The 144,179-nt window shown below is 43.2% G+C and overlaps 1 protein-coding gene and 1 non-coding gene across 3 annotated transcripts; both read left to right on the plus strand.

Annotated features, from left to right (window-relative positions):
- Nucleotides 1–2,304: 2,304 nt before the first annotated feature.
- LOC132248960 (U1 spliceosomal RNA) lies at nt 2,305–2,469 on the plus strand. The gene has a single exon (XR_009460429.1). It is a non-coding gene; the product is annotated as a U1 spliceosomal RNA (small nuclear RNA).
- Nucleotides 2,470–5,178: 2,709 nt separating this feature from the next.
- Nucleotides 5,179–111,632, plus strand: LOC132243179 (collagen alpha-1(XXV) chain-like). Of its 2 annotated transcripts, none has more exons than XM_059722127.1 (3): nt 5,179–5,863; nt 7,109–7,178; nt 111,188–111,632. In XM_059722127.1, exons 1-3 carry the CDS (start codon nt 5,546–5,548, stop codon nt 111,229–111,231), a joined length of 432 nt encoding a protein of 143 aa, XP_059578110.1. In that variant the 5' UTR covers nt 5,179–5,545; the 3' UTR covers nt 111,232–111,632. The 2 variants fall into 2 exon arrangements, with proteins under 2 accessions (XP_059578110.1, XP_059578111.1); XM_059722128.1 differs by lacking the exon at nt 111,188–111,632 and adding an exon at nt 7,684–8,459.
- Nucleotides 111,633–144,179: the final 32,547 nt, after the last annotated feature.

Genomic DNA, 144,179 nt, shown 5'->3' on the forward strand with positions numbered 1-144,179 from the left:
AAAAGTCAGGGACAGCATTTCATCTACCAGTATATCAGGGGATGTCTGACAATGTTTCAAGATGAAACTGGATGCTTCAAGATGAAACTGGATGCTTATCAAGATGAAACTGGATGCTTATCTTGCTGGGATCCTATGACCCCAGCTGACTTCCTGCCCTTTGGGCGGGGGGCTGGACTCGATGATCTTCCGAGGTCCCTTCCAGCCCTAATGTCTATGAAATCTATGAAATGTAGTTGACAATTGAAGGGTGTATTAAGTATGTAAAAGTTGTCAGGGGCTGCTTTGGTGTGTTTTGGCTTTTGACTATAGTACAATAATGATTCTTGTGTGTCCTGGATAGCAGAAAGTTAAAGGTTTATTTTTACTTTTTTGGAGAGCTGAGGGATGTGTGAGAGAGGACATCTGAAAGAAGAAATAATAGGAACATGGTGAACTGTATTGCTGATTGCTTGGAGGATTTTACAGTGGTAGATATGTGGCTATATAAAGGTGTCCATCCAGTTGGGGTTAGTGGTTTAACATCTGAGGTTGAAGGGGTAAAAGTTATTTCTCTTTGGAATGGAATATGTTTTATAATATTTAATTTCATCCCAGTTCAGGATGAAGGATGTACAACTGAAGTGCCATGCATGAAAAAGGAATGCTTCTTTTTGGCCAAAAAGCCCTCCCAACTTGTATCAAGACATGCAATTTATGGCTTCTTGGGGCATAAGTACAGCTGGAAAAGGGCCATTTTTCTGTACTGAAACATAAATTAATTTCCATTTTCAGTATAGATCTCAGGGGGGAACTTCACCCTAACAGGAGTGAGGCAGGACCTACTTATAGTATAATACAAACTATAACAGAAAATAGCCATGAGAGGGGCACAGGCATGATCTTGGCTGTAACAGTGCCTCACTCAATGACTTTAATCAAGTCACTTAACTCTCAGTATTCTTGTGTGTAAAATTGAGACAATACTTATTTATCACACAGGAGTGTTTGAGTATTTTTTTTTCATGTGGTTACATTATTAATTGAAAAGGTTTGTTGCAAATTTAGCTTTTTATTGCTATCAAATAACTGGTGACCCAATTCTCATTTTGAAGAAAATATGTGTTATTCATACCTACTGACTCAATGATTTCCTGATTTTGGTTTATGGTTTATTTAACTGCTTACTACTGTAAACATTTACTCTGTCTAAAGACTTACTGATTATTTAAAATTGCACAACAGTATTTCTGCTCCCCTCTGAATACCTGAATCTTTCTTTTCTTTAAAAAAAAAGAACAACAAATGACAAATTATGAATAACGCACTGCTACTACAACTTTTTTGATGAATAATCATTCACATTAAAATATGAAGCCTTGGAAATGTTTAAACATTTATTATAGCAGAAACAATAGCTGACTCCACAAAGAACTACCTACTGAATTTGCTGTTTATGTTTGTGAAGATATTCACAGGTCGCTTTATTATCTGACCAGCTCCATTAAGCAGTGTAGCCCAGGTTATGGAATATTTACTCCCTAGGGCTCAGTAGTTATTCGTGTTATGCAGTTACACAGTCTTACTGAGGTCATTAAAAGTACTAACAGAAGTAACTGCCAGCAAAAGAGTCAGGCCTCCATAAGCTAGCCCTTAATGTTTGAAAGGTCTTAGCATGAAAAGTGCTTTTTATCTGCTAGGTATTAGATACAGTTTAAGTGGAAAGAACACAATGGGTAAATGCCACATTAGCAGGAAGAGACATAGGAAAAAAACCCACATAAAACACCAGCTTGCCATCAGGCCATGTAGTAATACATTGAATGCTAAGCTCCCTTTATACTCATACAAACCAGGAATAATGAAAATTCATTAGTGTGCATAGAATAGTGGAGAAGCAAGTTGATAAAAAAAACAAACAAACAGGAACAAAAATAGCTAAAATGACTCCACAACCAGCGGGCAGGAGAAGCACTACTGAAATTATTACGCCAGAGCCCAGAGCATACCTATTTTGTCGGCACATTCACTTTGGAAAGGGTAACCCTAAATATTTGCAAGTTTGTACCCTGCACGGTAGAAAAAGGAAATAAATTTTGTAGAGCTTGTGAATGTCTTACACAACTGTGTGGGAAATGTCATTCAAATGAATGAATAAATAATAGTAAATTTTAAATAATGATAGAAAATCCAAGTATGCACATGAGCCGTCCCTTGTGCATCCCATATGCCTCCTGCCTCACTCAAATTTGGAAAGAGTTCTCATCTCTGGGCCCTGCTACATGTTCAGATGAAAGCTGGATAGAAACCAGATATTGATTTGTTACATTTTCCTGGCAGGGAAGATACCATGATCAATAAGTTGTGTTTCCTAGGGTGAGTCCTGTCCCTTGCACTCTGGGCAGGCTGACCCCTGCAAATTTCCCCACTGTGTGAAACCTGACTCCACAGTTTTGTGGTAATGGGGGACTGCATTCTAGCTTTCCCTCTGGCTTGTTCCTCTCGGCCTTTTGGCTAGGATCAAGCAAGACTAGGGGGCATCCAAACTCTAGTGGGGACTGGGGCTTGCACATAGGATGCCTGCAGTGCCGGATTTAGCCTTAAGCTACTTAAGCTACATCTTAGAGCCTCACAATATGAGGTGCCTCTAAATAAGAAAAAAATAACCGACTCAATATCAAGTTTTTTAATAATCAGTTGGTAAATAAAGGAGATATGGGAAAATGACTCTCTAAGTATGGACATTTTCATTCTAATATGACAAAAATATACATACACTGGATTATTTTTATCATATGGGGCCTTTTAAACTGGACATAGTTTAGGACTATGTCTGCATTGTCTTAATCCGGCACTGGATGCCTGCCATGGATTTGGGGAGTACCTGAAGCCCCAGATTGATGTGTGTGAAACAGAGGATGTTTGCCTGCCGGTAGAGCCACATTGACTTGAACGATAGAGCTTTGGTCAGTCAAATTTGGAACTTGACTATTGGGCTTTGCCCAGTAGAATTCAGAATTGATTTAGCCCTTGAAACAAAATTAAAAAAACCAAAAAACCCTAACTTCGTAGCTAGTTGGCTGTTGCTATAGCTGAATAGTTATTTTTATAGTGTGGTAATTATTTTGTACCTGTGCCTGGTCTAAATTTATTGTGTGGTTGACCAGTTCATTGCATAATATAGGAAACATGTAGCGGGGGCAGAGACAAGGAAACAGAGTAGGGGTGAGGTTATATGGTACTAAGGCCCCATCTACATGTTACCTATATTATGCAATTAACTGGTTAATAGCACAATAAGTTTAGACTGGCTGCAGGTGCAAAGTAATTATCACATAATTAGCTGGTAAATTGCACAATAAATGTAGATCAGCCACACATCCAAAGTCTTTGCCACATGATAAAAGTGATTTTCTATCTATGGAACCATCTATAAAGTTAGTGCTTGGAAATGTATAACAAGTCTAATAGGTGGATTCTGTCCAGCATTCATTTGAACGTGTAGCAGAGTCCTATTAGGCACTAAAGGTGCCTGTACATGAGTGTGGAGACTGCTTTGATGCGCTGTGATTACAGCATGTTGGAGTGGACTTGATTAATCGAGTCCGTTGGAGCATGGCAATTACTGTGCTCCAGCAGCCTCCCGCATGTCTTGTATAAGCGTTCCTGTGCTTCAAAATGGCAGTGGGGGTGCTTGAACTAAAGCTTGTTGCATGAACTTTAATTCAAGCACCTCTGCCACCATTTTCAAGCACAGGGGCACTTATACATGAGACTCTGTGGCGCTTTAATTAGCGCTGCTCTAATTAAAGTGCCCCTTCACCACCGGAGCATGTGTAAAAGTGCCCTAACATGCCCCTCCTCTACATATATTATGCAATTAACTGGTCAATCCTACAATAAATTCAGACCTCCAGACCTGCTAAGTAAATATCACACACTTAACTGGTTAACTGCATAATAACTTTAGACCAGCCACAGTGCAAAGTAATCATCATACCATCAAAAAGACCAGCCAGCTATATATATATATAAAAAAAAAAAGCCAGGCAGCTAAAAATTAGTGCTTGGAAGTGAGTAACAACTCTATGTCTGGCTTCTATACAGCTTTATTGGTCTTTTGGCTAAGATAAAGTGATGTTGGGTGTGCCTACATATGGCTGTAGGGCAGGGGCAGGCAAAATGCGTCTTGCAGACCTGATACAGCCTGCCAGGCCATTCTATCCGGCTCGCAGGGCCCGTAAATAATTTAGAAAATTAATATTTATCTGCCCATGGCTGCCTGTCATGCGGCCCTTGATGGCTTGCCAAAACTCAATAAGTGGCCCCTCACCTGAAATAATTGCCCGCCTCTGCTGTAGGGCACCTTTGTTATTGCACTATCATTTAGTACTTTCTTTGGAAGTACTAAAAGATAGCACAGTAACAGCCTGTACTGCATCGTGCTGGCTGTGCATGGTTATTTTTGGTGGCTACATCGCCGTAGCAATGCACTACAAGGAAGCGCGTTGCTACGGCAACATAGCTGCAGTATCATGGTTTTTGTCAATGGGTGCTACAGCACCCTGGCACATTACTAGGTCTTGTGTAGACGTGCCTGCTGGGGGCATCTGAATGCCAAGGCATGTGCTAGGATGCCTTCCTGGATTTAGTGAGTCCAGACAGATGAGCCCGGGAGGCAGCTTTCCTGGTGGTAGAACCACACGTACTTGATGACTCAGTTGAATTTTGGAACTTGACTATTGGCCTTTACACAATGAAATATGGAACTGGTTTGGCATTGATAAAGATTTTTTTTTAAAGTAGACTGACAGTCCCACGCTGTGCAAGAGGAAGGTCTATTCTTGCCTCTGCCACGGATGGTCCAGATGGCCTTGATCAAGTCACTTTCCCGGGGACTCCCCAATGTTCCCAGGTAGGGAGGCTAACCCAGCGTAGTACCTAGCACCCCGGGCTTGTCCCAGTCCTGCCCTGCAGCCACAAGCCAGCACGAGCCGCGGTCCTCCAGGGCGCCCTGGCAGCGCCGCTCCGAATCCCGCCGCTCCGGGCGCGCGGCTCAGCCAACCAGGCTCCGGCGCTCCGGCTTCTGCATAAATTATGCAAAGCGTCGAATCTCCGCGCGGGGCTGGGCGGCCTCCCCTCTGCCTAGGTGAATAAATTATGTTAATGAAGCTCGGGAGCTTCAGCCCGGCGCGGAGAGGCGGCGTGCGGCAGTCGCTGTGCACAGCGCGGCCAGGAGGGCAGCGGGTGACGGAGCTGCGAGCTCGTCCCGGCGCGGGGAGGGAGACTCCGCGCTTCAACCCGGCCGCCCGCCCCGACCCCCGCGGGGGGCTGCAGCGCGCTCTTGAGGGGCCCTTGCCGCTGCGCGGAACTCGCCCGCACAGAACTGGGGCAGCGGGGCAGGCACCAAGTACCACGGGACTCTCAACAAGTCCGCCGCCCCAGCGCCGGGGTGCTGCCCCCGTCTTGTTGCGATGCGCGTGTGAGAGCCGGGCGCCTGCTCCTCGTCGCCACAGCCGCTCCCAGCTTTTCCCCGCTTCTTCCCCCGAGTCAGCCCGGTCCCTCCATGGGGGGCGGCGGGAAGGACGTGCCACCTGCCGCCGGCTGCCCGAGCGCGCCGGGCACCGGAACCCGCGGGCACGGGGCGCCCGGCTGCTGCCCGGCCCGGCCGCCGCTGCTGACCGCGCTGCTCTCGGTGCTGGCCGCCGCCTCCTGCGTGTACCTGGGGCTGAGGACCAGCCAGCTCCAGGCCCGGGTCTCGGCCATCGAGAGCGCCCACGGGGGCTTCTCTGCCGCTGCCGCCGCCTCCCGCCTGCTGCCCGGCTGCTCCCTGGACCAGCTCCAGTCCGTGGTGCAAGAGAAAGTGGAGCGGCTCCTCGCTCAGGTGCGCAGGGGCGCGGGGAAGGGCTGGCTCCGGGCCGGGCCAGTGCCCCCCACGGCTGCTCGCCAGGCGGGGCTGGCAGCGGGGTGCTGGGGAACCTCTTTCCTGGCCTTTCCAGGAAAGTTGAGTGACATTTCCCTGAGTGGCAGAAGGGATTGGGAGGGAGAGAGATGCCTAGGAGACACGGATCCGAGGTGTTGCTTGTAGCCGTGTTGGATGTAGGCAGACGAGGCTCTTTGGGTAAGATGCCATCTCTTTCATTAGATCAACTACATAGCCCTGCAAGTAGGATGCCTGCCAAAGGGTTTGGGATCATCTGAAGCCCCTGAGGGGGGTGGAGGCGGTAGGAACACTAATGGTTCTGGACTGAGTCTTGGATTTGGAATTTGTTTTGGTAAATTTGGCTTGGAATATGGAAAATTTAACAAAAAAAAAAAGGCCAACTAAATAGTTGAAAAAATTGTTCTTTGCAAGCTTTCAGGCATAGGGTTGAAGGGTGTCTGTGCCCAAAAGCTTGCAAAGAACAAGCTTCCCAACTGTTTAGTTGGTCTAATAAAAGATATCACATCTACCCAAAGACCCTTGTCTGCTGAGGACCTGGGCATGTATTTCATATTGCACCCGCAGATTCTAGCCAAATCTGTCTCTTGGACTGGTTATTACTATTGCTAATAGATGTATGGGTTTTTTTCTTTTTTTTTTTTTTTTGGTGGACATCAGATACAACCTGTACTAGAAAGGAACCGCTCGGATGTGGCTCTTTGAGTAGGGGTCTGGGTTTCCAAGGGTCATATGGGGGTGTCCGGAGTCCATCTGGCAGTAGCCAGAGCTCCATTGGCAACAATTGGTGCTATAATGTGATAGAGCAGTTGACCTTCAGGTCTGAACCGTTGATTGTCCTTGTGCCTGGGACTTGCAGATCTGCCCAAACCCACATCCCTACATTGATTCTGTATGCTTGGGATGCTCGGTGGGGGTGTGGAGGTGTTTGGATGGGGATGTAACACAGCAGAGGGCCAGCAAAGTTGGGCGAAACTCAGTTGTCATGCTCTTTGATTTGGGGGGGGGCGGGGAACTGATATGGTCTGAATCTGATACAGTCTGAATCCCATCCAAGTCAACTGTTAGTTATGCTGTCTATCAAATCACTATAAATCACAGTTTAACATATGCCGATTTAGAAGCCTGGCTGTAGTAGCCTGAGTGAATGCTTACCAAGTTTGCTAATGTTGCTCCTTTCACCCACAGAAATCCTATGAGCATTTGGCAAAAATAAGAATAGCAAGAGAAGTGCCTCCAGAGTGCAACTGCCCACCAGGTAACCAGAAACAGCTCAGAAATCTTTCCTCAGTATCAGGGGATTTTGACACTTCTTTTTATCTGTCTGTCAAATGAACATGTAGCAACATCAGATATCACATGTAATAGGGGGGGCAAAGGGACATTTCTTTTCACAAAGTGTGCCTTGGGTAGAATATTAGTCTTTCCCATTCTGGGGTCACATAGGATTTAGATTAAAATATTCATGACAGTAAGATAAGGCTGGGAAATGCATGACAAGTGGAAGGTGTAAGTAAACCAGTGCCACAACTTTAACAAGGTGAAATATACAGTATTCTGATCTTTAATGACATGGTATTCAGTTAGTGGTTCTGTTGGCGCTGTGTAGCTTATTGATATATGAAATAGCTTTAAACACAAATGACATATATTTAGGATCTAGTTGTTATATAATAAAAATGAGCTTTTTAGTTATCTGCCCCCCCCCCGATAAAATGATATTTTAGAAAACAGCTTTTTCTCATAATATATATTATTTATAGGAATATGGACACAGTCCTGAAGTTCTTACTCAGGCAGCAGTCCCAACAGCATTGTTGAACTTCAGGATTGGGCCCTGTGATACAGGGATCAGTTGCTTGTAGACCTGAATAATATATTCATCTGATTTTTTTGTGTTACATGCTTTCTATAAGTTTTGTTGTCTTCTGCTGTTGGCTTTAGATATTAGATTTAGATAACTGTTGATGATTTATTTTGTCTTAGACTTCTTTTGAGATTCTCTATCTCCTGTCTCTATTCCTTGGGCATTAGTAATATGACGCTTAATGATTCACAAGGTGCTGTAGCAAATCTAACACACTTTATAATAGGGTACCATGGAAATATAGTATGCTCTGTATGTCCTTCCATTTACAAAAATGTCTTCCCCTTAGAAAAGCTGGGATTGTTGACATGCATCAAGAGTAGGGATGATAATGAGTTAATATTTGACACGCTATGTTTTTGAAAAACTATTTGCAGTAAGACATGTGACTATAAGGTAGGTATTTATGGAAGGAACTCTTCTAGTCAGAGGCTTAACTCATGACAGACTCATCTTGAAGGGATTATTGAACCACAGGAAAGAAAGTCCCTGTGACAATAATATATCTTTTTGATAATATAACTGATAGTAGAGTACCCTAGTAGTCTGTTTAGGAATCTTTATCAGTTGAATGAAATGGGCAATATTGTTTGTTGGAGCCAGAGTGTTTAACAGAATATAAAGAATTACTAAACTCTCAGTTTTGATGTGACGTGTTACATAATGTTAATAAAAAACGCAATGATTTTTATAACTGATAAATACATTTCTATTGCTCACCTACATTCTTATAACTTAAATACATGAAGATGACTGAAGTCCAAGATGTAACATTAAAAGGTAGATTGCCCCCAGCATTACACCCACAGATCTAGTCTGTGATCCTGAAGCATCTATGAATTTGAATCCCTAGTTTTCTCTTTCAGAGTTTATTGTTCATATTAGTTTGCATTGATCTGGTCACTTAACAACCATTCTGTTTTCAGGCTGAGAAACAGTCTCTGCCATTGTTGCAGCTGGTGTTACATTCTGTCTTACTTCTTTACTACCACTAGAGCTCCACATTATACCAATTTTTACTTGAACATACCTTATTTTGAAGCAATACTTTCCATTATCTCGGATCCAGCAGATTACAAACAGTAGAATATTTGTCATGGGATTTGACAAAAATCCTCACTAGAACTCAGTCAAAATAATATTCAAAGCACATTTCAAGGTGTGCAAATTAGATCTATAAGAGTAGGAAAATTGAGATGAATAGTTGTCAAAAATTATTTTACAAAGAGGTATAACTGGCCAGGGAATTGGATATGTGATATGGAGATTTTCACCTCTTGGTAACGATTTCAGTTTGGAGGCAGGTTTGTAGTGATTGAAAGTTATCACCATGTGACGGCTGCATTTTGGACTATTTAAAATGAGGTAGTTGTCTCATCCTCCCTCCCAATGGACAGGTGTCTACCTCAAAATGGCATTGTGTTGGCAGGCTCAGCAGAGCGAATGAGGTTTGATGGGCATGAAGACAAAATCACTAAGCCTGCTCTGAGAAGTAACCCTTTCTATTGGTTTTAGAGTAGAGTTGGAAAATGTGAGGGAATTTTGTACTCCTGTTGTCCATATTGTGCCTTTTTTAAAATATAGAATTAGCCCTTACTCCAGGCAAATGTTACAACTTTCACAACCAAATAATACTGTTATAATATTTGGCCAATTACTCTTTAACTAACTTAATTACTCTTTAACTAAATCTGAAGGGGTTCTGTTTGTTTGGTTGTTTTGGTTTGTTTCTTTTTTTAAATATGGTTTCATTACAATTGTAAAGCCATTTCAGGAAACGTATAGCTTGACACAGGGGTTTCAACATGCAGCCCACAAAGTCCTATTCTGTGGCTGTGGTGCTGCTTACAGGTCTCAGAGGTGACCCACACGCTGCATGCGGTGCATGCTGGATTGGCCCTGTGCTGCATGGGCCCAGTCTGGGTGGTGAGTTGCACACAGTGCCAGGTTGGCTGCTGGATTCAGCATGTGGGGCCAGTATGTGGGCCCCATCTGGTCTGTGGTCCCTGCCCTGTGCCTTTTGCCCATGGGCTGGCCCCATGCCATTCATCTGGCCTGCAGGGGCATGTGAATTTGACACCCTGGCTTAACAGGTATGGAGTCATGGAAATTCCCGTGGCTTGCAGCCTGGGAAGCCAGTCCTGATTCAGAAGAGTAAATGACATCTTTACCACAGTGGCACAGTTTACATTTTGCTGTTGCACTCTGCTCCGTCAACTCCTTGTTAAGCCTGTCTAATATGTATATGACCATTAGATCTGACTCCAGATGACCTTCAAAGTACATGTAGAGGAAGTTGTTGTGTAACACCAGTATTATGAGCACAAGGTAGTTGCCAAGATGAGTGGTCGTTCCTTAAGGAGATGATATTCAGAGCCCAAGGGGTGACAATCCGAACAAGAAGCAAAGGGGGCAAGTGCCCAAAAGCCCCCCTGGCTCACCAAGGGCATTCGTGAATGCCTGATTGCCAAAAAGGAGGCGTACACCCAGTGGAAGGGAGGTGCTATCACCAAAGAGGAGTATACCTCCACCGCTTGAGTCTGTAGGGGGGCTGTTAGGAAAGCTAAGGCAGATATGGAACTAGGGCTAGCATCAAGGGTAACAAAGAGTCTTTTTTTAAATACATAGGGAGAATGAAGAAGGCCCTGAGTATTGTGGGGCCCCTGCAGAATACGCTTGGCAATCTGGTGGTCACACCAGAGGAGAAAGAAGACCTTTTTAACAATTTCTTAACCTCTATTTTCTTGTGCAGGGACTAGGACTCCTCTACTGAGATTCAGGACAGACTTGGGAGAAACTCCGCCAAGCCTAAGGTCAGGGAGGACTGGGTTAGAGAACTTCTGGAGGGGCTGGATATGTTCAGATCAGCAGGTCTAGAAGCTCTCCACCCCAGGGTGTTGAGGGAATTGGCAGGGGTTATTGCGGGGCCCCTGGCATGGCTTTACGAGCACTTGTGGTGCTCTGGCCAGGTGCCGGACAACTGGAAGAGGTCCAGTGTGGTCCTCATCTTTGAAAAAGGGAAAAGGAAGGACCCAGGCAACTATAGGCCCGTTAATCTTACTTCAATCCTGAGGAAGCTCTTTGAGAAGATTATCAAGGAGCACATCTGTGATGGGCCAGCAGCAGGGATGATGTTCAAGAGCAACCACAATGGTTTCATTAGGGGCAGGGCCTGTCAGACCAACCTGATTGCCTTCTATGATCAGGTCACAAAATCACTGGACGCAGGTGTCGCGGTGGATGTAGTCTTTCTGGACTTCAGGAAGGCCTTTGACACTGTCTCCCACCCCATTCTCATTAAAAAGCTAGCTGACTGTGGCATTGATGCCTACACAGTCAGATGGACTGCAAATTGGCTGAGGGGCTGCACTCAGAGAGTGGTGGTGGATGGGTCATTTTCGACCTGGAGGGAGCTGGGCAGTGGGGTCCCCAAGGGCTCGGTCCTTGGGCCTGCACTGTTCAATTTCTTTTCTAGCAACTTGGACAACGGGGTGAAGAGCAGCCTGTTTAAATTCGTAGACGACACCAAGATTTGGGGTGAGGTGGGCACGCTGGAAGGGAAGGACAGATTACAGCAGGACCTGGACAGGTTACAGGGGTGGGCAGATGAGAACAGGATGGGATTCAATACTGACAAGTGCAGGGTGCTGCACTTGGGCAGTAGGAACTAGCAGCATTCCTATAGGCTGGGGAACTCCCTTCTTGAAAGCACAGTGGCAGAAAAAGATCTTAGAGTCATTACTGACTCCAAGATGAACATGGACTGCCAATGCGAGGACACAGTAAGGAAGGCTAACCATACCTCGTTCTGCATCCACAGATGCATCACAAGCAGGGCCAAGGAGGTGATCTTCCCCCTCTATGCGACACTGGTCAGGCCGCAGCTGGAGTACTGCGTCCAGTTCTGGGTGCCGCACTTCAGGAGGGATGTGGACAGCATAGAGAGGGTCCAAAGGAGGACCACTCACATGATCTGGGGACAGCAGGGCAGACCCTATGAGGAGAGGCTATGAGACCTGATCCTGTTTAGCTTTCACAGGAGAAAGCTGAGAAGGGACCTGGTGGCTGTCTATAAACTTACTAGTGGGGACCAGCGGGGTTTGGGAGAGACCTTGTTCCCCCGAGCGCCTCCTAAAGTAACAAGGAATAACTGCCGTAAGTTACTAGAGAGTAGGTTTAGACTAGACGTTAGAAGGCACTACTTCACAGTCAGGACGGCTAGGATCTGGAACCAACTTCCAAGGGAAGTGGTGATGGCTCCTACCCTGGGGTCTTTAAGAGGAGGCTCGATATTTACAACTGCATGGCGCATCAGCTGGGATCATTTGAGCCCAGTTTTCTCTCCTGCCCACGGCAGGGGGTCGGACTAGAAGATCTACAAGGCCCCTTCTGACCCTACATCTATGAATCTATGAAATGGCTAAATGTAGCCTTTCATCACTCTGTTCTTCAAACTGGAATAAAGCTTATTTACAAATCAATTATTTCTTTCTATCTAGGATATATATTAAAGAGGGAGAGGGAAATTCAGTCAGCAGACAGAGTGAGAATTTGATGTCTGATTCAGGAGTAAATTTCTGTAATTAGTGAAGCTCTTATTAGTCTTAAATATTCATCCCATCCTCTTATGGCTCTCCATGGTAGGAACTATCATGTTCAAAGGCAAATGTGTTTTTAATAGGTTGGACAGTGAGGGGAGACTATATTCACATCTTTTCATAACCTGCAAGGATGTACATGAGTAGATACTTTTAACCAAGCCATAGCCTTTCTCTTTTTGTCTAAGGAGTGTTTTCTTTTCTCTTCTAAGTAAACATTTCCATTAACCATGATTTTTTTCTAATGATGCATTTTACTTCTAAAAAAGTCACATAGTTTAAAGGGTATATTAATGTCTTGATTTCAGTTGTAGAACTAAAAGCAGAAACTGTGAAAGCTCTGAAAAGTTTGTAAATATTTATATGAAGATAGCAGGTATTCCTTCCCTTCGCTAAGCAATAAAGTTTGAAATGTAAATGCATACTAATATTCCCCTTAATTTAACTCACACCTAATAAATATGCTAGTTTAAATGTTCTTCTTCCAACTAAGGCTGCAGCAAATGCCGCCAAGATGCTTTTTACCCAGGGGATTGGGAGAAAATGTGGCTGCCAAAAATTATTTATTAAATGATTTAATTTTAATACTTTTTCTTGTAGGTTTTATATATAGCATTTCCCCCCTACTGTTAGGATGTTTTAAAATGGCATTGTTTTGGTAAAAAAAAAATAAATCAGTATGTTCTAAGTCTTGTGTTAAAATGATTGTTGGTCTGTTTAGGTTTGTTATCATAGGCCCATTTCAATAAGGGCTTGCAAAACACTTAAGCATATTTTTAGGACATGTTGACTTCTTAAGAGTTAAGGATATGATTAAGTGTTATGGTGAATTGGAGTCTTTGTCTAATAAGGGATAGATCTTGATATATGTACTGAATTGCACTTTGTTTTGTGAGTTTTCCTGGTGATAACACTTACGGAATAAGATGCTATTTAGAATGAGTGTCAGAGTACTACTACTTACAAGAGCATCAGAACCTGGTTTTAAGTAATGTTAGCAGTTTATAGAATAGCACTTAATATTCATTCTGGGCTCATTTGGCAAAACTCTCTGATTTCAGTGGCAGTAGGATCTCAACTTATGCAACAATAGAACAAGAGAGCAGTCTGCATAAGGACATGACGATAACATTTGGACATAAATAGCATTTGGAGAAAAAATACAAGGACTGTCTGTGGGGGAGAAGTGTTTTTATGATTAACCTGAACTTTCTAAGGATTACTGGTAGCTTGAAGTTAGAACTGAAAAATGTAGTCAGTCTTAGCTGGGTACTGCCATTCAGCTAAACCTAACAGCATTACAAACAGCTTTTATAACATAGTGGCTGACACGCCATGCAGTTGTTTAATGTTCCTATAACTTAAAAAAAAAATTTATTAGACTTCAGAATGCAAGTTTGGTACACCCATTACTTTGGCATGTACAAATAACCTTCTTTCATATGATGTTAGTTAAACAGAATCCGCTTTTCCAAGCTTGATCTTGCTATTTTTAGACAACAGTTTAACTTGTCTGAGTTTGATTCTTCTACAAAACAAACAAACAAAAAAAAAAACAAGCAAAGAAACCCCCACAAACATTGAAACCTATTGGGAATATAATAAACTAATTACCAGTAAGGGAAAATAAGAAAGCAAAAAATCAGGGCACTTAAGAGATTTTATTTTGAATGCAAGACATGCTTCTGAATGTTGAATTGTAGAATGAGTTTTTTTTATACAGCAGGGATGTTTAGAATGATCCTAAGCATTTCACTGACAGTTCAGAGATATTTTTGAATTTTATCACCTTTGGTCTGTTTCAGCACAAAGACTTTAAAAATATTTTATATATCCATTTCTGAGTGAGACTCAAATAAATGTCAGTTTTTATTTGCTGCTTGTTTTAGCTAATTGGTTACGTAGCCACGAACTCTACAGCCTCCTATTGAATGTCTTTTTAATTCTGTCTTGTCAAGAGGTTGGACTATATTGGGACTGTCCAACTGGCAGTCAGTGGCCTGCCTGCAGCCTGCAAGGGACAGAAATTACACATAATATAAGTGATTGGAAACCAGTTCAAATCTGTAACACAACAGTTACGGAACTGTTGCACTGACCTATCTGTACTGAACTTCTGTTGTATTTATTACAGATTTGAACCAGTTTCCGATCACTTATACTGGTTTATGTGCAATTTCTGTCCCTAGTCCTGAAGTTCAGTGCACATAAACCACTTTCAAAATGGCCAAAACAGGTTTAAGATAAACCTGGATGGCTGTAGTATCAGACTTAACTGATTTAGGTTAAATCGGTTTATTGAACTTCTGTCCCTGACCCTCGCTAGATTCAAGTTAACTAGGATGCTTTATATCTCCCCCACAAACCCTCTCTCATGGGTGGTGGATTAGCCTTGGCCCAAGCTGTCTGCTTCAGCTGAGCAGGGAGCTATGTTCTAGTGCACCCCAGGTTCTGGCCTGGGCCACTGCAGATATGTGGCAGCATTTCTGAAATCAAAAGAGAATGTCTGTTCACTTGCTTAAGGGTTCAATTTATGCCATTTAGACCAAACTATGAAGATTAAACTGATTCAGCCTTGGACTTTTTGACTACTTGTACTTAGCCCAAATGGTTAAGTTGCAGCTCCCAGGGACCTGCATGGTTGACATTCCCCCTATTGTTCCAGTTGCAACAGCAGCCTAAGTCTTAGGGCTCCCCCTCTCTCTTCTTGCTGCTGCTCACAGGGGGTGGGATAATGTGGTACACTGAGTTGAGGATCAATATGGGGGTGCACTGTGCTGCAGGTGAGGGGCTGTGTGGGTGCACAGTGCAGTACTGGGGAAGAGAGGGTAGGGAAGCCTATGTGGGCACCTGGTGCAGTTGCGGGTGCATCTACACAGAGCATGACCTAGAGAACCCTGGCTTACCCTGGTGTGGCCTGTGGCCAACTGGAAGTTGTACAGCCCTGGACTGCATAATGGCATAATTGATCTTTTCTGTCTTTAACTTGCTATAATACACAGTTTTTGCACTGTATATGTCTATAACTTACACAGTGTAGTGTTTGAGTGTGTACTTTTTTTCCTAGAAACCTACCCTAAATTCACTAGCATGAGTCTGAGTGTTTGACAAAGCCTCAAATGGCCAAACACAAGTTCAAGGCTGTTTGTTTACTTTTTCCTTTGGGACACAGGACAATGTTTGTTTCTTTTGTTCCTTTTTCAGACATTTTTTCACAGAAAACCCTGCCTTGCCCAGTGTAGTTAGACACACATAGCTTGGAATCCTATTCAAATTCTAGACCCTGTCACAATTCTCAAATTCCTCTTTTTCATTCTTCTGCCATCTATTGCTATTTTATGCCGTTTCTGTAATCATGCCATATTGATTCTCCATCTTGGCCTCAGAGATCTCTTTGGTTTGGTGTTTTATAGTGCTTCTGAGTTCACTGTGCAGTTTGCTATACTCAGTGCTGTTGCATATAAACACACACAGTTAGTAGATGGAGCAACATCATAGACCATGTTTCTCAGGGATGCATCGGTTGGCCTACTTTGTATATAACTTTTTGTCTTTTTTTGTGTGGGGAGTGCATACACATTTTAATGTTCTTCTGGAATATAGGTTGTGGATACACTCTACATTTGTAATGCTATAAATACCCATATAGCTCTACAAAAAAACCTGATGTATACATGGTCAGGGTGTCTGTTGCGTTGCAAAGATGCCATATCCTTCACAGAAAAGTTCTCATTTCTCATGAAAACTTCCTTGTAGCACTGTATTTTGTAGCCATATGTCACCTGTGGACAGTTCCAGAAGATCGCCTAGTCCCCCAGCATTATATTTACTCTGCTTTCCCTTTGTTCCTTGAAACAAGAGGGAGGGAGAATGGCTGGTTCCCTGACAACCAGAGTAGAGCAGAGCTGTAGCACAGTATGCGCCTTGGAGGAGCACCCGCTCTGCTGTGGAACCCTTCTACTGCTACTCTGGCAGGGGCTGGTATCACAGTGGCAGCAGAGAAGGCTACTCCCTCTATAGGGAGGCAAGGGAAGCTGGAAAACATGAGGGTTGTCTCTACAGTGGGAGCAGTGGCAAGAGCTAGTGCCTCCAGTGTTGAGACACTTTGTAGTGCTACAGGCTAAGTACAAACAATTAAAAAGCCTGAGGCTGAATTAAGTCAGTCTTTGTAGGTTAGTCTAAGCTGCAGACATTAAACTGAGAAACAACCGGACAGACGTTCACTTTTGATTCAGGGAATGCAGCCACATTCCTGCAGTGGCTCAGGCCAGAAGGCAGGCAGGCACTAAAGCGTGGGTCTCTGGCACATAGCCAACATGGCCTATGTGTTTTGTTCCTCTTCTTGCTGCCCCTAAGGTCTTTGGGATTTGCAGTCCAGAATCACAGAAGCACAACTCTGCAGGCTTGCTTATTACTTCCTTTTCCTGCTTCCAGGTGGCTCTGGGATTTGTAGTACACGGTTGCAGCCAGCAGTAAGTTTTTAGCAGGGCAGGGCAGGGCAGGGCAGCTCTGTACTTGGGGGAAGGGAAGTTTAACCCCCCCCATCCTCCCTGGCCCCAGACCCCAGCTGGGGTTTGCCTGGGGGGGGAGGGGTGGGCAGTCCCTGCCCCCCCCCCCCCCAAACACACACGTACCCTTTTCTGCTGGAGCAGACAGCGCAGCCCAGCTCAGGGCTGGAAAGCATGCTGGGATGCTGAGGGGACTCTGGTTTTACTGAACCAGAAAGGGGTCTGGGCCAGAAGTTTCATAAACTGGTTTGACCCAAATAGGTTAAGTCTGATACTACATTCAACCAGGTTTATCTTAAACCAGTCTCAGGCATTTTGAAACAGGTTTTTGTGCACTGAACATCTTTTATGGGTTTAAACAAGCTTCTGATCACTTAAACCAGTTTATATGTAACTTCTGTCCCGAGCTACAGTCAAACGCATCCATAGCTATAATGCATGTATCAGGTTTATTATGATAGTGGGATCACTGTATTTTCTACGTATACTAGAGTTCATAAGACCCTAGGGTTTCTGCTAACGTATATTGCTGGCAGGTGAATGGGGATCTAGAGTATCAACACAGTACTACAGCAAGATGATTCCAGTTCTCAGTGTTCCATAAAGATTGTTTCCTGGAGCATTACAATTAAGAGGACTGAAAGAAAGGAAGAGAAATCAATTTCAAGGATTAAATGAATCCAGAAATTGACATCAACGGGGTATTACTACTGTATTATGATATAGTGAATAACTCCTGCAGAGACCAAAGCATTAATGTAGAGGAGAGATGAGTTAATCGGATAGGGAACAAAAACAGAGTATGCAATAATACAGACAATATTATAAGTGTTTTTCATTGTTACTTAAAATTCAGGGTGCAGCATCTAATTCTCAGCTTCCCATACTAACTTCTGTGCTGTCTCTGCATCAGTCATTTTCTGAATGCAATGATCTTGCTTAATTTTATGATTTTTTTTGACAATGCTTTTATTTACTTTGCCATTATTTTACATTTTTATTCCAGTTTCTGGATAAAGATGTTTGATATGCAGTCACATACTACCTTCTGGGTAATCTTTTGTCATGTTTGGATGACTGCTTAAGAATACTTGTTTTTTTCCCCCTATAAAACAGATAAATGTACTTTATTGGCTAGGATGTGATGTTTCAGTTCTCTTCCCCCTAGGGGAAAAATGTACAATATGATGAATGAAACATAAAGATGATTAAAGAAAGATCTGATTGACGAGGATCTGCACAAAATTCATTTCCTGTGTAATTCTGCTAACTTCAGTGGCACTATACCAAAGGTTAATTTGGACCTATGTGTTTTATTAATAAAGGTGCTTCAAAAGTATTGGATTAAATCTTACTGAACTACTCTATTTTGTAAAATAGGGTTTGAGAAATATTTGATTTCAACTTCCATGAGATGCTTGACCAAGATATGTGCTAATTGAAATGTAATGCTTGTATGACATCAGCTTCATATGATAAATGGAATTGAATCTTGATATTTGTATGCTTCTATCCTACCATAAAATGTGGATGTTTTCAGTTTGGTTCAACCAAAATTATGCTGAATTTTAATTCAGTTAATTGTTAGTACATTCTGTTGACTGGGATACGAAAACTGGGCTTTTCTAGAAGATGTCCCTGTTCTCCTGACTTTCTTCTATATTAACTTGCTGCAGCCAACCAACCTATTTATTGTAGTATTTGATGCTATAATAATCAGCTAGCTATGGGAGACAGCTTGGCTGACAGTATTACTCTCTAAATGCCCTTATAGGTAACCAGAAAGAAACATAGAATTGTTCTTTTCATTGTATTTTTTATTGTATTTTTAATATGCCCACATATGAAGAGCTTTCTCATCCAGAGAAAGGAAATCCGATTGCCCACTAGTACATTTAAAGGTTTGTTGGGAGGGTAGAGAGGAGTAATACAGTCTAGTAGAATCCTTCTTCCATAAAATGAAAACTTCGACAAATTTTTTGAAAAATAATATTCACCCTAGTTAACACAATGCTGTAGACATGCCTTCTGAAAACTTTTCAACTCAGTCATGTTCTCCTATTAGATTGAAAAGCAAAGTCTGAGAGCTGTGCTGGTGTCAATTTGTGTGTGTGTGTGTATATTTGGAGATCCATTCATAAAACTGAATTAAGAAAAAAATATTCAATTTGTGAGACTGGGATAAAAAAATGCAGCACACTGAAACCTATTTAGGCAGGCAGTTCTGAAAATATCACATACAGAATGTTCACCTACAGCATTTATACACATGGAGCAGGTATTTATACATGCACTTTGGATGATTTTAGAATCGTAGAAATGTAGGTCTGGAAGGATTCAGGACCCAGGGGAGAGGGAGGATGCTGCTATTTGCCTCCTCACACTTGCCAACTGCCAAATTTGAGGTCTTCCATTACCGCTAGCAACTGAAATGGGCAGTGGGGGGAAAGGAGGGCTGAGCAGCAGAGTTCACTCCGTGCATTCCAGATCTGGTCCATGGAGCTAGTTGAGTTGGACACCCCGATCTAACTTTTATCTCCTTCAGTGTTGTAAGTAATACCACTGGCTCTTGTCCTACCTTCAGTGAGCATGGAGACAAACTGATTACTGTCCTCCCTCAGAAAGCTGTGTTTGCATCCCTCCTTAACCTGCTGTTTTCAAACCAAAGCCAGAGTTCTCTCAACCTCTTTTGTCTTACCGTCTTTTGTTGCTCTGTTCAGTTTTGTTTGAACCTTCCTTCAAGTATTGTGTTCTAAACTGGATCTGAGTTTTTTCTCCCTCTGATCCCTCCTGCACTTTCTGGTTCCGGCTCCAGCTTCAGTGGCAAGCAGTGATGACTCAAGAGTGTGTGTCAGTGAGTATTATACATTCTGGGAAATATAGTTCTGTCAAGTAGCAGTGGGCAGCAGCAGCTGGAGTTCACTGCGGTGCCATCCCCTTTGCATAGCAGCAAAAAAAAAAATTTTTTTTTTTCTACATTTGAGGTTGGTGTCTTCAGTAAAAAGTGAGGTGACACCTCCCTGCCCACTTGAGCTTGCTGCTTCTGAACGCTGCCTGTTGCTGGCACCTCCAGAGGCCTCCAGAAGCCCTGCAAAGAAGGTATGGAGAGGGGGAGGATAGCTCTGGATTCAATCCTGGTGAGCTATGCCTCTGCTAATTCTTTAAGAACCCCTTTAGTACTCCTTCAAGACACAAAATAGGAAGCTAGAAAATATGTTTGTTCTTTTGGCTTTGTTTCAAGTTGCTGTGGAATAAAATACTGGAGAGAATTGGTCGTGTTATTTGAAGAAATATGTAATTACGATGAGAGTCCAGTGTAGGGCAAAAGAGAATGGAATGAAGGACCTGCATATTAGCAGTGTGGTAAAATTGGGATAATTTGGTCTCCAGAGAAGACCAGTGAGAGATGACATGATTAAAGCTATTATAAAATGAAGGTTGAGGGTATGCTTGAAACTGCTGGAAGAAAGGCATAAAAAGATGCAAGAAGGGTGAAATATTGTCTGTAGTGAAATTGATGGGAGTTTTGCTAACTCAGTGGGGCCAGGATTTCACCTGAAAAAATGTAGAGGGACTGTATTATGTCAAAGAGAAAGCTGTGAATCGGAGTTGGAAATGGCTTTGAGTTGAGGAGGGTAAATGTTGGACAAAATTAATGGCAAGCAATTTAATACATTTCTAGGTCATTATTTCTATGCTGGAAGTAGCTGAACAGTTTTTTGGATTAAAAAGGAGGTTGAGATGATGGTTCCTTCTTTCTCTCTCTGCCATTTTCACAGCATATTTTTAGACGTTTGAAATTAAAACATAGATTAAAAATATACACGCTTAGAATGGTCTCAAATTAGTTGAAGAAATATTGTGACTTGCTTCTAGTGAATATTGTGACTTGTTTCAACAATCTAAGAAGTAAGAGAGAAACTCACAAAGCAGAATCTTTTGAAAAACACCCTTATTATTAGAGTAAGGAGAAAATCAGAAGTGTGAAAGAATTCTGGTCTGATGACTTTGGATTCTCTATACAATTTAGACACAAAATTGGGCTATTTTATATTTTAAATCTCGCTTAAACATTAAGATTTCTACTCTGGGCTTGGATGGATGTATGGCTTATTTTGCTGTTTGGATGTATTGGGCCTGGGAATCTGAAGTCACAGTATGTCTTAATATTTTTTGTTTAAGAATGAATTGACTTGTTTCAAGTGTGCAGAGGAGGAACTTTGTAATGAGACTCATGGATTCTGTTTTGGAGAAGTTCACCTTTAGCCCATATATCCTCTTTTCCTGTGTAGTATAGAGTGGGACAAAAACTCAACTTCTGTGGAAGGTGGAAAATTGAACCAGACAAAGAAGGATGAATTTGCATTCTTTGTGTAGCCTCTTCAGCCTATCTGTGGCCATAACATGCAAGCTCAGCTGAGGATCCGTCAGCTATAAAGGGTAGAGAAGGGATCCCAGAACAGCTGTTCTGAGAGGCATAGTCTCTCCCCACAGCAGTGTAACTTATCCTGTAATAGCCAGTCAGGCAGCAGTAAGACCCTCTATGCCACTTTTCACGTTGTGCAATAGCTTTGGCACAGGGTGGGCTATGTGCCAAGCCCTGGCAACATAGCAAGGTAGAGAACTTGCTATCTCTGCTGGAGGAAAACATTGTAGACAACCTGGAGCTATGGGGAAACCTTCATATAGCCAGAGTAGACTGCCTTGTAATTTCCTGTAGGCTGCAAATATCTGACCTATGCTAAGAATTATGGCCTGGCCCATGTATGTGTCCTGATACTATTTCAATTTGCTGGTATCAGAAAGACATTGCAACAAGCTTACTATTCTTTCCAAGCAGCAGAACTTTGCAGAAGTGTGCTCCTCTTGCCTCCACTTACATAGGGAGTAGAGCCTAAGTCGGGGATGGGCAAAATCCGGCCCATGGGCCAGATCGGGCCTGTGGAGGACTTCATTTTCCAACATCACCTGCCCACGTTGCTGCTGCCAGTTTCCATGGAGGCCCCAGCAGTGGCGGGGCTGTGACAGCTCAGGGCCTTGGTTTCTATGGAGATCAGTCTCAGCAATGCTGGCAGGGTGTGCAGCTGGGCGGGGAGCTGCTGTGGGGCTGGGGATGGGATCTTGTGAGGTAACAGCATGGTCCAGAGCTGGGGCAGATTGTGATCTCCCTGCATGCCCTACACACCCCAGACTGCGATCTGCTTCTTGCATGCCCCAGGGGAATGCCCTGGCTCTGGACCACACTGTTGCCACTGCAAGATCCCACCCCTGGCCCTGGAAAAGCTCTCTACCCAGCCACATGCCCTTCCAGTGCTGATGGGGCTGATCTCCATGGAAATCCTGGTCCCATGCTGTCACAGCCCTGTTGCTGCTGGGGTCTCCATGGAAAGTGGCCACAGTGACATGCACAGGGGCTGCTGGGAAATGAAGTTGGGCTTCCAGTTGGATCCATCATTTTTTTTTTTTCCCACCCTGGCCTAGGTTCTCATGGCATTGAGCCTTCCCTGGCTTTTGAAGTAGTAGTGAGCCATTACTTTTTGTTGTTGAAGGCAGTGGTATGAACGCAACAAAGAAAAATTACACGAGGGAGAGGGTAAAGCAGGAATATATCTTTGTTCCCTACATCATTCATAGTCCTGTGCTGCTCTTCCTTTTGTAAATTATGTTGTCTTTTAAAAAAAAATTCACGTATTCTGTTCTCATATGTTGTATTGGCACTACCCTTCTCTATATATCGCAGCATAGAGGAAAAATAACATGTCACACTGAATCTACAAGTATATTTTAAGGTTTAACTCATGAGTGGGATTTTTTCCATAACCCATAGAAGCATTCATTCTCAGTGTGCTCTATTTAGAGAGATTTTAGAAAAAAAATTTAAAAAGCCTTTTTTTTTTAATGATGGGGGAGAAAAGTAGTTTCAAAACCATAAGACATTTTCAACTACCAAGGACCAAATCTACTCTCCAAATCATGACTCCTGTCAGAGTGACTACCTGAACATTTGAGGTCAGACTGTCCCCTGTGGTTTGGTGGCTTAAAGCTGTTAACTCATTGTGTTTGGTTTTATTAAAAGCATATACAAATGCAGCCTGCAAGAGAGTTAGGACCTATTTGAATATAGATTAAGGGCTAGACTTCATAATGTCAGTAGGGGGTGATGCAGGGTCTAGGTCAGGGGTCAGCAACATTTTGGAATGAGGGGATGCTTCAACAGAACTTAGCTCTGAGCACTGGCTACTTCCAACCTGGCCACCAGTGCTGCAGTTGTAGCCACATCACTGCGTTCACCTCCCCCACAGTCTTGCCTCCACTTCTCCCCACTTCAAGACTGTAATGCAGGCCAAGCTTCCTGCTGAATTGTTGCCCCGTGGTGAAGTGCTGCCAAAGTCTCCAGGCTCTGCAGGCTGTAGGTTGCTGACCCCTGGTCTAGGTGGTTTAGGGCTTTTTGTGTATTAGGCCCATGCTTAGATCATGAGTGGATTTTTTTTTTACTTTGTGTATTAACAGATTGAACACTTAAATATACATCCAATTCCTGTAGGTGGTGGTTCTCAACTGGGGTGCTGTGAACGCCCCTCAGCGGTGCCACAACACAAGTGTTGTCACTTCTGCGGCAGCCAGATAAAACTGCTGCGTGTTCACTCCTGCTGCATTAGGGCTGTGATCGGCCAAAAGTAGGTGGGAGCTGGCTGGGTGGTGGCCTTTTCTGGTCCTTCCCTCCCACTCTTCTCCTGGAAACATGGGACAATTCTACTGGCATACCCCTGTTTCCAGGCATGTAGGAGGGGCTGGAGTGGGAAGGACTATGCAGGATGAGGCAGCTCCTACCAGCTTTATGCTGATCACAGACCTAATGCAGGAATGTATATGTGTGCCACAGCCTTTTCTGGGCTGGCTTGGCAGTAGGCATGTGGGTCAATTTGACTGGGAGGCAGCAGCACCCAGTTGTGAAGCACTGAGATAAACTGAAGCAGCACCAACAGTGCTTCTCAACTAGCAGTGCTGCCATATTCAAAGAACTGGAGGAGGGGTTTCCTGGCTCTGACAAGGTTATGAACCACTATCCTAAGGTATATATAAAGACAGATATTCATTTTCCATCAACAGTGCTCCCTTAACCCAAGTCATCAGTGGGGTTTTAATGAAGGATCAAAAAGCAAAAGCCTCTACTTCTAGGACTAAAGGGATATGTCCTTTAGGTGGCCGCTGTAGTAATCTCTTAAGAATAAGACCACCCACTAGAAGGCAGCAAAGACTCACATTCTCTTAGCATGGGTTGCAGTTGTACCTTTTATTTTATTCAGTTTTTCCTGCCAATCCCATCACCATGGTATTTAAATTCTGGTCCTTTTACAGACAGAGTAGGCATAGAGGACAAAAAAAAAGATGGTATCTTGAAGCTCATGGACCCTCCTCCCCTCACTATCAAAAAGCTTGTATACACATATGTGCACACACTCGCACCAAGTGTAATCATTATGATAAAGAACATTATATTGTAGAGTTCCCATAATGCCAATTAATCTGTAACACCTATGCAGGCATCAAGCTGTTCTCTGTCAACTCTTGCCCTTCCCACATTTTACAAGCAGGTGCTTCCAATTATAAGAGTTTAGTGGATGCCTTGCTCCTGAGGATCTACTCAGGTCATTGTAGAAGTGCTTATTACATAGCTGACTGCATGCCTTCCTGCTTTGAGCATCTGATTGTTGTCTCAGATACCTGAAAGTATGTTTTAAAAAGGTCTAAGTTGGTGCTGGCACTGGTTGGTTCTGTGCTCTATGCTGACATTACAGTCTCTGGCCTGCTTTTGGATGGGCTAAGAATAGAGCTGAATTTGGTTTGTATCTCCTCATTGGTCTGGATCATTGTATGCTTGGGTGAATTTGTCACAAGTCATACAGGGATCTCACAGCAGTGGTCATGGTATACGCTATAATTAACTTGTATATGCAGGATGTTATACATGATACAGTTGTCTCAGGTGGCTCTTGAGACCAGATGTCAGAGTACTGATGGACAAGAATGGTTGAAAGATGGCCAAACCCACTGTGGCAATCCCAAAGGGTCCAAAGTGTTTCTGGGGTGGGAAGACATGTAAATCAAAACTACCAATTTCCTTTTGCTGGGAGCAATCAGCAATGGCAATTAGTGGTGGGGGAGCAGTGGCGATGCTTGAAGTAGAGGGGTGTGGGAGTGCTATGGTGGGGCCCTACTAGGGCCCACAAATTTAGTAAAATGTTGTAGAGTAAAAACAAATGATTTGAGGGGGTTTTTTTCCTGTTGTAAACATATTCCACTTCTCTGCACTATGGACTTCTTGCAACTCTTGATGTATAGGTCATGTGTCCACATTCTTTTTTTTTTTTTTGATTACTAAGAATGTAATCAGCTAGAATTCATAGAAGCATAATCGGTGTCAATTCTGAGCTCTTTTTTTGTTTTAAGATGACTGAAATAAGATCTGGTATTGCATATCCTTTGTTCTTCTTTAAGGTTACTGAACCATCACGAATAAAAGGTGGTTTCAAGTAGATTGATTTGTAATTAAAGTAATCTTTTGAGAGGAAACCAATGTGTTTTCTTGTAGATCATAACCGTCTGTATCCCAGGTGCATTTTAAAAGGTTCCACCTGGTCTCCTGAAGAGAATAAGGCCGCATCAGCCACGTTGTTATAATCACGTCCCCTGTTTAGAAAATCAGAATAGTTTCTTTATACATAAAGATCATCTTTGGGCAGTAACAAAGAAGAAATATCCGTGCATTCTTTTTAACTGAGATTAGTATATATTCAGTGCAGAGGGATTTTTCCTGTTTTTGATGATTGAATTTAAATACTTCAAAAGGATAAAACATGTTTTCAGTGCCTGATCGCTCTTGCTTGTAGAGTTCATGGCTTCAGATCTATATTTATTTCTTTACATTGCTTTGTAGAAAGTGATTCATAATTGCTTCTCTGAGAGGTCATTTAAGAAATCAATTCATAATGCAAGAAAAGATGCTAAAAGAGCATTTTCCCTGGATAGACCCAGGTAGGTAAAAGCAGTCCATCTTATTCAGACAGCTTATTCAGACAGTCATCAGAATTAACGCCCTATGTTAACACAGGTAAAAACACAAGGATTTGCTTGTCTTTGACATAAGAACGTTACTTGCCTTTAATTGGTGGTAGGATGCAGTATATTTGTACTACTGTGGAGTTGTACTCCATCGTAACAAAAATAAGAGCATAATCAATGTGAATAATTAGGCCTGATCCTGAAAAGATTTATGAATATGTAGTAAGCTGGTGGCTTTTAACTGAAGTCAATGGGATTTCTCTAGATTTATACGTAAGAACAAAATCTGACCTCGGGTCTTTAAATTTATAACCGAAAATCTTTATATTTATACTTAGAAACCAATGTGTATCTGTTTTCAATAGTAAGAACATTTTATTATGGAAAGGAACTGCTTACTATTAAGCAGATGTAAATATTATCATCTTTTTTCAATTGTTGCTCTAAGAACCAAAAAAAAAAAAAATTACTTGTTTGCACTTTCAAAGATACCAAATAAGGTTTCATAATATTGTAATCATTCTACTAGTACTCTGTTGTAATCTAGACATGAGTATTTATTCTCCTAGGAATGTTGCACGTACTCATTTTTTTTGTTAAACTGTGGGTCTCATTTGAGGAGAAGTCTTGGTTACTTATAAGTAACTGGATTTAAATGATTAAAAAAGCCTTACCTTTCAGAGATGTTTAAAGAATCAGTTTGGAAATGTGAAAAAATAGAACAATATATAGAGTTCGGCTTTTATGTTCTTTTCCTTATCACCCTGATGGATCTTTGCAACCCCTAGAGGCTGTTTCATTTCTTTCATATGTCCCTTCTACTTGCTCAAACTCTGCTAGTTCTCCCATTCCCTAGTTCCCTGACATTGTGCCCCAAATATCATTATTTTATGAAACCAAATGTTTCCTCCCTTTCTTCAATGAAGCACTGTTTAAAGTGCTGTGCTTTCTAAGTCTCTGTGTGAAGTGATTAAAAAATTCAATCTGGGTTGGCTGAATCTGAGAGTATTAAGAGGGCACTCACCCCTTCTGTTAGGGGCGGAATTGCTTCAGCACTTAGCATCTAGTTAAGCTTGAAGGTTAGAAAGTGATGTCAGTGCTTTAAAAAGAGCCCAGTCATAGAAGAGGGAGATCAGTGGAGAGGAATAAAAATTAACAGTAGATAGGAAGGAGCATTTATAAACACAGGCCAAGACAAGCCATCAACATAAAAAAGAAGAGGCTATTTGAGGATCAAATTAGCTCTCAGAACAGAGATAATATTTGCTGTTCAGGCAAACTACGTAGCAAGACTTCCACTAACATTTCTCTTGAGCTGAGGTTAACCTCTTCTATTTTGGGGCCCATGTACTTCCTCTGCACTGTATGTCACTCACTGTGGCAATGGCTGCAGTACAGACTTTGAGAGTTGGGCAAGTTGTAGCAGTTAAAATAACATGGGGCTGCTTGGGGTTGTGTCAGAGCTGTGAGGTGTCCAGAAGTGAGTAGGGAAGGGTGACTGTAAATTTTGTTATGTGCTAAAGCTATGGTTTGAATTACGGGGGAGCTCAGGGGGGCTAAGCTCCCCATAAGAGACGAGAGAGCTCCCCTGTAAGATTTGAAAATCATAACCTGGGGGCGGGGATCTCCAATTTTATTAGGGCATCGTGATGGACAGCCCAGTTTTTTTTATAGACTCCCCCCAAGAGCCAAAGTATAATTTGAACTCTGGCTAAGGCCATGGACAGAAGTTATATGTCTAGTGGGAGGATCACCGCTCTGCAGGTAGAAGCTAGGAGTGTACAAGCACCTATTCAGTTTCTCCTGGGGAAAGCATGCCCCTCTGGATGAAAGATATTTCAGATTGACAATGGGAAGATCTGATCCCCTCCCAGTCTGGTTTGGAAAGGGAAGGGAGCAGCTAGGAAATGCTCCCTGCTTCTTTCCCAGGCTGGGACTGCCCAGTCAGAGAATAAGCTTGAAGCTTTGCCCTGATGCTCCTTCTGCTCTGCTCCCAGGAGCAGAACAAAGGAGTCTTCTCCTGACCTGTTTTCCCAACCAGCATGATTCTTGCCTGGAGAAGGAGCAGGGAGTGTTTTCCTGCTGCTTCACTCCTCATGAGGACTGGGAGGAGTGAAACAGCCACTGCTCCCCATGCCTTCCCCAGACCGGAATCACCCTGGTCTGATGAAGTTGTGGAGAGCATGGAACAGGGCAGCTGCAGGTTGAAGGCCTGTACTTTTTACCAGAAACATTTCTAGTGGTAGGCATTTTTCAGAAATTTACACTGCTAGAAATAGACACCTGTTTGTGGCCTGAGTGTTGTATATGTTCTGTGCTTCTGTCAGGAGCTACATTATTATTATTATTATTATTATTATTATCCAGATGCCCTGAAGTGGGGCTCTCAGGGCTAACTGTTCCCTGTTAAAGGGGTACATTGCTCTGTTCTACCCTCCAACATACCATACAAGTAACAGGGCTTGTAGTATTATTACGCACTTCCTTTTGGGAAGTCAGTTTTCCTGCTCTCTGTCTCCCTACCTCTTACCCCTTTCAGCACCAGTGGTGGTATTTCTGAAAGCTTCAGAGAAGCATTTAATCTTGAATCTCATTCATCTTGCCTGAAGTCCCGTATTGTCATGGCAAGCATAGCTGCCTGCTGGTGTTGTCCCAGGGGAGCGGGGGCACCGGGAGACCCCCGCAGCGGCCAAGGGATCTGCTTACCTCCTGCAGGGCCGGAAGACCCGAAGAGACTCCACGCGCCGGCGCTGCCGGCGCGGGCCATCAGCCGGGCGTTTATCTGGCTGAGTGGCGGGGGCGGGGCACGCCGGCCGGGAGGAACAAAAGGCGGCCCCGCCGATGCAGCGGGGCGGCTGGAGGGAGAGAGCAGGAGCGCGGAGCTCCAACGAGCAGGGGATCAGCCGCCACCCGCAGAGTGCGGGACGCCGCCGGATAGAGGCGGAGCAGGCTGCGAGCAGCGCAGCGGAGAGCCCAGAGGGGCAGAGACAGGGGGAGAAGTCAGCCCCAGAGGCGGGGCAGCAGCTGGCGGGGAACTCGCCACCCGAGGCAGCGGGAGGCGTAGCAGCTACCCCGGGAGCGGGGCTAGCTGTAGCCGGTGTTGCGGAGCAGGCTGCGAGCAGCGCAGCGGAGAACCCAGAAGGGAAGAGACAGAGGGAGAAGTCACCCCCAGAGGCAGGGCAGCAGCCAGCGGGGAACCCAACACCCGAGGCAGCGTGAGGCGTAGCAGCTACCCTGAGAGCGGGGCCAGCTGTAGCCGGTATTGCGGAGCCGCCGGAGTGGGTAACGGCGGCCGAGACTATTGGGGGAGGCAGAGAGGACGGCTGCCTCCCAAGGAAGGAGGGATCAGGGCAGCACTCTCCAGCTGGGTGAGGCATACCCGGCCCGAAGACAGCCTGTAGGGGCTAGGGTGCCCGAGCCGAGAGAGAGGACGAGACGAGGATGGGTGAGAGGCCAGGACAGGAAGACCTGAGGTGGCGTATGGCCGGGGTGTAGGGGAGGATGGAGCCCCGAGAGTACCCGCGAAGAGGTGTGCCGGCACCAGGGGATACCCCGAGGGAAGACCCCCCCACTGAGAGAGTCATCAAAGTCGTGGCAGGCGAGTTCTGGGGTCCCCCTTAATACCAGCCGGGGTAAACCCTGGGGCGTACCAACAAAGCTCGGGGGCACACGATCCCGAGCCCGGGCTAAGGCGGCGCGCGAGCTCCTAATCAGACGGAGGCGGTACAGGTGTCAATACTGACTATAAACTGAATAATTTCTCCATGATGAGGAAGGATAGATTTGACTCCTCCGGGCTGTAAACCAGACTCCTGAATTAACTAGGTCACTGTTATATGACTCGTCCTTTTTTGGCCAGAGCATGCTGGTCTCCCTAAGTTTTCATCTTTTGCTTAATGCAAAGAAAGCCCAACTCCTGAACTCTCATCTGGCTCTTGAACTTTGCATGGTTTCATGGTTTGTTAGCAGTGAAGAAGTGGGAGATTCCCCAGGATTTCCTCCTCTTAAGGCACATCAGTTTACATGTCTACTCCAGTGAGAGGAGTGAATGCATCTAGAATTCCATTGGCCGTTGTTATAAATGCATTTTTATCGCACACATCACTATGACATACAAGCTGCTTGGTTTTCAAGAGCCAGCCTTATATAGAGGGGACACAGAATATTATGCTGCCATTAATCATGCTTTGAGCTGAACTGTGACTGTTTAACTTAGTAAATTACTAATAATAGCTCTTGGATAAGGAGTAATGAATCCAAGATTATTCAGACTCTGGGAAAATTCATGTTGGTATTAAAGAACACTTGTTTCCAAATGAAGACAGATTTGCCCTCAAATCATCTTTTTTCAGGCACCCAGGCATTTTCTCTCTCTGACTGCATTCAGTGTTCTCTAGACTGAGTTGCAGGACAGTACAAAGAGGCTTCCTCACATCTCTGCGTTGGATTGTGTCCAGGCACACTAATCTTTTTGTTAGGCCATGATTGTTCACCTCAGTCTAAACTCTGTGAAATCTCCGAGTAAAAATGGCTTGAGAGGGACTTTTTGTGACAGACAGCCATCAGTTCAAAGTCTGGGAAGAAACTATAGTGGTCTCTGAGGGAGAGGCTCATTGGAGGCAGGGGGGTGTCCTTTTCATGGCAAGTGAACACAGGGTTTTCTCCACTTGAGATCATACAGAATATACAATGGCTCCAGTGCTTGCATCCCCACCATGTGAGGTTGCATGGCCACTTCATGAAGGCCACTTTTCATAGACACAGTGGGAGGGGACATCTACACATGGATACTCTTCCATTCAGCTGCTTTGTTGGGAGGCTAAGACTGCCCTTTTGTTAAGTGAAATGGGGTTTTTAGTAGAACAACAGCTTCATAAAGAGAGTCATTGTATACATATGTACCTTTTATGTAAAAACTAATTTTATATTTGAAATACAATCAAAAGAAAGGATAGGAACTAATAACTCTAAATCCCTTTTGTCTGTGGTTTGGTAAAATATAACTGACTACTTCAACTTTGCTATCAGATAACAGGATAAAATAATATTATTTTTTTCATAGAGAAAATTAATTATGTACTTATTAGGAAAGAAAGGAGGGACATAGAAGTAGATTAATTTTCATAAATGTAAATAATAACATTAATGATATATATTGTGCAGCACCAAGCTGTCGTTAGTGTTCATTTGCATTAAATATTGCATTAAATAAATGTGCAATTTAATCTGTTTTTCTTTTTCAATTATGCCTACACAAAATTTGATTTTATGACAACAGCACTTTCACAGGGATCTAAAAAGTCCTATTGGCTTAATTATGGGGGAGCTTTTATTCTTCAGTTTACTAAGAGCTAACTTCAGATAAAATGAGGCAAAAGCAAAAGGAGAGTACATATAATTGGTTTCTTTCTCCTTAAACAATTCATTTTGAAAACTAATATATTTTTTTCTGTCTGAAATGTCTTTTGACTATGATAAATGTCAATTTATCTCCTGTTGGCAAACATGCTAATAGAACATATATTTATGCATTCACTATATGTGGTGAGACTAAGATAAGGTGCAAATCTTGTTCCTTTATTTTGGTTGTTAACCACTGAATAATTTTATTGGAAATGATTGTTCTAAAGTTTGGCATTGAGAAAATGAGTTGTAAAATCTGTAGGATTGCTAGTGATTATAGTTCATCAAAAGTAATTATGTTTTTCTTCTGACCTTTTCCCTCATTGATTTTTTTTTTTTCCATTTTAGTACTTATTTCTTGAAAACCTGAAGCTCAAGCTGGCATTCATTAACAATATTTTATTATAGATATTTTAAAAGTATTAATTTTACTGAAAATAAAAAATACAAAAAAGAGACAGTAGACAGACATCACTTCATCCTACGAATAGAGCATCTGCAGCATATTGCTGTGAAGTAGTCCATAGTCAACTTGACTTAAATGGGACCACTCATGTGACTAAGAACTAATTCACATACCTAAAACTGGGTGTTATATACACACACACACACACACACTTTTTAGAAATCTTGACTCAATAAGTCCCCTGATCATAGAGCAAGACAACTAAAAAATATGTTTTCAACTCTATATGCCCAAGTGACACTTATGTAGTCTTCTAATTTTAATTTTTAGCAATTACACCAATTTGGATTCTATCTCCACTTGTCTTGCTCCAGCTACATAGGCTCTGGGGCTAGGGACAGACATTCAAAAAACTGAGCTTGAATTGATTCAATCTTTGCAGGTTAGTCTAACCTGGCTAGGCTAAACTAGTTTGTAACTGCACAGACTCCCAGCAATGCAGGCACATGGCTGCAGTGGCTCAGACTAGAGGCCGGGGGGTGCTAAAGCAGCCCTCCCTACCCTACCATAGTGCTGAGCTGAGGGGGGCGTGGCCAGGCCACAGCAGGACACTCTGATTAGGGAAGGGTTCCTTCCCCCCCAGCAGCCCAGCAGGCAGTTGATAACAGTGTTTATCACTCCTAACTCAGTATTTATCACCCCATCAGAAAACAAAACCCCTCTCTATTAGTTCAAGCTCTTTTTAAACAGCTTTTCCAAGGAATGAACCAGCCCCCCATAGCACGGACCATAGCCAGCATGTGGTATGCTAGCTAATGCTGAGAGGTGCTGTGTGAGGCAGAGTGGAGGGGGAATCCCTGCTTAGCGGGGAGCGGGGAGCAGGGGGAAGCCAGGCAGACTCCTGCAGTCTCTGCTGGAGCTCCAGCCAGGGAGCAGAGGGGAGGGGTCAGCTCTGCTCTGGAGAAGAGAGCCCTGCCCAGCCCAGAGAGCATGCTGGGATGCTGGGGGAGTATGGTTTAACTTAAACAAGGATTGGGCCTGGCACAGATATTGTATAAACCAGTTTTACCTAAATCAGTTAAGTCTGATACTACATTCAACCCGGTTTATCTCCAGTTGGTTTCAGCCATTTTCAAACAGGTTTATGTGTACTGAAGCCATCTGTTCTGCTACAGGTTTAAATCAGTTTCTGATCACTTAAACCAGTTTATGTATAATGTCTGTCCCTAGCCTGGCGCAGAATAGGATCACCTAGGCTTGTGCATAATGATAGGTAAGGCCCAAAAGTATAGTTACAAAAGAAACACAACTAGCAATTGTTTGATGTTTCCAATTTTTCAACTGAATAGTCTAATGATTTAGGGGGGCTGTAAAAAACAAACAAACAAACAAAACCCCAAAACAAACAAACCCAGGACTCGGGGCCTCCCTTACCTAAATCTGCTTTCCATTGCAACTTTCCATCATGTTGCTTTAACCACCAGATCATAGCTAGGTATTGTCTGGAGCACTTCTCTGTCTTGCAGCTGGCCCACTTGGTTGTGTTAGGACAGGCAGAGAGGAACAAATTAGGAAGAAAATGGCTCAGTGAGATGGTTGCTGCCCTGGGTTCTGAGCTGTATCTCAGTAGGTCAAAAAAACACCCCACAGCTCTTTATTTCCAATGAATATTAAATGCCAGGTTCAGAAAAGCCACTGGGGATTTTGTGGCTATGTAAGTGCCACTTAGGTACATAAAGGTAAAATGGGATTTAGCTCAAAGTCTGTATTTCAAGTTCAAGGTTATCATAAATGAACATTTGAACTCAGTTGAACTTGCTGTATAAAGTTCAAAGAAAGCTTTCAATGTATGAATTTCAAATTGTCTGTATAAAAGTAAAATAATGTAGTGTGAATATTTATTTGAGAAAATAAAAAAACTTATTTTTAATCAAGTCCTTGGGAACTTCATAAAATGAACACTAGGTCTTGGTCCCTGGGAAGTTTTGTCTTTTTTGACCAAACTTGAAGCCAGAAAGAAATTTCGGTATTTTAGCAAAAGAAAATTGTATTAGTTGAAAACTGAAGCAGTGACAGTTCTATCTGATAGCATGTGTTTTTGTTTTTGGCAGGGGGGAGGGGGGGGGTTGTGCATCTGGTTTTCTCATGGAACGGTGAAATCTTTTCAGGAAAGGAAACATTTTATGCAAAAAATTTAAATTAATAGAAAAGCCAATTTACAGAAAATTTTTGACCAGCCTTAACAATTCAAAAGAAGGTGTTCACTTTATACTAGATCAGGTAATTCTAAAAGGGAGATTGGGGTTCTCCATCCTGAGATTGTGTCAATGTTATTGTAGGACAAGTCTTTCTTCTCTACATATACAAAACACATCTGTCTTCCTATCCAAGATAAGCTGTCCCCCTAATTCTAATAATCAGATTCTTCTTCTTTGTGATACTCTTGTTGTCAGTGCTGTAGAGAGGTGGGGGGTGGTGAGTGGAGTGACCACCCCAGGTATTGAAGTGAAGGGGCACCGACAGTTGCTGCCCAGCTGGGGTGGGACGCAGGATGGAACCATGAACATTTTATTTTGGGGGGGCCATGGGGATGGGGGGAGGGTGACTCCCACCTCTGCATGCACTTCTGGGCAAGCATGGGGGGTGTGCTCCCTGAATCTGTGTGTAGGACGAGGGCAGGGTGCTGCTGCGAGCTTTGCCCTGGGTCCCAAACTTCCTTGCCACGTCACTGCTTGCTGTTTCATGTTTTGGCTGAAGTTGTTAATAAGTTCCTATGTGATTGACTAAAATATGGACTTGGCAGTGTGAATGCTATATAAAACACTTCTGACAAAATACAGTTCTTATTGGATATTTTGGTCCAGTAAATATGTCCAAAATTGGACATATTTTTGAGGGAGAAAAAATAATGATAAAAACAAACAAAGAAACACAAAACTTCCTTAGATGACAGCAATATACTCTTTAGATTATTTTTTTTCCATTATTTTTGTTAAAATCATCATATGTTTTATCCAAAATGTTTATCCTTGTTTAAGTTAAAAGGAAAACATCTTCCTCCTGCAAACTCCATGGTAACCCTCAAATAAGCATGATAAAGCAGTCTGAAATCCAAAACAGTCTTTACTGAGGACTCAGTCCTTCCCCACTGGAATTAGTGGGGGGTTTTCACCTGAGCTATATGAAGACAGGAGTGAGCTAGCAGTCTTTAAATTGTAAATACCTTTTTGATTATCCATAGAAATGGCTGTGGAAAAATACCAGGAAAGATTCATTATTGTGTTGTTGGAGTAACAGTTAGGTAAACTAGTTTTTAATCTGTTTGATGGAGGTAGGCTTAAGAGTTGTTTTGTCTTACAAATAGCACAAAACTATACCATTGCACTCTTCAGAAGCATTTACTACTAGGCTCCCTTAATTAAGGTTTTTGGGGGTTTTGTTTTTTTACTGTCAGTTTTTATATATTTTGTAGATAACATACAAGATGTGTGATGTTATCTGACCAAACTTCCATTGTGCTTGATTTAGTGCACCAAGACTATGCAAAAGCAAATTATAACAATGGAAAAGGTCTCAGTGTACACACATTGGTGAAGTCAAGGAAAATACCTGCTTTTTTTCCAGTTAACCTTAAAAACCTGCTGCTAACCTGATATTTCTTTTTTTTTATATTGATTTTTTTTTTTTAAAAGGCAGGGAATTTAAATATTTAAGGTGCAATTATAAGTAGACAAGTGAACCTTGGAAAAATGACATTTTGAATATTTACCTTTTGTGTTTTCTAGAACTGTGTTCAGCTTGCAAATGACATTTTTTTTCTATTTCTAGCATTATAACTAAAATGTATTTTTGCAATAAAGATGTGCTTTTTTGTCTTTTCAACAGTGACACAGCTTTTGCCATAGTATTTATGATGCAAAATGCAGTAGAGCATCAGCTTATACTTCTGTAGCTACATTGGTTCTGGTCAGAAGAAAGTAGTAAAATTTAGTTTTGTTGTTAAATTAAGCTGATAAGATATGAGGATACACTGGGAAAAGATATCTTGGGTAATGTCACCTTTTATGTAGCTCTGTTCCAATCATAATTGCAATTTCTGGGCTGAATTTCCAGAATAAATGCCAGTTCCAAAATTAACTTCCTTAAAATTGAGAGAATATTTACTATGATTTAACATACTAACTGAGGAGTTGTATCTACAGATGAAGTATAATGTGTTTAACAACATTATTTTTATATTCAGTTACCTTACAAACATTTATTTGTGCATATTTGTCCATACGTCATCTGCATACACAATCTTGCCTTTTCCTTTTAAGTATTTGACTATACTACTTTGTAACCTTTATGGTTCAATCATCCCATCAACTGTCATTTACAGAATTTTAGTTTTCCTGTCTCAAATTGGTCTTGAACACACTTTTCAAATATCTTATTAATGGAACAAATGTAGCCTGGATTACATCTCTTTTATTGCTGATGTCCGCCAAAGATTTTTTTCTTAAGTATATAGAAATTTGGTGGGTCAGGATTGCATGACCCTTTCTTGTCCCAGCAGTATTCCTAACATCTTGCAAACACCTACACTTGTAATTTTATGTTGTCTGAAGGTTACAAATGCACTTTGTCTAGGAACGTGGTCAGTTCTCATAAACAAGCAATGACAAGTGCATAATTTACATTTAAATGTCATTAACCTGAAATTCAGCAAAATTGTTGAGTTTTTAATGAGGAAAGCAAGCTTTAAATAATATTTGCTTAAAGAAGGCAAACTTTTATGCCAAAGTAGTGTAAAGTTATCTCTGTCACATGCTGTAGAGCTAAAGATAAAATCATACAGTCTAAATATATTCCTTTGTTGAATGGGATTTACTTATATGAAAGCACTGCAAGATTAAACTACTGTTTTCTTAGTTATAAAGTTATTTAACTGCCCGTCACTACTTAGTCTCTTGGTTCAGCAAGTAAGCAGGCTGGATCGGTGGGATGAGAAAGTGGGGCTGCTTGTGGATCTTGGTGGGTTCCCAACAGTTTCTTTCAAACACTTTCCTTGGCAGAGTTTCTCCACTTGTGTCCAGACCTCATAATCTTAAACCTTATAAAAGGGAGGGCCAGTCAATGGCTTGACTGCTAATTGGTGGCAGATGTCATTACTTCATGGATTCCAAATTCCAGGAAGCCAGTGATTAGCCATAGGGATTGTTGTAGCCTCTACATTTGACTCATTGTTAAGAGTTACTAATTATGAATTGCAAGTGATATGTATTTCATTGGACTGCATTCAACATCTGAAAGGGGGACTATGGGTCATCTAGCCATGGGTTAAGTGGTATTTGTGTGAATGTAAATATGTATGCATGTACTCAAGTCTGGCACCTCCCATCACTGTCAGTTTTGTTGCACTTTAATGTATAATTGACAATACAGAGATACTAATGCACAGACATATTCCTAGACATTACTGTCTGGAGGCAGGGGTGAATCCAGGGTGGGGGGTGCAGTGGCATGGTTACACCCCCACTTCTGCCCATGCCACCGGAGCTGCAGCAGGGGATTTTTATAAATCCCCCAGCAAGTAAGAATTCTCCCCCCCATTCCCATTTGTGCTCAGAGGCATGTCCTTTCCCCTTTCCTAATCTTCCTTCCCCTACCCCACCTGTTGCTGCCACTGTTCCTGCTCACCTGGAGGTGGAGGGAGACTCCGGAGCTACTCCTGCCCACTCTGCTGTAGCTGGGCTGTGTGTGGAGTGGGGGGAGGGGGGCTGGGCTCAGCCTGGGATAGTGGTGGCAGCAGATGGATTTTCCCTCCTTGTCTGGTCCCACCCCAAAGTGTTCCCCACCAGCTGGAACTGGGCTGAAATGGCTCTGGAGCTCCACATGACCCCTGGGACAGTGGCAGGCAGGGAGGGAGGGAAAAGAGATTTTATGTGCTTCTGGGGGTGGGAGGGTGGAACTTTTACTTGCTTTGGGGCTTTAAATGGCTCCTGCGGTTTTTGTTTGGAGGTCCAAATTAAATATAAAAAAAAAATCTCAGCAGCTTTGCACTTAGAGAGATTTGAAAGCCACATTTATGTAATGTAGCTGAATTCTTTCATTCTTCGTGATTGTTTGGTACAGGAGGTCCAGAGGAGATTTTTGGTTTTGGGCAGGTTTAGAATTACAGGGGAGTTTGGGGGGGGGCTGAGAGAGCCCCCATAAGAGATGAGAGCCACCTTAGCTCACCCTGCTCTTCAGGCAGTGGCGGCAGCTCCTTCTAGCTGCCACCACCGCAGCCCCCCCCCCCCCCGAGTTGGAATCTAATTTGAACCCTGGTTTTGGGTATGAATTTTTATCCAGGTTGCACCAGCCAGTAAGGGCATGTTCAGATGTGTGCGCACGTGCCTCTTGCAGCATTGCAAACCCTTTGAGACACTGCAAGAGTATGTGCAGGAGCATAAAAATGTTCCATGTGCTGCAAATTAGACCCCTGGATATCCAGGGGTCAAAAAATACCTGGCCAAAAAAAAGCTGGGCAGTCCAGGCAACTGGAGGCTTGGGTCCTTCACAGAGATGCTCTGGTAGCCAGCCAGAGCATCTCTATGGTTGGCCCGTGCTCTGGTGCTGAAGCACCCTGCCTGCCCTGCACTGCCTGCCCGTGTAGGGCAGGCAGTGTGCTAGCCGCAGGGAGCTGGACCTGAGCTCTGTGCTGGTAAGTATGGAGTGTAGGACTCTGGAGGAGGGGGAGGGGACGATGGGGGGGACCCCTGCTGGCCCCATCCCCTGCTGACTTCTGCAGCCCCAACCCCCGCTTCCACCCCGAGCCCCCCCGATCACTGTTCCACCCGGTCCCAGCATCCCGGCAATTTAAAAAAAGAAAAACCCCGCACTCGCCAGCAGTAGCAGCTGCTTTTGGGGTCACTGATGTCCCAGCCGCCTGTGGAGGGTTCGGTATTGAGAGTATGGTCGGGGGTAGAAAGGTAAGAAAGATTTATTGACTTAACAAAAACACAACTACGCGTAGTAACAAGACAAACAACGACAGACAAAAGTAATTCCTGTTGGCAACTTATCGGCAGTCCCCTCTGATGCCTGATACACAGCAAGCTTCTCTTTCCACGAAGTTCAGTGAAGTCAGGTGTCCCTGAACAGCACTGTCCAAAGGGGTACCAGGAAGGACCCTGGAATGCAGTCCATGGGCTCCTCGAGGTCCACGGGCTCACTGATCCAGGCAACAGCTAACTAATCCTTTTCACAGAGCTGTATCTTTCTTCTGAATGGTTTTCAGATATTTCAGCCAATTTAAAGCTTCTGAATGGTTCTGATAACGTACAGCCACTCAGATTCCTTATACTTCAACTGTCCTTAGACTGACCAATAGCAGTACAAGCCTTGCATTCCTTTGGTAAGGTAACTTTAACTATGCCACAGGGCCTTACTAATTCAAGGCTTTGCTAAATTTACTAGGCCTTACTTTATACAAGGCCTCACTACATCTTAAACTTTAATTAGGCTTTTAGCAACAACATATAGCTTAATATCTAAACAAATACAGAAAAACACTTTGTCTAGTCTTCATAGGGCCTTCAGCAAGCACCTTTATCACACAGACATAATTTCAGCTGTCACAACTGGGGCATCTTGGCAGAGCACCACTCTCACAGCATGGGGCAGCAGGCACTGACCTCGGCTGCCTGGCACCCGCACTGCCACTGCTCCATCACGTGAGTGTGACTGGGGTCAACAGGGTGCCGCGTGACTCCGCACACTGGGCAACTGGGGGTGCAAGCGGGGGGCGGATGGGTGGGGCAGCCATCAGGGGTCTAAAGGGTGCAAGTGGGGGTGAGGCAGCCATCAGGGGATCTGGGGGAGTGTGTGGGGGCTGGGTGGGAGTTCTGGGGGTGCAAGCAGGGGGTGGTGTTGGGGGGCTGCAGGAGCTGGTGGGGGCTGGGGCTGAGTGGGACAGCAATCCAGGGGTCTGGGGGAGCAAGCAGGGGGGCACATGGGCCTGGGGGGGGCTGTGGCCCTGTAGGGAGATGGTCTGTGAGCTGTGCAGGGAGGCTGCAGCCTGTGGGGGGCAGGGCACCCACCCCCTGAGCAGCCCCCCGCACAGTCCCCCCCATGATCCACCCACACCTACCTACACACCTCATAGCTCCCCACATCCCTCCACAGCCACCCACATGCCCCCTACCCCCTTCCCACCCCCATGCTGCAAACCCTACATCCCCCTAGCATACACCCTGCGTGCCCAGTTGCCAGACAGGATGAAACCTGCTGGCAGGAGCTGTGGCTGCAGGGGCAGCTATCCCAACATCCTGGTTAGTGAAGAAGTTAGGGGGAGCTCTATCTGCTCTATGGTAAGAAAACCAAAGACAAACAGCAAAACATATAGGTATTTAGAATTCATTTTATTATGATGATCGAGACACTGGTATGCTTCCAAATTACTTTAACACTGTAGATATATCAATAAAACATTGCCCAACTGATCTATCTATCTATCTATCTATCTAGTGGTCTTTTGTTTTAATTGTGGAGGAACATGGATTTCGGAGTATTTTACAGAGTGACTTTGGGATTTTTTTTTATCAGGGATTTTTCAAATAGGGAGCACCAGAATTCCTGCTAGGGAGGCCAGTGGCAGGACCTAGACAGGGGAACCTGCTCAGAGCTGGCACCCTGGACCCAGCTGGAGGTTGCTGACCTCCTGGCCAGTTGGGGCCAGGAGGACATGCTTTGATGGTTCAAAGCAGGCCACCACATGGGGAACATCTTCTGGGCGATAGCTGCCCAGATGGCCGGGCAGGCACACGCAAGGCAGTAGTGCTGCACAAAGGCCATAATACAGCCACAGCCCACTGGCAGTGCAGTCCCCATCTGGGTCTGGCAGGTGCACAGCAGGTCACAGCCAAGCGGCAACCCCCACTACCAGACTGCTGCAGTGGATGAAGCATGCAGTGAACTCTCAGGGCTGCTTCAGCAGTCCAGCTGGCACAAGGAGTAGTGTCCGCAGGTACCAATTGGCCGGGTCCTAGGAGCTCCTGAGTAGCCCTGAGCTACTTGCCAGGGCAGCTTTTTGTACTGAACCTTGTACAAATTTGTACAGGCTCTAGCTCCCCCCGGCTGCAGATCTGGGAGGAACCAGGCAAGTTGCGCCCAAGTGGCACAACTTGTACCACACCAAAGTGCATACTATGCTCTGAGGCAAGAAGCCCCGGCTCAAATTTGCACCGCTTCTTTTTGAGCTGCTGCAAGTGCACATGCCTGCATGTGTAGATGCGCTCTAAGTGTCTTTCAATATTTTTAGGATGCCATCAAAGGGTAAGTGATTTATTTGCTTCTTCAAGTGGCGATATGGCACCTGTGCCCAGAAACCTTTTGATTAGAAATTTGTTTTTGCTTCTGTTGCACCAGTAGATCTTACCCATAAAGCCAAGAAACAAGAATATCAAGAAATTTTTCCCTAATTGGATGTATACAAGCAGACTCAGGCTATAATCAAGTCTAGCCAGTAATTCAATTAAGGAATAATGGGGAGTTTCAGGAAGTGTGAAGGGGAGATAACAGGTAGTACTCTTCTCCCTGCATCAGTGTTGACTCATTAATTCAGTCAAGAAATTATACTCTGCGAGATGCTGTTTTTTGTGTGAAGTTTAAATTGAAATTGTGATCACTGTTTTAATGTGTCTGTTTAATCTATTCTTGAAATGAAAATTGTCATTTGGTTTGACTTTATGAGAACTGGGCTAGATTCTGATCTATATCACACCTTGGGAAACCTGCAGAAACTCTGCTGAAGTGACTGACATCTATCCTAGGTCAGATTCAGTAAAGTTGTTGCAGGAAGTTGAAGTACACAGACCCTAGAGTGAGTTAATTTAATTTAAATTAAATAAAAAATACCCCATATACTCCTGCCCTGTTTTTTTTAATTTGATTTATTTAGGTGGGGAGCATCTCAGAAAAGAACAGAATACGCATTTGTGTGATAGCTTCTTTAGGAGCTCCTTTAGGGGGTAGAGATGGCAAGATCTGTACCTCCTTAACCCTGCCTATACTATCCCTTCATTGACTTTGCAGATCCTGCAGGGAGGGGGGTCTAAAGTCATGGATGAGGATATACTCCTCTGAGACACTGAATGGGACAGACTTGCATCAAGTCAGCCTCCATCTGTGGGGTCCCTGTCTGGCTGAAAATTAAAAGTTTGGTACTTCTTTATATCCTATATGAAAAACGTTGCGGTCAACATCACAGTGCTTAGGGCACCTCTTCCATATGTCTGCTGGCAGCAGACATTAAACAAACTTGACTTTAAAGTGTGGCTCCACTCTAAAAACAGACTTGTAAAATTAACACCTTCTCTCCCACAAAGCTGCTCTCTCTGCATATTTGGACCTATGTATGTTGAGTTGAGTGACAAGGATATGTTTCTATTTACTCTTGCTTCCAATAGGGGAGTGAGTTGGATGCTGTTTCTCCTTGTGCATAATCAGCACTGTTGTTTAGTAAGGCTAATCATTTTCACTTGGGCAACTTGGGCCGATTGTTGTCCCCCCTGGTCGCTTCTGCCAGGAAGCGAGTCCAGCCACCATGCTGCCCTGGCCCCACTGCACACCCAGGGACAGCAGGACCAGCCATACATGTCATGGCCCATGCTACCCTCTGCTCCTGCACCATGACTAAGGGACACAGTATGGGCCAGACAAAAATCCCTCGGTGGGCTGCATCCAGCCCGTGAGCTGTATTTTGCCCACCTCTGTTCTAAGTGCTCTTGGCCCAATGCTCATACCTTTAAATCTGGTACAAATGGTCTGCTACAAATACATCATTGCTTGAAGACAGCACTATTTCACATACAATTTTAAATTCCTGGTTAGATGGTAATGTTGCTGAAGATAATTTATTTAAAATATAGGAAGAATTCACTCACAATTAAGGCACACACCACATACTGGCCCCTATTCAACCCGGCAGTTAAGCACATGCTTATTATGCAAGTCCTGAATCAAGATCTTAGGCCAAGATTTTTAAAGAGGTATTTAGGGTCCTAATTTACATTTCAGTGGAATCAATGTGAATTGGGTGCTGAAATGCCTTTAAAAATCCAGCCCTTGTGACTTATATTAAAAGAACTGATCATATGAAGCATTCACTTCTAAAATGAATAAGAAATGTGCAAATAGTAACAGCTGAATAAAATGCAGTTCACCTTCCATTTGATTATTTAATTTCATGGTGGTGGTTTATGTGACTATTACCTTTTCATTACAAAGTAAACTATCCATTTGTTATGGGAAGACAGAGTTACAGAGTATAAGGTATAATTCAAAGATCATTCTAGTGCTTTCATTTTCTTGAGCCAATTTAAACTAACACTTCTGTACCTGGAATTTAGATAGCCAGTTATTCCAAAGTGAATTTAAGTGCACTCCAAAATAAACTAGCTTTAGAACATGACTCCTCTAACACAAAACAATTTCACTATTCTACCACAACCTACAAAGAGGTTAAGTTTTTCAGATATCAATTTCATTATGATTCAGTGGTACAGTTTAAAAAGTAAAACATTACTCAACATGAATGAGTGTGGTAGAATCTGACCCATTATGCTTATTCTAACATAGTGATGATTATGCCTAATCGTACGTAACCTTACTTTCTACTGAAACTATTCTTGTTACAGTTTTTACTGAGGAATGAACTTCCCCTTGGCAAAGCTCAGGAAAACAGTAACTCTATCCCATTCTCCCTGACTTATTAATCACCTTTCACACCACTAACCATGTGCTTCTCTGCTGGCGCTTCTTTTGATAGCGCTTCTCTTTTCCTAATAGCTTACCCTTCCTTGGCTCTTGTGTTTGTCCTTTCCTAGTTCTCTCCCTACTTCAGTGTGTTCTTAAGAGGATCCTTCTCATTCACTCCCAGCTTTACATGTGTGTACTCAAGAGTTCTCATCTTGATCTCCTTCTCTTATTCCACTCTACTTTACATCCAGGTAAACATCCGCAAATCAACTATCATTCGTTGTTGAAACAGAACTCTTAATACTACCATTCCTCAACACTCTTCACATCTATTTTCTCAATAACTCTGGACAATAACACCATCCTGCTTGTCACTCAGGCCCATATACAGGGTATCGCCTTTGACTCAGACGTCTCTCTAGCCATTATATTTAGGCTATACATAACATTTCTAAGGTAGTCCTTCTCCATCTATCCACATAGCTAAAACTTGCGTCCAGGTTTTCATTTCATTTTTTCATTCTTGCAGCATTCTTTTCTCTGGCCTCAATAAAAACAATCAATCTTTGCTTGCATCTGTTCAGGATGCTCATACAAACAGCACTTACCCATGATGGCTTAGCTCATGGTACTCATGAAGCAGCCAAATCCTTGAATAAACACCAAACCTACCTTTGTGGTCTCTCTTCAAAGTCCAGTTAACCCATGTATGCAAAATTGATTAAACTATTTTGTGGAGAACATCAAATCAACTCGATACAAGTTGACAACAAAAAACTGGGTGAGCAGGTAGATCGCTGCAAAAATGAACAGAGAAGGAAAAGCCTGCAAAGCCATAGCCTACACTTGTAAGGCTGTCAAAGACTATGACCATGAAGTTCAGGCCAAAAAGGTGAAAGGGTAATTTAAGAAATTAATGTGGAAAGGGAAAGCACTAAAAAAGAACAAACAAACAAACAAACAAACAATCATTTTTTAGATGTTTGGTTAGGCCATGTCACCTACCTCTTTGCATCTTCCACTGCCTTCCCCCTTTTTAGCACAAACTAAAATTTCTTGGCTTCACTTTCAAAAGCTTTCACATTTTATCTCCCACAAATCTGCCATACCAAATTCACTATCAAAATAGCAATCTAATTCTCCATCAAACAGATGTTAGTTGCATTTTTTTTCTCAAACTTAAGTTTCAAAGACTTTCAAAGAGTTTATGTACTTTCCCAGGAGGAAATAGTTAATGGGACTACCACCATTAACCACCTCTCTCCCCAGACTGTATTGGTGTCTTTGCAGGTAGCAGACACACACAAACTGAATTCCCACAATATAAATAACAAGGGAAATCCAGTCAAGCATTGTCTGATGCTCCTCAAACAGTTTACTTAGCACATACTGAATTAGGCAATGGGCAAGTGGTCGTGTTAAGTGAACAATTTTTATCCTTTTTTTTTAACCAATTTTCTTACTGGTAAGTAAGTAGCTTATTGACAATTACATGTGTAAGATAGCTATTTATTATTTGATCTAGATAGATAGATAGATCCATTGAGACAGACAGACAGATCTATTCAAATATGGGAGGCAAACTTTAAATTTAGGAGGGGCTCCAGAACAGAGGATGGGAGTCATTTAATACATTATAAACTGAACTAAAAACTTTTTCACTGGTAAGGAAGGAACTAAATCATATGATCTTACAATTGAGCAAATTAAAAAACAAAAAACAAAAATAAAAACAGAATTCAAAACGTCTAGCCTGAAAATAGTGTTATACTTCCAGAGATCTCCAATTTTGACTGTTTTCAGTAAAGGAGGTGTCAATTGCTGCATTATATTACTATAACAATTTTCAAGGCTGTTTTAACAAAGCAGTCTTGTCTAGGTCTTGGAAAATGTTAAACACATTAAGGAATTTTGGTGACTTGAATAAAATAAAAAAGTTTGTGATGACGTGTGAATGTTTCTTTTGCATTACACAGGTACAGTTTAGGAAACAAGTTTCATGTTTAATTGATCAGATAACTGCTCTATTTTTTTAAAATAAAGAATAAACATCACTATCCAGTATCTTTAAAAAAAAATGTGATCAGCTCCCCAAACTCCCTGAATTGATGACAGTCAAGCACTACTTATTTTCTTAATATTGTTATGTGATGAGATTCTTTGCTTTACAGTTTGAAAAAAACCCACACTCCTTTCTAAGGAAGACATTATATAAAATAACAACTGAAAAGTGTTGATTCTAAGCTAAGCAATTATTTCATCATCCCTTTTTTTTTTAAAACGTATAGTTTCCATCTTAAAGATACAATAATTCATTTGTTACAAGACCTAGCCCTTTGACTGAATATCCATACAATTTTATGCATCTTTGAACAGTCATAAAAAGGAAATAGCCATCACCTCATTTGCATAAATCAAGGTCACAATGCAATCTCTCTTTTTTTCCCCCACTTCATGCCAACAAAATGCCCCAAATGTTTCAGACAAGTTTCCTAGCACTACAGGGGAGCAAAGGCCAAAAAGTAAAGTTAATTAGGCCAAACGGGCCTTCTAGCTCTTGTGAAAATGTTAATCTTACTTATAGAGGAAGTATTGGAGACCCACAAAATCTACTATTCATAAAATGTGTTGCTGGAAAAATGCTTACAGTATTCCATTTGTCCAGATTACCAGAGAGGGCCTGAATTATGGAAAAACTAGATGGAAAATAGTTTCCCTTAATAAAATATATTAATTAGTTTAATAGGTACAGTTCCCTCCTCTGAAAAACAAAACCCATGGGACAAACAGCAGGATTCTAAAAGCCTCTAACCCACCATCTTGGATTTCATCCTTGGAAGATAGAGCTGCCTCTGAAATTTAAATACTTTTCATATCAAAAGCTTTGGGTTTTTTTAATCTAATGAAGGTATATTCAATGGCACCAAAGATCAAGTTGGTAAAGAAGAAACTATACACCACTTAGGAAAAGAATCTCAAGATACAAGGTCTTCTGTTAATCTTTTTTACTAAGACAGAACTTTGAACTTGAGGAAGAGACTGAGAGTCCGAATTCCCGAGTACTTTTCCCATCTCCAAAGTGTGATATTGGACAAGAAAATGTCTTTGTACCTCCTTTCCCCATTGATATAATGGGAATAATAAGAGTTTCTTTCTTTACAGGGACATTATAATTTTTATAACATAGAAAAAAAGTGCAAATCAACCTAGTTCCATTAACTTCAATAGAACTATGACAATTTATATCTGCTGAGGTTCTGACCCAGTATCTCCAGTCACCCTCACATTAACTTTTTTTCCTTCATTTGGTTTTGCTATGCTTTTTCAGACTCTTTTTGTTTTGTAATTAAACAATTAAGATGTATATATATTGCCAACAGAGATAACTAGTAATTTCAGTGCCTTGGGCAGAGATGCTGTCAAGTGCTGAACTGTAGGGGTAGGGCTGGGTGCGGTTATTTCACACTGGGGAGCTGGGAAATGCCACGTGCTGAAGAGTGGAGGGTACAGAGCACAATGGGGTGCCCAAGGCTAGTACTCCCCTAGTTATACTACCAGTTACCTCCCCTAGTTACTGTATCAATTACTGAAGTACCATAATTAATTAATTAGTCATAACTTTCAATTACTAATCACAGTTCTCCATTACTTATAATATACCACTCAATTATACTTATTTTCTGAACTGCCCAGTTAGAAATTTATTTTAATTTTGCAAATATTTTTGCCCCAAATTAATATCTTCAAGTATCAAATTAATTTAACCCTGAAAGAAACAATGGTCACATAGCTAAATTAACTCCTTTAAATGAAAGCTGAGCTGGGCTCACACAAGTTTCATCATCATCCATCATTTAAATGGGATGATCCCTCTCTGAAAAATGTCTTTGAAAAAGATCATGGAACACTTTTTATTAAGTTTCAATTATTTCTATATGAATTGTGCTCAGTTTACATATGGAAAGGATTCTAATCTCCAAATTTTGTGAATTTAATCCATTATCTGAGAATCAGCCTTGTTGCTTAATTTTACGATCAACGCTACCATAAATGCAGAGATGTCGAACTTACCAAGACCTGCAGTCTGGTATCATGGGGCTCGCTGCACACTTGATCCAGAGTACAGAGCCATGCTATCTGGCCTGTGGGGCCAGAAATCTGGCAGTGGGGAAACAGTGACAGAATTAGTTACCATGACTTCTGAAGCTGTGGCAGCCACTACTTATCCCACTACCAAATTTCCAGTCCCATGGAGAGGCCCCCACAAGCCAGATGCCACAGCTCTGCACTCTGGATCCAGCCTCCAGAACTCGCCATATGGTTGGAAATTTTGGTGGCAGGACAAGCAGCAACTGCTGCAGCCCCAAAAGCCATGGCAGTTAACACTGTCCCTGGTCACCCTGCCAAATTTCTAGCGCTGAGGGCCAGATGACATGGCTCTGTGGAGCACAACTTTGACACCCATAGTGTAAGGCAAATTCTACTAACAGGGAGACTTCTGCTCCTTCTGGTTGCTCCTTCTGGTTGCCACCACTGCTGCACCCAGCTGCCCTGCCTGAGCACCCCAGCCCATTTGCCTCGCATGCGGTGCTGGGGTGGGAGCCATGCGGGCAGGGTATGCGGATGGGATGGAGCTTTGGGAGTGGGACAGGCAAGCAAGGCTGGGATCATGGACCAGGATCTTGAGGTGGTGACAATGTGGGGCCAGGGCTGGGGCAAACCTGCGATCTGCTCCCCTCACGCATGTGTGATGGGTGCAGGTTCTGTGGGCAGGGGCATGCAGAGAGCGGATTGCGGTAACTTGAATCAAATAATGGCCCTAGCCCCAGCTTCTCACTGTCACTGTCCCATGGTCCCACCCACCTACCCTTCCTGCTCCTGAATGCTTCTTCCTTGGATTCATAGATATTAGGGCTGGAAGGGACCTCAGAAGATCATCAAGTCCAGCCCCCCGCCCCACGGGCAGGAAGTCAGCTGGGGTCACAGGATCCCAGCAAGATAAATGTCCAATTGACTCTTAAAGGAGTCCAGAGTAGGTGCTTGCACCACCTCTGGCGGCAGTCTGTTCCAGGCCTTGGGGGCTCAGACTGTAACGAAGTTCTTCCTTATGTTCAGCCTGAAACGGTCTTGGAGAAGTTTGTGACTGTTTGACCTTGTCATCCCATCGGGTGCTCTGGTGAACAGGCGTTTCCCCAGATCCTGATTTACACCCCTTGTATACTTATAGGCAGCCACCAGGTCCCCCCTGAGTCTGCACTTCTCTAGGCTGAAGAGTCCCATAGTCACAGCCTCTCTTTGTAAGACCTGTTTACTTGCCCTCTGATCATGTGTGTGGTTCTCCTCTGGACTCTCTTAAGCTTCTCCACATCCTTTTTGAATTGTGGAGCCCAGAATTGGATACAGTACTCCAGCTGTGGCCTCACCAAGTCTGAGTACAGTGGGAGGATGACATCCTGGGATTTTGCTAGAGAAACATCTATGGATGGAAGCCAGAGTTTTGCTCACTTTGCCAGCCGCAGCATCACATTGGTGGCTCATATTCATCTTGTGGTCAGTCATGACTCCCAAGTCCCTTTCGGCTATGGTGCTAGCAAGCGTAGCACTGCTGAGCCTATAAGCATGCTGCAGGTTTTTCTTCCCAAGGTGGAGTACCTTGTATTTTTCGGCATTGAAGGCAATCAGGTTTTTATCCGCCCATTTTCTGAGCCTGTCAAGGTTCGCCTGGATCACCATCCTGTCCTTGGGTGTGGACACTTTACCCCAGAGTTTGGTGTCATCAACGAACTTGGCCAGTCCACTTCTGACACCAATGTCCACATCATTAATGAAGATGTTGAAAAGAATAGGCCCAAGGATGGAGCCTTGGGGGACCCTCCTGGTCACAGTGCACCACAATGATTCACTTCCATCAGCTACCACTTTGGGTTCGACCTCAAAGCCAATTCCCCAGCCAGTGGACTGTGATGTAGCTGAGGCTGCAATTGGCCAGTTTTTCTGTAAGACGATTGTGGGATACCAGATCGAAAGCTTTTTTAAAGTCAAGATATATGACATATATATCTCCCTTGTCCAGGTGACATATCACCTAGTTGTAGAAGGAGATGAGATTGGTCAGGCAAGACCTTCTTGCAACAAACCTGTGCTGGCTATCCCTCAGGAAGTTTCCTTCAGCCACTTTGTCAAGAATGGTGTCTCTGATTTTTTTTTTTTCCAGATCTTCCCCAGAATAGAGGTCAGGCTGATGGGCCTGTAGTTCCCCGCATCTACTTTCCTCCCTTTCTTGAAGATAGGCACCATGTTGGCCTTCTCCCAATCTTTGGGCACTTTGCTTGAGCGCCACTGTGTGGGCCGGGCCCCGAGCCCGCCCTCGTTGCCATGCGCGGCGGTGATTCCGATCCCATTCTGGCCGCCGGGGGTGAACCAGGGTCGTACCGGACCTGTCTCCGGTGCGTGCGGGCTGTGGCCGTCAGCCCGGACACACGGGGTGGGAGAAACCGTGGGATGGTTTTGTGCACGCGAGTTAGAATTAGTCACGGAGGCATAACGGTTGATTGAAAAGATTGTTTACTTACACCTAAAGATGGTATCGGTGTAGGCTGGATAAGTTTCCAGGCACAGCTCCCGCTTGAATCCTCGTTGGAGGACTCTGACAAAACGATTGCTCCCACGGAGTTTGCTAGGCTCCGCAGGTCCGGTCAAGTTGAATTCGAGAAGTTTCCCCGGAGCTATTCAGGCTCTGTGGGTCCGATAAGTTTTCCCTGGAGTTTGCTAGGCTCCGCGGGGTCCGAAATTATAGGAAAGGGATACGTCTAGGATTGCGCTCGGCGACGGGGAGAGGCGAGAAGCGAAAGCTCCGTAGGCTCGGTTCTATTGCCTCTCTCTGCCTGCTTAGGGGAGGCGCGCCAGGTCCGCGAGGGTCCACAGCGCTTGGAGATCTTCACACAGAATATCTCTCTCTCCTCCCTCCTCCAGTTTTTCGTGGAGTCCTCATCCAACTTGGGCGGAAACTACCCAAGCCTTATGTACGGCTAGCAAGCCAATCGCTAGCCGCCACGTATGCCTAAATTAGAAGTCGACCAATAACATGGCGTGGACTCTAATACAAATGGCAGGAACTTCTTTGCGGCGAGCATCACTACAATGCAAAAGAGATGCACACTGCAAAGAAGCTACAATTTGGCGGGAAATCCCCCGTTGCACCAGAGCTCTCTCTAGCAGCAGAGAGCTCTACCGTGCAAAGAAAGCGACAAAAATGGCGGGAAATAATTTAGCAGTGCCGAAGCGCGCACACAAACAAAAAATCACAACTTTGGGTTGTGACAGCCATGAGTTCTTGAGGATCCATGCCAGTGGCAGAGCTATGATGCTTGCCAGCTTAAGTACCCCAGGGTGTAAGCTGTCTGGGCCAGCTGACTTGAAGGTGTCCAGCCTCTCAAGGTGTTCCTTCACATGGTTGACATTGATGAAGGGTAACAGTTCTCCCTCTCTCTCTGGTCATCCCGTACTGTATTGAGCAGGGCTGTCCCTTGGGGCTGGTGAAAAACCAACACAAAATACCCATTAAGCAGGTTGGCTGTTTCTTGGGTGTCGGTTGTCAGTTGACCCATATGGTTTAGCAGGGGTCCAATGTTACCCTTGCTTTTCCTTTGGCTCCCCACATATCTAAAAAAATAACTTTTTTTTTGTCCTTGATATTATAGCTTGTTGGGGTTCAATCATAGCCATGGCCTTCCTGGTTTGCCTACAGGTCCAGACCAGTGCAGAGCACTCCTCCTTTGGGGTGGATCCAGTCTTCCATCCTTTATAGGTCTTTATTTTGAGACGCAGGAGGTCCACTAGTTCTCTGCATAGCCAGGGAGGCTGCTGTGCCCTTTTTCTGCCTTTCCTCCGAGATGGGATAGACATTGCTTGAGCTTCCAGGATTGCTCCTTTGAGGAGCAACCACTCTTCCTGAACTCCCCTCCCCTTTGGGTCATGGTCCCTTAGGGCCTCTCCAACAAGCCTCCTGAGCTTGTCAAAGTCAGCTCTCCTGAAGCTGAGGACTTCTGCTTTGCTGACTGACTTACCTGCTTTATGGTGGATGGTGAAGGTGATCAGCTCATGGTCACTGTCTCCCAGCTTCCTTTTGATCATTAGGTCTCTAATTAAGTCATCCCCAGTTGCCAGTACCAGGTTGATCAGTGCTTTGCCTCTCGTCAGTCCATAGACGTCTTGAGTCAGATAGAGTTCATCCACACACATGAGGAAGCTTTACGACCGTTCAGATGTGGCTGAGTGCTTTTCCCACGAGATGTCAGGGCAGTTGAAATCTTCCATGACAACCATGCACTGGGAGCATGCAGCTTCAGCTAGTTCCTTGGCATATTCCTGGTAAAGCTCTTGATCCTGTGTTGGAGGTCTGTAGTAGACTCCGACCACTGTGTCTCCTGTGCCTTGTTCGCCATGGATTTTGACCCAGAGAATCTCCAGTCATCCCCCCTTGGTGCCAATGTCAGCTTGCAGGGATGCATAACTTTCCTTGACATAGAGAGCTACCCCCCTGCCCCTTTTTCAACACGATCTCTCCTGTACAAGGTATAGCCGTCTATACCTGTGGCCCAGTCATAGGTGGAGTCCCGCCGGGTCTCCATTATCCCTATGAGATTGTAATCCTTTGTGGTTAGCAGGATCCAGTTCCTCTTGTTCTCCAAGCTCCTGGCATTGGTGTACAGGCATGTAAGTGTCTCATTGGGGCCCTTACCTTCCCTACAGATCACTCTGGCGCTGGGGTAGGGGTTGGGTTCCCTTGAGTGCCTTAGCCTGCTGGGTTTACAAAAGCTGCCCAGTGGGCTTGCAGTGGCGGTACTCCCCCCATCCCCTGGTGGGCTCAGTTTAAAGCCCGGTCGAGCAGGTCAGCTTTAAACCATATTGGCTGAGTGCAGAGCAGAGCTGTGATATGCTTCCCACACACCCCTGTGACAGGTACCGGTTCTGTGGGCAGGGACATGTGGGGAGTAGATTGCAGTTCTGCTCTGGGCTCCAGCCCCATGCTGTCACCACCCCGCAATCCCAGGGTCTCCATGGAGACTGACCGGGACGTGCCCAGGCAGGGTGTGTGGCTAGGCAGATGGGATGGGGCCACTTAGGGAGTTTTGGAGAGCTGCTTTGGGGGGAGGGGGGAGGAGAAGGATGCTTACCCGGCCTGCGACAGCTCACCAAAAATCCTTATCTGGCCCACAGGCCCAAATAATTGCCCACCCCTGACTTATAATTGAAAGTTTTTGACCTGGAGGGATGTGGGTAGTAGAGTCCCACAGGGCTCGGTCCTGGGGCCTGTACTGTTCAACATCTTTATCAGTGATCTGGATGTGGATGTGGAATGCACGCTGTCCAAATTCACTGGTGACACCAAGTTGTGGGGCGAGGTGGGCACGCTGGAGGGGAGAGTCAGAATCCATCTAGATCTAGCAAATTACAGAGGTGGGTGGATGAGAATAGGATGTAATTCAACACAGACAAGTGCAGGGTACTGCATCTAGGGAGAAAGAACCAGCAACACACCTATAGGTGGGGGAGTACCCTTCTTGTCAACATGGTGGCAGAAAGGGATCTTGGAGTCATTGTTGACTACAGGATGAACATGAGCCACCAATGCGAGAAAGTGGTCAGTAAGGCTAATTGCACCTTGTTGTGCATCTATAGATGCATCACAGGCAGGTCCAGGGAGGTGATCCTTCCCCTTTGTGACATTGGTCAGGCCACAGTTGGAGTACTGTGTCCAGTTCTGGGCGCTGCACTTCAAGAGGGATGTAGCTAGTACTGAGAGGCTCCAGAGGAGGGCCACTCACATGGTCAAGGGGCAGCAGGGCAGGCCCTATGTAGAGAGGCTAAAGGGCCCGAACCTATTCAGCCTCCACAAGATAAGGCTGAGAGGGGATCTGGTGGCCATTTACAAACTCACTAGGGGGGACCAGTGAGAATTGGGGGAGGCTCTGTGCCCCTGGGCACCACCCGGGGTTACTAGGAATAATGGCCACAAATTGTTAGAGAGAAGATTCAGGCTGGACATTAGGAGACATTATTTTACAGTTAGGGCTGCCAGGCTCTGGAATGGGCTCCCAAGTGAGGTGGTGCTCTCTCCTACCCTGGGGGTCTTCAAGAGAAGGCTGGACAGATATTTGGCTGGGGTGATATGAGCCTGGAACCTGTTCCTGCCCGGGGTAGGGGGTCGGACCTGATGATCTCTTTAGGTCCCTTCCAAGCCTAAGCACTATGATACGATGAAAGTACTTTAGAGCATGGGTGTCATACCTATGGCCTGTGGCCAGATCTGGCCCACAAAACCTCTCTGATTCGCTGGACAACTGGCATGGGCAGAGGGAGTAGTCTGCCAAAGGATCCAGGACCCTTAGGCCCCAGTAGACATGGCAATTGATGGTGGGAGGGCGAGCAAGGGCTGACACATCCCTAGTTGTCCCTCTCCCAACTTTGGCCACTTCACCCATCTGCATTGCTGGTCCCTGCCATGTGCCCCACGCTCAAGCCAAAGCTGGATCTCACAGCAGCACAGGACATGTGATAATGACTTCTCCAGCTCTAGCATGGGGCATGGAGTGAGGGCTGGAGCCATTGCCATGTTCCCTGCATTGGATCCTGCCCAGGGCACAGGTGAGCTTGATACCTTTGCATCAGTGTTTCATTTTCAGATCAGTAGAATGGTGTAGTGGAAGCTGGACACAAAAATTGCTGGATAGATATAGCACAGATGTAAAACTTATGATTTTCTAATTAGGTATTGGTATGTTGCTGGACCCTGCTCAAATGATGAAATCATGGATTTCTCCATCTTAACACCATTGTTAAAATTGGAAATGTCAGAAGTGTCACACTATGAGCATGATGCATGAACACAAACCTTAATTATATTTCATTTTTTTAAAAATGACTACAAATGGCCAGATTAGCCTGAAATTATGATGATATCTTAATACTTTTCTGGTCCCCAGTGAGTCATAGGTTTGTTTGCTCAGTGTTCACACATCCCCCTTGCAATACATGCAACATGATTATCCTGAAATAGTAAAAAACCATTAATTGAACTCAGGCAGAATGGACTACAGAAGCTGACGTGATACATAGGTAGTTGATCTCGAGTAAAGTAATATTTCAAGGCTTGATTCAGCAAAATGATTGCATAAGGCAGTAGATATTTGGTGAAGACCTGATTGAGCTTTGCAATAGAACTTCAACCAGGCGCCATACAGTAAGTTTATTCATTAAAATGACTTGAGGCTTCAGAGTTCTCAGGAGTGGGTGAAGTAGGAGGATTTTAGAAAATCATGCTAAAGACTCTTCTACCCGCAACAGAACTCTTATCCTACATTCATCCTCTAGCAGTCTTAGAAGGCTTTATAATCTTTGAAAAGGACTTTCTCTATGGGGCTAGAGTTGCTTTAAGTCCTTTTGTGAAGCTGTGCTTTAGCACAGTTGCTTTTGGATTGAAAACAGTTTGATCATAATTCAGGCCAAATTTGCTGAGGTTTGACAGCACTTTGGTGAAGAACATGGGTTAAGTTTTTAGCCAAATTTTGAGCAACCTGGATTTTGGGAGGAACAGAACAAAACTTGTTAGCTGTAGCTGAGTTTTGCTTTTACATTTGGAATTGAAACGCAGATCAAAACTGTGGTGGTTTACTCCTAGGCTAGGGACAGACATTATACATAAACTGGTTTAAGTGATCAGAAACTGGTTTAAACCTGTAACAGAACATAAATTTAGTGCACATAAACAGTTTCAAAATGGCTGAAACTGGTTTAAGATAAACCTGATTGAATGTAGTATCAGACTTAACAGATTTGGGTCAAACGGGTTTATGCAATGTCTGTCCCAGGCCCTTTCCTGGTTTAAGTTAAACCAGAGTCCCCCAGCATTCCAGATGCTTTACAGCCCTGGGCTGAGCTCTTAGCTCCAGAGAACAGGCTGGCCCTGCCCCTCTGCTCCCTAGCTAGAGTGCTGGGGGACAGTGCAGGCACAGCAGGGTCTGCCTGGCTTCCCTTGCTGCTCGCTGCTCATGCAAAGATTCCTTCCCTCCCATCTCCCACAGCATGGTCCTCAGCCCCCTGGACCCTAGCCATCACACGTGGTATGCTAGCTAATGTTGAGAGGTCTGTGTGTCTCAAATTTCACTGGGACAGGACAAAGGCAGACAGAACCTTAGGGCTTTTTGGAGCTAATCAACAGGTCAGCTGGTAATGTCCCTCCGTTCCTTCCTTGGAAAAAGCTGTTTAAGAAGAGCTTGAACTAATAAGAGAGGCTTTTGTTTTGTTGGTGTGCTGATAAACACTGTGTTATCAGTCCCCTGTTCGTTTTATCATCCCCCTGCTGGTTTGCAGGCCTGTCAGGTTTGCAGACAGTATGAAGAAGCAAGAAGAAGGAGATTGAAAAGCTCAGTATCATCAACAGATGCATGCACTGAACACCCCTCCTTTGCCTCAGAGTGCTGGCTCGGGGCTGGCAACACTCCTGCCCCTTGAGCAGCAAGTGGGGAAAGCTTGGGATGGTGCAGACCAGGGTGGGGTTTAAAGCCCTCTAATCGGAGCATCCTTCTGGGGCCTGGTCCACTTTCCTTCAGCTCAGCACTATGGAAGGGAAGAGAGGGCTGCTCTAGTGCCCCCCCGGTTTCTAGTGTGAACCACTGCAGGCATGTGCCTGCATTTCTTCAGTCCAAAGGAAATGTCTGTGCAGTTGAAAACCAGTTCGACCTAGACAGTTTTGACTAACCTGCAAAGATTGAATTCCGGCTCAGACTGAGTTCCGGCTCAGGCTTTTTGAATGTCTGTCCCTAGCCCTAGCAAACTGGCTAGACCCAGTCAAAATAGATTGGTGCAAACCCTCCCAAACTAATGAGAAATTTTGAAAAATATACCAGTAATTACAAAGAGATCTTGGCTCTTCTCTTAATTTTGATTCATCTAGCATCTTTAGGGACTTGACATGGTCCTATATACTTGAGGTGCTATAAAAAGGGGCTCCTCTGTGTTTTATTTTTTTTTGTTGCCTTGAATCAGAGTGGTTGGGATAGGATGATGATGATGGTGGAAATGAAATTTTTTTTCCAAATTAAAAAACATTTGTGCCAAATAAAACATGCAGCATCTTTTTTTCAGTGTTGTGGGGCCAGAACTTAGCGTTGCCTGATTTGTTAACAATAATAGCTTAGCAGATCATGAAACAGACTAGAAAGGGAAGGTGGTTGAAACAGCAGCATAACAGATATATGTATATTGGTCTTGCTATCTGTGAATCCATTTGAATTGGGTAATCAGAAAGTTAAGGATGTCATTTGTTTTGAGCTTGTGCTGTTTTTTCTTAAATGTAATAGAGATTTTTTTTGTGATATGTGCTGAAATGTGCAAGCATGAACCATTTAAAAAAAACAACCCTTTTTCTAGCTGCTTAGAGCAAATTCTCCCCAAGTGTATGTATCTATATATTTGTGCTGTATTTATTTACTTTAAAGAAATTAGTGAGTAGAAGTTCAGTAAAAGTAGACAATGAAAATAAGATTGGTATTCACTCCACTGGAGCAGTCCCATTTAAAGCCTTGTGCTTAGTTCTTAGGACACTGTGTCCGAATACAGCATATTTTAACCACATGAGTAGGTCTTGTTGACATTCACAAACCATGGTGCATCAAGATCTAAATGGTGTTCACTGGAGCCTTTTGCAGGGTTCCTACTTGGGCGAAATTAATCTGTAGTGTGTTTAATTAACACGTAACCTGATAGACCAGAGGTTTTGCTAGTATTTGATCTCATTTCTGAGCCTTTTTTTCTGATTTCTGATAAATATGTTGTTATTACTGTCTTGCATGCAAGTAGAGCTAAAATTTATTTCTTCCTATCCCTGTACTATTTAGAAAAAAAGAGAACAGAGTTGCAGAATCATTTTTATTTTTCTAAATGTAATTGAAGTAATTATCTACTTTGAAATACGAAGTTTAATGCTTATGTTGTTGTACTTCCAACTAGAGTTATTGAGAGAGATTAAAATTACTATAAGGTATCCCACTGTTTGTCATGTTTCACTTCCAGTAATCCTTCAAACTGGAAATTAATAAACAACATAATTCAGTGACCCAGCTACCTATGTTCTTAGAACTCTATAGCTGGTGGGAGGATAATGGGTGAGATCAGTGCTGAGAAGGGAACAGAATTACTGTATCTGCTCAAAAGCTCAATTCTTTAGTAACTATGGCACTGAAGCTTCAGTTCAATGAAAAAGGTTATCTTTAGAGGAAACAGGTGGCAGATGGTAGCAGTAAAATTTTGAATGTTAATTGACTTTCTAGAAGTATCAGAAAAATGCCATTTTGATTACAAAAAAAAAAAAGGAATTGGCATCCAAACCATCAGTAATTTCTTGCCCTGCACACACAAACCCCCAACAAAACAAAACAAAACAAAACCTCACTAACAAAAAACACTGTTTACTGAGCATTGAAAGCAGCAGTGGTATACCATACAATTTTGGAGTCCAGATCTACCCTGTGATTGCCAGCAGGGACAGGCTATACAACTTGCTAGTTTTCCGATATATGTTTTTGGTGGCTGAGGTAAAGAGATTTGAAGAATCTGGAGGGTAAGGAAAGGCAAAGCCTGATAGTTTGGGAAAGGAAAATTTTCCCAATACATACAAATGCTGACTTGAGAAGAAGGATTTGTTAAGAGTCCAAAAAGAATTGTTCATGCCTTGGAGACTTAAGATCATCCCTTATGTACTGTGGTTTCCAGCCTGAAAAGCATAGTCACATGTTAACTTGCCAACATGGTATTCCTTTATGGAAGTGCCTTTTCTTTTTCTGATGTTTTCTGAGGAGTAGAAGATAAGAATAGAAAGTACAGCATGTAGTAATGCCATCTTTGAAAACGTCCCAGACATATACTAGCCAGAGGTAGGGTTTGAAAATGAAGGTGAGGTCCCCACAAATGTGGAACAGCATGCCCTACTTGAATTCACTGGGAAATATGGTATCAGAATCTAGTCCTAATTTTTTCTTGTAATAGGAAAAACATATCATGGGCTTGTGTAAACAGAAAAAAAGTTGTTCGGTATAATTTGTATGGGCTTTGAGAGAAATCTGTTGTTGGCATGGTTTTCAAAGCAGTATACTGTTCTAACTTGATTATTCTTTGAGACAGGTAGATAACTGTATTTGCATGGATTTTTTTTCCCAGTGTTCATACAGTAGAGACATTCTTTCCTCAAATACTGGAGGTGCAAAATAACGTCACAGAAACAGATGAGGAATAACTAAATATGTATGGTGCACCTTTGCATTTGTTTGCCTATACATTTAAGAGCAGCTACCACCATTTGGAATGTATGTGAGATATTTGCATATGAAATGTATATTTATGCCTTGGATGATTACATTAATTTTGCATGAAAATATGGGTATGCAAATTTGCATGTATATTGAATACAAACCTCAAGTCCTAGATTAGAAATCTGAGTGTAAAAGGGAATAACATAATATAAACTATTTTAATGAATATATGCATTGTTTTCTATGTTTTCATTGGAGCAAGAAGCTGTTTTGATAAATCATTACCACTACTTCTCTAGATGAGGAAAGGCTAATTGTAGTTGTTGCTTGGGAAGAGAGAAAAATGGATTTATAGTGAGTTTAGTGCAAAGAGAGTTAGTGGAAGAACTGCAGTCAGTTTATCAGCCAGAAGAGCAATAACTTTATCTTACTGAACTTCAGAGAGGAAGATAGAGACTAGCGGCCAAAAATAATTGCTTCCTAATAGGAAATGCATCCTTCCTTTGGCTAGTACGAGGTGATCCCTGAGTTGAGGACTATGACAGCATTTAAAAGGATGTTGCTGAAATATTTTTTTGCCATAAATTCTCTTTGTGAAATTGGAACCCTTCCGGTTTTGCAGCCTGTTTGCACTGGAAGACTTTGATCTTGGGTATTCTTTGGATGTATCTTCAGGTTCAGTATGGGATAATAAAATCATCTGAATATTTTTGGCTTGTCAGTTATGAACTTAGACTCCCAAGTAATCTGAAGGATGCCTTAATGTCCTTGCACCAGATGCCAGAGTCTCTTATTTCTGAACTTGAAGGCAGCCGCATTACCTCCCTGCTTTAGAACTAAATATGGAGGTTTGGTCTTCTGAGCTCTGTTTTTTAGAACAGGAAGTTTTGCATCATATTCAAAGACTTAAGTGTCCTAAAACTAAGGCAGCATTCTCCAACTTTAATATTGATGCTCAGAAGGCACCAGCTGATTGAAAGGAAGTTACTTTGAAGGCAGCCAACTGAAATCATAACCATACATCCTATTTCTCATGCAGTCAGTCATCTGTAATTAGGTCTGGGGGCTTCTAAAGCCCTGTAAACTCTTGTGCCTACTATGCAGTATCCTGTTTATCTTTTTGCTTCTTTGTCTACTTTTGAGGGAAATGTTGTTTTCAGGTGTACCCATGCTAGACTCCATAGAAGTAAGCAAACACTGACTAATCTATTACTAATAAAGTTAGTGGGCCTATTTCTCATATGGTTAATTTGCTTATGCTCCAAAGTAACTTAATTGACTCTCCTTCTGATCTACAGAGTAGTAAACTGGAGTTAGCCAGAATCCACCAACACCAAAGACTGATATTTCAGATTTATAACTGGGAGGAAAATTCAGCCCAGTCTCTTCAGGTGTGGGTTGAGGCACATAACTGGATATGGTGTTTGTTTATTTAGATTTATGTAATTAATTGGCCTGTGAAATCAACAGAGGGATTCAGGTTCCATGTTTTTTACTCTGGTGCTGTACCTTGCCTGAGCACTAAACTTATTTTAAATGCCCTTGAAAGAAAAGGGTTAATAAGAACGCTTGTACTGTTTCCGTGAACATACAGACAACTGTGGGGAGGGTGTGTGTGTGTGTGTGTGGGAGATATTTTGTTGGCATCAAGCTATTTATTACTGTAGCAGTCTGTTGAAGCCAGAGGTTACAGCCCAGCTGTAGGCAGTAATGTTAAGTACAGGATGCTCGGGAGGACTGGGCCAGCTGAGGGAGATAATTAGTGGCCAGAGGAAGTTAAAAGCCTCCCAGGGAGGGGAAACCAGGGAGCCAGGAAGAAAGAAGATGAGTGGCTTGGTCAGCAGCTACAGTACCAGACTCTAAGGGTCTAGGGCAGGGGTGTCCAACCTTTTTGAATGTGGGGCCGGATCATGAACTTGTTATCACCCAGTGGGCCGGTGAGCCGTATTCAAAAACCACAGGAAGTGGTATCTCATCAGGAAGTGATGTCACATGACCTTTGACACAGATGAAGTTGCAGGAAGTGACAATGAAATGGGTCTGGAAATGTGGTTTAAAATCCAAAATAAAAACAATATAAAAGCAAGAATGAAATAATACCAAATAATACCAAACTTGACTAAAATAAACACTTTCACTTCTACTCACTTCTCAATGAATGAAAGAAGCATAATGCAAGTCGACAGATCAAATGTGGAAAAGATATCAGCCAGAGTGGAAAGTAATCAAAGCAACAAAATATGGGCATTTTTGAGAATAAACTTCAAGAAGATTTACTTTTATTGAATTAATAACTTGTTAGTAACACATCTTTAACAAGTAGTAACAAGTTGAACCCCCAATCCCGCACAAAGAGAAACAGAAGCAAACACAATCCAAACACTGGACAGTGTTTTTACAGACCTGGTGCCTGGCTGGCCTAGTGCCATGCCCAGGTTGACATGGTGCTGCAGGAGCTGCTTGGCTATAACTGGGTTGACCAGGTGCTGGAGAAGCCGCAGGGCCAGGCTGGGGTTGACCTGGGGCCCGCCCAGCCTGCTGGTGCCATGCCCGGGTTGACATGGTGCTGCAGGTTCTGCCTCAGCAGAACTGGGTCAGCACCAGCCAGGAAAAGCAGCATGCAGCTGAAGCCGGCTTCCCATGTGCTGCTGGGGATGGGAGGAGGCCGGCCAGCAGAAGTGGCGGTGGAGCCGTGTGCCTCTCGGGACTGACCGGTCGGTGCAGGCTTGTCCCGTCCTGAGCGGCACATGGCTCTGTCGCTGCTTCTGCTGGCCAGTGCAGACCCAGCTGGACTCCTCCTGTTCCCAGCAGCACATGAGAAGCAGTCCCCTCGGGGCCTCACGTGCGGGCGGCCGGGCCCGGAGAGCTGCAGCACCTGAGGGAGACTGGCCGGGGGAGCAGGTGCTGCCTTGCTGAGGGGCAGGGCAGGGCAGCGAGGCTGGCTTGAAGCAGGCGGGTGAGGAGGCAGGCACAGGCTGGCAGTGCCAGCAGCCATTGCTTGGCCTCCTGCGTGGCGCTGCTCCGGCAGTGCAGGGCACAGGCATGGGCTCGTGTTGGGGTGGGGAGGTGGGGGCAGGAGCACGGGCACTCCCGGACGCATATCCTCCCCGCCAGTGACCAGCATGTCCCAGGCCCGCGAGCGGAGCCACTCCTCCACCACCTGGCGGCAAAGTTCTCCCATGAAGGCTCCGTCCTGCGCCTGCCCCGAGCCTGCGGCACCGGCTCCTTGGGGCAGGCAGGCGGGCGGGGCTGCTCAGCAGCGGCAGCCAGCAGTATCCCCGGCCGGGGAGGGGTCCGGCCCCGCGAGGGACCTGGCCGGGCTGCACCGCCCTGATGCGGTGCGTGTGGGAACCTTGTCCTTTCCCCAGCCCTTCAGCAACCACTAGGAAGGGGTGGGGACGAAAGGGGTGGGAACGAAAGTAAGGTGGTGGTACTTCCAAGGAGGTGATACTTTCACTCTATCAGGCGCTGGTCAGACCGCAGTTGGAATACTGCATTCAATTTTGGGCACCACACTTCAAGAGAGATGTGGATAACCTGGAGAGGGTCCAGAGAAGGGCCACTCGTATGGTTAGGGGCTTGCAGGCCAAGCCCTATGAGGAGAGACTGGGGCACCTGGACCTCTTCAGCCTCCGCAAGAGAAGGTTGAGAGGCGACCTTGTGGCTGCCTGTAAGTTCATCACAGGGGCACAGAAGGGAATTGGTGAGGTTTTATTCACCATGGCGCCCCTGGTAATCAGAAATAATAGCCACAAGCTAGCAGAGAGCAGATTTAGACTAGACATTAGGAAGAACTTCTTCACAGTTCGAGTGGCCAAGTTCTGGAATGGGCTCCCAAGGGAGGTGGTGCTCTCCCCTACCCTGGGGGTCTTCAAGAGGAGGTTAGATAGGCATCTAGCTGGGGTCATCTAGACCCAGCACTCTTTCCTGCCTGTGCAGGGGGTCAGACTCGATGATCTATTGAGGTCCCTTCTGACCCTAACATCTATGAATCTATAAACCATGTTTACTTTTGTTTCCCGTCGCAGCACCGCGGGCCACAGAAAATGCCTTTGTGGGCCGCATGGCAGCCCGCGGGCTGTATGTTGGACAAGCCTGGTCTAGGGAGAGACCCTGGGTCTATGAGACTATTGTGGTGCTGCTGCTCTCAGAGACCTAAGTCACAGCCAGTGTGAGAAGACAGACTGGAGTGAAGAAGAACAGCAGTAAACTGGGGGCCCCTTTTCAGGGGCTGAAGAAGACTCCAGCGTGTGAATTGACCCTTTATGGACTATGTTTATATAAGTGTTTGTGGACTGACTGATGTTGGAGGATGCCTGTGGGACAGGGGTGCCCTGGGAATAAGGGCCTGTATCATATTTAAAGGCTTTGTGAGCTAAGCAATAACTTTGAACAATAACTTTGAGCTAAGCAATAACTTTGAACCGGTTACAATCGCATCATCTTGGATCTTAGAAAATAACTGTCATGCTTGATTAAACTTTGACAGAACAATATTAGCATATGGACCAGTTTGTGTGTTTTGTTTTGGGTTTATTCTTGATGATGGATATGCAGATGTAAGACATTTCTTTTCTGCCAGTTCCTGAGTTTGTTTTCCATATAGTTTCATTGACCTTTTGGTCAATGCAGGAATATTTTAAAATAGTAGATTATCACTTCATATTATCAACCAGCAGAAAACAACAATGAATTCTGTTGAAAACTTACTGTGGTATAACTATAAGTTAAAAGCACACTTGAAAGAGTTCTTAATTGTAAACAGGTTTATGTTTAAATTGTGCTTCAAATAGAGAGCAAAAGTTTTTGTTTTGAGTTGGACTCTGAGTCCTTTTTACCTCTAACCATTTTTCTAAAGGCAAACTACATTACTCTATCAGAATTTAAGCAAATGAAAGTTATCTTAGTGGTTACACAATCCTGCATAGTGGATTTTAAGGGGAAGAGTACAACAGAAGAGCAAATGCTGCAGGAGCTTGATAGCAGAGAGCATAAAGCTTAGAAAATCTCTTATCCAGAAGTGATATGCTGGTAAATGGTATGCTATTTTTTTTGATGCCGCTCTGAGCCTGTAATGCTGTAGTGGACAAACTGATTCAGACTTTGAAGGGAAATTATTCTAGGGAATAAACAAAAAAAATTATCTGCTTTTACCTTCAGGGGGAAGGCCTACACAGAGTGTTGATGTGATAATCTCGTGTTGTCTATCCATAAACCATTGGAATTAAGGCTGTTAAAATGCTTAATAGTTTTAATACATTATTTAACTGAATATACCACACACAGTTAAGCAATCGTAGTTGTTTGTTTCCATTAACGTTCTGTGGTTTAAATAAGAGTTAATACAATTAAATGCATGGGGCAACAGGAGGTTCTTCTCTAGATATAGAACTATACATATAAAAAACCTTATAAAATAAAATTTTGAGAGGGCAGCAAAACAAATTCAGGAAGGGCTTGGGTGAGGGTGGGGGAAGAGTAAAACTCAAAAGAAGAAGAAAGGGTAGGTGGGAAAAGGGTCCAGAGAAAAGTGGGGGAAATTAAACTAAAGGCATGGGTGTTTATTTCTAGCACTATACATTTCTGATTATTTTCCACCACTAGATATTTTTTGGAAGATGGAGCAATACAGGCCTTCAGCCTGAAACATCGTCCTCTCACATGCTCCTTACACTTTCTTAAGATGGTGTCATCCTTGTGTGTTCCACTCTTCCCATTCCCAGAGGAAAGTGAAGCAGAGGAGAAAGGGTTTGTGTGCTTCCCCAGATGAGGGACACCCTGGTCTGGGGAACGGGTGAGGAATCTTTCCCTGTCATTGACCAGTCTGGGAGGGGAGGGGAGCAGTGGGGCTAAGCTCCCATGCTGTTCCCCAAACCAGGCAGATCTGCTGCTTCCTTTCCCTTCTGGACCACACTTGTACAAGTATTCATTTTTGTTGATACTTGAAAGGTATTTCTCTTAAAGCGGGCATGTTTCCCCACCAGGACAAGCTGAGTGAAAGCTTGTAGGGGCTTAGTTTCTACTGGGAGAGCAGTGATAGAAATATAATGCTTTCATGTGGCTTAAGTTGCATGATGTCATGGTATATATTATATTAGACCTTTTAGCTACCAGCCTGATTAGTTATGATAACCAATGCATGGTCTGGATAAACATACCTTTTAATTGCTTTAAAAGGGGGAGTAGCCATTTGGGAGTGCACATCAGCTGTTACCATTTAAATATTAAATATGCATGATGTAGTAGCAAAACAGGTTATCTAGATCTCCCTAACTTTCTTTAAATGAAACAGGGTTAATTTTTTTTCACTTTTGGAATGCTTATTTTTGCTACAAAATCCTATAGATATAGCTTTTGTCTTGTAACAACTTAAAGCCTTATCATTTGTAACCATTTCAGTTGTGTCTTTCAATACCCCTAATTAACACAGAAATAAAACTGAGCTGTGTACACATGTACAAATGATTTGGAAGAATTCTCCCAAGTTTGTTTTCCTGGCAGAAAAACTTATTTCGAGACTCCTGAACAGATATTTGAATGCTGAGCTCTTGAGAGCAGAGAGCTTGCCATGCTGACACTGTACAGTTATGGGGCCTCTGCCCACACCTGCAGGCTCCCTCAGTCTGCCTGGACAGAGAATGGCAGTCCAGGGTGGCCCTAATTGACTGACCCAGAGTGCTCAGAGTCAGCCTGTGTATCCCAGCAGCACACTGTGGATTTTGAAGGGGGCATGTTCTGCTCCCTGCTTGGCAGGAGCTACAGAGTCCAGGGAGTGACATGGTCTTCCCATGGGAGAGGCTGGGGCAAAGCACTCTGGGATGCTGGAAGTCTGTGCTGTGGCTTCTCTCAGAAGAGAGTATGTATAGACATTCACACTCTCAGGAAAAACTCTCCTTGGAGTGATTTAACCCTGGTTGTTCCTGGGTTATTTTTTTCCTTGAGCAGACATTTTTGCTCTGGGAGAAAAATCCTGAGCATCTTGGGGCAACCCTTTTAGGAGAAACCGGATGTCTGTACATGGCCTTAGTCTTAGGTTTTATATTCTACTCCCATTTGATAATATGATCAATAAATATAGAGAACCACTTCTTCTTATAGGAATAGCTTGTGCTTAGTATGTATGTGACTGTGGAACAATCACAGGCATTTTGGCCTTCACCTGACTTCCATAGCTCATGTAAGAGTCATAAAGAATTAGAGTCCTGGTGTTTGATGGAGCACAGCATGTGCTATCAGCTGCTCACCACTTAGGAGCATTTCACTGAAAAGTGAAGAACCCTCCCCAAAGGTAGACTTATGGAGTGCACCAGGTATATAGTTGTTGGGTTAGGCTGCACTTTAAAGGGCTGTGATAAATTTTACCCTTCCATCCTATGCCCATGGCCTCCTGGCACAGCTGTGAAGCTTTATGATTAGTGAAGCCTCCTTATGCCCGTCCTGATACAGTGCAGTCCTGCTCCCCTAGTTTAAGGTCTGAGGCTGAATGCCTCATTTTGTAGCCCTTAAACATATCATAAAGTGTGAATAGATGTTGGCTTTTTGATCAGTCTCATCGTAGTACTGATTCTAGTCAACTTAAAATAGAGACTCATGGAAGTCAGGAAATTGTAAAGCAGCTCCTCCCGCCTATTTTGCAGCAAACTTAACTATGTCTCTGTACATTTAACATGTGATCTTCATACAATAAAACTGGCATTGTGATGCATTCTTTTGTCAATAGCACAATACAGTGCAAAGGGAAGAAGCCCTACTGTTTCCTATAGCTCTTCTATCTGAAAGGATGCAACTGCAAGAGACAGACCATTAGCAGGGAGGATACACAAGACCCTCCCGCTCTTGACACTAATCTGTTTGCAAACTCAGGACCTCAGTTCATATTACCAGATTTATGGTGTACAAGATGACACATTGTATAAGGTGACCTCATATTTCCACTCAAAGTTAGGATTTTCATAGATCCTGTCTATAAGTTGATCCCACCTCACAGGAGGGTGGCTGGTGAGAAGGCAGCAGGGATGGTGTGCAAGGCACTGGGCGGGGGAGATCATGTAAGAATTGGATCTGGGCGCCTCTGAGCTTGGGCAACACCTGGCCTGCTGGCAACCCACCTGATGGGCCCAATCTCTTTTTTCAGTGGTGGCTGACTGCTTCCCCCTCTCCCCCCATGGCTGGGAGGTGAGCTGCCATTGAGCTGGGCAGCCCCTGAGTTGCGGGGGGGGGCAGTCCTTCCCTCTGTGATGGCAGCGGCCCCCGGGGTGTGTGTTGCTTGAGCTCCCACAGGCCCAATCCAATTTCCCTGGAGCATGCCAGCATGCCACCCTCCCATGTGGCAGGGCGCCAGCATGGTGTCTAGCAGAAGTATCGATACGGTGCATAAGCTGAGGTAAATTTTTTTGTGTTCAAACCTTGACTTATACACTGTGAAATATAGTAATTAAAGTTAAATTGTACACTACTGTTTCTTGCTTGTTTCATTTTTAATGAACATTTGACACATGTACCAAAATCTTTTCTGCTGTGCATGCATGTAATAAAACACTCTTCCATGATGCACAGGAAAACAGGATCAGCATTCTTATAAAAACTAGCCAATTGCCCATCAAGAATGACAGGAGGGAGGGGGCTGGGATGGAGTGCCACCACCTAATGCCCCATGTTGCCACTGTTCTGCCTCTTGCAGAGACTGGGGTGGGGGCCTCTGCCCACATCTTAGTATGCCCTGCAGGTTCCCTCAGTCTGCCTGGACATAGAATGGCAGCCCATAATATTGCATATTAAGAATTTCAATAAATTTTTACTAAGTTGGCACAATCAGAAATCCTGGTTTTCTTTCTGTAAAAGTTGCAAGTGCTGCTGGCCTCAGCTTCCCCATCCTCTGTTCGGTCCTCAGTATGGCTTCAGAATCCCAGCGGCTCTCTCCCATGCTTGGAACACTCTGACTGGATGTTTCCATCAGCCAATCAAAGTGCGAATAAAGCGTTATGGACAGACAGACTTAGGCTTTTAAAATATTAGAATAGTAGAGACTGATCCTGTAAATCTTTACTCATGTGATGAGTAGATTTGTAGACATACCTTAAAATTAATCAAGGTCTTAACTGTGAATCTCCTGATTTTGTAAAAGCAATAGCCCAACCCTAATGTTCAATAATATAGGCTGTTTTTTTCACCGAATTGTCAGCATACAATGAAGATGTCTAATATAATAAACAGGAAGGAGTTATTTTGTAACAAGAAAATTCCCAAACTCTTAACTAATTTTCTTTCTTTCAATATGCTTTTGTTAAAGTTTGGAGAGAAGTACTTTTTTTTCTAGTTAGTTTTGTAGTCTTTTCATGTAAAGGACTTTCCCAGAAAATTGCTTGGTCCAATAAAAAGCCTTCTGCAGAGAAAAACAAGCTTCAACTTATGAAAGCAAATAGGGAGTCTTAGCTATGAAAAAATGAATACACTCAGTTGTCAAAAGGCACTTCAAGACAGTCTATTTTCAGCCCGACACAAGTCATTCTTTAGACCTGCGAGCTTATGGGCCACTCTCTGAATTCCTGGTACCTCTGCTGCAGGGTCCAGGATGGCAGAGCAATATGAATTTTAAAATTGATGCTGTATATTGCATATTAAGAATCGCAGTAAATTCTTATGAAGTTGTCACAATCAGAGATCCTGAACACAGTACTCCAGATGTGGCCTCACCAATGCTGAATAGAGGGGAATAATCAGTTCTTTTGACTTACTGGCAACACACCTACCAATGCAGCCCAGTATGCTGTTAGCCTTCGTGGCAACAAGGGCACACTGTTGGCTCATATTCAGCTTATTGTCCACTGTAACACCCAGGTCCTTTTCTGCAGAGCTGCTGCCCAACCAGTCAGCCCCCAGCCTGTACCGGTACATGGGATTGTTCTGTCCTAAGTGCAGGATTTTGCATTTGTCTGTGTTGAACTGCATGAGATTTCTTTTGGCCCAATCCTTCAATTTGTCTAGATCACTCTGAATCCTAGCCCTACACTCCAGCATATCTGCTACTCCCCACAGCTTGGTGTCATCTGCAGACTTGCTGAGGGTGCACTCTATGCCATCTTCCAGGTCATCGATGCAGACATTGAACAAAACTGGCCCTAGGACCGACCCCTGGGGCACTCCACTTGATACCAGCTGCCAACTAGACATCGAGGCATTGATTCCTACCCTCTGAGTCCGATACTTCAGCCAGCTTTCTCTACACCATACAGTCCATTCATCCAGCTCATACTTCCTTAGCTCGCCTGCTAGAATGCTGTGGGAGACCATATCAAAAACCTTGCTAAAATTAAGGTACACCGCATACACCGGTCCTACATTCACAGAGCCAGTCAACTCATCATAGAAGGCAATCAGATTGGTCAGGCATGACTTGCCTCTGGTGAATCCATGCTGCCTGTTCCTAATCCCCCCTTTTCTCCTCCAAGTGCTTAGAAATAGATTCCTTGAGGATCTGCTCCATGATTTTTCCAGGGACTGAGATGAGGCTGACTGGTCTGTAGTTCCCTGGATCCTCCTTTTTCCCTTTCTTAAATATGGGTGCTAAGTTTGCACTTTTCTAATGATCTGGGACCTTTCCTGATCGCCATGAGTTTTCAAAGATGATGGTCAATGGCTCTGCAGTGACATCAGCCAACTCTGTCAGCACCCTCAGGTGCACCCCATCCAGCCCCATGGACTTGTTCACATCCAGCTGTTCTAAGTTGTCCCTAACCTGCTCTTCTATCCAGGCTTCCTGGCAGCCATGTACATGTGTACCCCCTGCCTGCATGTCTGTCTCCCACTGCCCCCAACCCCTTGCAGGCTGGAACTCTGCCAGCCTGCAGAGAGCTCCTTGCAAAAGTGGAAAATCTGTGTTTCTCCGTTAAAATTAAAAATCGGTGTTTTTCTTGATTAAAAGGGAAAATATGTGTTTTTTCCATTTTTTCCACAGGGAAACAGAAAACCCTGATCCCTGGTCATGATGCTATTTGCACTGAAACTTAGTTTGGAACCTACTGTCACTGACCAAGATCATAAGAGTGTGTGTGTGTGTGTGTATGTGAGTGTGTGTACACCAATTTATATATGTAATATATGTTGGGGCTCTTGTTGTAAGAAATCCAGACACTCTGAAATAGAAAATACTGACAACAGCAGTTTAGAAAGGAAGCCAGAGTCTTTCATGTAAAAACCATACAATTAGTAGGCACGTTTACTTATCTCCAGCTCACTGTCTGCGAAATAATGTTAAATTTAAACATTTTGATATACATACACTTCAGATCATTTCTGAACTTCCGCTAAGCAAAAGCAGCTAGAAATACAGTCACTTACTAGGATGAATAAGGACCATATCCTTATCTAAGCTGTTTATTTAAGATAATGTAGAAATTGGTAGTAAGGAAAATCAGTGTGGGAATCTCAGATGGAAACTGCTCATGGATTTCATGGAAGATAGAATCCAAAGCAAATAACTCATTGAGTATGAATTCATACATGAAGAGATTGCAGTTTCCATCCCCAGATAGTAATCCAACAGTTAATGATAGGCTGGAAGCAAGCAGGGCACAGAAGAACCTGAAGGGTATTTGATGTAGCTAATGGCTCTGAGGACCAAACAGCATGTTTATTTCCATGCTCCAGCAGTGACAGAGACAGTTGTTTATAAATATAGAAACCTAGATCCTTAGCTGGTATAAATCAGCAGTACCCCTAGGCTACCAGTGAAGCTATGCCAACGTACACCAGCTGAAGATCGGCCTTCTGTCACAAATTCTAGAGTTTTAGTATGTACATGTTGCTGCTCATTCTGCTTTGCTAGCCTAGGCCCTGCAGCAGATGTAGGTACCAGGAATTCAGAGAGCATCTCACAAGCTCACAGATCTATTTTTAATCAAACACATGTGATTTTTTGACTATTTTGCAGTGCCTTTTGACAACAGAATGTATTTACTTTTTCCTAGCTAAGACTGCCTATTTGTTTTCATGAGTTGAAGCTTGTTTTCCTCTCTAGAAGGCTTTTTATTAGACCAAGCAAACACTGGTAAAGGCAGCAATACTAAAACAGATTAAAATACTGTTAAATTGGCTGTGTACCATTGCTATTTCAATTTAGAATGGAGTTTATCAACGTGTATAACATAACTTGGATATTATATAGTCAATCCAGCATTTGGTAGAATATTCTTCCTGATTTCGGAGAGAATAAGAAATCTAGGACTTAGCTCTACATTTTTAGTAAATGTCCATTGTCATAACACCCTCTCATTTTTGTCTCCTCTTTAACTTACTCCAATAAATGCAGGCACCAGCTCTGCTGGCTTTTCTTTAAGGCCACCTAAGATTAAATGGATTTCTGAAAACAGTCACAACAGAGGCAGATCACTTCACATGGTTCTCTAACAATGGTAAAATAAAATATTACTTCAACAAGAGTTCACTTCCTGATTGGCTAACAGACATTTCTTTGTCTGACTAAATCAGACAGTGCCAAAAGTTATTCCAGTCACATCTGTCATGATAACTGTAACATTTTTTGCAAGATACTATGCAAAGTACAAAAGCAGAATTACACATCGGGAAAATAAGTTAAAAAAGAACTGTTTAAGTAGGAGAATAATGATATGTAGGTACAGTACAGTGATTCTCCATGACTAGGACTTTTTTTTTTCCTCTGAAGTCTCTTTTGTTTCTGTTTGTTTTTCCCCTCTCGTGTTCTGATTCCCTTTTATTCTAATGGGAGCAGGGAAATCAGCTGTTCTGCTCTTTGAATGTAGGTTACTTCATTAAACCAATCAAGTTTTTTGTGTGTGTGTTTTTTTTTTTTTTAAAGAGCGTATATCCAGACATCCTGCTATCAAAGAATCATCCTTTGGGAAGATATTATAGCAGAATTGGGGGCTAGATCCTTGGGACTGCTGCGGCCCCTTTATTGCTTTCCTGAAGCAACTGTATCATCATCTTAGGCAGATATGTGGGGGTTCCCCTGGAGATGTATGCTTAGCCATGCTTTCTATTAGCATGAAGTTCTGTCTAGTGTCAAGCAGAGCTGTCTGTGCATAAAGGAAAGAAGGCAAAACCTCAATATTATTATATTAGAATTAGTCTTATGTATATTGCAAGAGCACTTAAATGCCCCAGACAGGTTGCAGGCCCCACTGAGCTAGACATTGGACAAACGCGTAAGAATATGCTATTCTATAAAGCTTGTGTTCTAGCTAGATAGTACTGATGAGTGAGGGGAAAGAATAATGCATATAAGCAAAGGAGTTGGATAGTTAGCAAACATATGTAACATTATGTAGAAGATGTATCAATAGGAGCAAGGGAACAGAAAGAATGGCTAGGGTGATATTGAGGGAGGAGAAAGAAAAGGATCGGCAAGAGCATGAAAAGCAGAAAAAGTTTAGAAGAGACTAGTAGGGTAAGAGCGAGAGAAGATCACAAACAGCAGAAAGCCTAGTCTGCTAGCTGAAGAATACACAGTGTGGTGACACTGTTTATGGCCTTTGGAATCCAACAGCAATCCTGAAAATTTCTTGTCAAGCAGCGACACCAGGTGAAGACAACAGGATTTGCCAATCCTCAGTTCCTTTGAAAAAACCAAGCTACTCATTTTGGTGGCTAAAAATGGGCTTAGGACAGGGGCCGGCAACAGTTTACAAGCCATAGGCCAGAAGAACTTGACTGTGGTCCAATGTTGGCCAGGTGGCTTCAGTGTAGAGCTGTGTGAAGCTTTGGTTACTGATTCGATTCAGAGATGTGGCCCGATTCAGTGGCTGAATCTCCGAATCTGAATCAAATCAGGAGACCCATTAATTTCGATGAATTGAATCGGAAGCCTTCAATTCGATTTGGAGAGATTCGATGATTTGGAAATGGACACAGCTTTATATGTTTTTTTTCTACATACCTCAAGGTACCAGGCGGCTAGTGAACGCTGCTGAGCGCGCAGCTCCCCCTGCACTCCTGTGGGACTCTCCATCCACCCCACTATCATAGCGTTCACGAGCTGTGTCTGGTACCTCGAGATATGTAGAAAAAACATATAAAGCTCTGTGTATGGCCAAATCGCTGATTCTCTGCATCAGAATCAAATCTTCAGATTCGGATTCGTCCGAATCGAATCGGGACAGTGATCTGAATCAGTGAATCGAATCACTGTCCCCTGAATCGGGCCAAATCTGAATCTGAATCAAATACAGCCCGCTTCACACACCCCTATGTCAGTGGCGTGTCTGCACTGGAGTGAGGCTTCCTGCCCCCTTGGTGGAGCCAGACAGCTGGGAACTGCATCTGCCCTGCTGCTGCTATTTCCAGTCCCCTGCTCCATGGGTGCAGTGTGGGCGCAACTTCCAGTCGGTGGGGAGCTGTATTGGGACCAGATATCTGCAAACTGCGTCTATGTTGCTGCTGTTTCTTCCTCCATTTCCCCCCACCCCTACCCTGCTGCAGCATTGGCACAGTTGGAAGCTGCCCGGCCCCAACACAGCTCCCCACTGGCTGGAAGTGGTACCCATACCGGAGCTGGGGACTGGGGAGCTGGAGGAAGCAGTGGCAGCACAGGCTCAGCTCTGAGCTGCCTGGCTCTGGTGTGGGCATAGGCAAAGCCCCCTCACCCCACCCCTACCACTGACATGCTGCTGAGACCACTTGGCTCATGTTGGACTGAAAATGGGAGGGTGGGGAGAAGTGGCAGCGGTATGGGTGGTGTTAGAAGCTGCCATGCCCCCACATGGTTATAGGGATAGGCACGGTCAAAGCATTCAAGCTCTGTGGGCCACATGTTGCCAATGCCTGATTTAGGGCCCTTTGGCATCTCTTCTGTTATGGCTGTTAAGGGTTGACTTAAGTTTATGGTTACTTTACATCCAGGGACCAGTGCATGGTGGTGTTAATATGTAATTCTGGTACATCCTTTGGCTCTGGGAATTTGAATTTGGCAGTGTGAAATGTATCGGTGCTAGGCAGTTCAGCATGGAAATTAAGGTTATATTTTCTGGAGTTTAGAAGCACTAGACAACACTAAAAACAGTAGTTGAAAGGATAAATTGCTGATAGAACCTTGTTAAAGAGAATGTTTAGAATGCAGATTCATAAATCTAAACCTTTTCTCAGTCTTTGCTGCACAAAAAACCAACACTCTCCCCTTTTTACTGGCACCAATTTGTTCCCCCAGCCCCTCAGGAAAGTTAGAATGCACAGTATTTTGTTTACAGTGATATCATTGTGACTTTCTTCTTTTAGTAACCTGAATATTTTTTGTTGAAGGAGAAAATCATTCACACATGCCATAACTTCAGATCCATTGGGATTGCACAATACTCTTAGTCCAGCTCATTCATAGTCTTATGATACATTCCTGTTGGCTTCTAACCAATGCCATAAAACTACTTATTAATTTGACAAAAAATATCTGGCAGTCTGTGTGTATTTATGAAGAAAGGAGGGCCCATTCATTACCAGTTGTAAGAGGGTGGCTAAAAAAAGGTTAAAGACTTTAAATCTGAAGAGAATACTAGAGGGATTGTTTGCATGGTTATACTTTGAATGGATAGGGGCTGCACACATGGCACAAAGCTGAGGAAACAGACAGCAGTTCATTGGTTGTTTGTATACAGGAAAAGCAGTCTGGTGAGATACAAGACAAGCATGTGCAAAGATGAGTGGTATTCCACTTAGAAGCTTTTGAGCAGTGATGTCACATTTATAAAATGTGGTGTATAGAGGGGAAAAGGAAGGCAGCTATTAATATTTCAGATCGAAGGCTCTTTGTATTTTGTGCTTTGTCTCTGCCTTTGTCATTTTAGCAACTCAAGTGGATGCAAGGTGAACCAAAATATGTCAATGGTAATAACAAACGTGTTTAATGTAAAACCTTTTCTTCATGTATTAATTTATTTGAAGTTGAAGTGCCATGGAAGCCCACCATAATTATTGCAATAAAAAAGACTTATGGACACAGCAGGAACTTGAACAGATAAATTAAAGCAATTGAAGTAGATGTCTGGGGTGAGACTTGGGTTATTGGGGTTTCACTAACTCTGCTTCAACAACAAATTAAAAATGTTTCCTGTGCTGTAAATTATAAACTACTCTATTTTAATTAAGGCCACCTGGAAGCACAAAAAGACCCATAGCCTGAAAAACCAAAAAACTAAAGGTGAAAAAAATGTTTTGTTATGTTTCTCAAGAAAGCTACTTTTTCTGTGGGGGCTCTTTATGGGGTTAAAATACTGAGGACTGTGGCTTATTCTTGTATAGAAGTATCCTTTTTCCAAAGACATATGTTGAAAAAGCTGGACAGGAGCCTTGGATATATTGCGTTTGGAAAAAAACATTCCATATACATGACTGTATACGTTGGTGCATAAACAGAATATGGTTTTGAATTTGGACCCTCTACTGAGGTCTATTACTGAGAGTGTATAGGTGTGTGAATTGATTTTTGTTGTTGTTTCTAAATATAAAATAAACAGTTCAGATGAAACTGATTTTTTTTTCTTTTTTGGCTTAAATGGAAAAAAAAAATTTTGATTTAATCAATATGAAATGTTCCATTTGACCTGAAACAAAATATTTTACTTTGGGAATTTCTAAGAAAAGCAAATGAAGTGTAGGGATATATTCTCAAAACTGCTTAAGAATCACTTCTCTTTTACACAAACATACTGGGGTTAGAGCACTACCTTCTGAGGTAAGAGACACAATGGAGACAATGATATACCTTGTCTTTTGACAGTTTTGTAACACTAACCATGAAAAAAAATTCCAGATGAAACTAGTCAGTGAATAGTTTTTAGGATGATTGAAACCACATTTTTGTTGAGTTTACTATTTACTAAAGATATTCTGCCTCGTTTTAGCTGAGCATTTTTGTCTCTGTATGACATTGAGCAACTCATAGGATGTGCTCACCACTTAAGTGGATTGTGCCCGGCTTTGTTGTTGCTGATATTTTGGGAAATGCATTGAATGGCCTTTTACCTACCATGACTTGAGTTCAACATATTTTTATTTGTTTCGTGCACCACATTTGTTTACACAGCACATTATATCAGCACATACAGTAGTTTGTGAAATTATTAGCTTTACCAGAGGACATGCAGAAACCTGAGAGTAGATACATGAAAGCTGAACTGTTTAAATACAGTGGATAGCAATGATTACTGTGTTATTCTAATTTTTCTGGAAGTATGACGCAAGAAAATCAGGCTCCCTTTTGCATTTTCTAAAGTGCTGATTGTGGTTGAGGTTGCATTTGTATTCTATTATATTAGGGAATGTCAAATACTTTTATATGCTTTAAAAATTACATCAGTTCTCCTTTAGTACAGAGGGAGAGAAGTTGCACATAAACCAGTTTAAGTAATCAGAAACTGATTTACATGTGTAACAGAACAGAAGCTTACTACATACAAACTAGTCTCAAAATGGCTGAAACTGATTTAAGATAAACCTGGCTGAATGTAGCATCTGACTTAACTGATCTGGATCAAATCAGCTTATGAAATTCTGTCTCAGACTCCTTCCTGGTTCAAGTTAAATCAGAGTCCCCCAGCATCCCAGCATGCTTTCCAGCCCTGGGCTGGACTGTGCTGTCTGCTCCAGCCGAGAAGATTTGGTGGGGGGGGAAGGATAGAGAGGCAGGGACTGCCTCAACCCACAAGCAAACCCTGGCAGGGGTCTGGGGCCAGGGAGGGGGGTTAAACCCTTCTTCCCCCAAGTACAGAGCTGCCCTACTCTGCTAAATTTACTAAAAGTTACTGCTGGCTGTGACTGTGGACTACAAATCCCAGAGGCACCTGGAAGCAGGAAGAGGAAATGATGAGCAAACCTTCAGTGTCCTGCTGCTGTGATGCTGGACTGCAAACCCCAGAGACCTTGGGGGTGGCAGGGAGCCATGCTTTAGCACCCCCCAGATTCTGGCCTGAGCCACTGCAGGCACGTAGCTGCATTTCTTGAATCAAAGGTAAATGTGTGTCCAGTTGTTTCTCCGTTTAATCTTGGCAGTTTAGACTAACCTGCAAAGACTGGATTGATTCAGCCTTGGGCTTTTTGACTGTCTGTACTTAGTCTAGGGCTCAGGACTTAGCTGGTATGAGCTGGTGTAACTCCCCCAGTTTTTAATTAGGCTATGCCTACTTAAATCAGGTGAAGATTGGCCCATAAATCTTCTACTTAAAACCATTTGTCTGTTTCACATTCTGACATATCAAGCCGTAAAACTTGCAGGTGAATAAGGGCATTGGTGTGCATGAGAAAACAGGTAGGCAAGTGCAGTTATCAAAACTGTCTGTGCAGATGTGTGGTTTTATGAATCTCTAGATTTGTCTTCATATCCCTGGAGCCACATTTAAGACATGAGCCTTGCTATACTATATAGAAAAAAACAGAAACTGATATCTTTACTACAGTTTGTGAACACTATGTGGTTTGGGTTTGGACCCAACACTGTCCAAGTGCTCTGTAATGCTTCATTCCTAAGTGCGATATGAAGAAAAACATATTGCTCTTTACCTCCATTGATCTGAAATCACTTTACAACTTCACTGCACTAGTTGTATATCCTTGGTGATTCCACTAAAAGCAATGCCATATAATTGAAATTAGAATCAGGACAATTATGAATTGTTTCCCCTCCAGTTAAATATCATCACTTTTGGAAGTAATGAGGTAGCTCTGTAAGGTTGCAACAGTTTTGAAGGAAAATCCTACAGAAAGGGAAATGGATGGGATGTTTGGAAGTCTGGGTTGGATCCCTGTGGTATTGAAGGTAGAGTGCCTGTTGTGATTATATTATTTCTGTACAGTTCCAAATTTCATCATCTTCATGACATTAGGGCTGGAAGGGACCTTGGAAGATCATCGAGTCCAGCCCTCTGTCCCACGGGCAGGAAGTCAGCAGGGATCATAGGATCCCAGCAAGATAAACGTTCAGATGTCTTTTGAAGGCGTTCAGAGTAGGTGCTTGAACCACCTCTGGCGGCAGTCTATTCCAAACCTTGGGGGCTTGGACTGTAAAGAAGTTCTTCCTTATGTTCAGCCTGAAATGGTCACGGAGGAGTTTGTGACCATTTAACCTTGTCATCCCTTGGGGTGCTCTGGTGAACAGATGTTCCCCCAGATCTTGGTAAGCACCCCTGATAAACTTATAGGTGACCACCAGATCACCCCTGAATCTGTGCTTTTCCAGGCTGAAGTGTCCCATGGCTCTCAGCCTCTCTTCATAGGGTCTGCTTTCCTGACCTCTAATCATGCATGTGGATCTCCTCTGTGCCCTCTCAAGCTTCTCCACATCCTTTTTGAATTGTGGAGCCCAAAACTAGATGCAGTATTCCAGCTGTGACCTCACCAAGGCTGAGTACAATGGGAGAATGATGTCCTGGGATTTACTTGAGAAACATCTGTGGACGCAAGCAAGCATTTTGCTTGCTTTACTGGCAGCAGCATCACATTGAAGGCTCATGTTCATCTTGTGGTCAGTCATGACCCCCAAGTCCTTTTTGTCCGTAGTGCTAGGCAGCATAGCACTGCCAAGCCTATAAGGATGCTGCAGTTTTTTCTTCCCAAGATGGAGAACCTTGCATTTTTCGGTGTTAAACACCATCAGGTTCTCATCTGCCCATTTACTCAACCTGTCAGTGTCAGCCTGGATCACCATCCTGTCCTCAGGTGTGGATGCTTTTACCCCAGAGTTTGGTGTTGTCCTCGAACCTGGCCAGTCTGCTTCTGTTACCAATGTCCACATCATTAATGAAGATGTTAAATAGTATAGGCCCAAGGACAGAGCCTTGGGGGACCCCACTGGTCACGGGCACCACGATGATTGACTTCCGTCAACCGCCACTCTCTGGGTCCTACCATGGAGCCAATTCCCCAGCCAGCGGATGTGTGGCCATGGTGTGCCCGAGGCTGCAGTTAGCCAGTTTTACTAAGAGGTTATCATGGGATATTAGATCAAAAGCTTTTTTAAAGTCAAGATATATGACATCAATTTCTTGTCCTTCGTTTAGGCGATAGGTCACCTGGTCATAGAAGGAAATAAGATTGGTCGAGCAAGACCTACCCGCAACAAACCCGTGCTGGCTATCCCTCAGGATGTTGCCATCAGCCAGTCTGTTAAGAATGGCCTCTTTGATAATCTTTTCTAAGACCTTCCCCAGGATAGAGGCCAGGCTGACGGGCCTATAGTTTGCCGGATCCACTTCTCTCCCTTTCTTGAAGATAGACACCACGTTGGCCTTCTTCCAATCTTCAGGCACTTTGCTTGAGCGCCACAAGTTCTTGAAGATCCATTGCCAGGGGCTGAGCTATGATGCTAACCAGCTCCTTGAATACCCTGGGGTGTAAACTGTCAGGACTGGTTGACTTGAAGGTGTCCAGCCTGTCAAGGTGTTCCTTCACGAGGTCAGCATTGATGTGGGGTAAGGAATCTCTCTCACCCGGGCCTGTCTGTCCCGTAATGAGCAGGGGCGTCCTGTGGGACTGGTGAAACACTGACACAAAGTACCCATTTGTTAAGTTGACTTTTTCCTGGGCATCGGTTGTCAGTTATCCCATCTGGTTTAACAGGGGTCCAATATTGCCCTTGCTATTCCTCCGGCTCCCCTAAAAAAGGGGCTTTTTATTGTCCTTGATACTTGTAGCTAGTTGGAGTTCCGTCGCAGCCTTGGTTTTCCTGGTTCACTCCCTGCACGTCCGGACCAGTGCAGAGTATTCCTCCTTGGAGGTGGATCCCGTCCTCCATCTTTTGTAGGTCTGTCTTTTTAGATACCGGAGGTCCGCTAGTTCCCTGGAGAGCTAAGGGGGCTGCTGTGCCCTTTTGCTGCCTTTTCTCTGAGCTGGGATAGACTTTGCTTGCGCATCCAGGATCGCTTCTTTGAGGAGCAACCACTCATCCTGAACTCCCCTTCCCTTTGGGTCATGGCCCTTTAGGGCCTCCCTTACAAGCCTCCTGAACTTGTCAAAGTAAGCATTCCTGAAGTTGAGGACTTCTGTATTGCTGTCTGACTTGCCAGCTTTATGGTGGATGGTGAAGGTGATCAGCTTATGGTCACTGGCAGCCAGCTTCCCTTCAGTCATTAGGTCACTGATTAGGTTGTTCTCTGTTGCCAGAGCCAGGTCAAGCAGTGCTTTACCTCTCATCAGCCTGTAGACTTCTTGCATCGTATAGCGGTCATCCACGCATGAGAGAAAGCTTTGAGACCACTTGAATTTGGCCAAGCGCTCTTCTCACGAGATGTCTGGGTAGTTGAAGTCTCCCATGACAACCATGCATCGGGAGCGTGTGGCCTCAGCCAATTCCCCATCAAACTCCTGGTCAAACTCTTGATCCTGGGTCTGAGGTCTGTAGTAGACTCCCACCATGGTGTCCCCTGTGCCATGTTCCCCACAGATTTTAACCCAGAGGGTCTCTAGTTGTCCACCCTGGGTGCCAATGTCAGCTTTCAGGGACACGTAGCTCTCCTTGACATAGACAGCTACACCCCTGCTCAATCCCTCCTGTACAGGGTATAGCCATCTATACCTGTGGTCCAGTCATGGGTGGAGTTCCACCAGGTCTCTGTTATCCCAACTATGCAGTCATTGCAACTATGCAATCATAGTTGTTTGTGTTAAGCAGGAGGACAAGTTCCTTCTGTTTATTCCCCAAGCTCCTGGCATTTGTGTACAGGCAGGCAAGTGTCCCTTTGGAGGCCCTTGCCTTGCCCACAGCTCGCTCCAGTGATGGGGCAGGGGTAGGCTCCCTTAAGTGCCTTGGCCCGCTGGCTTTGCAAGGGTTGCTCAGTGGGCCAGCAGTGGTGGTAGTCCCCCCATCCCCTGGCAGGCTCAGTTTAAAGCCTGGTGGAGCAGGTCAGCCAGTCCGGCTGAGAAGAGCCTCCTCCACAGTGGAGAGATGTAGAGGCTGTCCCTTCCCAGCAGCTCACTGCCTCTCTCACCAAAAAGTGGACTGTGGCCATGGAAGCCAAAGCCTTCCTGATGACACCAGCTGCCGCGGTCTTTGGTTCACTACCTCAGTCCTCCTCTCCCTCCTCAGCCCATAGCCTGAGACTGGGAGGATCGAAGAAAACACCACCTGCGCCCCCAGACCCTTTAGTCCTGGTTCCAAATCACTGTAGTGCTTCATGACTTGGATGGGAGTGCTCTGAGCCATGTCATTTGTGCCCACATGGATAAAGAGCATAGGGTAGTGGTCAGTGGACTGGAGAGGAGTTCAGGGATCTTCTCCACAATGTCTCGGTTATGGGCTCCCAGGAAGCGGCAAAATTCCAGGAGCTCCTCCAGCTGGTGCCCCACAGACCCCAAAATGGAGCAGACCTCCCATGGGGAGGCGGTCATGCTCCCAGACCCCAGAGCCTGAAAAAGGGACAGGCAGCCCCTGCAGCCGAGAGCCAGGGGCTCTGTCTGTGTGGAGTCTGGAACCATGGGCTCCGTGTGGGTAGAGGCCTCTAAGGCACCGGGGGGAAGGCCGCAGACCCTGAGGGGACCCTTGGGTTATGGCATGTGCCCATCCATGTCATGCCGCTGGTCAGCCGGCTGCGGCTGGGACTGCCTACCCTAGGGGGCTCACAGGCAGGGCCTTGGGCCCTCCTGCACACCTTCCTGCGCAAGCTCCCAGGCTAACTTGTGTGCCAGACCCAGAAGCGCGCCTGTTTGCATGGCCTGTTTGCAAGTCTCTGGTCACGTGGCTCCCTGGGGGGCTGGGCAAAGTAGGAGCTGGGGGGGGGCATGACCCTCCCTGCCTCCACTCAGCCCACTCCCAGCTGGCTACCTCCCTCCCACCATAGGCCCCTGCTTACCTGCGGGCAGGCCGGGGCTCGTCAGGGGTCCTGGGGTCTCTTCCCAGGGGTCCCTGGGCTTATGGGGGCGCAGCGGGCTTACATCCATGTGTCTCGCACTGGAGCCAGGCCCCAAGTGTGACTTTTACTGCTGCTGGCCCCTTTTTAAACTGCGTGCATGCACAGAAGGGCTGTCCGGTGCCGTGCTGTTCTCGGGGGGTAAAGAGGGTCCCTCCCCTCCACTGTAGGAGGGGACAAGTGAGTGCTCCCCCCAACCTGGCTCGCGCCCTGGCAGCCTGGTTGTGTGGCTCTCTGGGGGGCTGGGTCAAGTAGGAGCCAGGGGGCTGTCTTAGGGAGAGGGAGATCTAGATGTCTGGATTTAGCTGTGTAATATTAGGTACTTAATGATTTAAACAAATGTGCTAACATTACTGTTATTTATTAATTGAAGAAATCTCAATGTCTTAGGCAAATTAGACATGTAGAAAGACCTTATAATCTATATATACAGAAGACAGAAGAGAAAGCAGGGAAAGATGACGCGCAAGGCAATTTTATGTAAAGTAATCTAATACAGTGGGGAGATGGATTTGTCGGGGGTCAGAATTACAACTTCTTTAGAGAGACTCAAAAGAGAAAGCATACATATCTGATGCAAAAGGGCAGCCTCTTTGTGTGTTATACGTTGACAATATCCAAGAATGCTTTAACCCTATATAAAAATTAGCACTGTCAGGCTGCCAAGTGTAATAAAATTTGGCTTAGAAGTCATGGAAGGGCTGGCTGAAAAATTAAAATAACCCAGAGACTTTGTTTCCTCGCAAGGCAATTTTTAAAAATTAGATGTTAACCATGGTTCCATTTGATTTTTAACTTAAACTCTATTTTTTTTCTCCTCATCTTTCTTCATTTAAACTGTTAATAATTTCATAGATTTCATAGACATTAGGGCTGGAAGGGACCTTGGAAGATCATCGAGTCCAGCCCCCTGCCCAAAGGGCAGGAATAATAATGGCAAACCTGTTATAATAATATAGCTATAGAATATAATATAGATATTTTATATTAATACAAACTTAAAAACAAAAAGGAACTGAATGGTAAATTCAAATGGAAACTTTTTGACATTGTTGAAATGAAATACAGGCAGTCCTCAGACTTACAACATAACTGGTTCTTGAAAACTGTGTCGTAAGTTGAAATGCTGTAACTCGGAACCGTTTTTCCCATAGGAAACCGTGTAATAAATGGGGATTGGTTCCTGAACCAAGGCCTGATACCCTATTTTCACCAAAAATAACCCAGAATTTTGTATTCAATCAATTATAGATGAATAATATAGCTACATTAATGCATTTATAGTGTAAATAACAATCATATTGATTTGAAATGGAGTGCTTTGATGCGACTTTGCTGGACTTTTTGAAGGGTTCTTGGCTGGAGTCTTCTCAGGAGTCCTGGCTGCAGGTTTTTCTGGAGTCTTGTCTGCTTTCTTAAAGAAAGTGTCCAACTAAGTTTGGACAGATGTTCTCCAGGGACATGGGCGACACAGCGAGCTTGCTTGCTGGTGGGGCATCACATCAGATCAAGCGTTGTAAAGTTGAAACTGATGTCAGAAAGTTGAAACGGTGTCAATTTATAAATGTTGTGTGAAACATTGTAACTCGAAATGTTGTAAGCCGAGGACTGCCTGTACTTAAATATTTCTGAATTGAAATGAGAAAGTGGGAGTGACTTGTTTTGAAATCTTCTCATACAAAATGTCATAAACACGGCCATGTTCCTGCACAATGTTTTAATTTCAGAAAAAAGCATGTGGTTTTTGTTGGTGTATTACTGGACCAACTCTAGTTGCACTGCCTCTGAAATGCATTTTCAGTGGAAAACTTTTTTCTGTTAAAAATATTTCAACAAATGTTGTTAAGGACATACATGATGCTCAGTGCAGTTATGTGCATATATAAAAAATAATAAATATTTTATCCTTTCATAATTTTCAAGGTCCAAGTTGCTAGTGGCAGTAATAACATAATGCAGTAAAAGCTTTGTTTTCTGGCACCCAGGGGGAATGTGGGGTGCTGGATAACAAAATATGCTGGTTAATTGAGAGGTCCAAACAGGTGTCTTTGCCTGTTTGGGCCTCCACTTCCTCTGCTGCGTCTGGGGCGTTGCCAACCCTCCTGCCACATTTCTGACCCTCCCACGGGCCCCAAGGGACAGGGAGGTGGGCCACATGAAGCCTGCTGTGCCCCGGGCTGTGGGGGCTCGGCAGCGCAGGCTGCTTTGCCCCAGGTCGTGGGGGTCGGCGAAACTGGAAGTGCCATGGTGTGTACTTCTGGTTTTGCTTTTACCTTACAAGGCGGCATGCCAGTTAATAGAGCATGCTGGCTTGTAAGGTGCCGGTTAAGGCAGCTTTTACTGTAATACTAAAAAAGATTCTGAGAGCTGCAGTAACAATAGATTTCAAAGTGTTTAAAATTTTAGTAGAATACATGCTCCCTTCACCTAGCACTGAAAACCACCTACTTTCTGGAGTGGAATATGACAGATGTTGAATAGCATGAAACAGCACAAGAGCATGACAGGAAGTAGGGGAGAATACTTTGTCCGAACCAGCCAGACATTCTGTTTTCAGGCAGAATGTAGTTATCCAGATTGTAGCTTTGGAGGCTGTAGCAGCTCTATTTCAGAAAGAAATAGCACTTCACTATTACCCTTTAAACAAGGTCCTGGCTAGTCTTGGTTATAAAAGACCTTTGTAACCAGTGCTAGCTAGGACCTTGTTTGAAGGGAAGTTTTTCATAAGTGACTAACAGTAACATCTTTCTATTCTGTTAATTTAGGATCAGTGTGTATTAAGGGTCATCAGTTTTCACTTTAGTGACCAATACTCTTGTGAACAATGTGCAGCCAGTACAGTGTGGAAGAACGAGTTAGCTTCTCATCCTTGCTTTGTACCAACATGTGTTTAATAATGTCTAGTCAACTTCACCTGTATAATTCTGTTGAATAGTTTAACCTGTAAAGTTAACACACTGTGGAATCAATGAAAGAAAAACAAATAGGGAACTTACACAAAAATGATTTTCCAGTCACTTTTCAGATTAAAATTGCACTTTGATTCTCATGTGAAAGGTGGCACATCTGGTGGCCTAATACTATGTGGTGCCATTCTGCAAAACTGTTATAGAATGGACGCAGAATGGAGAGTGCTAGCAATTGTACAATGAGTTGTGGTCCTTGTAGCACTTTTTGCCGCTGGAGATTCTCCATTGTGGTAACGACCATCCTCACTCCACCTAGTATGTGAGCTCTTGGGAGATCAGAGTACCACTTATAGTCATATCCCTTTGTTTTCTTTAACCAGAGGTCATTTCACTATTACCATTAATGAGAAAAAGTTTTGTTGTTGTTTCTTTTTATAAAGCTACTGGACTATACACTTCATGGGATTACTTGAAACTTGTAAAAAGCAAGTACTCTTCAGCAGCTGTCTTTATATTACACTATCAAAAGTGATATATTCCCTGCTCATCCTTAATTCATAGATGATTTATGGGAATCTTTGTGTTTTCCAGTTTTTATGCCATAAAGCAATTTCTCTGAATTGTCACATTCAGCAACCCAGACTGTTATTCTACCTAAGAAATACATCACACTGAAAACATTTTTATGTGTAGCTATCTGGTTACCAATTCAAGAGACAGGTATTGTTGCCATGTTCTCAGGGTAATGCTAAGCATTCTGAGTAAAAGGAAAACAATTTAAGTTGTTGCTTTTACATGACTGATCTGGATCATCCTGATTCAAGTTTATGTTCATGGCAGGTTCATTTTCCAAGTTGACAGTGCAAGTCAGACGGCAGTGCTTTAGATTATTATATTTACCAGGCCTTCCATTTACAAGAGTTTAAAATAATATCATTATTTTTATGTCCAATGAAAATAGCTAGCAACAACTGCTTGTGATAGTTTTACCATCATTTCATTTGATTGCCTTCGGATAGTCATAGGATAATCGGAATAACAAGAAACAGTCAGAGTTTTTCAGCTGAATCTTGAAGCTGTGAACATTAACTAGGAAGGGTATGAAATGTTCCAAGTCAGGATTTAAGCTGGTGTGAACTGGCATACTATCATTGAAGTAAGTGTGTCCATTTACACCAGCTGATGATATGGTCTCTTAAGATTTTGTAGTGTTACACACAGAATAAGGGGCCTGACTTCTGGTTTCACCAATTCTACATCAGTGTAATAGCACTGACTAATTGGGAAACTTGATTTATAACAGTAGGGGAGGGAAATGAAACCAAATATCAGCAGAGGACAACGAATTTAAGGGAAAATTACAAGACTATAGAGTTTAAGTTCCTATGTTGTTATGGAATAATGGAATTAACAAAGAAAAAGCTGATGGTGCAAATCAGTAAATCTCACTCTATATCAATTGGATGAGATAGTGAAATATCTTCTGTTGGGTAGAAATGGAAGTTTTCTATATTGTCCAACATTTTGTGCTTAATTTTAATTTTGTGGAAGGCTCTGTAGAAAGAGTATGGCATTCATCTGCTGGAATCCTGAAGGAGTGAAATGTCTATTTGTGGTTCCATTTATGAATTTAAATGGGGGGGGGAAGTAGGGGTTAAAAATGAGGTGAAGTTACAGGTGTACTGGGATCTGCCTTTGATTTCTAGTTGACATTTAAGGTGCTCTGCCAGCCTCTGTTGCTTGGCGAGAGTAGAAGAACTCTGGTTTTAGATGCATCTCATATAATTTATTCAAACTCTGTACTAAACTTACTTTTTGCAAAAAAAGAAAAAAACGTAGCTGGTTGTACAAGGGCACTGAGCAGTGTTCTGACTAGATGAGAGCTGAGTGACATGCCAAAAGTTCACTGCCTTTGAAAAGGCTAATCCTGTTTGAGTGTGCATTCAAAGTAGTTAGAAACAATCTTTAGCATATTATTTTGCAATCATTTCCTTTTTTCCTGAGCTGTAAACTGTTTAACAACTTAAATGCAGATCAAGGTAGTAGTTTTTAGACTCCTGGAAAATAACAGGCTGTCAATTTTACTAACTGTATTGAGTGAAGTATCTTGCATTACTATTCATACCTATCCTCTGCTTGTGGCTAGATTCTACTTTTTGCAGCCTCCCTGAGCAAGGGGGTGTGTGCATAGTGGTATCTCTGGAAGAACAGAGATCCTCTTTTGAGGTGCACACTCCCTCTTCAGCTCCAGTGTTATGCTGAGGAGGGGGAAGTCACTATAGTACTTAAAAAGATGCAGCATTCTTTCCCTTTGCATCCATCCAGCGCTCTGGTCACTTTGTAGGCAAAAGCCTACTTCCTACCTCCCTGTATCCTGTCCATTCTTCAGCACCTCCTATGGTACTTTGTCTTATACGTGAATCGCCTTCCAAGGCTGCAGCTGTAAATGATGTGCAGAGACTGGGGAGGAGCAATATTCCTTTGCATGTTTTAAAATTAAACAAATACATTGGTCCTTTCCTAAATTGGGGCTTTAGACAAATTTTATTTTGAAACCTCTAGGGCAGTGGTCAGCAATGTTTCCTGGTGGTGGGCTGGAATGACCGAGCTTGGGTCCAAGGTGGACTGCTGCCAGGACATGGCCACCATTGCTGCCTTTTTTTCTCCCTGCCACCTGCCCATGCATGGCACAAGCAAAGCTCCCTGATGCAGCATGGGCAAATCCTTCACTGCCCAGCTGTGGTGCAAGTAAGGCTCCCCACTGCCAAGTACTGCTGAAGCCCTCCAGCTCTACAGGCCAGATCTAGTAGTTCCATGAGCCAGATCCATGGGCTGTAGGTTGCTGACCCCTGCTCAAAGCACTGACCCTTGTCAACCAGTCCGCACAAATGTGCACCATTGATAGGGAGTTAGGGATCAGAACTTGAGGTGTTGCAGTTTTGGTGAAACGTGTTGACACAATTGGATGCTTTAGCACAATTTGGGATGGACCTGCATTAATTATCAGCAAAAAACCCATGGCATAAGTAAGGTCTGGGAAATGGAAGGCATGGATGTGTGCAGTCAGATGGCCCAACATCCTCTCTAATTCCACCAGTGGCTGACTTCCTCTTTCTTACTTAGAATGGTAATTAGCACTTTTTGTATGACTTTGAAATATTAGAAGGAGAAGCCTGGTGGATGTTTGAACTTTTTTTGGAACATTCTTTTCACATAGTGGTGGTGCCAGCTGCTTCTTTGGCTCTGTCTGGTTAACACACTTTCTCTTGATGGTTTTAAAAATGTATACACATTAAACTGAAACCAAGACATTGATCTAGTTGAAACTATTTTAAGTGTGCCGCAAGCCGTAAAATAAGAGGCTGATTTATCATGCATTGTTCTTAAAGTGAGTAAAAGTTTTTAAAACTTTGCCTCAACCAAACCTTTCTCTAAATCCCAACCCAGTAGGAAAATTAGATGCCATATAAAATATGGTCTGTTACAGTGCTTAATGTTTGTGTCTACCAGAGGTTGTATCAAATGAATTCTGATTTCAGGTAATTAAGAGGATCTTTCATATGATCTATGTATTGTGAGGGAATTCTCAATAAAAGGGAAACCCCATCTGACACACTAACACCTGTTTCTTAACTTAATCAAATTATCACAGCAGCCTTCTTTGACATACTTTATTTAAACAGAGGCTGTAGGGGCCTATCCCAATCCAAGATATACAATACAGTACCTCTCTACGCATACTTCAGATTTTCTGATAAGTTCAAAATAGACCCCTACACTTTCTTCCTCTCACTTAAATTTCAGTTTCCTCCTGCTGGAAAACCAGCTCACATCTTGTCTGTGAGAGCATGTTTGGATTGTAAAAATGGGACAAAGGTAAAGGAAATAAATAGTGAAACTTATCTGAAACGGTTTTAAATTGTTAGTTAATCATTCTCCACCATACATGGTTAGTGCTGGGGCAAGTAGTGACTGTGGCAGGGCCAGTGGCTTCAGCAGCAGTCTAGGGATGTCGCTGGGCACTGAGAGCAAAGCAGAAGCGGTGACTTTTGGTTGTTGCCATGAATGCAAACACGTGGCTACCAGCAGCAGCCACTTTTTTTTTTTTGTCTCCTGTCCCCAAGATGGTGGCCAGGGAAGTTGCCCCTATTGGCCCCTCTCCCTCAGTTTGTCATTGGCCTGCAGCCATAGGCTAAGCAGTCACTTCCTGCAGTGATGCATCATAAATGGTGGTGGTGGCAGGCAAGTGGAGGCAGCATAAGTGGGAGTGACAGTGGGCCAAGTAGCCACCATGCCAGTGAGGCTATATCAGCAGTTTTCACTCACCCTTTTGCCATTGACAGCCATTCCATGACCCTGGATTTTGAAACATGCCCCACCTCAACATTTCCTGGGCACAGTGATTGGATCCCATAACAATGGATCTGGATATAATGGTTAAAGTATTGAGGATCTAGGCTCCTTTACAAGAAGATTTTCAACTCAAGCTTTAAGTAGTAATCTGGAATCAAAACTACAGCCAAAATGCATGCCATAGACCAGGGGTCAGCAACGTTTTTGGGCACTGCGCCAAAAACACCTTCAACCTTGACTTGTAAGGTGTTGGTGTGCCATGGGTAGATGGTGGAGAGGCTGCAAGGGGCCTAATCCTTGTTGTGGTCATGCAGCCCCAGCCCCTTAACCAAGGCATGCATGCAAAGCAAAATGCCTTTGCGTTCTACACTCTGGCACATGTCCTGGGGGTTGCCTACCCCTACCATAGACTCTTTGTGGTATTGCATCATATTCTGTGTTTAATGCTTATGGAACAGCTGAAGATAAGGAGGGGAGTTTCCAGGCCATTATCAGAAATATGTTCTACAGATAAAGGTTAATAGAAAAGAATCATTCATAAAATCGTTCATTGAAGGAAACATGGTATGTTTTCTTCTGTGCCAATCAGTCTCAGTAAAGAATCAAATTATAATTCTCAAGCTTTTAAAAATATTTAAGAATAGCTGTCAGGCAAATTAACTTTTGGATCAAGCTCAGATCCATCTGTCTGAATTTAATTAACCCATTTTATATTCCTTTTAATCTTTGTAAACACTTGGGGGTTGATGAAGCTTGAAAGAGAGCTGCAGGAACAGAATAGTTTCTGCAGTACTTATCCTGTCTCTGGGTGCTCAGCATAAGATGCCATGACCCTATAGAAACAACTTTTTAAAGTGACTGCTAAGCTCAAAAGCCCTTTACCAGGAGAAGGAGAACAAGGTGTAACACCATGTTTGAGATTTAGCATAATTTTATTTGGAGATTCTCTGGGCTGTTGAAGAGGTGATGTTTAAAGAATATTAATCCTTCTTGCCCAGTCTTTCCTCCTGCCTGTCCCTTTTTTGTCCATTGGGAAACTCAGTTTCATGCCCGTTTGGTTCTGATCTGTGCACTCTCAGGAGAATTATCAGATTCTTCATTAGCCATTATATACTTTGAGCTATGTAGAAAATTACTCTGTTCCCACAACAGGCAGTTTGATGAACCCTGGTTACAGTAATAAGCAAATTCACGTGTATTTCTGAAGAGTAACATAGCCTATCAGATCACAGCTATTAATTCTTTGTGTGCCCTCTTCAATGATACATGCTTATGTTAATTGCTTATTCTTTTTCTTGTCTTCTCTTGTGATAAATCTTTTCGTGATCACAGAATAGAAAATAATTTCTATCAAATATGTTACTCGTTTTATTGGTAACACTTTTATTAGAAGTTAATTTTTTGTTTTCAGTTGGTAAACCCCCAGTAACAGCTGTTACACTGTGCTTTCACAGTGGCTAGTGTTCAACAGAAACCTGATGGGATTCATCCCACGACTGGGCGGTACATATTGAGGGCTATAGATTGTACAGAAAGGACAGGTTGGGGAAGAAAGGGGGGGGGTTGCACTTTATGTCAGTGAGCAATATACATCAACCCTCATCAAGACAGAATCCAAGGTTGAGGAAGCAGAAGGATTGTGAGTTAGGCTACATGGGGGGCAAGGAGAAAGGGATTTGGTGGTAGGGGTCTGCTACAGACCCCCACACCAAGGGGAAGAAATAGATGTGGGGCTCCTGAGGCAACTCTCGGAGACCATAAAAGCTAAAGAGGCGGTAGTCATGGGGGACCTAAACTACCCGGACATCTGCTGGGAGACGCAGACAGCAAGGTCCCATCGCTCATGCAGGTTTCTAACCTGTGTACAGGACCTCCACCTGACACAGGATGTGCATGGTCCGACTAGGGGGAATGCCATACTGGATCTGGTATTGGCAACAGGGGATGACATGATAGGGGACCTCCAGATCGGTAGCCATTTGGGAGACAGTGATCACCTAATAATAGAATTCAACATAAGACATTGAGTGGGTAAGGTAACTAGTAGGGTGAAAGTGCTAGACTTTCGGAAAGCTGATCTCAATGCACTCAGGCGATTAGTCAAGGACGCACTGCAGAGTAGGAGTTTTGAAGGGATGGGAGCCCAAGAAGGGTGGCTGTGCCTTAAGGAAACGATCCTTCGGGCACAAAGCAAGACGATCCCCGAACGAGGCAAAAGAGGGAAAGGGGCCAGGAGGCTTCCATGGCTGACCAGAGAAATCCAGGGCAGCCTAAGGGCCAAAAGGGGAGCACATAAAAAGTGGAAACAAGGTGAGATCACTAAAGATGAATATACCTCCTCTCCTCGCGCTTGTAGGGAGGCAGTTAGACGGGCCAAAGCTACCATGGAGCTGAGGATGGCAACCCAAGTAAAAGACAACAAGAAATTGTTTTTTAGATATATTGGGAGTAAAAGGAAGGCCCAGGGAGGAATAGGACCCCTGCTAAATGGGCAGAAACAATTGGTGACAGATAGGGGGGACAAGGCTGAACTCCTCAACGAGTTCTTTGCCTCAGTGTTCCTAAGTGAGGGGCACAACAAGTCTCTCACTGGGGTTGTAGAGAGGCAGCAGCAAGGCGCCAGACTTTCATACATAGATCCTGAGGTGGTGCAGAGTCACTTGGAAGAACTGGATGCCTTTAAGTCGGCAGGCCCGGATGAGCTCCATCCGAGGGTGCTGAAGGCACTGGCCAACATCATTGCAGAGCCACTGGCGGGAATATTCGAACGCTCGTGGCGCACGGGCCAAGTCCCGGAGGACTGGAAAAGGGCTAACGTGGTCCCCATTTTCAAAAAGGGGAGGAAGGAGGACCCGGGCAACTATAGGCCAGTCAGTCTCACCTCCATCCTTGGTAAAGTCTTTGAAAAAATTATCAAGGCTCACATTTGTGAGAGCCCTGCAGGGCAAATTATGCTGAGGGGAAACCAGCACGGGTTTGTGGCAGGCAGATCGTGCCTGACCAATCTAGTCTCTTTCTATGACCAGGTTACAAAACGTCTGGACACAGGAGGAGGGGTGGATGTCGTATACTTAGACTTCAGGAAGGCCTTCGATACGGTATCCCACACCATACTGGTGAACAAGTTAAGAGGTTGTGACTTGGATGACTATACAGTCCGGTGGGTGGCGAATTGGCTAGAGGGTCACACCCAGAGAGTCGTGGTAGATGGGTCGGTCTCGACCTGGAAGGGTGTGGGCAGTGGGGTCCCGCAGGGCTCGGTCCTTGGACCGATACTCTTTAATGTCTTCATCAGTGACTTGGACGAGGGAGTAAAATGTACTCTGTCCAAGTTTGCAGATGACACAAAGCTATGGGGAGAAGTGGACACGCCGGAGGGCAGGGAACAGCTGCAGGCAGACCTGGACAGGTTGGACAAGTGGGCAGAAAACAACAGGATGCAGTTCAACAAGGAGAAATGCAAAGTGCTGCACCTAGGGAGGAAAAATGTCCAGCACACCTACAGCCTAGGGAATGACCTGCTGGGTGGCACACAGGTGGAAAGGGATCTTGGAGTCCTAGTGGACTCCAAGTGCCAACATGAGCCGGCAGTGTGACGAAGCCATCAGAAAAGCCAATGGCACTTTATCGTGCATCAGCAGATGCATGACGAATAGGTCCAAGGAGGTGATACTTCCCCTCTATAGGGCGCTGGTCAGACCGCAGTTGGAGTACTGCGTGCAATTCTGGGCGCCACACTTCAAGAAGGATGCAGATAACCTGGAGAGGGTCCAGAGAAGGGCAACTCGTATGGTCAAGAGCCTGCAGACCAAGCCCTACGAGGAGAGACTAGAGAAACTGGACCTTTTCAGCCTCCGCAAGAGAAGGTTGAGAGGCGACCTTGTGGCTGCCTTTAAGTTCATCACGGGGGCACAGAAGGGAGTTGGTGAGTATTTATTCACCAAGGCGCCCCCGGGGGTTACAAGAAACAAGAGCCACAAGCTAGCAGAGAGCAGATTTAGATTGGACATTAGGAAGAACTTCTTCACAGTTCGAGTGGCCAAGGTCTGGAACGGGCTCCCAAGGGAGGTGGTGCTCTCCCCTACCCTGGGGGTCTTCAAGAGGAGGTTAGATGAGTATCTAGCTGGGGTCATCTAGACCCAGCACTCTTTCCTGCTTATGCAGGGGGTCGGACTCGATGATCTATTGAGGTCCCTTCCGACCCTAACATCTATGAATCTATGAACATACTCTGAGAAATCTTAGCACAAAGCATTTAATAGCTTAACTGTTTAATTGCTATTTGCATTATTTGTAATTAACTTTCTGCATTAATTGTAGGGAAATACCATCATTAGTACACACAAGGTATTCTACACAGAATATGCTGCACAGTAAAGGAAGGTGTGATTATAGGCTGGATTAGGGACACCTGAGCTAGCTTTTATTTTGCAGAGGAAACAACATCAGGGAAGATGTGGTGGCATGGATTTAAGTGTGGGTTGGGAACATGAACACTTCATCAGGATTCCCAGAAGGCTTGTACAGCCTGTGCTGAAGGTTTTGCCACTTCATCATCATCGCTCTTGTTACATAGGCTAGCTAGATTAAAGTACAATCTCACTTTTGTATGCTGTGTAGATATGCCAAGAGGAATAAAATAAGTGCATGGAATGTTTCTATGCTGTATTAGAATTGCAGCATAGAGTCAAAGGAGGGGCATTCTAAATAGATACGGCAACATCATGTTCAAAGGCAACAATTTCTGCACCGCGGGTACTTGAAAGGATGTGCTAGAGTAGAGAGATTTGACTGAATTTAGCTGTTAGTCAAGAAGCTGCAGTCATTTTGATGTTCCTGGTCTTTCCTGAATCATACATGAGGAATTAGATTAAGATTATCATGATGTCTCTAACAATGGCTGTGAGAGTCCATCCTCTAGATGCATAACTGACCAGTTGTGTACCTTGGCTGGTGGTAGCTCATTGTGGGGTAGCAACAAGTGGAGGTTCGCTCCTGTGGGGGTAGATGTCACCTCTTTTTGCCCCATACATGTGTGTTGAATAGCCATTTAAACACCAATTTCTGGCAGAAAAAAATGAGGTAACATCTCCCCCTGCAACAGATATCCACCAGCTGCTGTTCCTGTACTATATACATCAACTCCATGCAGACCACTGGGTGCTGCCATTGCTGTTTTTGCCTTCCCTGCTGTTGGAGTCAGAGCTAGCACAGGATGCGGTGAGGGTAGGGCCAGGAGGATGGGAGGGTGAGGTGCTCCCCCCTGTGTGCACCGGGTCTGACCCCGGGTCGCTTACGTTGCTCTGCACGCGGACTGTGGCCAGCAGCCCGGGCAGGCCGAGTTGGAGAGGGCGGGCGCCGAGCTAGAATTAGGCACAGACACGTAACGGTTGATTTTAAGATTATTTTACTTACACCGAGATGGTCGTGGTGTAGGCTGAGAACTTGCTTGAGTTGCGGTTACAACAAAAAACACGAACACACGTGGAGGTTGCAAGGCTCCACGCAGACAGAACACGACAAACTCCGGATATCCAGGACAAGCGCGCATTAAACTCGTCGTTACGTCCTATAGTAGGCTCCGTTCGAGGATGGGAAGAGGTGGGCGGTGGATCAGGCCGCCAAACTCTGAGCGACACACAGGGTTTCTGTTACCCTGCCGCGCACAACCAGAGTCCCCACGAGATGGATGCGGAGTCCTCTTCGGCTTGGGCGGAAACTGCTCAAGCCTCTTATACGGCTAGCAGGCCAATCGCTAGTCGCCACGTGTGAATAATTTAGCACTAGCCAATTGCGGGGCACTAATTTGCATACGACGAGCGGGAAATCTTTGCACCGTGCATTTCTGTGCTGCAAAGGAAATGCACCCTGCAAAGATCGCTGCAAAGTGGCGGGAAAACTTCTTTGCACGCGCGTTCTCTGCGCAGCAGAACTCCTCCGTACAACGAAGTTGTATATCCACAGGGATAATTCTTAGTGCCGAAGCACACACAAAAAAAATCAGACCTTTGGGTCATGACACCCCCCAGCTCCATTCTGGTGCCCCCTCCCTTTAGGCAGTGCCTGTGGCTCATGTCCCACCCATCATTATGCTACTGCCGTATTCTTGAAGTAAGAACGTGTGAATTCCTGTTCTTTTTTAGACTTTGATGTATAGCGTTTGCTAAGTAGCTTCAACAAATCTTAGAACTGTAAATGATACACTTGTAAAATGTGGCAAACGGTTTTCAAGTTGTTTAATCCTGTTAAAATCTATTTCAAGACTATGCAAAACGTTTAAAAGTAATGTTAATATTGCCAAAAGCATCATAATTACTATATTTTTGAAACAACAGTATTCACTTAACTTCCATATACAGAGTGCTTTTCACCTATGAATCTCGAGAGTAGGGACAGACATTCAAAAAGCCAGAACCTGAATTGATTCAGTCTTTGCAGGTTAGTCTAACATGGCTAGGGTAAACTGGTTTGTAACAGCTCAGACATCCCCTCTAAATTGAAGAAATACCAGCACATGACTGCAGTGGCTTAGGCTAGAAGTCAGGGGTCACTAGAGCAGCCCTCCCTTCCATTTTATAGTGCTGAGCTGAGGGGGAGCATGGTCAGGCCCTGGCAGGATGCTCTGGGTAGGGAGGCCCACCCCCCAGCAGCCCAGCAGAGAGTTCATAACACAGTGTTTATCAGCCCATTAATAAAACAATAGCCTCTCTCATTAGTTCAAGCTCTTCTGAAACAACTTTTCCAAGGAAGGGAGGGACATTACCACCTACCTGTTGATTAGCTTCAAAAAGCCCTAAACTGACACTGCTGTCTGCCTTTGTCCAGTCTCCCACAGCACAGACCGTAGCCAGCATGTTGGATGCTAGCTAATGCTGAGATGTGTCTGTGTAAGACAGAGGAGAAGGGGGAATCCCTACTTGAGCAGGGAATGGTGAGGGGGAGGGGGGCACAAGAGGAAGCCAGACAGACCCTGCTGTGCCTGCCCTCTCTGCTGGAGCTGCCTCTAGGAAGCAGAGAGGAGGGTCAGTTAAGTGTGATACTACATTCAACCAGGTTTATCTCAAACCTGTTTCAGCCATTTTCAAACTCATTTATGTGCACTGAACATCTGTTCTGTTACAGGTTTAAACCAGTTTCTGATCACTTAAACCAGTTTATGTATAATGTCTGTCCCTAGCCAAAGAGCTTTACATAGTTATATTAGCAATATTAACCTAGTGTTCCAGAGAGGAACTGTGGAGTGTGTGCTAAGCTACTTAGACACTGTCCTTCATTTTGTTAGTTTAAATTGCACGATGGAACAAATATATACCAGTAACTTAAGTCAGTGATTCATAACCAGGGTGCCAGGAAGTCTTTTCATGCTATGGGGTGCCACATGGTATTAGCACTGCTCAGTGTGCAGACATAATTCACAAAATAAACCCAGAAATTTCATGTAGGTTTTCATAGTATTAAAAGCCTTCCGACTTGTTGTGGTCTTTGCATTCTTTACAACAAAAAATTCTCAATTATGTTTCTGTAGTTAAAAAATGTGGGAAAACTAAGAGCTGGCATTTTTTTAGGGGTGCCTTAAATTTAACAAGGGATTCCTTGCGTCCTAAAAAAGATTTAGAGTCACTGGCTTAAGTAATAGGGATTTTTAGGTCTCATTTATGGTTTCACTTGGACAGAACACTATTTCAATAGGAGAAAATCACTTAAATAAGAGCTGTGTGTAAATAAATTGAAGGACCTGGGTCCAAGTCACACAGTGAATCAGTGTTGGGGGCAGGAGGAGAGGGGATAGTTTCAGCCACAAGGTTTTGAGCTTGATACTAGGTGACAGTGTATGATCTGTATGATGTAGGAAGTCAGAGTAAATGATTAAAAATCTCTGAACGCGACTCATACCTCACATCTTCTAACCTAAATTCAGGGCAGTAGAACACAGTTGTTACCTAAGTATTAACTGTTTCCTCTGGTCCTAAAGGAAGATGGCAACAATATAAATTTAATTTTTTCCTGCTGAGCAGTTCAACTTGAACTGATCCTAAGTGCTGGATTCTTTCCCTATAGTAGAGGTATAGTTATATGCAAATACTCAGTCAAGCCCCAAACCTTTGGCCACCTATACACATGCAGCGAGGCTGCTTTGACGTGCTTAGTTATAGCTTGTTGGAGCAGATTCGATTAATTGAGTCTGCTGGAGCATGGTAATTACCGTGCTGCAGCAGACTCCAGTGTCATGTACATCAGCATCCCCGCACTGAAAAATGGTGGCAGGGGCACTTCAATTAAAGCTCATTCATTTAGTTGAAGCGCCCCCACTGCCATTTTTCAGCATGGGGACGCTGATTCTCCAGGCACTCTAATTAGAATGGCTCCACGAGCAGTTCCCCACACTTCTGGAGCACAAGTATGAGCCTTTTGTGGTTTTTTTGCTCCTCTGAACTGGCATTCTGGTGTGACAGGTCATGTTTCATGGGACATGTATGTTCAGAAAGACTAAGATTAATGGAACGTGTTTATATTTGCAAGTGTAGATATAGAAGTGGCCATACTTCTATTGGATTGTACAGATGTTCTCAAAGAAGCAAATTAATTCTGTTGACTGTATGGGAGGGAGGGGGAAGTGTATCTGCTGTCTCCATGTCTTGTGGTATTATGACTGAGGCAGAAGGGAGCTGGTAATAGTGTCATCTTTGCTTTCTGGCCAGAGGAAATGGTATCCCTGTAACAGCCACAGTTCTGTAAGTGACCTCAGTAGCTGCATTTATATCTGCCTTTTCACAAGAAGAAAGCACTGTAGACGGGCATAGAGGAGAGATGGTGTGAATTTGCAGGGGATACTTCAATGTCTCGTATACGTCAGTGTCCTATATACACATATGCCAACCAAAATATAGAAATCTAAGGTTCTGTCTGCCAGCGTTCATGGGCAGAATGGGCTCCTCTTTAAATAAAAGAAAAAATATTTATGACCCCAAAACAATTGCTCACTTAATTATGTCACGTGGAAGAGAACACTTATTTCATAAGTAATACAAGCTATCTGGATTCTGTTTCCAGTTGTGTCACAATCTTCTTGCATGACTTTGGGCATGCCAAGCACATAGGAAGAGGGATTTGCTCTGCCTCTTTCTCTCCAGAGATTTGCTCTGCCTCTGTGTCTTATTTAACTTACACTGTTGTACACCTTAATTTATTCAAGTTTGTAAAGGGCTTCATATCTGTGATTGGGAGATACCCTGGGGATTTGCAGCTGAAATGTCGTCTTGTTTCTTTGAAGAGGAAATAAGTTATTAGCGAGATGCAGTGCAGTTTTTGTACAGTTGTTGAGGTAATTAAGGAGCTTTTGTTTAGTGTTGCAGAAAACACTGTATAGCAGAGTTATCCACCTCTTTAAGTGGCCAGTAGCCATATGCCCCTTGGGCTATACCAGGGTGGGCCTGGACCTGGGCACCCCTTGCCCCCCCTTGCTACGCTATGAACCCAGGTGCCTCCATTGCTGCACCATGTGCTTCCCTGCTTCTGCTCCCTGCAGTCCTCCCTGCTGTACTGCCCTCTCTCCCCCTCCTCCCTTGCCCCCCTGTTGCTGCTCTTGGCACCTTCCCATTGCACTGCCTCCTTCCCCACTCCTGCTTCCAGCACTTCCCCACTGCACTGTGTGCTTCCCTTCCACACCTCCACCGCACACTGTTCCTGGTGCCCCACTACTGCACTGCACTGTGCACCCAGGCGTCCTGACTCACCTGTAGCTTCCTGTCAACGAGCTTCACTGCTATACCATACCACTCAGCCCCCTGGGCTACATGCTTCCCTGGCACTGAAGGCTGAGCCATGTTGCACTGTTTTGCCACTTGGGGCAGAGGCAGGGGCAGGGAGGGGAAGCCTCCAACCCCTGGCTGCTGCTGCAGCTAGAGCAAAGGTGGGGAGTGGTGGCTGAATGGGAGCCTGGGGGCTGCATGTGGCCCACAGGCCTCCAGTTGGTAAGTCCTGCTGTAGAGCATCACAGTGCAGCAGAAGCACAAATTCAGTATTCTATGAAACTGGTGTTTATTGCAGGTATTAAATTTTAGGCAGAAATTAGATTAAACCATATTACCTAATCATTGTCTTCCTGCGAGGCTTTTATATTTTAAGAGGCTTCCCTTTTCCATGCCTTGAAATGAGTGCTTCTTCACTCAGTGTTTATTGGCAGTGGAATTAGTAGCCGGTCTCCCCTGATAATTCTTGGCTCTTCTTTTCTAAGGTTAAGGATAATGTATAACATTTAATAAACTTTAAGGGTCTTCTGGAAGTCTTCTGACTTTGTAGTGTTAAAGATTTATCTAATGGAAAGTTGGATAGTAGTTCTTTAATAGACTATAGCAACTGTTGCATATCATTAACCGGGAGACCTGTAAATTAATGGCAATATAAAAAAAAAAAGTGTACAGTGTAGCAACTAATGGTGTACCAAGCACAAAACCTTTCTTTTAATGTGGGATTTTATCAGGATTAAATAGAACACTTGGGATATGCTCTGTGGGTGCATTCTCATGAATGGGAACATGGTTGCCTGGGGACAAGTAGCAGTGGCACACCTTAGCTATGGACAGACATTACACATAAATTGGTTTAAGTGATCAGAAACTGGTTTAAATCTGTAACAGAACAGATGTTCAATGCACATAAATCAGTTTGAAAATTGCTGAAACCAGTTTGAGATAAACCTGGTTGAATGTAGAATCAGACTTAACTGATTTGGCTCAAACTGGTTTATGCAATGTCTGTCCCAGACCTCTTGCTAGTTTAAGATAAATCAGACACCCCCAGCATCCTGACACACTCTCTGGACTTGCAGGGCTTTCTGTTCCACAGCAGAGCTGGCTCCACAGCAGGGCTGGCTGCAGCTCTGGCACAGACTGTGGGCTGCTTCCCTCCTCCCCTCACCACTCCCTGCTAAGCAGGAATTCCCACCTCCCCTCTGCCTTGGTGAGGAGATGTCTGTGTATTAACTAGCAGACCACATGCTGGCTACAGTGGGTGCTGAATCAATAGGTAGAATCAACAGGTAGTTGGTAATGTCCCTCTGTTGTTTTTTTGGATTGGTAATAAACACTGTTATCAATTTCCTGCTGGGCTAATCAGAGCTCCTGCCAAGCCTGGCCACGCTGCCTCTGCTCAGGCTTGTATGAATGTCTGTTCCTAGCCCTTGTGTAAAAGTTGAAAAATCCATTAGCAATAAAAAAATTTAAACTACTGAATAATTTTCTCCATTAGTATTATGATAACAGTAGCAGACAGAACCATTAAACAATAAGCATTCTCTGAACTTTAGTCACCCATCTCTTAACATTTAACACAGAGGGCGCATCCAGACCAACATGGATATGTGGCATGCGGCATTGCAGACCCATCTGCTACACCATGTGCTGCACATGCAGGCACAGCTACTCTGCAATGCAGGGTTTGTTTGGGGATTTTTTTTACCCCATGAGATCCCAAGGTCAAAAACCCATGCCTAAAAGAAGTGGGGTGGGGCACATGGTGGCAGTGTGCACTGCCCAAAACCGGATCCTGGCCAGCCAGAGCCAAGCTCCAGCTGCTGGTCAGGCACCGTGTTGCAGGAGCGTGGCAGCTGCAGCTCCCTGAGGCCCTCCAAACGCCAGGTAAGGCTGTTGGGGCCAGCACAGTTGCTGGCCTCATTCTCCCCTACCCCACCTGGAAAAACGTGTTGTGCACTAGAGTGTATGTGGCACAGATGTTGCCTGGGGACAAGTGGCAGCAGCCATGTGCACCACTTCATTGCTTAATGGTTCTGTCTGCTACTGTTATCATAATATTAATGGAGAAAATTATTCAGTATTAATATTTTTTTATTGCTCATGGATTTTTCAACTTTTACTGTTAATGCAGTGTTATTTTAAGCAAGATAATTTGGTTTATAACTGTTTCACCTTTTCAGAATAAAGCATCTCTCAGGTATTTTTGTCCACAGTCGTTTCTATATGTTACCATTTTGTTAGCTTTCTCCTATAAATTGAGTGAGACGCAGATTTTTTAACAGTGACAGTAATTAACTATTGGAATAATTTATGTTGGGTTATGGTGGATTTTCCATCACTTAAACTCTTTAAATCAAGATTAGGTCTTTTTTAGAGACATGCTTGAGCTAAGCCATAAATTATAGGCTGGTTGCAAGAGTCACTGGGTGAAATTCTATGGCCTGTATTACGTAGGAGGTCAAACTGTATAGATGGATGTTTTTTTTCCAGCTTTAAAATATATGAATCTCTGAAAATTACTGTGTAGTTTTAGTCAGATAATTTGGCCAGGTTTCTGGGAAAAGCCTGTAGTGTACAAAGTATCCCATCATAGTAGTCATAAAAGTATGGTAGTCAGATAAAACTCCACTGAAGCCTTGATTAAGGACTGACTAAGGATTTAATCTCTCTGGAATAAGATTTAACAAAGTATGAATTGTTCGCTATAAATGCACTTCTCGTACGGGATTAACCATGAGGTCAAAGGATAAGTGCTATGCATATAACAAAGCATGAATTAATAGAATTAATTACAAATAATGATGCACAAAAGAGGCAACAGAATTATTCATCCAAACAGGCCTTTCAGTGCTATTCACTTGCTTTAACTGCTGCAACCTTATATTAAATCTGTGTTAGGAGGGTAGAATTGAAGATTAAATATAAATGAGAGAGCCTGTGAAATTATGTACTTATTTAGCATGTCTTCTCTGATGCATGTTTTTGAAAGGGCTTGGCTCCTATTTCATAACTAAAGCAAGTGATCAGATTTTTAGCAGCTTTTACTACTGGGCAGCTACCATTAACCCAAGTGCTTAGGTTGGAGATATTTGCTTCAAAATGCATCCAATTATTTAGGTGTCTACATGGGAACTACAGTCATGGATAGTTCTAGGCTTTACTAAAGGGGGCTGTGACGCACCGTGCTCTCAGACCATGGTGGGTATGGATAGATATCTGGCTGGGGTATTAAGATCCCAGCACTCATTCCTGCCCAGGGCAGGGAGTCAGACTTGTTGATCTGTTCAGGTCCCTTCCAGCCCTAGAAACTATGAAACTATAAGCGTACCTTGAGAGCCCTGGGTTGGTAGAGGTCACTAAGGATATGGACAGGGAGCAGATGCATGGTGGGGTGTGGGATCTCATGGACAGACACTGCTGCTGCTGTCCCCAGCTGACCTGGAGGTGGGTGGAGGGCCCAGAGCCACACCTACTTCACTCTTGCTGGGGGCAGTGGGGAGTGTGGTGAGCAGGGCTCGACTCGCGGCACACCAGTAATGGTGTGCAAGTTTCTCCTTCTGCCTCTTGCTCCCTGCCTGTTTTCCCCAACACTCCCTAGTTCCCCTGCTGAGCATGAACAGGGTGGAGCACTGGAGGGTGGAATTTGCATGCTGTCATTGCTGGCCCTGGATGATCCCAGTTCCCTGCATGGGCGATCCCTGTAGCACCAGGGAAGAGGAGGTCAGGAGCAGCTCTGGGGCTTCTTCCATGCCTGCATCAGCTGCGAACAGTGGCAGCAGTCTGCAGGTTCCTCCTTCCAATGCCTGGTTCTGGCCAGGGGAAACACCAGCAGGGGAAGGGTGGGTGGGAAGCAGGCTCTGGAAGGAGAACCTGTGCCCTGCCACTGCTGTCCCCTGCCGAGCCTGGAGCACTGCACAGATGCACCTCGGGGCTGGAGTGGGGAACAGGTGGCTCTGGGGCTCCTGCTGTACCTGAACAGTGGTGGCAGCAGAAGCGGAGTGCACTCTCACTATGACGCCCCTCCTGGATCTGCCTTTGGCTACAGTTATCGAGGCTTTCTTAATCTACTGCAGAATAAGTATGTTGTTGTCTGTCTGGCGTAGAGAATCTCTCGTAATAATTTTTTCTGTGGTGAAGTACAGCTAATTTACATGTAGTGCACCTCAAGCAATACACAAACCTCTTTCTCTTGCCCCCTTTCCCTCTGCCCTCCCCACATCTTAATATTAAGTACAAAATCTGCAATTCTGCTTGTGTTGATTTGCACTGGTTTTGGGGAGGAAAGCAGCTGTTAATTTAGGTGGTCAGGGTGAGTTTTTTTGTTTTGCTTCACCACAGTGGTTCAAACCAGTCTGGTATCTGACAGTGAATTTGTTTTTTAATATTCCAGCTAAATGCTGGCACCATTCAGGTAAATGTACATGTAAAGAGAAGGAAACTTTTTGGTTTAGGTTCTCAGAATTTGACAAGCTGTTTGGGACTGTCATGTATCCACATGGTGCTTTAGTTTTGTGAAGATGAATAAAAGGTCTGTTTGAGAAGTGTGTAGCAAATTGCCATGCTGATCACGGAAGATTATTAAGACATAGAGAAATCGGGTTCGGAGAGTATAATTTACTTCATTTGGGCTTTGTGCTTAAACAGAGCAAAATTGTTTCTTCAACATACTGACCTTGCTCTTTTGTCGTCTATATGGCTGTATAATGATGTTTGACTCTAAATAGAAATGCAGAACCATGATAAAGTAAAGCAAAAAAGTGTTGAAATAACACAGAAGTTTAAAGAAAGTAATGTGCTGTCTTACAAAAGAGAAAATTGGTTCCATGTGCCCGTTTTACATTGTGATTTATATTTTAGAATTTAGATCTAAACCATGCTTTCAAAGGAATCACTTGATAAACACTTTTATTTTATTATATAGATTTAGTAATTAATCAGACATAAATTTAGGCCCCATCTCACTGTCCTTAGTCAGAGAAAACTTCCAGTGAACTGGAGTTTAACATATATTTATGCAATGAAAATCTTTAACTGCACAATAGTTTATATACCTAATTGCATACTGTTAAATTCAGGCATGATGCTTTGGGAGAGTTCAGTTTTGTTTAACATATTTAAAATTCTGTGGTAATTTTGTTCCTGCATTCCACAGCAAAACGGCCACTATGAGCCTTGTGAATGGCCTTTGTAGACTATCTGCTTGTCTCTACTGAACTGCTTTTTGTTTTTAATAGATCTGTTCTGTACAGTCATTTCTGAATGTCTCTTCAGTGCGAGTTAAACCACTAATACAAGTACCTAAAGAGTTTGGGGGGTCTGTTCAATCTCAAGGAGTCTTAAGGATTGTGAACAGGGGTCTACTGAAGAGTGAATCAGTAAATAATTCAAACAAAATGCAGTGAGTTAGATAAAGAAACCATAGTTCAGATAGCTGACATCATATTATAATATATCTTGCAGACAACACAGAACTTCTCATAGTGTGTGCTTGATTCATTTTTTTCTATAGACACAAAAATTCCAATTGACTCAAGAGCTCCAAAGGCCATATTTTCAAAGGTATTCAAATATGAAACAATACAGAGAGGCCCCTTGTGAGATTTTCCTAAAGCACCTAGGCACTTAACTCCCACTGATTTCAGAGTTAAGCACCTAGGTATTTTTGAAAATCAGGGGGCATTTAGCTATCCCTTTAGGCACCTTCAAAAATATGAACCTAAATTGTTTGGTGAACATTGCATACATGTTTGAGGTTCTGTGAGGTCTATCAGCTACTTTTGTGACTACTGCCCAAGATGCAGCAAATCAGTAGTTCCCAGGTGTTTTTTGCAGTTACAGGAGTTCTCCTGATACAGTCTGGAAAGAAAAAAATTAAATTGTCTGGGGTAAGAAAACCAAGAAAGTCAAGAAGGTGCTTGTAACGAGCTATATAAATGAGTTGCCTGTTGTCTCATTTTGGTGATATGATACGTGGGATGAAAAACCACAACTATCCCATGTTTAAAACATGACTAAATACTTGATCTCTGATATTCCTGGTGTCCCAGCAATCTCATTGATTTAAGATGAAATCAGTAAAAGGAAGGATTATTTTGGCGTGTGAGGGACTGAGATATTTCTTAAGCACATTTGTATAGGATAAGTGAAAAACTCTAAAACAAAGGGGAAAGAGAAAACAGAGGAAGCTTCCAATTATATTGTCAAAAACAAAAATATTTAGGATAAAAATGAGGAGAATCTAGGCCACAGAATCTTTGACACTACCAGCTACAAATCCCAAAGCTCCCATATTAGGAATTTTACTGTTACGGTCCAGCATTTCAGCTTTATAAAAAGCAATTCAGCTTTCTTGCTTTCCATCTTTCGTCCAGATAATGCATGACAGCTAGGATCATCTGTTTGAATAGCCTAACACTGAAGGATTGAAAACTAATTGATAATGTTTTAGTTTCTTCTTTTAGCTAGTAAGGCCAGGGACAGACATTACGCATAAATCGGTTTAAATGATCAGAAACTGGTTTCAACCTGTAACAGAACAGATGTTCAGTGCACATAAACCAGTTTGAAAATGGCTGAAACCAGTTTGAGATAAACCTGGTTGAATGTAGTATCAGACTTAACTGATTTGGCTCAAACCAGTTTATACAATGTCTGTCCCAGAACCTTTGCTGGTTTGAGTTAAATAAGAGACCACAGCATCCCGGCATGCTCTCTGGGCAGGGCTCTCTTCTCCAGCCCAGCCAGGCTGGCTCTGCCTGTCTGCTCCGCAGCCCAAGCAGGGACCAGCAGGAGCAGGGGTCTGGCCAGAGAGAGATCTGCCCACATTCCCCCCCTTGTTGCTGCAGCAGGGGGGCACCATGACCCCTGAGGCAGAGGGGCACAGGGAGCAGAGTTAGTTTCCCCTCTACCCCACAGCCCTGCAAGTCCTTGCAGCTCTGCCGGCCCCACAGCACAGCCCCACTGGAAAGCCATGATGGGCACCTGCCCATCAGGCTCTCATCACTCGAGCTGCCTTGTGGGGGTGGGGCCCAGCCCCCACTGCTCGTTCTGTGCTCGGGCAAGCCAATAAGGGGGCTTATTCAGCTGCTGGCGATTGCACCACCTCTGGAGGGAGCTTATTCCACAGTCTGGACACCCTGACTGTGAAGAATTTTTTCCTAATGTTGAGCCTGAATCAATCTTCCAGGTGTTTGTGGCCATTACTCCTGGTTTTACCCTTGGGTGCCGTGGTGAACAGTTGCTCACTGAGCCCGTGATGTACTCCCCTGATGTAGTGGTAAGCTGCTACCAGGTCCCCTCTCAGCCTTCTTTTTCTCAGGCTGAAGAGTCCCAGATCCCTCAGCCTTTCCTCATATGGCTTGCCTTTTAAGCCTCTAATCATATGGGTGGCTCTTCTTTGGATTCTGTCAAGCTTGTCCACATCCTTGTTAAACTGTGGTGCCCAGAACTGGACGCAATACTCCAGCTGTGGTCTCACCAGTGCTGAGTAGAGTGGAAGAATCAGTTTCTTGGTTTTGCTGGAGATGCATCGATTGATGTGTGCCAGAGTATTATTTGCCCTACTGGCTACAGCATTGCACTGATGGCTCATATTCATACTGTGTTCTATTATAACCCCCAGGTCCCTTCCATTTATGGTGCTGGTCAGTTTGGCACCACCATGCCTGTAGGTGTGCAGGGGGTTGTTCATCCCCAGGTGGAGCACTTTACATTTCTCAACATTGAACTATCTGGTCCAATCTACCCAACCTGCTAGCCTGTGTAGGTCCTCCTGTATCTGTAGCCTATCTTCAAGCATGACTCACTCCCCCATAACTTGGTGTCATCCGTGAACTTGGCCAATGAGCTTTTCACCCCCACATCCAAATCGTTAATTGTTTACTCTCACGATGCTTTAGTACATATTTAAGTCTTTAGGTCTTCAAGCCTGGGACGAAAACTTTAGGAGGAAGGGCATGGGGAAGAAATAGTGTGTTTTTTAATGAAGTGAGAGGACTTTTGCTTCCAATGTTTTTTAAACAAAACCAGTGTTTTCCCTTCTAAATTGTAAGGCTAGCTTGTGTTCTGGTGAATTTGGAGAAGGTTCTTCTTTTTGCTTTAGACCACTTACAATTGCGAGAATCATTGTGTAACAGTATCCCTGCATCCCCTCTTTATCTGCATACCTTCTTCCTGAACATGCATGTTCATACCTATATACTGTCTTTGGCCTGTTGGCTATGCCTGGATTATTATTAGTTATGCAGATATAGGAATTTGAAAAGGGGGAGGGGAGAAGAGGGATGCAACTGGCACTGAAGGGGTGGCTGCAGCCCTTTCATCCCCCGCCTCCCCCCAGGGACAGACCATGGCATGGTAGCATCTGTCAGGGTCTTCTGTGAATGTCCAAAGCAGACTCCAAGGCTTTCCCTCTTCCTTCTCCTCTCAGCACCTGTAGCTGAGCCTGGCACCCCATGTAGCTGCTCACTCCAGCAGGACCCTGGGATGGTGGGGAAAAATGGTAGAAAGGGGGTGGCCTGGCACTTTTTGCAGCCATTCCTCACAACCTCTGGTGGCTTTGTGGCTTCACCCCTGAGTTAGCCACGAACAATGGCAGCAGCAGGTGGTTCTCCCCTTTCTCACTTGCTCTTTGCTTGGTGTCCCATGTATGCCCAGGGCTCCAGTTGCCCCTTGGACTCTGTGGGGGGGACCCAGATGTCTTGGTCTGCAGGGAACTAGAGCTGCCAGCATGTGAACTGCGCTAAAAGGGGTATGTGACTGTACCCTCCCCCCTACACGACCCTGGCGATCTGCTTCTGGTCATGCTCTGTCTCTTAGTTCTTTTAATCACTAAAATGATATTCTGTCCTGATGCTTCCTAAAGCAAGTATAGAACTGCTGTGCCCTCCTCTTCCACTTGTGTGCTGATATAGCATGAGGCATTACTTGGCCCCTCCTAAAAGTTAAGTTGCATACCTGAAAAACATGTCAGGAAATTAAAAATACAACCCAATTTTGCCCATCCATGTTATTAATGGAGTTAATTCATCTATGAAGGCATTTATAAATTAATAAAGAAGTCAGTGAACCTTTCTATTTAAAGTTCCTGCATGGCCTTCCTCCTGAAGGGGAGGGTATTCCTCAAGTGCTGGCTAGCACTATGGATGAAAGGGACTTGGGGGTCATGACTGACCACAAGATGAACATGAGCCTTCAATGTGATGCTGCTGTTAGTAAAGCAAACAAAACTCTGGCTTGCAACCATACATGCTTCTCAGGCAAATCCCAGGACGTCATTCTCCCGTTGTACTCGGCCTTGGTGAGGCCACAGCCGGAGTACTCTGTCATTTTGGGCTCCACAATTCAAAAAGGATATAGAGAAGTTTGAGAGGGTACAGAGGAGAGCCACGCACATGATCAGAGGTCAGGAAAACAGATCTTATGATGAAAGGCTGAGAGCCATGGGACTCTTCAGCCTGGAAAAGTGCAGGCTCAGGGGTGATCTGGTGGCCACCTATAAGTTTATCAGGGATGCTTACCAGGATCTGGGGGGATGTCTGTTCACCAGAGCACCCTGAGGGATGACAAGGTTAAAAGGTCACAAACTCCTCCATGACCGTTTCAGGCTGGACATAAGGAAGAACTTCTTTACTGTCCGAGCCCCCAAGGTTTGGAATAGACTGCCGCTGGAGGTGGTTCAAGCACCAACATTGAACACCTTCAAGAGATATCTGGATGTTTATCTTGCTGAGATCCTATGATGTCTGCTGACTTCCTACCCCTGGGGCAGGGGGCTGGACTCGAAGATCTTTCGAGGTCCCTTCCAGCCCTAATGTCTATGAATCTATGAAAAGTAGCTAGGATTGCTTGGAACCGTTTGGGAAAGCAGATGTTTTCAGAAGATTCCTCAAGAACTATGCGTTTGAAGACTTATGCCCCTGCTTATCAGCAAGAGAAATCACTTCCCTCCTATATGAACAAATTAGAGCAGGGGTGTCAAACATGGCCCACAGAACTCTATAAATGGGCCCCTAGGGCTGGCGATTTGGTGTGCCACAGTGACCCCCCTGTGCTCAATTCCTGAGAAGTGCACTGCCCATGACACTCACTTAGGCTGCACCATTTGCTGGGGCCCAGACTGTGCCACCCATGTCACTTGCTGATCCGTGACTGCACTGCCCACCCCAGTGGTATTGTGTTGACCAGCAGCAAGTGGGGCATCTTGCTGGGGCTGGTCCCAACCTGTACCACCCATGCCATCTGCTAGGGCTGGGTCCCAGGCTATACCACCCGTGCCTTAGCAGGTGGTATGGGTGGTGTAGCCCAGGACCCAGCCTCAGTTAGTGGTGAGTGCAGTACAGCTGGGGACTGTCTCCAGTAGCCCACTAGGTCCCTGCCTGGGTGCTGCCTGAACTGCCCTGGGTGGGTGCTGCCCATATTGGGGCAGGTATGTGGGCAGGGGGGTCCAGGGGCCTGCTCTGAGGGCCAGATGCATTTGACACCCTTGATTTAGAGGAAACTTTGTGGTAACAAACTAATATTTAGTAGGGAACAGTTCGGGCTAAAATTACTTCCTTTTAACTTTTATATTTTGACCTTGTAGGCTGGGTCTGTCGTAAGAGAACTCGCAGGTAAAAGGTTGTGGGTAACTCACCCCTTTTCTCTTTTTACATATGCCTTCTAGGAGATATTTAAGATGCACATTTAAAAATAAGCCATGATTAATGTAAACCTTTTAAACAGCTTCCTTGTAATTGTCTTTGTAATTTTGAAAAGCATTATACAATTGCTAAGACTTTTTAAAGGATTAAGAGAGAGGAGATTGATATAGTATACTTTGACTTCCAAAAAGCCTTTGATCTGGTATCCCACAATGTCCTCGCGAGAAAATTGAGGATTGTGAGCTCGACTCTGAGACAGTCGGGTGGGTGGGAAACTGGCTGTGGGATAGGACCCAGAGAGTCTTAATGAACGGATCTGTTTCATGCTGGTGAGAAGTGGCCAGTGGTATCCCACGAGGGTCGGTGCTTGGTTCAGTACTGATCAACATCTTTATCAGTGATTTGGATGTGGGGGTGAAGAGCTTACTGGCCAAGTTCACGGATGACACCAAGTTATGGGAGAGCGTAGTCATGCTTAAAGATAGACTACAGATATAGGAGGACCTAGACAAGCTAACAAGTTGGGCGGATTGGAACCAGATAAAGTTCAATGTTGAGAAATGTAAAGTGCACCACCTGGAGATGAACAACCCCCTGCACACCTACAGGCATGGTTGTGCCAAACTGACCAGCACCTCGAATGGAATGGACCTGGGGGTTATAATAGACCACAGTATGACTATGAGCTGGCAGTGAGACACTGTAGCCAGCAAAGCAAATGATACACTGGCATGCATCAATTGATACATCTTCAGCAAAACCAAGGAAGTGATTCTTCCGCTCTACTCTGCATTGGAGAGACTGCAGCTGGAGTACTGCATCCAGTTCTGGGTGCCGCACTTCATCAAGGACAAGCTTGAGAGAGTCCAAAGAAGAGCCCGCCCATATGATCAGAGACTTGCAAGGCAAACCATACAAAGAAAGGCTGAGGGTTCTGGGATTCTTCAGGCTGAAAAAGAGAAGGCTGAGAGGAGACTTGGTAGCAGCTCACTGCTACATTAGGGGTGTACATCAAGGGCTTGGTGAACAGCTGTTCACCAGGGCACCCTTGGGGGAAACAAGGAGTAATAGCCACAAACTCCTGGAAGAGCGATTCAGACTCAACATTAGGAAAAACTTCTTCATAGTCAGGGTGTCCAGACTGTGGAATAAGCTCCCTCCAGTGGTGGTGCAATTACCTAGCCTGGAAATCTTCAAGAGGAGACTCGACAGTCACCTTGCTGGAGTCACTTGACCTCAGTTGTCTTTCTTGCTTGATGCAGGGGCTGGACTCAACAATCTTCCGAGGTCCCTTCCGGCCTTACAATCTATGAATCTATGAAACAGTTTTTACCGGGGGTATGAGCTGTCAGGGTATAAGGCAGCTTCTAAGTTGGTAGAAGTTGTGGTGAAACGTCTCTAAAATATAGATAACTACATAATTGTTTTGTTAGAAGGTGTTTTTCCTAGCATGACCTGAATATAGTCCCATGCTACACAAAGAATTCAATTTCATCCTTTTTGTGGGGCTTGATTTTATTAACACACAATCTTCAGATTGCTCTTGGTCAGCTCAGACCTTATTCTCAGGCTTGGCTACTGCTCAGGTTCTGCTTTCAAGACTGTTTAGCCTATATACTAGATCTGTCTTTTGAGAGTCCTCTATTAGCCATGCACTGCCAATACTGTTGTGTTCTTACAGGTGCATTTCCATAGTAAAACAGGCTTCTAAAAATGGAAGTGTAATTAGTGCATGATTTCTAGTACTCCATTGGGCACTTCCCTACTGTGCTGGTCAGGATTTAGTACACGTTATAGCTGCCATGGTGGATAAATATCAGGGTATATGTGTTCTGAATGTTTATGAAATTGTTCTGATATTTCTTATTCAATAGGTCTGTGGATTTGCAAAAATGTGTTGGAAGGTGAGAAAAAATGAAAGACCATTGAAAACATGAGCTATGCCCTCAGGTGGATAATATGCCTCAATGTGAAGTATACAATTCTCAGAGGTCCCGTGGAAGTTCTGTGTCCAGCAGCTCTGAAGCTCTTGAGAGGATTCTAAAACCATAAATGTCTATTTTTTATTGCTGTCAAGTTATTATTTTTAACAAGATAGAAAGCTTGTTTCTTTCTCTGTAATATCTGTGCTGTATCTTGTTCTCAGGCATTTAACATGTGTATCCTATTTACAGTGTATTTATTAGGAAGCATGAAATCATTAACTCTACTCAAGTAGCCATTAGTAATGGTTCTGTATAAACACTTCTGTTGGCTTTCGTTCAGGACATCTTGTTGGTAAACTTATAACTCACCCAATAAAATGACAAATGAGTAAGCAGTTGGGCACTTCTTTTTCATCCAGTCCAAATGTTATTCTTCATTCCTCAAACCAACTCATTTAGTTATTTTCAAATAATTTGTTTCTTGTATTGCTTTTCCATTTAATCTCCAAGCTCCTGAAGTTATTACTGTTGGGGGGAATAGGTGAAGCAATATTGTATCTTATGGGTGTATTTTGATGTAGTTAGTTTTGTATTTGTAGTAATTCCTTTCCATATTCTGCCAAAATGCTTCAGTGCATTGGACCTAACTTCTTTACAGAAAGATATGCCAGTACTGTATATTAACAAAACAGTGTGGCACTACACTTATAAATGGACCATGTGTGCACACACGTTCACAGTCTTTAGTATGATGACACCCCAGTCAATGGCCGTCAAGTCACAGTCCTATTAAAACTGTACAGAGACACCTCAAGCAAAGACAACAGCTTAGAAAAATGCCATTCTTTCCTTTTTGTCTTCTGAACCTACATCTGTAGTGGTGTTAATTGTAGAACCTACAGGTTAATGTTGATGTAATTAATGTGACCTGAGAGATTGAATAATATATAGAATGCCCTATATTGCCTTCCTATCCCTAGCAAAGTTACTTGCAAGAAAAAATCAGCAGTTCATTCTCACAGACATTCTTTCAACTCATATCTTCTTTTTAGTTTGGTTTGCATTAGGGACTTTATTTGACTTACAAAGCCTCAGTTGGTATAAATTGGTGTAGTTTTGTTGCAATTACTAGTGTTGAATATATAGCAGTTTACACCATCCATCTCTTTCTGTGTGGCATTAATCTTGTATTGCATTGGCAGCAAACTTTCCTCCTTTGGCTAGGGACAGACAATCAAAAAGCCTGGGCCTGAACTGATTCAATCTTTGCAGGTTAGTCTATCCTAGCTAGGCTAAACCAGTTTGTAACTGTACAGACATCCCAGACATACAGGCACATGCCTGCAGTGGCTCAGGCTAGAAGCTGGGGGTGCTTGAGCAGTCCTCCCTTCCCTTCGACAGTGCTGAACTGAGGGGAGGCGTGGCCAGACCCCAGCAGGATGCTCTGATTAGGGAGGGGTTGCCCCCCTCCTCCTGACCAGCCCATCAGGGAATTGATAACATGGTGTTTATCACCTCTAGGTCAGTGTTTATTGCCCAGTTAAGAAAACAACAGAGGGACATTACCAGTTACCTGTTGATTCTGCCTTGGTCCTGTCTGCCACAGCAGGGACCATAGCCAGCATGTGGTATTCTAGTTAATGCTAAGAGGTGTATTTGTAAGGCAGAGGGTAGGGGGCATTTCCTGCTTAGCAGGGAGTGGTGAGGGGAAGGGGGGGAGTAGGGAGGAGCCAGGCAGACTCCTGCAGTCTCTGCTAGAGCTCCAGCCAGGGAGCAGAGGGGAGAGACCAGCTCTGCTGTGGAGCAGAGAGCCCTGCCTAGCCCAGAGAGCATGCCTGTATACCGCGGGATTCTGGTTTAACTTAAACCAGGAAGGAGTCTGGGACGGACATTATATAAACTGGTTTTACCCAAATCAGTTAAGTCTGATACTACATTCAACCAAGTTTATCTCAAACCAGTTTCAGCCATTTTCAAACTGGTTTATGTGCACTGAGCATCTGTTCTGTTACAGGTTTAGACCAGTTTCTAATTTAAACCAGTTTGTGTGTAATGTCTATCCCTAGTTTTGAGATAAAACCTATACTTTGTTTATGATGAACCAGAATGCTAAAAACTGCATTTAAGTAGATGTTAAAATAAAATATTGAAGCTCAGCAAGGTACCCAATAAGAAAAAAAAACCCAGTTTTCTTTTGTATCTATTTTGTCTAGTTTCTGATTGTTTCACCACAGCTTCTTACTATCACCATAATTTGGTGTTATGGGGTGAAGTTCTGTAGCTATTTTCATCTGTAAAAAGGGGATCATGTAAAGCATCTTGAAATCTATAGAGGAGAAACTATATGAGAGGTAATCAGTACCACTGATTATAGTCAGTACTATTTTCTGAAATACATGCATCAATTAGACCCATTTACTCTTGGTCAAGCAAAAGAGTTATTAACATTATGGAGAGCTCTTTGTGTTACAAGAATTGCGTCCCCCCCGTCCCAATATGGCTTTACAGATTTTGTTTTAATGTGCATTTTACAGCTATGTCTACCACAGTAGTTGTTTATTATTATCCATAATGGATAAAATATCTTTTGGGAGATTTAATAACAGTAACATATTACAATTTTTTACCTTTTAAGATTCTGTTGAATTTGTTTGTACAATGTTTGTATGGGCAAACATGATGAAGGGGAACATATATTCTACTCAGTAAACAATCTACGCATTCAAGGAAAGATAGTTTTGCAAAACATCAAGAGAATAAAACCATTTATTATAGCTAGTTCCACTTGGCCAATTCATTTACCAAATCATATGTCAATATGGGTGAAATTTAATTTACTGGATGTGGGAATATAGTTAAGTGATGGACCATGAAAAGAACATTGTTCCAGCATTCTGAATTTTAAGATTGATTTGAAGAGCATATTCCAGTGTTCATGGAAATAATTGTAGACATTTTTGTAATGGGGATAGTATAATCTGTTTTAAGCGTTCCTGAAAGGGGATAGTGTCATCTGTTCTAATCTGAGGATGGAGCCAAGTAATAAGGAACTTGGATATTTACTGAGGCTGAAATCCTGCCTGTCCCTTAATGGGTGCAGAGTGTGGTGGGGAAGAATATATTTTCTTGTACACAACCCTGGTTACTCCTCCAAGACTTCAGAATACCCTAAAGGGACAGAAGATGGACAGAGTTAATGGAGCTCTGGTTGCTTGATTGGCCTTTAGGTCTACTTTAAATTGAGCAGGGAGTTGATTGGCTCCCAAAAGCTTTAGGACTGTGGAAATGTAAAGGTAGCCTAAATCTACTTTTGTTCTACCTTCTTGATCTGGTCAGCTGGAGCAGAAAATCTGTGCCTTGCATAGGAAATGTGTTTCACAGCAAAATCTCCTGGTCTTTGTTGCCTGTTCCTCAGGAGATAGTACTGAATGATGACAGGAGTGCTAATTGGCTGTGAAATTTTGGCATTTGGGTGAAGTTACACATTACACTTGGACCATACTAAGTCTGTGGAATGTTAAGCAGTGTTTAAGTTGGAACATGTTGTGAGCAGTCACATGCTAAGGGTTAATACCACTTCTTGCCTGCACATTTCTAACTTGCCACTAAAGGGCTGGTGAGCAGGAGTGTGGATAGGAGCTAGGGCACCTGGGTTCTATCTCTGTCCTGGGTTTAGATGGGAATGTGGGGCGGGGGGGGGGGGGGAGAAGGGGGAGAGGCTGGGAGTGGTGCATTCTGGGATACCAGAAGACTTTTAAAAACAATAGCTCTTTTTATCTCCATGGAGCAGGGTGAAGTTGCCCTAAGATGAGCCTAGAGTTAACCCTTGCCTGAAGTGACATAACTTTGAGACACTGAGGGCACATAGCATGAGTTAAAGAGCTTTAACATGTGAACGCTCATGTTTTAAGTGTCTGTAGTATGGTCTAAGTGTAATGTAACTTTACCCTCTGAAATCTCTTCCTAATATGCAACCCAACTTTCTGCATTTGATTGTTTCAGTGTAAGTGCAGTAGTTCGTACTTGTTCTGATTAAATTTCATTTTGTTTATTGCTGACCATTTTTCCAGTTTATCAAGGTCATTTTCAATCCTAAATCTATCCTTCAGATGTCTCCTGCCCTACCAATCTTCATATCATCTGCAAATTTACTAAGGGTGCACTCAGTTCCATCCTCCAAGTCTTTAATAAAGATGTTGAATGACGTCTGTATGGGCAAACAATGGAGAAGGGGAATCATACCTTCTGCCCAATAAAATATCTATCACATTTGAGGAAAGATTGTTTTGTAAAAACCTCAGAGAATAAAACCATTTATTTATAGCTCATTCCAGTACCAGATTCAGGATGAGCCCCTGAGGAACCCTATTTGATAACTCCCCCCAGTTAGGCATTGAGTCATAATTTCTTTCAGAGTAATGGTCTGACCAGTAATACACCCATTTTACAATAATTTGATCTAGACTATATTTCCTTTGATTACTTATGGGGATGTCATGGGAGGCATTGTCAAAATTGCTAACATTAAGGTATATCACATGCACTTCTCTCCTCTCACCCAGAAAGCTTGCCACTTAGTCACAGAAGGAAATTAGGTTGGTTACATGTGAATTACTCTTGACAAGTCCATGTTAGCTGCTCCTGATTAGCTTGTTATCCTCTAGGTGTTTAAAATAGATTTGTATGCTCTAGGATCTTTTGGTTTATTAAAGTTAAACTGACTGGTTTTTAATGCTCTGGGTCATCTTTGTTCTGATTTTTTAAAAAGGTTTACATTATATTAGCTTCTTTCCAGTCTTCCAAGACCTCACCTGACCAGCAGCATGAGCTACTAAGGCCATATAGAACCTGTCCTCTTCTATGTTGTTATTTATTTATTTATCTTATTAGATGTATATGCCGCCTTCCTCAGAAAAAAAGCTGAGGGTGGCTTACAATAGCACATGAGTTAAATTATGAAGACAACATGTTAAAATAGAATAGTATGTAATAAACAACAAACTCCCTGCCAAAGTGCCCGAAAACTTAACTCCCCTTACTAAAAGCTTGCCCAAATAAAAAGGTCTCAGATTGCCTCCTGAAGATGTTCTGGGGCAGGCTTTGACCATCCCCAGTGGAAGGGAGCTCCAGAGCTCAGGAGCAACTAGTGAGGGTGACCTCTCACATGGTTTTTGCCTAACAAACTTGGTGCACAGACAATGCTTCTGGGAACTCTCCGCAGAATTCTGAATCAAGTTCGAGGTATTGGTCTTTCGGTGGTACACAAGAAGACTCTTGGTCCTCCCATTTTCTTTCTTCTATTTAATGAGGTTCTCGGCACCATATTTTCTCTCCAGATTTTCTTCTCTCTTGAACTGCTTTTTGTTGACCAGTGCTCCAGTCTTGCACGTCTTCTCTAATGCCTTTCCTATGGAGTTATAATTTAACTCATGTTCTATTGTTGTCCATCTGAGTAGAGGGATTAGGTCATCATATATCAGAGGAAGAGTGAAAGGCTGACAACAAGGCTGCTGTATGTATTCTGTATAGACATCTTTGAAGTAATGTAAGTGGCTAAATAAATGCTTCCTTCTACCCCTTGGGTTGAATTATGCCAGGTCTCAATCTATACAATCTTGTTCTGTTTCTGCATTGTTTTTTCACAAATATTTTCCAGTTTGAAATAATCATAGTTAAGATGCTCTGACGATAATCATGAAAAAGGACACAAGAACACTGGTGTTATTCCTGCAGTTCTCAGTTGAGTGACCCTAAGGTTAAAATTTCGCTTCTTGCCAAATTGACTAATTAGTGAAGGTTTCAGTTGTGCTGATAAAGAGGACATAGAATCAATTATTTTTTATTCAAGCTTCCTGTATACATAGCAAATTCTTTATAAAGGAAAACACATTTAGAGATTTCAGGAGTGGATTTCAAAAAAATCCTTCTAATGGATTGTACCTCAGAAAATCTGTTGAATTGTTCTGTCTTTCTGAAAGGAATGAGTAATTCAGCAAATTTCCTTTTTACACCCAAGGAAAAATTGATAAATCTCAGCTTCTGGAGCCATTTGTTATAGATAATGCCTGCAGCACCTACAGTGTAGTGTAAGTGTGTTCACGTGGAAGACAAAAAGGGGGACGGGGGTGGGAGGGAGATGGCAATGTAACTGTAAGACCTTGAATGTCCCTTTTGCTATTCATTCAGACACTGATATTATTTACATCTCTGTAACTATACTCTGGAGACTGTGCCAAGATTTTTTAAGCTTCTGTTTTTTCCCCTGGTTAATTGATTATCTGATATGGAATGCTTTGACTTGGCAGTATCACATATACACAGAGTGAGGTACAAGGGCAGCTGGAAGGCTGATTTCTAATTTCAATGTTTGGCAACTTCCGAAATCAGCACAGGGCATACTGAAACACTTGGCACTTCACCCAAAAGCAGTGAAGTCTTTCATTTAACCCAGTGTGAGGGTAAACAGGATGTTAGCCAGGGTCACTTTGGTGTCAGGTATCAGATTAAGGATAAAACACATAGTAATTTATGGACTGAACTAAAATATGTTTACAATCCCAATTTCTTGTTTACAGTTTTAATCCCATTTCCAAATACTCTTCTGGAATTAGTTGTTCATTGTGGAACTGTGTATAAATCCTATAAAATAGTTTGATACATTTTTTTTCTAAAAATATGGGGCTAAGCCCCATGGGGTAGTAGACATAATGTCCTGAAGAACTGATGTCCTGTGGCTTTGGTATTCTTGATGAATCTCCCTTGTTCCTATCCCTTGCTGCTTTAGATCCTTCCCAAATCTATTATGTGTGGGTTTTAGTATTTAAGGTAGTGAATGCTAGACAACAGATTTAAAAAAATAATTATTAGCTTCCTACGGTAAAAAAAAAAAAATCTCCCCTAAATTTGATGAGAGAGAGAATTGGAAAATAAGGTTTTCAATTCATAATTCCTTCTGCAACTGAATTCCCTTAAGTACATTAACCATTTTTCTATGTCAGATCTTACCCAAGTACTAGATGACCTCTGGGCCCCAGCAGCATGAGTCTGTTCTTTCATTTTTTCTGAACTGGCGACCATCCTTATCCCATAACTGATTTCGGCCATCATAAACAAACAAACAAATGTACCTGTAATAAACCATCTATCATGTTGCTATTCGGGATCAGAAGATCATGTTGGAGAAATGTCTAGGAATTCTATTTGATGAGGTGGGGTCTTTCAAATGAGTGGAGACTACTTTTACTGCTGTTATGAGATGGTTACAAAACAAGGGTCAGACAAATAACTTTGGAAATGAGCAATCTTCCTGCAGTAGCCACTTTCCCTATCACCTAATTGTTCTCGCTAGGCAAGAAACAGTATGTGGAGAATTGTATAATTTGTCTTCATAAATGCCTTTCTTAAGTCTAGTGTAGGTAATCAAATTTAATTTATTGAATGTGCCTACCTCAGAAACAACTGGTCTGTTTGGTAACATGTTATTTAAAGTGATTATTAAAAGGAAAACAGTTTTTGTGGTTCGGGTTTTGCATTAAGTATTAAAAGAGGAATGGTGGTATTTTCATATGACCATGTATACTAATTACAGTTATTTCTGCTCACCCTTCCTGCCATCAGGAGCAAAGTTCCTGCACTGAATTACAGTTATTTCAGGTGATTTCAGATGATCAGGTGAGTCACTGGATTGTTATCACAGACCACCACCTCTGTTACAGTTAAAACTGAGTTTTAAAAAGTGATTGAGGGCTCATCAGAGGAACAGAGCAAGAATGGAGGCTCTCTAAAAGGATTAACTCTTGCAACAAGGACAGAGCTTGCTTCAGGGTTTGGGGTTTTTTGTTATATAAATGGATAATGGTGAAATTCAGAAAGTGTTTTGGACACTCCTGCAAGGTGAGGAAATATTGCTAAGGTCAAATGTTCAAAAATAGGATGTTGGGCTTTAAAAATCATGATTGTCTTAAATTATGAAAATAATAATAATAAAAAAATCTAACTAAGATTTAGACTTCTTTTGGGTTTTCATAGTTTCTAGGGTTGAAAGGGACCTGAACAGATCATCAAGTCCAACCCCCTTCCCTGGGCAGGAACAAGTGCTGGGATCATAATACCCCAGCCAGATATCTATCCAACCTCCTCTTGAAGACCCCCAAGGGAGGAGAGAGCACCATTCCAGAGCCTGGCAGCCCTAACAGTAAAGTAACGCCTTCTGATATCAAGCCTGAATCTGCTCTCAATCAATTTGTGGCCATTATTCCTTGTTATCCCAGGTGGTGTCTGGAGGAACAGAGCCTCACCTGTTTTCCGCTGGCCCCCCCAGTGAGTTTATAGATGGCCACCAGATCCCCTCTCAGTCTTCTCTTGTGGAGGCTGAATAGATTCAGGCCCTTTAGTCTATCTTCGTAGGGCCTGGCCTGCTGCACCCTGACCATGTGAGTGGCCCTCCTTGGGACCCTTTCAAGGTTCGCCACATCCCTCTTGAACCCTTTTGGGTTTTAAGGCTTTATAGTTCAATCTTTTTTCTACAATCATGAGGTCTAGAAACTTAATTTTTAAAATGAAAATTAAATTTCTCATATAGCCATTGGACTCTAGGAGGTGCCACTTTAAGGAAGATGTGAAATCATGCGATGGATGACAAAACTATCAGAGTTGGTATCACTGGGAAGAGCACTCCTTAGATGTGCTGAATGCCCTTTGTTCTTTCTTCTTCTGCACAGTGATGGGAGCATTAAGGAGTCTGCCTGGTCCAGAAGCCTGCTTGGTTCCATACTCCTGAATAATGCTCCTCCATGGGACCTGATGGGTTTTCTTGTTGTAGAGAAGCAGGAGGGCAGTCCTGTGCCTTTTGTAGCATGGCTGGTACTACATGTGACATTAGTCTTACTGTCCAGGTCCAGGGATAGAGTTGTGCTTGACCTCTCTTTGCAGTTTAACCTTCCTTGCTTGCATATCCACAACTATGTGAATTTCAGCGAGTAGTAAATATTTTTTGGCCTCTGTATATTTCACATATTGAAGCTGATTCTTTAGAATAAACTTATAACTTTTTTTTAAAATAGAAAATAATATTTACAAACTTGGAGGAAATGGGGAAATGGGACAAAATACAAAATATGTTTAACAGGAGTTAAATCCTGTCAGGATAATATGATAGTTTTTCGCAAGATATCTGCCTTTAGAGGAGGGAAGCATGGTAAACCTAATTTAAACTTCCATAAAGCATTCTGATAGTGACAGTTGGAAAGGTGTAGGTACAGATGAGGATTAATACTGTGTTTGCTAGGTGGATAAAATAAATGGCTAAAAGAAAGACAACAATGAAATGTTCAGAAAGGAATTATGAATGGAATTTCTCAAGGATCAGGGGCTGGGAACATTTTTATTTAATATCTTCATTAATGAGTGTGCTACTGAAAATTTAAGAGGCATCATCAATATAGAGAACAACTGGAATATTCATGAAAGAGCAAATGTTTTAGAAGGGCTGAGAAGTCTTAATGGCATTGTAGAAGGCACTGGCAAGACTTCATTTATGTTCAAGCTGGAATAGGTGCAGCAAAAGACTACTAGAATGATGAGGTGAATGGAACACTTTTCTTACGAGAGGAAGCTAAAAGGTCTTGCCTTGTTTAAATGAAAAAAGAGAAGAGAGATATTTTCTGTCTATAAATACCTCAGAAGAATTTAAGGAAAGAAACTAATTGTTTAACTTAATGGAAAATGTTGGTATAAGAACAAGTGGTCTATACTGGCCATGAATAAATCAAGGCAGGGAATTTAGAAGGTGGTTTCTAACCATCAGTTAAAGATCTGGAATTAGCTTCCAACAGGAAGAAGAGGGCAAAAGTCCTAGCTGGTTTTCAAATGGTTTTGGTTATGTTTATGAAAGGGATTATATAATCCACTTGCCTGCAATATCAGTCACCCATGAGGTATCTTTGCATCCTATCCTTTTTTTCCTATCACGATTTAGGTATTTTTTGTGAAGACAAGCAGGGAAAATATGAGTTAATTCCTATAATGAACCTAAAAGAGTAAACACAAATCCTTCTTTGTCTGTTACCAGGTTCATTTCTCCGATAAACAAAACAAGCGAAGAACTCTTAAGTTGCCATCCGTTTCCAATGTCAAATGTTTTCTCCAGTGTTGGCTTCCATACAGCATCTACTTTTACATGGCCTGCAGCCAGATCCTCTTAATCTGTTGTTTTGTGATCTTGTAAAATAGACCTAGTCAGTCAGTATGTGGATGGGAGGCATCAGATAAAATGCAGCAATCTGTAGGGTGTAATTCAGTGGGTGACGTTATTCATTGTGAGGCAACATGGAACCAGCAGGGGTAATGGAGCACAAATTTTGTCCTTTGAAGGATATGTAAATTCTTAAACCTTCATTGCTCATGTGCTCTAAAAGTCCTGTTACACATTTTTTCACAAGTAAGGATGGTATTAACACCGCTGCCTTTATCAGATTTTTGGGGGGAAATGGTATTTTATTTACTTCAGTCTTTTCCATGGATCTCACCCCAGTTGATATCAGTGAAGCCTATGGAGTTAAAATCACTGTTAAACTAGACCCTGCTTGGAAATTGACCTGATGCTTAGGCCCAATTATGCTTTCTCTTATACCAGTGAAAATCTTGAGTAAGCTAAATTGTTGCAGTGAAATAATTTCACATCTATCTGAGTGCAATTCATATACAAATCTGTATTGCTTTGGGTCCTAGCACACATTACATTTAAGATGTGATTAACATGTTAATTCTGCCTTAAATAGTAACCTGGCCATGCATTAAAGGCAATTTATGGCATGGCAATAGAGCATATGGGCCACGGATATTCCATCTTTGTGGCTCATTTGTATTTCATTGTAAACTGAAAATATAGCATGTCAGGACAGAGCCATGAGAGATCCTGATGCTCAGTTGAGAATTGGGATCTGGTATGGGGCAGCCCCAGTGTCCAAGACACAGCCGTCCCCTACCCAATCACTAGAATTGGCATTGGATCCTGGACCCAGCAGTGCTACCTGAACCCTGGAGGTAGGTGGAGAGAAGGGGCACCACCTGACATGAGGGAATATCTCCCCAGTCTTGGACCTTTACAAAGCGGATGTGTCCTGTCTTTACATCTGTTGTGGTTTTTTTTGTTTTGTTTCTTTTTTTAAGTTCCGTGGGTGTCCATTGAAGCATGACCTGGGATGACTGGAAGCTCCCCACTGAGAGCTGGCATCTTCTAGTTTCCTGTGCCCGGCAGTGTGAGTCCCAATGCACAGGGAGCTTTAAAGAATGTGGCTGAGGTGGCTTCCCTGCTAGCAACTTTAAATCCTGCACCCAGGCTGTCTGGTGCAGGGGATTAAAGGCTTGTGGCATGATTTAAAGTCCCCAGTGGGGGAAGTCCTTTGGCTACCCCCACTCCGCCAGGCCGGCCACAGCTGTGGGGCACAGAGTTTTGACCATCAGCTGATTGTTGGGCCCTTGTCTTGAATCAGACCAGGAGATGTCCCATCCCAGACCACACTGGGGACTCCAACTGGCCCCAGTGCAGTCTGGAGCTGGGGTTGACAGTCAGCTGGTCATCAGCCCACACCAGTCAGAACCAGATCGAGTCTCTGATAGGGTTACAGGGGCAGCTCACAATCAGCTGATTGTCAGTCTGACCAGACTCTCAGGCATTCCACCTTCAACTTGCTGGTGCAGTCCTTAGAAGCCTGGGATTATGATCCCAGGCACCCCCTGCACTGGCAAGTAGTAATGGTGTGATTGGGATCTGATCCCTGGTTCCACAATCAAGCCTTCTACCATGCACGTATGGGATGGCAGGAGATGTGATTGTTGGAATTGGGGGTCAGATCCCATTGTACCATTAAATGGATGTTGTCTGGGGTCCTTTGAAACTCCCCCTTCTGGACATTAGTCAGGCTGGCCCTGTGGCTTCCTAGTTTGCCTTGTTTGGTTTGACTCCATCTCTGTCTTTCTGGCATGCTTCAAGGACACAGGCTCTCTGTTTGTAACCCCTTTATGGGAGTGTGACTTATCTACCCTAGATCCCAAGGATCAGTGCTGACACTCCAAGACCCCCCAGCTCTTTTCCCAAACCACTAATCTCGTGGAAAGTCTGTTTTGTATTTTGTCTTTTCAGGTAGCTGAAGTACATAACACAAAGGGTTTGTAGAGTTTTCTGACCCAATCACTCTCTAGTTTAGATAGCACAAGAGAAGTACAAATTTAAGCAAAACATCAGTTTTCTTTCCTGCATCAGTCTCCTTGCCTTTGTTAAGTTTTCTTTGGGGCTGTTCAGGATCCCCCTCTGAACACCTACCTAGTCCTCTGAACCATGGAATTTCTCATTTGCAATGAGCATCCTACCTCACTAGCTACTTGTAGAGTCAAAGACCAGCTATAGAAAGCAGGCAGAAGATCAGCGATAGAAAGAATGCATCTTTCTTGTTGTCTTTGCTTTCCTGCAAATACATTTTCTTAAATTGAATTTCCATTTCATGGGCATTCTTTAGTATACATATTGTTCAATCACAATGCAGTAATTGAGGGTAATAGCATCTTCTGCTTGTTCTGGAGCTTTTTGCAGACAGGGTGAATGTTAAGGTGTCGGGAGCCTTGACAGCTCATGGCTAGCACACAAAGCATTCAGTAACACGTTTCATAAAAATTAACCAGAGATTTATAAATTGCAGATGGACAGATTCTCCATACTTTTGAAATCATCACAGCCTTTATCTTTTCTCTCAGGATGTTGTTTGGTGTTGCTGTGTGTTCCTAAATAGTTTTCTTAAAGGTGGCAGTGTTTCAGGGATGGGTGAAATGAACTGAATCCTTTGAGATGGAAGCCACTATATTAATGAATGCTGTTGTTATCATCATCATAATAGAGATCCTTTTTTCTATGAATCAGTGAACTCATTCTGTAACCTCCAAAACAATAGATTAGCCTATTAACTGGTGGTCATGTCAGCTGTAAATTACACTCCCCGTTAGAACAGATAATAGGAAAAGGGATGACTAGTAAGGTATACATTGAAATCAAAATATGTGCAGGTGCACCTAATTAAAATGCATCTCTGTGCAATGAACAATGAGGATAGAAGTAGGCTCTCCATTTAATGCCTTAGGTGTAATGCACTGTTTGAGCTTATCAGTTTGACCTGTATGTCTGTTTCCAAGGATCATGCTTGTATTAGCTAATCAGGTCTGCTTCCTAATTGCATCCCATTATTACCATCCTCCTCTTTTGTTACTATTCAGTAAATTTACGCTAGTACTAAGTACAAGCTAAGAGTCCTGGAAACTCCCTTTTTACCTGCAGGCTTTGATTAAGGCAACTATTGGGGTATGCACTTAATTTTAATCCCATGAGCACCCCCAGGGTCTATCAGTGGAGCTTCCCATGACTTCACAATTAACAATATTGTATCCTTTGACCTTAGCTGACTTCCTGCCCCTGGGGTAGGGTGCTGGACTTGATGATCTTCAAGGTCCCTTCCAGCCCTAGTATCTATGAAATCTATGAAATATACTTAAGACTGTTGCTGAATCAGGGCCAAATCAGGTACAGCATAGATAGTAAGCAGGTACAGCTGAATTTTAAACGTTGAGTCTAACCACATACGATAGGAGTGGATTTGCTCTTTAGATATTTCTGATTACAGCTGAATCAGTGATGCCTTTTGTAATGGGACTGCTGAAGAAAAAATGTTCAAATGCGCCAAGATCCCATTGCTGCAGGGAATATTGTGGAACAATGTATTGTTGTTCAGATCTGGTTCTATAGCATCTCACAGATCTCTCCTTGCTTGGGGCTCTATTTTGCAGTCTAATTTTATAGGTAAGGTTTTACCTACCTCCCTGCAGAACTAAAGGCCTTTTCTTCATGTTGCCATCATCACTCATAGGGTGCATGCATTTAAAAATTATTGAAATCTGATAGTCAAGAGCTTTCCAAACAAGTGAAATAGTACTTTTTAATTAATCACCTGTTCATTTTATTCAATGAATTTATGGTCCCAATTTTGAGGCTGAATTTTGCTTTCAGTTGTGATAGGATAAATCTGGAATAATTTTTCTAAAGTCACTTGAGTTAATACCATAATGATAGAGCTTAAAGCAGAGTTTAGTTGGTCCATGAGACTGAAGGCCTTTGGATACTATACAAACGGTCTAGTTATTTGGCAAGGAGAACTTACAGATCTTCATAGCTGGAATAAATTAGTGTAAAGATGAACATTATAGGAAAAGAGATTTCCATATTCAAAATTGGTATTGTTGTTTTTCTTATTTGTAAGAAGACTGGGAAAGCCCAACATTATTAAAAAAACAGAATGTTTTTGATTTAACAAAGGCCTCTTATGACATTACACAGAGAAGGTATTACAAGACCTAATATAGAAAGTGTTGCAAAATTGCTTTAGCATGTGGTGCATTAATAAATGTGTTGGAATAAGAAGGCTTCATAAGGCTACAAAGAGATATGGAATAAAAAGACATGGAGTGCAAAGTAATGATAATATCAGCCAATAGCAAATAATGATGCAATTAGTAATGAGAAACTAGAAAAAGTAACATGCTAAATATCTTGGAGCAACTATCACAGAAGATGCTACACCAGAAAAAGAAGTGAAAACAAGAACAGCCATCGTTATTAAACAACTTGCAAAGGTGAAGAAAATCTGGACTGGTAGGAACATCACAATGAAAAGAAAACTCCACCTACTATATCGTCGTCATTTCAACAACTCTCTATGGCTGCGAGACCTGGACACTTACAAGGGTGCTGGAAAAATGAATCGAGACCTTTGAAACGTGCTGCTTCAGAAGACTTCTATGCATTCGCTACACTGTACGTAGAACACGTAAATCTGTGAAAGATCAAATCAGACAAGAAGTCAGCGAATATGAACCTTTACTTGAAATCATAAGACAAAAAAAGATGCAGTGGTTTGGACATGTAACAAGAAGGTCTGGCGCCCTTGCCTTCACCATCCTGCAGGGTGCTGTGTATGGTAGAAGAAGAGGAGGGAGACCTAGGACAAGCTGGATCACCAACGTTAAAGACTGGTTGGGATTAAAGCTGACTGATTGTACATGGATTGCAAAAGACCGGGAAGAATGGAGGAAAGTTATTGCTACATCAGAGGTACCCCAATGGTTGGTGTGGCCTCAGGATTGACTGACTGAGTAATAAGAAACCTGCTGATTCCAGTTGAAGAGTTCTGACAACTCTGCACTGCCAAGCTCCTGTCGAAAGCACCTCAGACCAGTGGAGAGAGACTTTCTAAGCAGTGGCTTCTTGGTTGTTCTGTTTCTACCCAGGCCTGCTTTTTTTTTTCAGGAGCAGCTATTAGGTTTATAGATGACTGGACTAAATTTTCAGACGTGAGTCCATAGAGCTGTACTCACAAAAAGCTGAAAACGGCATATATGCAAAGCATTGATTTTAAGTACATCCATGGACATAGAAATTCTATACACAGTTTACAAAAGGCTGGACTCATCTACATGAATGATCAACCAGTTGATCCAGGCCCAAGAAATCGCATCTATGACAATGACCTATGCATCACTGCCCAGCCAGGAATTTTACCCAGATTCCAATTCAGATGATTTAATGGAAAAACTAAATCAGTTTAACTGTACTATTCCTCTTTGCTCTCAAAGCTTTTCTGTGCCTCAGATTGAAGAATAATACATTATTTTTCTTCCACCAAGAAATGTTATAAAATGAGGTAAGCACGATTTGCACTTTCATGTAAGTGAAATGCTTGACAATAATTTTTAACAGGTTTATGAAGGAGATAAAAATCCCACTGTAACTCATTTGAAGCATGAAGTAGAAGCTACTTACATGTAGTTTAATGTAGCTAGAATTGCCTATCACTTTTTTTCTACATGGGACAAGAGGCAGTTGAAAGTAGTATGTATATGTTGTGTTAGTGTATATATATGTGCATGCCATCTAGCTGTAATATACTTATAGTATAGATAGTATTCAATATATTCTAGTGTAAACAATGTTGGAAATTTTTTGTTCATTCAGTAAACGTTTGGATGATATCCAGACTGTATAAACATCTTTAATATGTTGCCATTTAAAAATTATTATGGTGAGAGAGAAAGCTGCTTATCCTTGCTGACTTTGAGTCTTGCTTGTACTTCTTTATATAATTGCCAATGTTCCTAGTTCAATAAACAAAAAAAAAAAAAGCTTCCAGTTTGGTTGGTCCAAGTAACTTGAATAAACTATGTTATATAGAACACATGGGTCTTGTATTTACAATATATACATATTTCTACTTGTTTGCCTACATTATCTCCAAGCTGGTCTTCTCTCCCATCTTTGAGCAGGCCTCCTTTTCTTGTATGCCATTCTGTTTGAACTGCTGTGGATGAAGCTTGAGTAATGAATGAATTGGGGCTGTGTAGATGTATATTAAAATAAATAAATAAATGGACAGAAGTCTCCGAAATGGGAGCCAAGTATATTATATACCACATTCACTTCCTCAACAGAATACAGTTAAATGAAAAACATATGGAGCAACTTGTTGAGCGGATTTTGTTCTGTGTTCCATCCTCATAATGGATTTGTTTTCAGAATCAAGCATTGTGAGTGTTTCTTGCTGGATGCTAGCAGGCTTGGAAATATCACAGCATGTGGGACACAGTAAAACATGAATTTCATTTGTTTTCCTTGGCTTCTGTGTGTCATGATGTGTTCAAGATGACAGGGTCTGGAAAACTGTAAATTTTACTTAGGTCACAAGTCTGAATGCTAAGCCTTGTCTTTGTGTAGCAGAGGAAGACTAATAGAAAGCGGTGGGCTGATGCTCAGTTCCAGTCCTGAGGGTGCACTGTACAGCGTGCATTTCATTTATATTAGAAGTATGCTGTCAAGGCTGCTGGCTCTGGCATTAGACTTAATGGTTTTGTTTGGGTTTGCAGCTGTGTCATGAAGCCCCTCGACTCTGTCTGACTGCTGTGAATTGTAATGCAACATACAAAACCCTGCTCTTAGAGCACTTCTGAGAGCATGGCTCTGATAGATTTTTATGTTCCCCTAAGAATGCACCAAGCAGGCAGATTGGAGGGTTGGAGATGTGTATAAACTTGCAAATAGCTCTGTCAGTTGTACACATGTGGGGACCTACAAGCTGAAAATCTTTGCAAGTTGGTACCCTAATAGAGGAACTGTGCTTTATCTGTGTCATGAACCTTGTCTTGGTGGGAGAGACGATAAGTAGAGAAGTATAACAGAATTTAAAAATAAATTCAAAGAGCGTGGAAAACAAAATTTTCCCATTTCACTTTGGTACAGCCCTAGGCTCATACTGCACTGGAGCTGGTTCAAGTCCCTGAGGAGATCCTGGGGCTGGAGGTGGCAATCAGCTGATTATCAGCCCTGGTACTGCATGAGGGCCAGTTTGAGATCCCATGCAGCCTGGGTCTGGCACCAACAATCATCTGATTTTCAGTCCCAGTGCAACTCGTCAGTGCCATGGGAGCCAGGGATTATGATCCCAGACTCCCCCTGCGCTGGCAAGTAGTAATGGCATGATTTAGATCTGATCCGTGATCCCAAAATTGTGCCTTATGCCATACACATGTGGCGCGGCATGGCAGGAGTTGTGATTGTTGAGACTAGGGATCAGATGGCATCGCTTCATTAAATGAATGTGTGACAGGCACCTCGGTAGCATCTGAGACCCCAGTTGTAAGTGTGGCCTTTTTTGCTAAGTGCTGTACACAGAAGAAATAAACATGGACTCTGAGAAAAAGAACTTACGCTCCAAAAACTCTAACTGGTTCTGCTCTTGCAGAGGTCATTGTAGGGTTGGGGCTTTAGAAATCAGACAGTATGCCATGAATGGGAGCAAGAGAGACAGTCAAATACCTATCATATATATACTCTCTGTCTTTATAATTACATAAATAAATATTGTATTCTAAATTTCCTTTGTGCAAGGAGTCCACTGATATTGGGATTTCACATCCTTTCATACTTCCATTTAGTGGAAATGTTATTTAAAAAGAGACTATCTTTAAGTTAGGTGAATATTTTGACCTATCAGACCCAACTTTTAACCTCTGGTGCTTGGTTAAGATCAATTGTAATAATCTGTGATCTAGCCAGTAAAGTGGATTAAAGTAATGAGTTTTCACCTGTAGGGAAGTTTGTGCAAAGCTCACAGAGGTCACAAATGAAAGTCAGTTTTCTGGTACTTGTCCTTAGCCGATATTTATCTTAGTCACAAATCAGTATCTATTTTTGTCTCAATAGGCTTTCTCTGCCCTAGAAGGCATATTGAAAAGTTGGGGGTCAAACACTAGAGGTCAAGGTACTAGTAAATCAGCAGAGCTGTCTGGGGAAGCATTCTTTTGCAAACATCCCTCCCTCCCCCCTCTAAACCCCTACTTTTCTTCCACCTAAAACTATTGTTCTCTGAGTTTCATGAACAATACCATTTCCCCAATTCACCCCTGTATATATATATTTTTTAAGTTTATATTTCCCAAAATGAAAAACAGTGTTTAATCTTGGGAAACTGCAGAGCCACCTAGAATCAGGCTGCTAGTTAATGAACATTTAGCCCTTCAGAGCAGCTGCTCAAATTTGTGTGTTCACATCTCTGTTTCTTGTGGATGATTAAGTAAAATGTCTCGGGGGGGGGGGGGGGGCAGAGAGAAGGAAGAGACATTGGGGTCCATAGCATCAGCTGTTGAAGTTTGTCACCCAAGTCAGATAGCTAGAATTCTCTTCTCACTATCCTTCATGGTTTCCCACAAGGATGTTCTTCCTTCCAGCCTGCAAGGTCAAGTGCATTACTGGATATCGCAACAAGCTTCAGTCTAAATATTTTATAGTCCTAGGAATATTATACTACAGAGAACCATTGAGTATTTGGAGAAGTCATATTCTTAACATGAAGTGTTTCCTTCCTGTGGTGTTTTGGTTTTACATGGCTATAACTTTGTTGAAATGAATGGCATTGCAGTACCGTAAGAGTGGAAAAAGGCAGGCAGTGGTGAATCAGGCCCACTATAATGTTACTATGTCTTTAGATAATTAAATACGACCTACAGAACTAGGATTGTGGCGTAGAGCTGCAGGTGTGCACTTTAGTTGGTTCTGTGGAGTACAGCTTCTGCCTCCACTCACTTTAAAGCTTCCTTTACAGGCACTGGGCCTGTGCAGCCTCATGGTTCTCTTTGGGCACTCATACGTGACCAGGCCTAATCTGGCCCATTTTCGCAGTGTTTTCTAATACAGATTAAGGATGAGTTTCACGTACAGCATAATCTATTGAAGGCCAAAATCTGCAGTCTGGGAGTACGTTATGCAGTTAAATTTCCTACTAATATAGTTGCTTAGTTCTCTCAAGTTATTTTGATAAAAATTGTTACTACCCTATCACAGTTCCTCAGCTGGAATTAACTGGCAGAGCCCCACTGAGCTAAATGGAACTATGCCTATTTTCTCTGGCTGTGGATCTGGCCTACTGTGCTCTTGGCTGTGCGTGAAGCTTTATGAAGTACATTCTTGTCAGATGGGTACAGTGTGTCTGTGTCATTAAGTCTAGTGGACAGTCCATAGTTTTCACTAGTTGCAAATTTTTGTGAAGAGCCTGCATTCTCAGTGTATTCAGACTTCAGGGTGATGCTTGATAAATAGACCCTTGTGGTTTTCCTCTCTAATGGCATTATGCTTTTACGGGCAGTGAGCTATGGGGAAAACCAAGAAGTTAGGACTACGCTTATATAATGTTTTTACTTCTTTCAAGCATTAAGCTGAACAAATGTTAATTTAAGTTGTTTAGCTTTTGGAAGCATGGCTTTTGAAGAATCTGTGAATGACCACACTGTGTAGAAATCTATAGCCATTTTAAGCTTTAATAACAATGAATTGTGTCTTATTTTTTCATTTTTTCTATTTGCCTTACACAAAGGGGTCAAAATGTTTTGCATGAATTTTGTGTCAAAGACCCTGTCTCATAACCCTGTGCAAACAGTCCTATTAAAGTCAGTGGAGCTACTCAAATAAGCAAGGGTTATATTATGAAGTTTCTGGTAACTACCTGCTGTAAGTCTCAATCAACAGTTCACTTGTATTCATCAGAGCACATAAGTATAAAACTTAACTTTAAGCACATACCTAAACACTTAAAATTGGGTATCTGCTTAACTGCTTTTCTGAACTGGTGAATCAGGCAGATTATTTGATTTATAAATTACTTGTACTTTTTGATGGATTGTTCAAAGATCAAGCAAATGTTTCCCCCAAGTTCAACATTAATGCTTTGGAATAAGGTATGGTTATAAGGAATGCTTTGGTATAAGTGTAGTTAAGGAAGGAGGGAAGGAAGTGGAAGAAGAAAGTTTATTTTAGTAGCACAATGGAATTTCCTAAATGAATCCACTTCCCTGACAACTATAAATAAATGGAAAATACTGTACACTACTGAAATGATGCACATTTATACAGTATGCATCAGTTGATGCAGTATGATATGTGAAGGGGCAGGCAAGCTTCCAGTGACAGGCCAACAGAAGCCTTTGGATTCATGGAACAGTAGAGGAATATGGAGTTGCCTCTTATGAGCTATTTTATTATGGCAAGACTTAAAATCAAATACCTACATAGCACATATGGATTACACAATGGTGAGCTACAGCTATGCTCATACGTATTATCAGATGTTATCTCCACTAGATAACCAAAAACTGACTTTTGGAGAGATTGGCCTAGAACAGGGGTGGGCAAAATACATCCTGCATGCTGGATCTGGCCCACCAGGACCTTTCATCCTGCCCGCAGTGCCTCCCAATGAATTGTGCCCCACCCAACCCTTCTACCCACAAGGGTGGGAGTGAGGCACCTACACCCGCCCCCAACATATCCTATTATGCCTTGCTCCCGCCCCTGTAGGCGGAAGGGCAAGCCCTGCTACCACCGGGCAGGGCTTCTGCTGCAGGCGTCCTGGGCGTCTGGTTCCCTTCAGGCAGCAGATGGGGAAGCTGGGGGCAGGGGCAAGGCTGCAGCTGGGCAGGAGCATGGAGTGTGGAGCTGGGGCTGGCTGCACCACAGAGCCCTTGCCCAGGGGGGCAGCAGCAGCACAGAGCTCGGGTGGGCAGGGTGTAGGTGTGAGAGGGGAAGGGGGTGGGGAGGGGTGGGTGGGGACCCCTCCCCATGATGCACAGCCCTGGCAGGCAATGGGGGGCAGGAGCAGGGGGGATGCTCTGCTCGGTGCTGGTGCTTGGCTCCGGCCAGGCACCAGTGCCCTCACTTGCTGCTGCTTCGGAGGGGGGCACAAACCACACACACACACACACACAACCATACCCCCCACACAACATAAAAGACAGAATTTATTTTTGAGTTATTATGCAGTCACTTCTATGTACAGTACATGAACACAAATCATGACAAAAATATTTTTTGTAATAAAAATATGTTATAGTAGGTGTTTGACTTTTAGTGTACGGTTTGAATTTTTCTGGTTCTAAGATGGCAACTCCCTGCCCTCAAAAGCAGTATTTCTGGGAGGGATGAGGGGAGGGACATTAGGTGGCAAAGGTCAGGAGTTAGGGGTGGGTTTTCTGGTCCCAAGGTGATGACCAGGGGGTGGGGCACCTGTCAAGGGGCTGCTACTCATGTGGCCCTTGACAGCTCACCAAACCTCATTAAGCTGCCCTCCACTTGAAATAATTGCCTGACCCTGGCCTAGAAAGACAATCAGGGTGTTGCAGCATCCTGGGATGCCATGAGACCCTTTCAGGGTGCAGGAGGTTGGGACCACAGCCCCATGTGTCTTTGTTTCCAGGAAATGGCCACATCCTGATCTGGCCCCAGAGGAACCTCCTGGAAGAGGTATGCAGGCTGGTTTTTATGGGTGGCAATGCTGCAGCAGCCTGGAGTTTAAAATAGGTAAGGTAAGGTCAGACTTTAGAACAATGGTTCTCAACTTGAGTGTTGCCAAATTCAGGAAAGTTATAGAGGGGTGCCTTGAGTCTGAAATGGTTGAGTACTGCTGGTGTAGGTGTTCAAATCAGGCTAGATTGCAAGGTCATAGTGTGGATTTGGGAGGAGTGGCGAATAAAGGGAGCCCTTTTCTTCTGTCCGGTAGCATAACTAGGATGGGGTGAATGGGGCACCAGCCCTGAGCAGCAACTTGGAGGGGGTGCCAATATGGCCCCCTCCCCCCAGGAGTCTTTACCACAGCAAGGGCAGCCCTGTGCAGCCTAGCCGTAGGAGATGGCCAGGTGCAGCTCCATGCCCCCATGGTGCATCTGTGGGGGACACTGGTGAATGAGACAAGTGGATTCTCCTCCCATCCCCTGGAGTCTTTGCCGAGAGGCACAGCCCTGTGTCCAGAAGTGTAACTGGTGGAGGGAGGGGGAGCAAAAGGGGCATGAGGAGCAGCCCCTTGAAATTTGCCCCAGCTGGACTGCTGCACCAGTGTGCAATGAGCCTACACTCACACTACACCAGCCTCTGCTCACACTGCTACAGCAGGGGCTGTGGCGGCTGCTGCCTGAGCAAAGAGAGCAGGGCACGTAAGATCCTGCTCCCCCTACCCCAATCCCACCCCTGTTGTCCGGTGGTCAGCAGAATTTCCCCTTCTCCTCTGCTCCGGGCATTGAAGTATCTTGCTACACCTCTACTCCTGTCTGCTTCTCCCCCCGCAGTCCAGTTATAGTCCTTGTACTCCTTGTTGTCTTCAGTGTGCTGAGTTACTGGGCACTCAAAACAGAAGCACTTAGCAGAAGGTAAAGCCAGGAGCCTTTCCCCATTGTATCCAGCTGAGAGGGTTGTACATGCTGTGAGGTATAGTGGCTCACTTCCCCTGTAGCTCCAGTGTTGCCAGCTCAGACTTGTCACGATTGGAAGACCCAGAGAATGTAACGTCTTCAAATTCAAGCCCATGTTGCTCTCCTTTTCTGCATGAAAATACTCTGATTTACTATTAGAGTAAGCAGCTGTAAGTCTGCAAATGCTTTGTACTTGCTCTTTTTCCAATGGGTACTGTAAACACATACAGAAACTTCTAACACTTTTAGAAGAAGAGGAGGAAAAAGGGCAGTGGCAATTCTCTGTTTTGTATAGAATTGGACCTGTTTTTTATGGGTTTAGCATGCAGCACTACATTTGAGCAGTTCTTCAGTAGCTGTTTGTCTGGCTGGTGTGTTTGTGAAAAAAGCAGCAAAACTTGTGAGGTCAGGATAAACAATTATGACTATAACATCTGACTTTCCCTTCCTTCTCCCCTTTAATATTGTGAGAGAGCTTTGTTTTGCAGTTGCTTTCAGTCGCAGTGGTCTGAGGAAATGGGATTTCACTGATGTGTACATATAGGAAAATGTGTGACAAATTGCAAGGCTGTCACAACTTGTGCAGTTTGAAATATTTAATAGACAAAGGCCAAGCCTTTAGTTCATGCAGCGCCCCTTACTCCTCTCTCTCCTGGCATTCTTTTTCCTAATTCCAGATGATACTATAGGCACTTAGCCAGCTGGAGAGGATCTTTTCATACCAACACTTTGAAAATATTATATCTCTGCCACACTGCTTTGGGGGTAACAGAATGAAATGTGGATGTGGCATGGCAGCATCACAGAAGTACAAGGAAACTGGGATCCCACTGCAAATGCTTCTGTATAAAATTATAGAACTTTAAGTCTAGTCATTTGATGCCTGTGTCTCGTCATGACTCTGCCTCTAATTATAAAAATACTGCTTGGGAATGTACTTGTATATCAGATACCAAAAACCTGTGCCGTAGAATCACTTGCTGCTTGAGCTTTTAACACTTCATTAGAATCTGGATGTGGCTCTCACGGTAAATGCCTGCACACCTATTTTCTTCCGGTCCTATTGAAAGAGAGGGAGAGCGAGCAAGAAAGAAGACTTTTAGAATAGAAATACTCTGCACAGAAGAAATTTGTAAGCAGTCATTTTGGGCCTATTAATGTAGGACCCAAACAAATGTACTCTCCTAACCCAGTAAAATGCATTGTCTGTTAAATATTTAGCTCATCATGAAGCTATGAGCAATATTCCTTGAAAGCTTCCATCTGGAACAAGGCCATCTGCTCAGTAACAGAAACCCACAGCCAAGAAAACTACAGCATGCCCCGTTTACAGTATGTCCTGAAATGTGGGACAATAAAAACATTGTATCCTGTCTGCTGCAAGAAAGTCATACTTCTTGGTTGCAGCTTTGCCTTCATGTGGTAGGTTTCTGTATAGTATGCTTAGATGATGATGTTTGAAAGAGGCCAAGGGAGATAACCTTCAGAACAGTTATGTGACCAAAGAAAAATAAATAAAAAGCCTTACTGCATATTTTAATGCTGTTATTGATTTTAATATGGCATTTTAAAAATTGGATGTCTGTGTCTAGTGGGATCTTTATTGCAAGCTTTAAGCAGACCTTTACAATTCAGCACAAGCAGTGTTCTCAATACATTTATTTTTAAACTCTGCTAATTTTTGAGGACTGGAGGCTTTATTGCATACTACCTCTTTTACCATTGGAAAGCTAGTAAGTGTACAATAGGGATCAGCAACCTATGATCTGGCCCACAGAGCCAGTGGCTTCAGTGGTGTTTGGGGTGGGAGGGGTTTAGTGGCATTCAGTGGTGGTGGCTTCACCTGTGCTGTGGCACAGAGAAGTGGCATTTGGGTCCTAGTTTTTGATACCTCTGGCTCAAGGTGGGTCATTCTAGCCTGCAACCTGAAAATGTTGCTGTCCGCTTGTATATAAGGCACCCAACAACACCTGAAGGGCAAGTTTATCCACCTGGATGAAATAAGTGTATGTAAAAATAGCATTGCATGTGATATATAGGGTTACCATAAGGAAATCCAGGATATCTGGGGCACTGCCCCCTCCACCTACAAGTCAACAGAGTTGCTGCAGCCAGTGGCAAAAACCCGTGGGCAGGGGCGTGGGTGCAGTCTGGCAGGGAGATGGAGCTGCCTGGCACACCATGACAGTCTGTCTCCCAGCCAGACTGTACCCCGTGCCCCTGCAATTCTGGGACTTCTGTTTAAATTTTGACCAACTGGCTGGGACCAACCTTTGAAATGCAGGACTGTCTCGGCCAAGGCATGGTCACCCTAGTGATATACCACCTACATCTTCTAAAAGGATGACTTTGATATGGGAAAACCTTGGGGAGCAAAGTCAGTCCTGAAACAATGAAGTCAAAGAGAGTTTATCGTTACTAAATTGTATAGGGCAGGATCAGACCCTTAAAGGTGTGGAGTTGGGGGTAAAGAACCTCATAATAATTGTACACAAAGTGGTATGAGTGGTTAATTCTTGCGAAGGTTCCTCTTGCTATTATTCAGCTGCTTGTATTTGAATAAGATTTTGTCAGTCGCAACCCTATTTTTCTTTCTTCTTGTTCTATGATGACATAATCCTGCCTTACATGGTGGTCAGGTGCTTGAGGTTGACAGCAAGGGAAAAAATGAGTTTATACAGAGCCTCCCCCAACACCCTGGTGAGGGCAAGGTGATTTGCAGCCACCTGGAGCGAACTATGAAGTGGCTATGTGGTCCAAAGGGAGATCACCTCTTTTGACTGACAGCTTTGAAAAAGAGCAGTGAGCCAGGGTGAGGAAACACTGACTGACTGGCTCAAGCATGGGCTGAGATGTCAAAGTAAGGATACCAGACCTTGCTGATGATTTCTTGGTTTCCCATTCTTGCTAAGCTATACTTCACTGTCTGATTGGCAAACAGGGGCACACCTTTGCTGTTACCCCCTCTCTCTTTTTAGTGCTTCTAGTCTCAAATCTAGTGAGTTTTTGTGACCATTTGGAGTGGGCACCCCTTTCTGCAACATAAACCAAGCTCTGGATTTGCCTAATTTCCGAGCATTTGCTAATTGACACGAAAGTCTCATAGTTTATTTTCTTTTAGATAACTCATGCTTTTCTCAGTAGAATTGTCATGCTGAGATAGCATGACAGTCTCTTCCCTTTTCTTCTACAGAAGTGAAAAATGTTTGGGACAAAATGTGGCCAGTGTGAGTGTACATGGACCAGAGAGTTACTTGAATTTCTACATAGACAGGATCACAGCCCCTGCATGTACCTGAGCATAGGAGTGACACCTCAAGGTGAGGCAGACATATGAAGCTATAAGCCAGTTTTTGCCTCCAGGTTAGCCTTTTTTTTTGTTTTGTTTTGGATGTGGCTGTTGACGGAGAGGTGATCACTTTGCATTTTTTAACTAGTGTGGTAGAGAAGCGGTGTTTGCTGACGCTTCTGTGCATGAGATTGTACTTAAAAGGCACTTCTGAACTCTTTGGTTATAGATCAAGCAAAGACACTCCATTTATATCCTTTGGGAACATTTTTTTTTGCTGTGTTGTCTATTTGACTGTAATTAAAATATGTAAATCTTTCCTTTTATAAGTACTTTTTATTGTGGAGAGAATAACATGCTAGCTATAATGCTTCTGACCTTTCTTTTCGCATTATATGTAGTCAGGGCTTGACCTGTGTGTTACTAAGTGTCATCAGTTCCCACTGAAGGCATGGTTGATGGCTTTTAGTACCATGTGACAATGATAAAGGATCACAGACTTGCTTTCTTCCAATACTAAACAAGGACCTTTGTTGGAATAAAAAAAATCCCTGACACTACTCTTTTTCTGTCTAAAACTGCCCTTTCTAAATTGCAAGATTAGGGTTCTACATTTTGTAAGTACTGCTAGTTGTAATTCATGCAAAACTCTGATTAAAAAAATATAAAACTTATTTAATATCTTATTAGAGAACAAAGAGAAAGAGACAGATTTACCATTCTGGATTTTTAAAAATATTTAAGTTGTTCATTCCTCTTATAGCTTTGATTTTGAGGTAACAACAAAGCCTATTGCAACACAGGTTTTATATAATGCAGAAAAGGAGATTAAAACTGTGTTCTCACTTGAAAATATACACACAAGTTTGATTCAGGATACAGTTTCTGAAGTCGAAAGGAGCTGGAGCAAATGTTTGGGATCATGACAACATATCAGAGGTCTCGTATGACCCTGGTATAACCAGGATGAGACCAACATGCATAGTTTAACCGTACAGGGCTTTGAAATCAGCAGTGCTGGCTGGAGCTGTCCAAACAGTTGTTGTGTCAGGTGCAATTGGGGCCAGTCAAGACAGGTTGCATGGAAGGCCATCTATGACGTGGTGGAGGATGTATTCCTTTTGCCAGCTTGGAGGAATTCCAAAATCAGCTGCCCAGGACATTAATATAGTGGGGCACAGATGGTGACTGTCACCTTTGGTCATATTGTAATTAGTGCAAACTTGCAATCACCGGCAAATGCTAACAAGGATATGGGGATATGACACTGCATTCCTATACCAGTGGCAGAACACATTCTGAGGATGTCAAACATTGACCTTCCTCTTATAAATGACTAAAAGAAGTGATGTATTAGTCATTCTATAAGCAATAAAAACTGAAAGATTGTCAAAGCAGGGACTGGGTCTTCATAATTGTTTGCACAGCTCTCAAAATGTGGCAGTTCTCACTGGCAGTTCTCACAATGTGTAAATATCATAAAAGAAGAAATAGTTCATTGTTTTCTTTGGCTTTTTCCCATTCTTTTCTTTTCTTTTCTTTTCTTTTCTTTTCTTTTCTTTTCTTTAATTCAACACACATCCTTTCTACTGCAACTGAACTTTTCTCATACTACCTGTTCTTGCAGTGTGCCAATTTTCTGTGGCATGTGGGAGGACTAGAGTAGTTATAAAATCCCTAACAGTTGCCTGTCCATGTCTATTAAAGCATCTAATAAAATTGCTAAGCCTGCCATGCCCGAGTTGTGGGAATTTATAGAAATACGTCAGGTTGTTTCTATTCCAACATGTAGTGTTGAGCTGTCCAAAGTGTGCCTACATGCACAGCTTAATACTCTTTAGCTAGTATTCTCATATTCTGTAGCTAGTATTCTCATATTCCTTTTGCAGGAGGAAGAAGTGAAAAAACATTTGTGCCTTTAAAATTAGAAATACATAATGGTAATATGTGATGGGTGTAGGAAATGGATAGATTAGGCATTCTTCTCTAGCTTTACTGCTGCTTCATATATCATAAATTTGTGCCTGTGTTTTAATGGAAGTGAGAGATTCCAGATGAGAGACGGAGAGAGAGAGAGACTATAGATAAAAAGTAGAATACATATACCAGCAGTCTGAACAAAAGATGCAGAGACAGGAATCCCTGAATTCTGTGGTGGACGCTCACTTTCCTGGAAGCGAGGAACTTAGGCTGAAAATGTCAGACTTTTGAATGAGTGTATCAGGTTACCTGCTTCATTCTTTTTTTTTAAGAATTCAGCCACTTATTTGCTCTACTTATAAGAACAGGAAGCAACTTTACTTTTCTGAAAATCTGTCCCTACGTGCTATTTTTTTGTTATTAATTAATATAATGATGATAATTATTCCATTGCTGTGTTGTTTAGATTACATAATGTCAGTTTTCTTCCTTAAGATATACATTCTGTGATAACTGAGAAGCTTATGTTGGAGGGGATGTGAAAATGATGTCCAGCTATTAAAGTTGGAGGAGAAATTTCATAAGTCTTAATGGACAATTCCTTTTTGTAATTAAGTATGTTGCAAAACTGACACTGAGACACACGATATTCTCTCTAATATTTTGTAAGCTTAAACATAATATAGAAAATACCACAAAAGTAATGCTGATGGGAAGGAAAAGATCCATGCAAAAAAAGCATAGTAATTAAAATATATATTTTACATATCACCTCAGATTACATGGTAGGTATATACTGTACTCTTCCAAACTACATAGATAGTAATCATGAGAATACAGATGCATTATCCTTACATAAGCTGTGCAGCCTGATAATATCTCTGAGCCCAGGTTTTCAATTGGTAGAGTCAAACTGGCCTTTGGAAAGCAAAAGTCTTGCTTGTATTCTCTCAATTCTCACTATTTCAGGGGATTCTGGCCCACCACTATCAGAGGTAGGGTGAAACGAGGACATAGCAGTTTATCTCTGGGGTGGCTCCTACTGACTAGAGTTTCACTTCTAGTCAACTTGCTGTCCCTTGATGAAGGACATTGGTAGCTACAATGCACTTATTCCTCCTATGGACACAATACTTGCAAGCTGAATTCCTCTGGGCCACCTAAAAGTGTGAATCAAGTTAATTGGCTCTGAAGGGGTACATTGTCTTAAAAACCTCACTATAATGAGTCTCTCTGCTATCTTTCCAATACACTCTTCCTACCTCTTTGTAGCATGTACTTTTGAATAAGTGTGGGAAGCTGGCTCTGTGATTTATGCTGTATTTCTGTCCCAGGGCTGGGGTAGATTACTAGGAAAAAGACTAAAGGACATAAGAAGAATGTGGTCTCAATTATAGAGCCCAGAACAGAGGTTCATAGGAAAGGAAATGTCATAGTAGGCAATCCTGGGCTTGAGGCATATCCATAATAGATTTGCCAATTACATAATTCACATCCTACTTCTGTAGGTGACTAAAAAGTCCCAGCCTTAAGTTCAGTGGGTAGAAACTGGTTGCCAGTCTGAAAGTAGTTTTGGCTCAATCTTTTTTTTTTCTTCAGGGAGCCTATAGTCACTATAATTGACTTGTGAAAGATATGTAAACTCTCATGCTTTAGATCAGAGCTTTCCAAACTGTGTGCCGCAACACATTAGTGTGTCGGCGGCAGTATGTAGGTGTGTTGCGCGAAATGCAGAAAATTTTGCAGAAGGGCACCGCGGAGCTCCCTTACTCGCATCTGCTTCCCTTGGCCTCTCCCCCGGAACTTCCTAAAGCAGCTAATGTTAAAGCAGCTAAGCCTTAACAGCTAAGGCTTAGCTGCTTTAACATTAGCTGCTTTAGGATCGTGTGGCGTCTTGATGTAGGACGCACGTGATTGGCGGTGTCGGAGCGGTACGGCGAGGAGCGTGGAGAATTCGGAATTCTCGTTGGAGACTCCTTTAAAGGAGCAATTAACGGAGCAATTAGTTGTGAGTTACACCATCCCCAACTCTCGGCTGTGCTGAGCGGAGGAGTCCCCCGGAGGTGCTGGACTGGGACTGCACTGAGCGGGCCGTCCGCCATCTTGGCCAGTCGGAACGGAGCTCAGTGGAGGCCAGAAGCCTCGGAATCAGCGTGCTCCCAATCACCCGGGCGAGCGCAGCTGCAGGCTGTCACCCAGTCAACCCACCTGCTGCTGCCTGAAGGTAGGCCACCCTCTCAAACCCAATGTGGCAAACAGCAAGCCACTCACCACGTGGCACTTATAATTTGATTTCTGCCATTTATTTTTATTTTTACTCTGCTGTAATTGTGGATTGACCACCCACTGGCAGTATACCACCAGAGAGTGCTGGAACTGGACTCTGGACATAGGCATTGCAAATATTTGCAGCAATATAGCCTTGTAGTGAGACATATATATTTACACCATTTTTGTTGGACTTTTGCTTCTCTACTTCATGTGTTTTTGCAGCTGAGCTCCTACCTGGACCTATGTGTCCTAATATGTATTGTAAATACTTTAGTTAATTTTGTTTATTTTTCACATTTTCTCCTGGTCCTGATTCCTATCTTTATCTCACTTTATCACTGTGGGAGTGGAGCGCAGGTGCTGTTATTTTCATAAGAAAAAACAGAGAAAGATAAGCGCTAAAAACAGTCCTGTTATTTTCATATTTAGTTAATGCTAAAACCTAAAAATAAATTCGCATAGATTTATTCATTAGATTGCAGTTGAATTATCCATAAAATGGATAAGTTTCTAATTAAGAAAAGAAAAGCTGGTGAAGATGACGTTTGCGATGAACAAAATGTAGCTGCTATAGAGGAAACTACGCAAGAATCAACTGTTGAACGGTCTGTATTAGTACGTAAGAAGTATAAAGGAAAAATTTCCAAGCCTCGTTTATACAATGAAGATTATATGAAACTGGGGTTCACATTTTCTGGTAATGAAAACAATCCTTGTCCTCAGTGTTTAGTTTGTGGGGATATACTTGCAAATGAAAGTATGGTACCAAATAAATTAAAGCATCATTTTACCTCAAAACACAGTCATTTGTCAGAAAAACCAGTAGAATACTTTATTGAGCTTTCAAAATCTATAAAGAAGCAGTCTGCATCATTCACAAAGAGAATGAAGACATCAGAGAAAGCTCAAAAGGCAAGTCACTTGGTTGCTCAAATAATTGCCAAAAACAAGGACCCACACACTATTGCCGAAACCACCATAAAGGAATCTTGCTGTGCTATTGTTTGAACAATGTTTGGGCCCGAATTTGAGACAGAAGTTAATAAAATCCCTTTGGCAGATAACACGATTGGAAGATGTATTCAAGACATGTCTGATGACATTAAGCAGCAAATGAAGGATATTTTTCAAGACGATAATATGATCTTTACATTGCAATTAGACGAAGCAACAGATGTCAGTGGGTTAGCACAATTATTGGTTTTTATACGTTTCATTCATACTGACAGAATTATTGAGCAATTCTTGTATTGTCTAGAACTTCCAATGAGAACTAGAGGTGAAGATATATTTAAAACTTTAGATTGCTTCATGAAGGAAAATAATTTGCAATGGTTAAATTGTGTAGGAATATGCACAGATGGCGCACCCTCAATGGTTGGTTCAACAAAAGGTTTTATAGCTTTAGCAAAGAAAGAGAATGAAAATATTATAATTACTCATTGCTTTTTACATCGCGAAGCACTAGTCGCGCAAACCATTGGAAATGAATTAAGAAAAGTTTTGGACAAAGTGGTTCAAATGGTCAATTACATTAAAAGTAGACCTCTTCAATCAAGATTATTTGCTCATATTTGTGAAGAAATGGGGGCAAGGTTTTAAAAGCTTCTACTACACACAGAAGTTCATTGGCTCTCAAGAGGTCGAGTGCTTTGTCGTGTATACGAATTGAGGGAAATGATGCTTAAACTTTTTGTGGAAAATCAGCAAAATGAATTCTGCAATCTAATTCAAAACAAACTTTGGTGCGCAAAATTGGCATATCTTGCTGACATATTTGAACATTTGAATAAAATAAACACCAGTATGCAAGGAAAAGGAGAAAACATTTTAACAGCGGTAGATAAAATTTGTGCTATGAGAGACAAAATAGCAATTTGGAAAAGGAAAGTGAAAGAAGGAAATTTTTAAACGTTTTCCAAAACTGCTGAGTGCGAGCTAAAATGTGATATCAGCTCGCTAATTGTTGACCATTTAACATTGCTCGGAGAGAAAGTTCAGCATTACTTCCCAAATGTTGAAATCCAAGACTATGATTGGATTAGAAATCCATTTCTTTCAACTGCAACGAGGAACTTTTCACTTATTGAAGAAGAAGAATTAGCTGACATAAAAAATGATCGAAATCTGTTAATGATGTATGAAGAGGGTGACTTAGACAGCTTTTGGATTTGCATTTCAAAAATGCATCCAAACATAGCTAAAAAAGCGTTAAAAATTCTTCTGCAGTTTTCTACTACATACATTTGTGAAGTATCCTTTGCAACCATGGCAAACTTAAAGACACTGAAACATAGAAGTTTAAAAATGCTTGATGACGAAATGCGAGTGTCTTTATCTAATATTCCACCAAATATTCAGAAACTGTGTTCATCCCATCAACCTCATACATCCCATTAAAATGGTAAGTAGTTATTGATGTTATTCAACTTTTTTTAATTCTTGCACATACATACTGTTACTCATAAATGACAACAATGTATGTTATTATCTTACAAATCATATATTTTTAAAAATATAAATGAAAGGTTTTCATTAGATATGTTGTGTCCCCATACATTTCGTTATTACAATTTATGTATGTGTCCGTATCTCTTATAACGGGTTAGTTTAACCTCCGGCTTGCTAGTAAAACTGAAT

Source organism: Alligator mississippiensis, chromosome 2 (assembly GCF_030867095.1).
Source record: "Alligator mississippiensis isolate rAllMis1 chromosome 2, rAllMis1, whole genome shotgun sequence".
NCBI classification, from domain to species: Eukaryota; Metazoa; Chordata; order Crocodylia; family Alligatoridae; genus Alligator; species Alligator mississippiensis.

Coding starts and splice junctions, on each gene's coding strand:
- LOC132243179 (XM_059722127.1), top strand. CDS start 5,546: ATGGGGGGCGGCGGGAAGGACGTGCCACCTGCCGCCGGCTGCCCGAGC. Junction 5,864..7,108: donor TGGAGCGGCTCCTCGCTCAG/GTGCGCAGGGGC, acceptor TTTCACCCACAG/AAATCCTATGAGCATTTGGC. Junction 7,179..111,187: donor AGAGTGCAACTGCCCACCAG/GTAACCAGAAAC, acceptor CTTATTCAATAG/GTCTGTGGATTTGCAAAAAT.